The sequence below is a fragment of the Tetrao urogallus genome (genome assembly GCF_951394365.1).
Source record: "Tetrao urogallus genome assembly, chromosome: 6".
Lineage (NCBI taxonomy): Eukaryota > Metazoa > Chordata > Aves > Galliformes > Phasianidae > Tetrao > Tetrao urogallus.
In genome coordinates this window covers 52,454,837-52,599,015 of record NC_136819.1, presented here as the reverse complement: position 1 = coordinate 52,599,015, position 144,179 = coordinate 52,454,837, and the positions used below count along the sequence as shown (strand labels likewise).

General features: G+C 41.9%; 1 protein-coding gene across 1 annotated transcript; it reads left to right on the top strand.

Annotated features, from left to right (window-relative positions):
• Positions 1 to 81,302: 81,302 nt before the first annotated feature.
• NUDT14 (nudix hydrolase 14) lies at positions 81,303 to 130,435 on the top strand (the record flags this gene model as incomplete). Its single annotated transcript, XM_079537941.1, has 5 exons — positions 81,303 to 81,383; positions 106,202 to 106,245; positions 118,364 to 118,428; positions 121,982 to 122,219; positions 130,195 to 130,435. The coding sequence occupies 5 exons, from the start codon at positions 81,303 to 81,305 to the stop codon at positions 130,433 to 130,435; spliced, it is 669 nt and encodes a 222-aa protein (XP_079394067.1).
• Positions 130,436 to 144,179: the final 13,744 nt, after the last annotated feature.

Sequence of the window (144,179 nt, the reverse complement as noted above, 5' to 3'; positions counted from 1 at the left end):
AAATGCACTCATTTTAGGAAAGGAAAATGGGACCTAGAGAGATTAAACTAGTAGCCCAGGTACATCTATCACACAGCAGAAAATTGAGATCAGGGCTTTCAAATCCTAGATAAGACCTTGGTCCTGTAAGGACCCATGTGCTACTGAGGGACTATATGGACCTGCCAGATGTTCAGCAAGACCCTGGCAGCTGGAAGTAATTTTAAAATGCATCATCCGAATGGGCATTCCATTAGGAAACAGGTGACTTCATGGCTTTCTGTGCACTGGTTTTTGTTGTTTGTGTGTTTGTTTCCTATATATAATGTGATCTTTAATCTAGGTTGCTCAAGTGAGCTCAGAGAGTTTCCAAAGGTGATGAAGAAGGCTTGTATCTAACTTCAGTAGGCCTGGGAAAAGGACAAGGTAAGCACATTTTATTTCTCTGGGTAAAAATGGGGAAATTAAAGCAAGCTGCACGTTCAAGCCTTCCTAGTGAGAAGACAATAAAAAGAATTATAAAAGGATTGATCAGCAATGGCACACACAAAGGTCCCAAATCATCCACTACGTGGCTTGACTCAAGATCAAATACATTGATATTCAACCACAGGAGAGACTCCCTTTTACATTCAACATGGATGACACTTCCTAGCCCTTTTGCTGATGCTCTCAAAAGAGCATTAGTTGAGATAAAAGAGTTTTACCTTGGGACTTAAAACAGCAGCTATTACTGTAAGTAGAGAGGAGTTGGGCGCAGATAACAAAGGGATAGTGAGATGTGATGGACTGGTTGAGCCTGGGAGAAAGAAATGCCTGCAACATAAAAGGAATCATAAGTTTTCCTTTTGATCTTCGTTAGTATCCTCCAGTATAATTTTGTCTGTTTATGCACTTCAGTGACCTCCACTGCTGTAATGCCTAAGTGCCTTGCAGGTTTCTTGATGCACGGTGGAAAGAAGTGGTCCCACAGTTCTAAAACAGCACAGAAGGAACAAAAAAGATGATGTTGTCACTCTTACATGACAAAGCAATGCTCTAGACACACAGGGCTCATGTGGAAGTGCCCAGCAGTACAAGGAATAGTGGTCTGGAGGGTATACTCTGCAGATCTGAGCTGTTAAAGAAGTGCCATTCATCATACTGAGACCATCGTGATTGAAGAAAGTGCACAGATAGGGGAGATATGAGCTTGAGAAATGTATATGCATAGTAACTATGATCACTGCTTGTTCTGAGATCTTGTTCCACATGCTCTTGGTTCATACAGATCCCTTTGTAATGTAAATCTCTATTCAGTCCCTAAAATTATTAGATACAAAGCCACTTCTTAGCTCACGAAGATTTAAGCTTAAAAGTGACCTTAAAAATTAGAAACCCCGATGGGTTCCCATATTCTAGTACAGAGACCTGAGTATTAACCCTTTGGTAGGTAGCTTTTCTTACAGCACATGAACGGTACAGAGTAAGGAGCATTAAACACAATTCTGCACATTTCAAAGCCCAGACAGTTCTCAGGAGAAATTATTTGTCACCCTAATCCCTGCAGCTCTGTTTATCTCTGATCAGAAAGGGGAGTGCCAAATTGGCATAGTGATTCATGCACCAAAAAAAGAGCGTGCCTATAAGCACAGATCATGATTTGCATACTTATTAGCCTTGACTGCCAGGGAACATTCTGGTTCCTTTGTAAGCACAGAAACAGTAAAAATATGCTAATAGCAGCATATCAAATTTGGGCTTTAGCCAATCTGTCAATATTGAAATTGCTTGCCTGTAATATAATGGGTAAACAAGTTGCTGCATAGGATGATGTGAGGCATGATTTGAACTTGTTGAAATTTAGTCATTTTGTGCCAGAAAAACTCACAGAAGATCAGAAAAGGAAACATAAGCATATATGCAAGACAGATGTCACACTGATTTTCTATTCTGCTATCTGTTTGCTGCCTTCTTTTCTGCTTTGAGAAGTAGCTCATTCAAGAAGCCAGGGAGGTGGGATCATTTCTGGGAAGAATCACTTAAATCACAGTCAACCTAAGTCCTCCATATAGATCCAATTCCTACTCTTCCCTACATGATAAAGACAGAATATCTCCTGACATAAACCTGATATAAATCCAAGTCACCCATTTCCTCTACACACAAATACACATTTTTCCCACAGAAATGATAATCAAAACCTTTCAGAATGTAATGATCTCCTATCTCTAGCTCTCCAGAATTCCACTCCATGTGAAAACAGCATTTCTGCTTTACATGTCTGCTGAAGACTGCAGCTGCTTTGACAAACCCTTCCCTTTCACCATCTCTTATACACACTACTTCCAGTCCAGGAGAGTCCAGTCATCAGAAAACCCTCAATTACATTAATGCTTTCAGGGAACACCCTGTGCAGCCTGAAAATGACTGAATAAAACTTTATTTTGCTTCCTGGTGGAAATTAGTTGCCTAGATTAGAAAAATCTTTGCAATTCTACTTCTTTTTTGGATCGTGACGTTTCAGCTTGCCTAGTACCTCCTACTCAGTGATCTCTGGGCATCGCTGCCAGATTTCCTTTGCTTCTAGTTCAACCACACCATACTGAGTTAGGGCAGCTGCTTCGCATGCAGCATGGAATGCCATCTCATGCATGTAGGATAAGACAAACTCTTAATCTCACCATGAAGTAATCCCTTTTTACACTGATACTCTCCTGCAGTCTTTGCACAAGATGAACTTCGCCAACACGACCAGCTCAGAGAAGAAGACGACCTTTGGCAGACAAGAAGGTGAGAAAAACCAGGCTAACCTGATGGACACAACTTTACTGATGTGAATTTCATGCCTAAACGTTACTAAATGAAGGCACAGTGGGACTATGTTGCTCCAGTCTTAGCCCCCAGTTTCTCTGTGTCTGTATATGGTGAAGAGGACCTTTTCTCCATCCTCTCTGCTTATTCTTTTGCTCCATTTTTGTTTTTCAATTATCTGGCATAGTCTATGCTAATTATGCTCAGTTGCCTTCCCTTTCTTTGAGGACTGTTCCAGATAGAAGGGAGAAAAATGATGCTGTAGTTAGTGAAATGTTTTTGGAGTGATTCTCTTTCTTTTCAAAGAATAGGTTTGAATGTCCCATTTCTCTGAGCAGAGCTATAAATACAAATAGAGAAATAACATAAAAAAAAAAAAACAAAAGAAAAGAAAACAAACCCCCAAACCCACAACTTTCTTTGCTCAGAAGGACTCCATGAAATTGCTTCTGTTTCTCCTCAGCATAACTTTACAGCCAGTTCTCCTTTTGTCCTTACACAAGACAGATTTTGCAGAGCAGAGCCTTTAGCTCCAGAAGGGCATACCAGGAAAGGTCCTGAACCAGAGGCATCCCTCTGACCCTGCCATAGGCCCAGTGACTTGGGCAGCAGGTTGCACTGTTCAGGATTACTGCAGACAACAGCTTTGTTGATATTTCTGTGAACTGGAGAAGAGTGACCTGAAAGTAAATTCTTGTGAGCTCTTGGTCTGGCTCCCAAGACCAAAATCAAGGACAAGAACCATAGGAATAGGCTGCAGGATGCCTTTAAGTGAAGAACCTTGCTGTCAGGCAGAAACCTTCACAGTATAAATGTGAAAAGTCAAGTGCACAAAGCAGCATATGAAGGGGGACAGGGAGGTCATTTTCTACAGGAAAATAGCCTTGAGCCTTGCAATCTCATAAGGAGTCCCACACATCACATCCCCTTCCAGACCTCGAAACTCACATCACCTTCTTCTCAACATGAAGTGTGAGTTTGTCAGAGACAGAGGAATATCTGTGAATGCACTTAGCGTTAAGATTCACAATCTTTAATGCCAGCACCTCAGCAGCTATAATCCCATTTACCAACTGGAAAATCCCAGGGTGTTTCCAGGATTAATAATTGCAGAGGAAAGCATGGAAATGTGTCCCTGGGAACTTGAAAATAACGAAATAATAGTTTCAAAACTCATGTAAAACCAGGGATTGCCTGGTGTTTTGGTTCTCCCCATAGATAGCAGAGCTCTAAACCCAGTTTTTAAGGCTATCCATGAAGTTTTGCAATTTTTGTTTGTGCATAATCTCCACCCATACATATGCCAGAGGGAATGAGGCTCCTGTTCCCTCTTGTTCTTCCCGTGGAACAATTCTCAGTTTCACAGCCAAGGATGAAAAGTGAGTTAACAGGATATTCAATGATTTGCTGTGAAAAAGGCAGTGTGGTGATATCTGAAGCTCAGCAGGCCCTCCTTGTTCTTCACAGAGATGCTAGGTGGGGCATCTCAGATAGCATGGGGTGGTAATTGTGGAGAAAAGTTAACTTGCTAATAGCAATCACTTTATCTTGTTTGTCAGTGATTAGTTATGTAAATTTGTTCTCCCTTTCAATTCCGTACCAGTGCATCAAGGTGACATGCCACATGTGCATAATTACTGCCAGTGTTATTTCCAGACCTTGATCTAGAAAATGCAAAGTGCCACTTATTAGAAAGTCCACACAATCAAAGAGGCTTCTTTCATTTCTCTGCACATGTTTGCTGTTCTCTTTTGATAGGCACAGCATGTAAGAAGCCAGTGGGAAGCAAACACTGCGTGCACAACGTGGCTTCTCCTTTGCTAATTAGCTAAATCAGGTGCATAATGTTGTCTGTGTAACTCCTAGAGCGTCTGTGATATTACTGCTCTTACAACAGAAGGAAATGCTGCTTTATCCAAGTCTGCAAGACAATAAAAATTAAGAAGGAAGATGAGAAATTACATTTATTTATTGTTTATACAGCACGATGGCACTTCACAAGGTAAATGATATAATACTCTCAACCCCAGAGGAATTCATAATCTACAGACTAGATTTCCAGCTGTGTCACTATTTATTCTCTGTGTCACCTCTCTAACTCTCGGTCAATTCAACAGAAGTAACAGCATCAAGATCTGGCTTTCATTAAGCAAAACTTCAGGGACTCATAACTAGGATTAAATGAAACTGATGTTGCCTTAGCCCTAACTCATTTTAACTGGAATGAAAAAAAAAAGCCCACAGAAATCCCTTGTAGCTGCAGCCATGTTTCCTCCTTGGTATCCAGACTAGCAATGTCTGGAACCATCTTGCAGAATGAGCCAATCAGTTCGGTGCCCACCACGTCTAGCTATAATAAAACTGAGCTATTAATAACTTAAAATCTCCAGTTAGCACAGACTTCTCAAGAACCACATGCTGTATGATAATCAGTAACAGGAATGAGAGTCTCAGCCATTTCACAAAAAGAAATGGCCCTCATCCCAACCCAGTCCTGTGCTCGCTCTCCAGCCCTTTGTCTCATCATCTCACCAGCTTCTACTCTTAAAATCCATAGACCAGGAAGAAGCAGTCCCCTCTTTCCCCTACCAGCAACCCACTGGAGAGGCTATGTTTGTCCTCAGTGAGGTTCTTCTGGTAGGAACACAGTCCCTCTGACACGCAATAAGATGAGGTGCGATGAATCTGCTTGTACAAGTCAAGCAAGAGTAGGCAGTTGAACCAAAAGATCTGGGGCTATTTCCTTTGGGCTGAGCCCAAATACTCATACAAGCTAGAATGAACCTCTTTGGAAAAGTTATCAAATGGTAGGGTGATACAATTGAAGCCACAGGTCACAACAGTATTATTTGTGGCAGAGAAGAACAGCTTCTTGGAAAGTCCATTCTAACTTAAGAAATGGTAAAATGCAGAGAATGAGATCAGCACCACATCATATTACAACACTGGAAGGCAAGGGGCAGAAACACTGTGTTAGCATTTAATAATATCGAATTAATCTCAAAAATAAAGTGACCTTGAAAGAAAAAAAGAAGAAAAAAAAGGCTAAATGAGATCACAGAATCACAGAATGGCCAGAGTAGGAAGGGACCTCAAGGATCATGAATCTCCAACCCCCCCTGCCACATGCAGGGCCGCCAACCTCCACGTTTAATGCTAAACCAGGCTGCCCAGGGCCCCATCCAACCTGGCCTTGAACACCTCCAGGGACGGGGCATCCACAGCCTCTCTGGGCAGCTGTTCCAGCACCTCACCACTCTCTGGGTAAAGAATTTCCCCTGATGTCCAACCTAAAGAGATAGGGCACAGCCAGGGAAAGGGTTATAGGCTGCTTTACGAAGGCACATAGTGTGCTGAGACCCAACCAGCCATTCTGATGATACCCTTAGTGCTTTTATTTGCCAGAAAACTCCAAAGAGCCTTTTGCCCTCGTGATCCCTACTATCTAGTCCATAAATGGAGCACCAAGCTCCCCATATTCCCCCTTTCCCTTGGGGCACAGTTGGATGATGGCAGCAGGGAGTGCTTTTTTCCTGCCATTCCCCAGCAGCTCTGCAGCAGCCCCAGCGCATCGCCAGCTCTATTCTGGGCTCCAGCAACCGGCTGCTCGGGGCCCAGCCCAGGCAGAGCCTGGACACGTGCCCTCCCCACAGAATCTATTTTTGGGGACTGCCATAATAGTTGGCTTTACCTACTTCTTGCTGTCTGTGGTGAGCCTCATGCTGAGGGGTTTTGTCAGCCCTAAAGGATCAAGCTGTTCCCTGTTTCCTCTGGAGTCAAAAGGATGGATAATCTGGCTCAGCCTTTTGCTGCAGCTTTTAAACGTGCACTAACCTCACCAGTCCTCTAATTCACATGGGCCCCAGGGTCTTGATTCTGGTTTCAGGCAGAACTGCCTTCTCAATGCCACTCCTTTGTAGTCGATGCACAGGCTCTAGATTTGCATTGTGTATGAGGCATCTGGGTACAAACAAAGGGAAGGTGCTGCAAGATGCTCTTATATAACATACTTTTCAGGAGAGTCCCAGTGATAAGAAATCCCATGCTGGACAAGATCCAGAAACGCCAAGGCAAAACACACAGCTCCCCATTAGCTCTGCCCTGCTGAGCTGGCAGTTCCCAAAAGTAGCAACTTGCTCCGTAATCTAACACTAATGGAGAAAAAAGTGCCAGTCTCCCTCTTCCTCCTTAGCTGCTCTGCCAGGAGGAACCGCTCTGCAGATCAGGGAGCTGGGGAATCAAACTGTCCTGTCTGTCCTGTGCTCCCCTGTCATGTGCATGGCAGCAGAGCAGGGCATTGCAGAGGCACCTCTCGACCCCACTGTGCTGCCTCTCTCCCTGAGCAGAGGGAGTCAGGGCAATTGAGGGCAAGCAGAAAATGAGGCTGGGGCCAAAGGCTTCAGTGAAGGTGTTGTCTTCCTCTGTCAGAGTAATTCAATTAGGAACATCTTGCTGGAGCCCCAGTCAGCAACTCCCACTCCGTCAGGCAAAACTAAAGGGGCATATGCAACTTGCTGCCCTGTTGCATATTAGGAGGCTTCACCTGGCTCTCAGCAGGTCCACAGTCAAAAGCAAAAGCAAATCGAAAGACGAATAAATGAAGTGCTGCTAAAGGGCTGGTTTAATAGCTGATCCGGTGAGACTGCAAACCTTTGCTCCGACCTGGTACACCTTCTAACCCCAACTCCACTGTTTCTACTTACAGAGCTAATTGAAACACCAGGAGACGATTGGAGCTCTGAAAGGTGACAGCAAAAACACCTCTGCTTTTAGATGCTACCTTTCCCTGCCCTTCTCCTCTGTGCATCACAGGGGAAATACATGAATGTTTGTTAGCTTTAGTGAGTAGATGCATCTCTCTATTTAAAGCTCTACAAAAATCCTCCAGCAAAGATAAAAAATTGCCTCAGAGAAACAAGATTTTTTTGGCTATTGATTGTGTTTTTCCCAAAGACTCGTATTAGGTCATAATATATAAAAGAAAATAAACCAACACTAAGCCTCTTAAAATGGATTGCTTGCAAGCAAAGCCATATCAGAGCTGAGCAAACTATCTTGTCCAAACTTTATTCACACTTCTCCAGTTGAATGGTTTTCTTGTTCTCTGCAATGTGCTTGCAGACAAAGTTACAGTGAAGCTGGGAAGTATTATTAGCAAGTTTTATTATAGCATTAAATGGCTGCAGTGAAGGAATCCCCACTGGGTGACCCAGGGTGCAGATGAGTATAGAAGCTGTGTGATTCATTGTGCATAGCACAGCATGAAGTACTTGGAGCAAACCATTTGTCTGAGGGAGAAATGGGACTCATTCTGTCTTCAGGGACCTGTGATCCAGCTGACATTTCCTTGAGTTTGTTACTTGAATTATGTTTCATGACCCTGTTTCCTAAGCATGTTTTTATCTTATAAAAGTGTGTGCATGGTGATGCTACCTAACATCCCAGGTTCATGCCTTTAAACAGAACTGCTTGATTGCAATAGGGAAGGTAGGTCAGGCAGTGCTATTTCTGTTCTTCAAATAGGCAAACAAGTAATTCTAGGGCATGCAGTACATATAGACCATTCATTCATTCATAAAAATTAGTTTTCAAATAGTTTTTTGAGAATGATCACATTTTCCCCTTTATTGTGTCTTCAGGAGTAAATTCAAATTGGGTTGACAGTGTCCCTTATTTGAAGGCCTCACAGAGGGGATGCTTATTCCAAACCTGCTGTATTCATTCAGAGATAAACCCAATAACTTAAAACATCAGATCCATTGTGGTATAGCACAAGGAAGAGGTTTTGGCTCCTTAGGAATTCTAATAACAAAGCAGTAGTGTCTTTGGAAAACAGGTATCTTCAGATACGAGCGGCAAGGAAAAAGGATTTTCAAGACTGAGTTTTGAACTTAGAGACAACAGTTTCAGTGCTAGCTTCTCAGCATGCATCCGAACATGGCCACAAAGGCCCTTCCAGTGAATTCTGTGTGCTTTAGAGCTAACCCTAAAATACATCTGAAGCAGTAAGAATGAGCAGGAATTGCCAGTGATTAGAGAAAAAGGAAGTGAGTTTAACAAAAAGATGTGCAAAGGATAAAATTATCCTGGAAAGGAAGGTCTTTCCAGCATCCTGCCTCTTTCAAAGCTCATCTAGGTAAGGTTACCAGAGGTTGGAGGAAAGCAGGAGACAGAGAGGTATGTACACATGTGCTTCAGTAGGTCTGTTCTCATGCTGGGAATGGTACCTAAGGAGTTGTCAAGTTTGAGGAGGAAAAAAGAAGTCCCCAGTGCTTCTTGTTTTTTTAAATTGCAGTTATGGAGTCTGTCCACGAGCTCACAGTCTGGCTGGAAAGAGAAGGGAAGAAGAAATACCTCCTTTATGTAAGTGGGACAAGGTGTTGGTAGTATGAGGTAGTACCTGTCCATTGAGCATTCCTTGTGGCACCGATTATTTCACTTTTTGGAATGAAAAAGTGAAGACAGTTTTTACTTAGCACAGAACTTCAGTCTTAGCAAGGGCTGTTGCTTAAGTGACGCAGAGCTAGATCAGATGCCTGCCACATACAACAGGAAGGGACAAATCCAGGTCTGAAAAGTAATGCTCTCCTACCCTAAGACACACTAAAGGCAACTCCTGGTGCACCAATGGCTGAGAAATATACCCCTCAACTCCCACAATGTACAATCCGCTGTCAGTACCTTCAGCAACATCCTGAAAACAACAGCACAGTCAGAGGCACCCTGGAAACACTGAGTCTATGGAAGGATCCTTCTCCTAAGATGATCTTAGCAAACTACCAACTTGTATAACCCAAGAAGTAATCTTGAGCAGGTCCTGCATTTCTTTCTGACCACACTGCATTCAAAATGCATGGACCAGATTCATCTTTCTCCAAAGAAACGAAGAGCAGGATCAGTGCCACTCCCATCAAGTTTCTTTTATGGCAGAACAGATGCCAAAAGTTGTTTATAATTTGCATGTCATTGCAGTGGTTGTATTACTCCACTATCAGGTAAAAAGCACGTAAAATTGGTTACAACTGCCTCTGTCTTTCCCAGCACTGAAAGTCATTAAAGCAAAGGACCAAGGCAAGATTGATATGGTGAACAAATGGCAGAGCAGAATGCCCAGCTAGTCCATTTCTCTGTGACCTCCCTGTCTGCTCCTAAGTTTTAATGCAAATATGACTCTCAGGTTGAAGTGCTCCATTTCCTACCTAAAACCTCTCTCCTGTGCTAGTAATCAGGGCAATATAAAATGTTCCTTTTAGACCATCTGGAAGCCACGGGAAACATCAATTAACTGCATATATTTGAATCATAAGTACATTAGGCTAGAACTTTCTACATATTCTAAAAATTAAATCCTATAAAGATTTTAAGCTGTGCAATATGTAATTAAATGGTGGCTAGCACACGGGGATCAGAATCACATCCCTGGACCATGCTGTAGGATTTACCACACACCCACACAAGCCATTCCCCACCAGAAGGGCTGCTATAAAGTTTTTTTCAGCGAGCTCCCTGACTATCTGGCACAACCACATCATGAGCATTTCATTTATAGCCTCCTTTGAAATGCAGAGGATTTTTTTGGTTACGTCCAGCTGCTGAAATATAAAGGAAGTGTGCTCCCTACTGTCTGGAAAACCCCAAAGCAGAACCTGCTAGTCTGATTCAAGCACACTGGACTAGAATACCAGCAACAGTTTAAAAACAACATCTATTCTTTTCTTTCCATGTGTGCAACACACTAGGCTGTGTATGCAGTCTTATCAGAGCTCTCAGGTGGAGTACCTCAGCAGCACTTAACCCCCATGCTTCACCCTTGGTTGTCTGCACTGGAAAGGTGAAGGAGAAGGAAATGTGCTGTTTCCATCCTTCCTTTTGGGAGCATTGGTGCTAGTGTTGATTCTTGCTTTTGCACGATGACCTTGAATAAATCACTAGGCCTCATTTTCCCAAGGTGATCAAAGCAGGACTTGAATGTTGTTACTTGTACATGATACTGCAGCAAGTCCTGGAGCTCTATGAGCTGACTGTGCAGCAGCAATGAGATTTCCCTTCCAGTGAGGGCAGCACATGGCACAGCACATTCGTTTGTGTTGGCTGCATTGTCGTCAGTTCTGTTGGCTGCACTGTCCTGCTTTCCATAGGGCACCAAGTTCCCTGGAGGAATGGAGCTGGAAGGGAAGGGCTGATTTCTCACTATTGCTTCACAGGCAAAGTTTTAATCTGTGCCACTTGGAGGGTGACTGTGCTAAAAGGAAAAAATGCAAAGAAAGCAAAATCCTGGTTTCCTGGAGTAGGGATGGATGCCTTAAGCTGTCATCAGACCACCGCTCTATGGAGCTTCTAGCAAGTATTACTACCTCCCCACAGCCAAAGCTGCCAGTGTACAGAGCTGTGACACAGAGGCAGTCCTGCAGCAGCACAGAAGCTACCAGTGCACCTCAGCACAGCTGCTTGTTTTCCATCTACCCTATCAGGGAGCTCCAAATAAATGAGAAAAAATCTAACAGTGTGGTTGAGGGCCAGCTTTGGGTCCGGAGCATTCTCTCCTCTAAGTGATGGCAGGCAGCATCCATTTTTCACCACCAACCCAAAAACAGCATGGAGGCAACTTCACTCACTGGTTTTATTCTTCTGTGGCAACTCCCTCGGGAAATGCTAGCCAGGACCTTCCAGTGTGTGATTCTTCTTCTATTTTAAATAAAAGGAGACCTAAGGGCAGTGGATAAGGAGCTGGCTAAGGAGATGTGGTAATGGCTGATGCTAAGGTGGGAAATTTAATCTTAGAGGACAATTATTAATGGCAATCATCAGAGGTGGTCTTACCAATTAAATGATTAATCATGGCATTAATGATCTGAAATAATTATTAAGAGCAGTCTTAATGTCAATGTCAATGACACCTAGTTAGGAGGCATCAGCCATACAGAAAAGAATTAGGGATGCAGTTTGAGAATAACTGAGTGAGCTTGAGGGCTGAATATAAATAAAAATACGATGAATTCAGTGGTATGACATTCAGGCTGTTGGAAGAAGTAACTGACTACAAAACCTTTTTTGTAAGCTGGGAACTCATCTGCTAGAATTGAGTGAAGCAGAGAAAGACCTGTGCCTATGAGGTGATTATGAGATGATTACATGCTGCCAGTGTGATGCAGCTGTATAAAAAGAAAATGTGGTCTTAGATGGTGTCAGGAGAGATATTAACTATTGTACCAAATGACGGTAAAGCATCACTCATGCGGTATACCACAGTCCCTGCTGATGACAAATAAACAGGGAAAGACAGAGCAATCAAGAAGCAAAATCTGCCTTCTGTGATGGAAAGCTCTGAGCATTTCACTTGTGTATTCTGGCACAGTCAATAGAACTTGGTACAAAATACTGTAGCCTCATACCAAAGAGGGAGAAGAGCTATTTAGGCCTATGCACAATACTGTTCCGAGAGAGATGAATGGAAAACGGCGATTCACAAAGTGAAACGGCAAGTCAGTAGATCAGAGAGCTGAGAACAAGCTGAACTTGCAACCCTGAGCCCAAAGCAGCATGAGCAAGGGCGATGTTGGAGCGCCATCGTCTGTCCCTGCACAGCACTGCACGATGAAGGAGGAGCGCTTATGTAAGCAGATAAAAAAGAAAATTCACATGTGCTCTGTGTTTTGCAACGAACGAGTGTAACAAGTCCTGACTCTTTCCTGGCTACCCAGCTGGGAGGGCAGACCGCCCCGGCAGACACGCTAATACATGCTAAAGTGACGCAGGCACAACGCACACGGCCACTTGGAGAAGTCCATACAACAGCCTTAGGACAGCAGAGAGAAATAATAGTAAAATATCTACCACGTCCCCATGCAGAAATCTAGGAAAAGGGACTGAATAAACAAACTCGTTTCCTAAGTCTAATATCACCTTAAAAGTATGTGGTGTCTGAGTTGGTTGGTTTGCAGTAGATCATCACATTTTACTGTATTACCTTTTGTTGTGATAGTGAGGACAGCACAGGACCTGCTTCCAGAGCCTTGAATGAAAGTTTTCTGCCATTCATCCTTTTCTTGGCCAACTTACATGAGGCTCTGTGACACATTAAAGAAAAACTGCAAACATTTTCACTTGAACTACAGGCTTTGGCTCATCAGTCCTCAGCAGTATTGATTTTCTGTCTTCTTCTCTCTGTTAATTGTTCCAAAAGGAGAAGGGCTGCCAAGGCTGTAGTGCTGATGCAATATCCCTCTAATTCCACACCTTACTTGAGGATGGAAGATCTGTTTCAATCTACAAAGCACAACTATGGCACAAGTGAAAAACAGAACTCTCTGCTTTGCATTTGCAAACATTTTGCAATAGAGGTTGGTGTCGAGGCCTGCCAGCATCTGTAGTGATGCTTTCAGCCGGATTATTAACTGACCAATTGTCTATTCAGTGGTTGTGTCATATCCTGCATTAACACTAGAGCATAGATGGCTCTGCCATCCATTTTCAACACCCTTTGCATATATTTATGTTTTCTTGTCATAAAGTGCCCTGGTACCCCTCTGTTATATGTTGCATCAGCATTATCAGTTTGCTGGAAGAAAGCACTGGGAATAACAAAACTGCCAGTCAGTATCACATTTCTGAAAGTAAATCTGTATGGGATTGATTTTTACTGAGCTCCATGGGATGTGCCAGCTGAGAACAAATCACCTGAGGCTCCAGGTACTGGAAAGGAATGCTGTCATACTGAATACAGCACGGACAGCCCTGTAGAGGAGAAAATGGAGGGATAAGGGAATACATCCACTTCATGCATAGGAGCTCCGAGATGTTAAAGAACTCACAGGAGCATGCAGGCCAGGAAAAGGCCGTTGTGTGAGATTCTCCTCCAGCAAGAGGCCAGCTGGCAGGAGCACTGCATGCAATGGCAGCGATCGGAGACATCGGCATGCTTTTGGCAGCTCTCACCAAACAGTACCTCAGAGTGCCTGGGCCTCACTGCAGCTGGCAAATGAACTCTGTTTTTCAGAGCAGCAGCGCTGTTGAGCAGATCTGAAGGAGAAGGGCTTGAGCATTTGTTAAATTTCCTCTGGATTCATGGGCAGGGTTTGGTTTGCAGTGCAGAGCGTGTCTGAGCATGGGCAGGGCTCTGCTTCTGCCTTTCAGCCACCCCTGCAGGCTTCTCCTCACCCCCACAGCCTCTCCTGCCCTGTTCACCTGGAGAAGTGCCTCCGGCAGCGCCTGCACACACAGCTGGGCAGGTGACTGTGTCAGAAAGTGCAGTTTAACATAAACATAACCCATCAAGTGTCTGCCTTACCTCAGAAGCACGTAAACTCTGAGCACCTCTACATATAAATCCATGTGAGCACGTAGCCCAGAATGGTCCCAGCTGAGAACCACAGAATGACGGAACTTGGGCTGAGGAGTGCTCCTATCACAGCCCCTCCACTCCCAGGTCCTTCTCTCCCGCAAGGAAAGTCTGTCTCCCGAAGCACATGTCTACCTTAGACACTAATTGCCTCCTGCACCACACACCATGGATAATTGCCCTTAATCGTATGTGTTTATGCAAAAGGGAAGTAATAACGCCGATTTTTTTTTGTTACCTGCCAGGAGGCTCATTACTGCAAAGGGCGGTGGCTCCATGTGCTTGCTGGTGGGCCGTGGTGAGGCGTGAGGGGAGGCATGGTGCTACACCCCCAAGGCCTTTCTGAGCAGACAAGATGGTGGGCACCCCCTGCACACTCCCTTCTCCTCACCCCTGGGGCCTGAGGCACTGAGTTGCTCTCTCACAGCCCTGAGGTCTGCCTGGAGTGGTTACACTGGTGAGGAGGCCCACCAGCCTCTGCCAGTAGCCAGCAGTGGCCGTGCTTTCAGTGAGCGAGAGGAAGACTTTGTCTCTAGAGTGCCAAAACCGAAGTGTTTGCAGAAATGTTCACACATCATTTCTGAGTCACACAGCACAGATTTGGCGCTGCAGATTGGGGCTGTGGCTTCACGCTGGCAAAGAAGGGCAGAGTGGTTGGAAGCCTCACGCACTCGCAGGCAATTTTAGGACATGTCAGACCATGAGCAAAATGTGTGAACTTGAATTATGCTCTGGCCATGAGAATGGACCAACAAGCAGAAAGCCAGAGCTGTTCCACAGGTACTTTTCTCTAGCTTAGTTTCTCTGTCAGGGCCAGAACCACCAGACATTACCATTTTCCTGGCTGACCTGAGTGGTACTTAAAATATGCAAAGTCAACACAGACTCACATGCTGCTTTCCTGTGACCTCACCCTACCTAGAGCTTCCCCAGTCCATAAGAAAATGATTTGTGGTGGATAAAATATACTGAACAAAACAGAATATGTTTTCTGATGGTCACCACCAACAGCCCAACATGTTACAGAGTATGTTGAGTTTACCCGCATTTTAGTGACTAATTTTGCTGTGATCACTGAAGAAGTGGGTGGAAAACAGTAATTTTCCAGCTTAAATTTCTGTACTTCATACTTGATAAATTCATGGAAATAAATATTTACAGGGCTTTACAATTCTGTTTTTCTTGCTTCTTGGCTCTTACAAGACATCTCTCTTTAGTCTAATTGAAATAACTATACCAGAAAAAAACATACAGTCTTTCTGTGCCCAGGCAAGCTTCTCTCTTGCTTGGTGTCCTTCTCCTATAGCAGTCAATAGACCATGGCAAGGGAAGGGTGTAGAACAGAGCAATCCGGACCCTTTTCTGCAGACTGTCCTAGTCCCCTCTTGTCTGTGGTGAAGAACTTTGTGAGCCAGAAGCAGATTCTATGTGGTGGGAGACAGCTATCAAGAAGATAGATGTACTTGGGCGCATTTTTCATAATAATTACTCTGTACTTTGAGAACAACAGGCACTTCATCTCAATTTTATTTTTTAACCATTTTCTGAGAACATGTTCATTTCAATAAGTTAATGTTTTCTGTGATTTTTCCTCTCATTTCCATTTGTAGGTATACTTCTTTTTTCGAGAAATGTAACTTTAGATCAACTGGAGCAGTTAGCAAATTTGCATCAAATGAATCTAGCCATTTTATTAAAAAAAAATAACCTGATATATGTAGGCAGTCTCTAGGTGAGGCTGATAGAGGTTGGTCTGCACAGAACAAATATAGCTTCATACAGCTGAGAACTATGAGTTACATTCAATCAGGATTAAGAGGTAATGAGCATCACAAATGTGATGGTATATCTAGGTCTGCCACGTCTGTCCTGCAGCACTATCTACAGAAACCACAGTACCATACCATGCATGGGCATGTAAGTATCCATGTCGTGTGTGAGCACTGCTTTGAGTCTTGATAACCCCACACAATGATTTCAAACAGCTAAGATTAATTCTCATTGCTAATGCTTCCTAACAGTATAACTGATTAAAAAGAAAGAGAGCAACAGGTGAATCAGCCTAAGTAACGTGGTGTCATGCATGAGACTATGTTTTCACTCTGTTGGATGACTTGTTTTTTCTCCTTGTTCGTGGTTGTTAGTGATGTTACTCTCTGGACTTAATCTTTGCAATCCATATAGTGAGGTATCTATTTAAGGAGGGATATCTGTGGTTCTTTTATCTAAATGCTCCAGTGTTAAAATAGTTTTTTCACAAGTTGAAAGGTGACATTTTGCTACAGGCTGGCTGAAAAAGAATGCTTGCTGAAAGGACATTTCAAAGTTTCCTGATAATCTTCCAAAATTATTTGTGTACTGTGCTGCATGGTCTGCACTTAGAGGACTTAACAGTCCATTAGGTCTTTTCATTCCTAATGTTGGTTCTGGATAAGACCACATTACCACATTTAAACTGAGAAGAATGGTTCTCTCTTGTCTTTGACATCCTTAATACTATTTCTGGGAATATGTGAAAAAAGTATGCTGGTTTTTGTTTGTTTGTTTGTTTGTTTTTGTTATTTTTTGTTATTTTTTGTAAGCTCAGTATCTTGTCACATATTAACTTAGGCTGTGAGAGAATAGGCAAAGAAGTTAAGAATAGAAAGTACTCCTTAATATCATTTTTTTATTAGCTTTTGTCAGTGTAATGCGTATGAGGAGATAATCAGGTCTTACATGCCATAAATAACAGCACAGCTGTGCTGCTCAAACACAGTGTGAAACAACATAAATTAGTGAAATTTGCAACCAGAAAATTGGCAACCAGACATGCACACTGTAGATGGAATCCAGTGTTGTAATATTTTGGTAAAAGAGTAGGAATCTCTGTAGCCCATGTTTATGGCTCAGACCATTAAAGTTGCTGAGATCTGTGGCTGTGATCCAGGAAAGCACATTTAACTCTGAGCATGAAGTGAATGATCCCATTCACTTCATTTGTACTACTTACACACTTCAAGATAAACAAATACTTGTGTGACTTGCTGGATGAGGCTCATATTGAGCCAGGAGGAAAAAAAAAAGAAACATAGGTGATTATGCAGTTCCAAGGGGAAGAATGTTTTAAGATCTTTTTTCTCATGTTTCTTCCAAAGGGACTGTATGAATGGCAATCCCAGTGAATGCTCACTTCACTCAGTGCTTGTGGTTACTGTCACTGATTCTCCTCTGATAGTGACAGGAGGTTCTTGGGATGGTCACATTTTTGTTAATGTTAGCAGGGTTGTGTTTCCTTTAGTGTAACAGGTATTGAAATTGGAAGAATTCTTCACATGAGCATTTTATGTTGCCCTGTCAGCCTTGTGATTAAATAATCCCCTTGTGCCCTGTTAGAATATGTTGAGCTGGTCTTCATAAAATACAAGGGCTGGTTTGAAAGCAGTGCCTCCTATTTTATTATGTTGGCCCGTGACACCAGAGGCAGATGTGGTATGACAGCAGAGGTTGAACCTTCCCACCAGTATTCCATTAATTCTTTTTGCTGTGCAACAGATGGCAGCAGAGGGGCAGTCTGACAAAATGGCATCTGTCATGGAAGTGCACATGAAGCAAAGGTGTGCCACTGAATTCCTCCATGTGGAAAAAATTGCACCCACTGGCATCTGTCAACACTTTCTGAACGTTTACAGAGACCAAACAGTGGATGTCAGCATAGTGAGGTGGTGGATGATGATTTTCAGCAACCACACTATCATAACAGCTGTGAAATAGTGGGACACCTCCACTGGTGCAGATATTTACAAGCATGGTATGCAGGCTCTTATTCATCACTGGTAAAAATGCATAGCTAATGGTGGTGACTATGTTGAAAAATAGCCTTTTGTAGCTGAGAATGTTCTCTATCAAATAGTGTTATTGTGCTCTTTGTGTCTGCTGTAGTTTCCATGGAAATAAATAAGAGGCATTACTTTCAGTGCGATCTATGTATTTTCCTATTAATAGAGATGCCTGTTCCTCTGGGCAAAACAGCTGTATCTAGTGTGTACAAATGTCTTAATGCATATAAGTATTCTGAAACTGAGTGCACATTTGATCTGCCAGCTGAAATGAATGACGAGAGTTACTGTAAACCACATCACTGCCATTCTTGCAGCAGGCTGAGCTTGCCAGCATTCACATTAAAGGGATACCACTTGACCCATCTCCACTTACAATGTTCATACAACATCTATTTCGTGACTTCACTACAGAGTGTATGATTTCCTCCATGGGTCAACCTCTCATCTTTGATGAACTGCAGAAAGAACACCACCTTCTGGGCAGTATCAAAAGTAATCTGACATTTGTTTCATGTTTATATCAGGAGGAGTCTAGCGCTGACGGACGTTCTATTCTTTCAGTTCTTACTTACATATGATCAGTCGGATTACTTCAAGCAAAGCAATGTAAACTTGTAGAAGAAAATGAAATTACAACATCCTGAAATACAAAGCATTATTAGAAATCTTCTGCAATTGAACTCTCTGCTTAAAACTGAAGATTTATGTGTTTTTTCATATGAAAGAGAAACAAAAACATATAGAAACGTATTTAAAAATAACTTGTATCCACTGCTATGGGGCAGTGCATCAGACAGGCTTGTTGAGCTCTCATGACTTCTCTATTTCTTGTGGCAAGGCTCTTTACAGTTTGCTTTCTCTACACAGACATACCATGCTTTAGTATTTACATTAAGGAAGAGTGTAAGTCAGCTATATACTGCTAATGGCTTTACTGTCTGTTACAGCTGCAGCTGACATCATAAGAAGGGATGTCTGTTGTGGTACATCAGATAACTTTTCTCCAAGAGCACAGTGATGTACAATTAAACTGGTTTAATGAGACCAAGAATGTGGTAAGAAAATTCAGATAATTCCCATGGATTAGAAAGGTGTAAGGCCGATTGGCCAATAGGCCAAGTGAAACTTATTAAATTTTAAATTATCTGCCATTTTACTGCTAAACTTATCATGGATTATTCTTTGAAGACCTGTTAACACTTATTTTTAAAAGACAAAATAAACGTTACATGCTTACTTTTAGTCCCTTTTAGTTTTAAGACACAAGGAGGCCTCCTATGAAGTGTCTAGTTAGGCACATAAGCCACCATTCACACAAGTGAAATGCAAAACCTCAATCAGTTTCAATGGAGCAAAAAATTTCAGCTGGAAACTTGACTTCTGTACTTGTAAGAAAACTGCCATTTTAATAATACATTTTCTTTGTTTCATCATGGTCCGGTCGAACTCCTTCATATGACCTTGCCTGTTCTCTTATTCAAACACGCTAATTTCCTTCATCATGCCAAGTTCTTGACTCAGGAATGTCTGGGACAGTACCACAGGCCAATCATACAACACATGAAAAATGTTTTTACCGACATGAAAGATTTGATCAAATGAAATTTTGCTTATAAAATCTTTTCTGTGTTCGTTTTAAAACGTTGGCCTCTCTTTACAAAACACATAATTGACGTGTTAACTGCCAAAGTGGGTAAGAAGAATGGTCATAACGGGGTTTTTTGTTATTTCATAGAAATTTGTTTGCATTACTCATACTTCAATTTCCTTTTCATTTCTTCTAACAACTCTATTAATCTATTGTTAGTCTTCAGATCTCCTAAACACTCTTTGTAAATGCTTTTGTTCAAAGGGAGCCCTGCATTAGTCAGTATAATTCAGCTCACCCTAACCATTACCAACTACTCTGTGGACAATAGTGACTTCTACCTCTTTTCATAGCTGCACTGATATTATCATCATCTCACAGATGGGAGAACTAAGTATTTGATATTTCTCTTTGTCTGTTTTCCTTTGTTTTAATCTACTCTATTTTCATGTGTACAATCTGGGCTATAGATGCCAAAACCCTTACAATTTCAGGAAAAGTGAGGGCTAAATAGTGAGCACCATAAGGGCAAATTTAACTTATGGCTCCATTGCCTGACTTCCCACCAGTCTCTGAGTCTCATGTGCACTGCTGCTTCTCTCCTGCAATCCCAGAATTACTCATGTCTGACCTCTTCCCCACCCCAGACTCCTTCAGTAGGTAGTTTCCACCACGATCTGAGGAGTTTGTGGGCTATGAAACCACCCCATGAAGGAGAGAGTGAGTCAGTCAAGAACTATCTGAGGGAAAATTCATTTTCAAGATATGGTACTTTTAAAAGGATAGATATGGGTTATCTACATCGTAGGTTATAATATAAAATATGTCATCAAAGACGTTCCCTTAACAAACACGCTTTCCACCTCTGCTTGCATCTTTTATCTAAGAAGTAAATTAAGCTGTAACAGCAGGAACAAGCAGGAGATCTGTTAATACAACACTGAGCACCTCTGAATCCTGATGAGCTGAAACCTCCAAGAATCACCACAGTGTGAACTCTTGACAACAGCAAGAACTCCAGATCAAATATGCTGCGCTTTTATTTCTACAAAGTCTACAGAGAAGAACCTCAGCAGGTCTCTAAAAGATCTCTAAAGATCTTTGCTCTAACGAATTCCCTGGACCAGATCTGTAGTTGGTGTAATATAGATCAGCTTTCCTGACATTAATAGAGATTAGGCACATAGGAATAATGAGGGCCTCCTGGTTTGCTTATTCAATTTCCGCACCACTGCTGGTGACCTTACATCCAATCACCTGCATAAGCTTATCGCAATCCATTTTAAAAGTACTTAGTTCATTTGGGAGCATATTCCAGTACTTTAAAGGAGTTCTTTTTTTTTTCATTTATAAATACTCACTTTCTCAATTATTCTTTTCCAAGAGATCTCACGCATTCAGGTTACGGTTTCTTAAACTGTTTCCCAATTACTTTTATTTATTTATTTATTTGAGAAATATTATCCCTAGCTCCTTAATTGACCACACTGCCCATCTGCTCTGGGCTCTCATCAAATAACACCGTTCTCAAGGCTGTGTTCTTCAGCTAGTGTTCAGAGCTATCACACTATCTGGCCTCCACGATAGCCAACCTTCTGTTCCAGGCCAAGGAATCATCTCTGCTTCCATTCCTGTGACTATGTTGCTCACAGGCATTTTGCAATAAAGAGAATGCTTTCTATGTATCGAATCATTATTTTGATCATGAATACAGTCAGGATGCAGCCTGGCCCTGAGGACTGAAGAAACAGAGGCAACCGATATCAGTGTAATAATATCTGAGAGTCAGTAGATGGCTCTCTTACAAGCCGTAAGGAAAGTTTTCGGGATCCGTCCAGGGGGTGAGACCTTGCTGCCCTGCGTTTCCTTTTTAAAAGCTGGGTTCATACTCAAATCGGTTTCTCCTTTGCATATGATGGCTGTAGATTAATTTTCCATTAATTTTAATTAATTTTTAATTAATTAAATTTCCATTAGTTTTTCAAGAGAGCCCATAAAATTCAAAACAAACGTGTCAAAATATGACAGCCCCCATATACTTTTAAGCCAAAAACTAGGAGAAAGTTCTATGGTACCTCTGATTAGAGGTAACGTACACCATCAACCATCTTGGAATGACAACATTAAAATGACTTATCTCCATTTTCCCTCAGTTTGTGTTTGCTGAGGTTGCCCAGAGTTGTTGCCAGTTTTCTGGCTTGAACCTGGAACCACTGATGTTTCGTTGATGTATAATAATATTTAATTGCATTAGAATGGCCATACTGGATTAGGTCCATTGTTGTCACTTATGATAATGGATAGAATCATAGAATCATCATTTATAATTCTATAATGATTCCATTGTGCATATAGTCCAGTACACCCTTCTCAAAAATAACCAACGAGCCTAAAGAGGACTGCAGGGACATGTCAAGGAAATACGAGAACCCCTGGGTATCCCAGCTCTCAGTTACTCATAGTTCATGGATATCTAAATTGGGAAGGGATAATCTTTGCATATTCAATAATCTTCAACGTATTTCTCCTGCATAACCACGTGCAGCTTTATCTTGCATCCATTTAAGGCTTTTACACCAACAACATCTCACACCAAGAAGCTTTACAGCTTGTCTACACACTTTGAGATTTGCCTACTTTCAGTTTTTATGAACCCTACCATTTGGATTACATCCCCAGGACTCAGATTAGAAGAGCGAGTGAACAGGCAAACTCTGCTCCCCTTCTTTGTGTAACTCATCATTTAAGAAACGTCTGTTGCGATTTCTTCACTGCATGTACTCACCTCTTGCTCCAGGTGCAGTACTAAGGCTACAAATACACTGTAGCCAAGCAGTTCACATCCCATGTGCCTAGCTCACCTCACAGCACAATGATTGGGACATGGTACAGCTTTGCCTAGAGGCTAAAAAGAAGCGTGGTGGAGCTCATGAACCCATTTTCTGCCGGCATGACTGCACTGCGTAGCACTGATGAGGGCTTATTTGCGCATTCTGTCTTGAGCACCTACTTCATTTAATTTTGATCCATCAGCAAGAGTATCTGGAATCACAGCTTAGACTGTTTTCTTCTTAGGCCTAAATTCAGTGCCATTGAAAGGCAGTGGGAAGTCAGGAAGCATGCACTGAATAATTGTGAAGATCAGGTACTTAGCTGTCACTTTCACCTTTGGAAAAGACTCTTCAACCATAACAGAGAGAGGGAAGTAAGAGTGTTCCCCATTGACCCTGAGGCTTCACTAATTCAACTATGATTACCTGTCTGTCTGTCAGAGCCCTGCTTCCTGCACCACAATCTCCTCGCTGTCTGCTTCCATTCTTCAGGTTTGTGTCTGACTCTGCTCCCAGCTGTTGTTCTGTCCTTTGAGGCATACAAACATTTTCCCTACTGCAAGCCCTCTGGATTTCTCTTCCTGGTGTGTAGATAAATCGTCCAACCACTACCCCAGATCTGACTTCAGAAAGAGAAATAGTGAGGTCCCCAGAGAACAAGAAAAATGATTCCCAGAGAGATAAAATGACTTCAGAATGACTCCTTGAAGTGGTCAAACTTACACTGAAATATCTGGGAGGAGGGGACACGGGCAATGGGCACATTGTAGATGTTTTAGTTCTTGTCACCGTTGCTGGAAACATGCAGAAGCTGGCAAGAGACCTTCACTAAAAACTGTTTCATCTCCTCAGGCTGTTTTGTGATGTGGACTGGACCTGCAGTGCTTTGTGCTGAGCTGTAATAAACAGGAAGTGTTAACAGCAGCTCTGAGACAAGGAGGCTCCCCTGAAAGTCTGCAGCCTACATCTCAGGCTGGTGCTGATCAGAGTCATTCAGTGGGCTGTCAGGGAACTGTGCTCATGACATCAAAACCAGGCCCAGCTCACGCATCTCTAGTGGAAAGAACAATTGACAGCAATAGAAGATTGCTGTGGAAAGATGTTTTTTTTGTGTGTGCGCTTGGATGAATGTTTCTCACGGGTCAGGTATTACCTGGCTTTCTAAACCTTTCCAGTTCACCTAGTAAATATTCCCTGCTTTGCTGGCATTTTTGGATCACTCAGTGAAGGATTTGGCCTGGTGCATCCTCTAAAAGGCTGGCTCACCTAATTAATCATTTCCCCATAGGGAAGTGATTCTCTTCCGTGTAGTTCCCAAGCAAACAAATAAAAGAAGCCTGGCACCAGTGAACGGCTGATGGACAGGAGCACAAGTGCAGAAGGTGTAAGGCACAAAAACCCCATATTATTATTAAAGAGCAGTAAGCACACATTTTCAATTCCTGTGTGGCACCTGACTCATCACTTCACCTCCTATCTTTGTTTTATCCTCCATTTACTTGCTTTAGAAGGATGGTGGTTTTTTTTCCTTCGGTAAATGCTAGTACCTACCACACACTGACTCAGGCTCTTGGCTGCCCTTAGATGCCGCTATAGCACAGAAATATCTGTCTGGCTTTAAGTTGGTCTTCTGCGAGTGTGAGAACTGGCCATTTCATACGCTGTCTCGTGTGTTAGAGTTATGGACAGAAAGGACTGAGTTCATCACACACACACCACACAACAGTTCATAAAACTCTCACAGATCCCCATGCAATCAGCTGCTGTTTTGGGGTTCCAAATTGTTAAATTCAAGTGACTATTCCTGAATCTGGTGGTTCCCAAGCTGTTCCTTCACTGTATGTTTCTTCCACACTTAATGTATTTGGATCAGTTCTTCTTCCTAGAAATGGGCCCACAGAGTTCATCATTTTTGTCCCTTACACAGAAAACTTCCTAGACATCCAGGTGCTCACTCAAACACTTCTCTACCTCCAGCCTTGCAGGCACTGTGGGTTACACCTTACTCCTTACTGCCAAAGTGCAGAATACTCCAGATTTTACAAATCGTGCTAGAAGTAGTTGTTCTTTCATTCTCATCAGCACAAGAAGCTCACAGATATAGGCAAAACAGTAAAAGAGCAGTGTGGTGCTCTATGCCAAGGTTCACCACTCTTCAGCATTCTGTAGGTTTTGGTCAGCAGTCGTGAGATGACCCTCACTGCAGCTCATGACATATCCCATAGATCAGGAGATTTCACTTTCTCCATTCTGTGAAGCCCCCTTCTCTTTTCCTCAGGTGTGAAAATAGCTGTAACAGCATGCTCTCCTGTTTCTATCTTCTGCCAAAGTTTCCTCTTCCTCCTTGTATCTGTGAGGGTGAAAACATCCAGATTTCTTTGTTTTCCCATCTGAAGATTCTCTCTTTTTCATCAGACTGCAGACTTTCAGATCCCAGGCCAGATTCACCCTCAGAAACCAGAGTTCAAGCAGAACATAAAATAGCAACTTATTTGCTTTACTGCGTAGCACTTCGCAGAGATATTGGCAGGAAGAGCAAAAGTGTTTCAAAGATTCTTTCAGAGTACAACAGGCACAACTACAACGTGCAGTGATGCAGTCATTTTGTGAAAATAACCCCAAATCATCAGCTACGCAGAGCATCTCCACAGCACTGCAGTGACTAAATTAACAAGGTTAAACCAGAACAGAACTCAGTCCCTGGGATAGGCAGTGACTTGCCCACACCACCGGAAAGAACAGAGGTGGATTTGTTTCATGCCCAAGGATATGTAATTTCTGCCCTTGAAATCATTTCCTAGAAGGAAAGAGATAAATGAGAGGCCCTGCTTCCCTCTCACTATGGGAAAAATTCTGGTTGTGGTTTGCTAAGGTACACTGCATGTTCAGTCCTCTGGATTTATCCCATGCAAGCGATGCTAGAGCTAAGGCAGTAGGGCCTGTAAGTATGGAGGTGCCTCTCTAGGCATGAAGTCTTGGTGCATAATGTTGTACACCCAACTCTGTAAACTGTGGCCAAAGTATTTTAACTAGGCTGGGTAAGGTCTTGCTTCTCATATTGCTTCCTGTGCTTTTGTGCATTGTTACTTCTAAAGTTATTCAAAACATCTAAAGGAGGCTGAAGCAATTACATTGCAACTAAAATAAAGTCCTAATTTTATAATCCACTTCCCCCCTCACCCACACAGAAAGAAAAAAAAAATCCACAATGAAATACAGTGCTTGAGAAAATACAGAATATTCTACCCACCCTTCAACAGTGCATGTATGAGCACAGCCCTATCACAGCCAGCACCAGGCTGGAGAGCTTTCCATTAACTCAAGAGTATATATGGGCAGAAGCTTGATAAGCGAATAGCAGTGTTCCCAGCACACCAGCCAAGCCCTATGAAAACTAAAAACAATAAATTTATTGAAAGCTTTTTTAAAATAGGAGGAAATTATTACTCATTTGAATTCTGTTCATGTTAAGGTCAATGGTCTTTTTTTTTCAGATTCTGATTGTTAATATTAGATGAAAGGACATTTCCTTTACATTGTATTTATGAACTCTAATGGCACAAGGAGGATAACAGCCACATACATTGCACACCAGAAGCATTTCTGAATTTTGTATTGTTTGCGAATTAGTTCATTACTCATTTTCCTTTGACCTTTAAGTTAAAGCCAGGGTTATTTAAATACACTGGGCCTGGTTCTGGTTTGGGATGCACAGAGAAATGATACTTTACCTTTCAGAAGCACATAGTATGAGGGAATGCATGGTTTGCATTCATGCATCTTTAGACTATTCACATGAACAGGTCTATGGTTTGGAAAACTTTTATGTGAAGGGATTCACTTGTCTCATACTCTGTGTTAGGGAGATAAAATTTCCAAGAGGCAGTAGGATGAAGCCAGAGCCTCGATATCTTCTGTTGGTTGTGTCAGAGCAATCCTTGTTTATGTTATTGAGGTTGAGCACCACAGCATGCAGCTTAATGTGCCTACCTCTGCATGCTGAAAGTACCTGCATTGCAGAACTTTCTGGGTATTCAGAAATGATCTTGTGATTGCTCAGGTGAGACCTTTCATTAAGTTACACGAGCACAAAGTGATGGTCTTCGATTTGCTGTGGCTTTTTCACAATAGCAAATACAATTTGTCTACTGAAGATACCCAAGAGCTTTTTGTGTGGTCTGTATTATGGAAAAATATCCGCACAAGCCCATTCTCCTGGAGACTTTTCCGCTGTCCAAGAAATGACCACCTTTCACTCTGATAGTGTTACTGTCTTGTCATACCCTCATTAATGACAGCCAAAAGCTTTCTGTTCACATGGAGAATAAAACAAAACCCTCAGATTTCCCTGTGTCCAGGTACTGGAAATTGCTCAAAATACATAATCGCTCTGGGTCATTGCTAAGAGAGACCAGAAGGTTTTCAACCATGTCAAAGCTTCACCCAGTTGTGGAGTCATTTCAGATCTACCTATCGGTGTTTCAGAACAGGGCTTGTCTCTGGTATTCCCAAATGCCCCCTCCTTTTGCACCAGCTGCCAAGGCTTTATCTTTGTCAGTGAGATAATCCAATCTTGTGCTTCACTCCAACATTGCCGTCAGCTCTGCGACTTCCACAAAACACCAGTGAGCTGGTAGCTTCCTACGCAAGGTTGTGCCCATCTCTGCTCGGGAGTGCAGCTCTCCATCAGTGCCTTTGCTGCTTTGATGAAAATGGAGACAGTATTTTGACTTTTGTGAGTGGTTTGGAAGGACTTAGAAGTTTCAGAGTCATACTGTAGGGTAGCTGATGTCAACACAGAAGCAGTTTGGTCTGTGTCCTCCTACAGTGCTTGTAAAAGGCTTCTAGAAAGCACATCAAATTTGTAAAGGCATTTTCTGGCCTGATTCAGAAACTTCTTCAGTTCTGAGAGTCAGAGTTCAGCAGTAAATTCTATGTTTGCATACCACCAAGAACTTTCAAGACACATGAATTTATCAACACTTTAACAGTATGGAACTAAGTGCCTTCTCCTTTCTTTTTCTAATCCCTTCTGCTCATACATGATATACAGCAGTAAAGCCACAGAGCAGTTTTTCAAACAACTACAATTCTTGAAGATCTCTCATTAGATTTTTATTCTCAGGAAAAGATTTAAGACCTCGTTTGGATTTCAGTGTATTTTGGCCTACAGAAAACATGGTCTGATGCAGTATTAGCAGTGCCCTAGGCACACACAGCTCATTTAAAATCAGCAGCAGTATATCCTTTGTGGTAGATAATCACAGATTTTGTTTATGTTCAAATTTGGAGAGAAGGCATTTGGGGAATATTTTACAGGATTCTGAAGCAGGGCAAATAACATTATTTTTCCCCTTCGAAGTCACATATCTGAGGGCAGCTTGACGTGAAAGACACAGTGAGGATGTCATAAGAGTGACCCCGCTCTAAAATAACAGTAATACACAAATAGCTCTGCTATTGAATAGTATTGGGCAATCCTTTGTACTTTTAGTATTTCACCATCTGCCATGTCTAAAAAGAAGTACACGTAGCCAGAAGCACTGTGAAAAATAGGCAGGCGAGGGATCACAACCTCTGCTTTTGACCTTGATACTGAGAACTCACATCTCAAAGAGATCTAGGACTGCAAACCTGTCACTGGTCCTGCCCTTCAGATGCAGAAAATTGGCACGGCCCAGATTCATGTCTGTAAAAATGAGAAACTGCCACGAGGGTACAAGGGGGTGCACCACAGCACAACAACTGCATTTCAAAGTACCCAACTTATTCATCTCAACCCTCCTATCAACGTTTCCCTTCTCTCATTTCCATACTGAAGGCAGATGTAAAGCTGTGAAAGATGTTCAAGATGTGGCATCCATTTGGAAACTTCCCAGGCTGTTGTACTAACATGTTTTTAAAGACAGCCCGTAGGTCTTTCATCTGGATTAGTTGCACATTCTTTTCTTGACTCTTTTTTTTTTTTTTTTTTTTTTTTTTTACTGAAGAGCTCGCTTGCTTTTATCCACTGCAGGACAAAGTTCTCCCTAAATCCCCACCTTAGAACGAACTAATTTGCACAATAGAAGAGCCTTGCTTACCACGGCCTTTGTATCTGTATTTACACACTCAGGGCACCTGGATCCAAGTGGAGCTCCTTCTGGGGACTGACTTCTCTTTTGCCAATCGGGAGTACATTCCAGAGCTTCACTCACATCAAGTTCACACCAAATATGCAAGTTGAGCTGTCTTATTCATGTCTTATTCATGGGAGTGAGGCAAGAAAGAGCTGGCCTCCTACTTGATTTCATATATGAAACTGTATTTTCTTTTCAAGTGCTAGAGCATATAAGCAGAGGTTTCTGCTTTCGAAGGAAGGACTGGTAGATGCATCCCATCAATCGTGTTGTCCTTTCTACTTCTCTTTTGTTGGGTTGTTTAATGACTGGAGAGGAAAATAATGTAGATGGAAAAAATTCAGAAAGGTCTATGCCAGACACATAAAACTGAGGTGTTCATGTTTTGCAAATTGTTTCTTCTCCTGTCTGCTTGCTGATAATGGAGTTTTTGACTCTGAGCCACGGGAGAAAAAGAAATGTTGCCTGCCTTGGCCAGCCTATTGAAACACACCACCTCCTCTTTCCGATCTGTTTCCAGTCCCCTCATTAATCCTTCTTTCCTGCACAGCTTAACTTTCCCATCCTGTTATCTTTCCTCCATGATGAGAAGTGTGATGCTTACCATACTAGATTCCTCCAAGAAACCTGGCAAAAGGAGAACATGACAAGAATCTGCAGGTAGACAGAAACCTGAATGACTAGCCTTAAGCTATATTGATATTTCTGTAGTTACATATAAAGGAACTGCAGTAAAAGAACAGACCTGTGGCTCAGTAAGGCCAGTAACTTGCTTTTAGATGTGGCTGCTAATTAATCTTTCAAAGGAAGATGAAAACTCCCTGTATTACATCTGAGCTACAGTGTAATGCTACACAAAGGAAATTTTTCCTTGACCTTACAAAATCAGCAAGATATGTCATGATTATCACGGCATTGTCTTCATCCAAATGGATGACAACAAATGTTATCAATCAATATCAAATAACTGAGTCCTACTCAAAATCCAGGTCATCAAATTTGTGTATCAGACTGTGCAATTGTGTCATTGGTCATGATACGCTGCCCCTTAAAAATTATAATTTCCCTTCTTTTTGGAAAGGTTGAAAAAAATGATCTGATTGTCTTTGACCCAGCAAAGGGAAATGAAATAAGAACAGCTGGGTAGGTCAAGGAGATGAGTCATGCTACAGTCTACTCATCAAGAAGGGCCAGAGAGCTAGACTACAGGAATTAGGACAGCTGAGTGGGAGTAAAGCAATTTCAAGTGCATTAGACTCTTATCCAAATCCCTTAAAATGGGCTTTGGTTCTTGCAAAGGCAGGGCCAAATAGAAGTCAACAGAAAACTGGTGTTATTTTCTTGGAAATATTTTACTAAAGTGGAAAATAATTTGTTTTTAGCAAAATATTCAGTGGAAAATGTCGGTCCTTCATTTGAAAATATGTCTGAAAGCCTGGAATGTTTCAGCAGAAAAATTGCAGCAAAATCCAAACTAATTTTGGTGAAACCAGCAGAAATGGTTTCAAAAGATTTCTTAGCCTCGGTGCAAACTTTTTAAGTTGTTTTTCCTGAAATATATTATACAGACCTGAAATACTGGCAAGCATTACAAATAATACATATGTTTTCATTTAACTATTAATGGCATTAATGCTAGAAAGAGCAAAATGTGCTCTTTAACATATATCTGATTACTTCCACTTATAAATCTGGATTTGCTTTAATATTTATCTTCTAGAACAGGACACACCCTTGAATACTTCACACTTCTTCCTCTATAAATCATATGTAAACTCCTTCGCTTGGCCTAAAACATCTGTCTGCAACAGTGTTCCTGTTCTCTTCACCATTTTTGCTGCTTGCTACACACCGTGGTGTCCACAGTAGAGTTATAGTGATGTCTGAAACCCAAACAGCATAATTGTGGATGAGAGGAAAGAGCTCTTGAGTCCATAGGACCTAAGGTAATGCCATAAACACAGAAGTGCAACATGCCAGCGGGATGGCTGGAAACTCTCTTCAGGTCAATGGAGATCAGGTAAAATTGGAGGCAAGCAAAGGCAGGCAAACAGTCTTTGGACTAAACACACAGTTTTCTGCTCCATGATTTTGCCTCAGGTTCATTTTCTAGTTTATAAGGTTTTTTAATTATAGCTTCAGTGTTTGAGGTTTTATTGGGGTTTTTAGTGTTTCTTTTTTGGGGGGGGGGGGATGGGAGGTTGGTAAAAAGAATATCAAAATATGATAAATGCTCAGACAATTTGGCAGGAAATATCTCTCTAAAATCAAGAGAAACAAAGATGAAGAAGAAAGTAGCAGTAACTTTACACTGTCTTTATTAGCCATTCTAGTGTCTATGATGATTGTGTTTTCATGAGGAACGAGAAGGAACGCATGCATAGCAAAAACATCTCCAAAGAACCAAGAAATATCTTTGCATCAACCAGTACATGAACTCCCATTAGTCCACCAAACAGCTGCATGGTAGGCTGTATTTAAGTATTACACAACTTCAAGAGAGCAATAAGAGATTCAGATCATTGACTGTTGTGGAGTCTCCATCCTTGGAGCTCCTCAAGACTCGGCTGGATGTGACCCTGGGCAACCCAATCTAACTTTGAAGATGTATCTGACTTTGAAGTTGGCTCTGCTTTGAGCTGATATCAGACCAGGTGGCACTAAGAGGTCCCATGCAACTTTATTTTTTCTATCGTTGTCTTCAAAGCTGCTGAAATTAGTCACTTGTATAACTAGAATAACTAAAAAGCATAGTGATAACACGTCAGTACAGCAGCTATAGGTAGCAACATGTGTACTCTCTGTTACCAAGGATGAGGACAAGATAAGAGACCTGCTAAAGTCATGATGATCTAAGGATATAAACAAGGCAGTTGATTGGAAGGTGAGATAGTATCTTATTATTAAGCCAACTGATAAGGGCGGAAAAACAAAGATAAGATTTGGGGCATGTTAGCCTTTTTCAGGTCTGCTTTTTTCATGTCAGGTCATCTTCAGTTGATCTTGTAAATAATCATAATTACTGCAGTGCTAAATTATGGAGAGACAGTGACTCTATGCATATAATTACTCAAGAAAATGAAGAATGTGAGTTTAAGCTTCAAAATATGCATTAAGAAGATGTACAGCCTGGAGCAAAAGGAGCACTGAGTTCATTCTAAAAGAAAATATAGCGCAAAGGTAAATTCTACTCGTTGGATTTTGAGTCATTTTAATTTACAGCTTCAAGTTTAATTTCCTCGGGATACTGCATTTTGCACAGACTGCAAAAGTGCTTCTCAGTTCATCAGAAACAGTGTTGTCTATTAGGAGAGGCTCTGGTCTGGGACAGAAGAAGACAAAAACAGGACAAAACAAAAAAAAAATACTCACTAGCAGTGACGAGGTGCATTCACAGAGTCTTTCAGAGAGGTCCCTACCTCGTGCCAGCCCTGCGAGTTGCTTGGTTACACAAGCAATAGATTTATCCAGACTGTATACTTAAAGAAAGAAACCAGGCTTTATGATTTGGTGTCGTTTCTTCTCTTTTTTTTATGATGTCCTATTTCTGTAACTGTTCAACAGCAGGACATCACCAAAGACATCCCTGTGTATATCCTCCATTCAGAGAGCTGTCTGACAGCATCAGGGCTAAACTGGTAGCCTGAAAAAAACAATCCTCCCATACTTTTACCATCATGACGACCCTTCGATTATTCATTAAAATGTCTCTGAATTCCAGCAGCAGGGTGAGTTACTTGATTACACTCTGAGGAGACCTGCACAGCCTCTTCTCCTGGTACTTGAATGTCTCCAACTCGTCAGAACCCCTCTCTACTGCTCCAACTCTGGGTTAGCCAGAGGTGAAGTTATCTTGGTCTATCTTAAACATGTTTTTAGCTATGGCATTTTTAAGAATCAAAGGTTATACGAGCAGTGTCCAAAATAAGACAGCAGTTCTGAGAAATGTCACAATGTGGAAGCTGGAAAAGGCACAAAGGACCTAAAGCCCATTGGATCAATGGAAGGATGTGCAAGAACCTGATCTGATGAAGCACGGAGCAATGAGACTCTCAGAAGCTGAAGCCTTTGATGCATGAGCCCTGTAGCAAAGATTCCCTGGATGCCATCAAGGTGAACTGAGGTTAGCAAGGGAGCAGGTAAACAGAGGAGGGTGCAGACTTCCATCCACCTGACGAAGGAGCACGGTTTGCTTTCATCTAAGCGGGGCCCTGTGTTTTCAAAACATTTCAGATGCTGCATTCCTGTTTTGATTTGGTTTTCATTATTTAAAAATGCAGCAAATGAAACCCCAAGAAAAGAAGCGGGACGGAGAGCTGCTCCCACATTTTCACCTCTAGATGGATTGCTTGACCCTGCCCACAGCCCCACCTCGAGTGACTAATAACAACATATCCCTGTGGGACACGGGAAGATGCTGTTTTTATGTACCAGCAGAGCATGCCTCAGGAAAATGCATGAAATCATTGCCAAGGAACCTCAGCACCTGTATGCAGCTCCGAAATAATCTCAGTTTTCTTTTGCCCAGGTAAATTCCTTTATTTCTTGGGTGCTGCATAGTTGAGTGCAGACTGAGTGCAGACACAACAGACATTCTATTCTTGCAGCTGCATCCTGTGCACTCAGAGGTACCCCATGCTCTCTGAGATTTTCCTTTCTATTCTCTTTATTGGCATCATTTTCTTCACTGAAGGAGTGTAGCAGCATTTTGTTTGCAAGGGAAACAATGACATGTACCAGAGCCACCGTGAATATCCTGTTATCTGTTAGCAGTGCTCCCTATGCATATTTTTCACAATGAATAGTTTAAAATTTCCAGACAAAAGTGGATTGAATGCTCATTAGGGTATGCTCTTGTGTCTCTCTCTGCTTACGTATCAAGGCAAGAAGCATGCAGGTTAGGAAGCTGTGGCCATCTCTCTGCAGACACTCTCAGTCCAGGCAATGGCAGATTAAATGAGCTTAAGACATTAAAGGGAGAATGTTTGTTCCTGGGAGCTGCCCAGGGTAGTCCTGAGCAGCAGTTAGCATAAAGCACAATCAGCCTGGGAGATTTATTCTCACCACAGGCAGGTTTTGTCCCAGACACTACTTTGAACATCTTGGTTCCATGTTTGCAACTATTGTATTCCAAGCAGCTTAGCTGTGGTCCACACAAAGGCACACCATTGTCATGAGTCAAGCTGTCCCAGAAGCCTGTTAATGAATTGCTGCATGACAGCTAATAGCAAGCCACCAGCTGGGTGCAGGTGATGGGTGCTCTTGCTCAAGAGCAAGCACTCACTCACCTCGAGTACTGTGTTCAGTGTTGGGCCCCTCACTACAAGAAAGATGTTGAAGCCCTGGAGTATATCCAAAGAAGGGCAACAAAGCTGTGGAGGTCTGGAGCACAAGTCGTACAGGGACTGGCTGAGGGAGCAGGGGTTGTTCAGCCTGGAGAAGACGAGGTTCAGGGAAGATCTTATTGCTCTTCACAACTCCCTGACAGGAGAGGTGGGGGTCCACCTCTGCTCCCAGGTAGCAGTGATGGATGAGAGGGAATGGCTGTAAGTTGCACCAGAGGAGACTCAGGTTGGAAAAACTTCTCCAAAAATGTTATCAGCCACTAAAACAGGCTGCGCAGGGAGGTGATTGAGTCACCATCCCTGGAGGTGTTCAAGAAACATGTAGATGTGGTACTAAGAACAGTTGTACAGTTGGACTAAATGATCTTGAGGTCTTTTCCAATGGTTCTGTGATTCCATGATTCACAGCATGACTCACATCACCATTTTGGCAATGCAATGGGAATATGGTAAAAACATTTTGGCTACTATGTGTGCACATAGTGGGAATGTTGTGGCCCCCACGTGTGCTGCGGATCTCTGTGACTAGCCAGAGCTCTAAGACTTCAGTGAGGTTGTATCATGTCCCTAGGAAATGTGAGAAAAGCAACCCTGACCTCAGGGTGAACTGAGACCTGCATCAGTATTAACCCTAAGTAATTATTCTATAGGATTTTTCTATGGGAGATACAGAGGTGTGGTGCTTGAGATCCCTGAGGGCTAAGGAGTTGGGTTTGGTGTCCAGTCTTCCACAGAATCTGTCCCACGGGTCATGAAGACAAGCTGAGGGCTGCTGCATGGTAGATACCATCTCTCCTCTGGTTATATCCCAGGAGAATGGCAGGAATTGCACAGCATCCCCTGCCTGCCTGGCCCCTTATTCTTATCCTCCATCCTCCAGTGCAGTCCATTGCTTGCTTTCAGCAGCCAGCAGCCCCAGGAACCATGACAAAGCCTTCATGCTTCACGGCTGTGCTTCTGGAAATGCTCCTTTCTTTAGGTGACGTGGCTGCAAAATGCTGCTCTACCAAATGCCCCTCACTTCAGTCTCCCTCTTTGCCTTTTCCAAGGCACGAAGATAATTTGATAGCAAAGGAGTTAAAAAAAATCACACCTTTTGCCTTGTGCTGGGAAATCTGTGGGTGTTGGATATATATCTGTATATCTGTACACACACGTGCATGTGTATGTATGTATATATGTTCTGGATATCTATGCATATATACATATCTATATCTACTTACATATGTGTGCATATGCACAGCCTAAGTCTGTTGTGTACAAGCAGCCTAATATTCCCCCCCCCCCCCCCCTTTTTTTTTTTTAAAAACAAACATTTATTGCTGACTTGTCAGGCATATTCCTTTATGTTGTTTTTTTAACTTGGCCAGTTCTTTCAGTACAATAGTACATTGGCCATCTGTGCAGAGGAGAAGAGGGTTTTAATGAATAGACAAAGCAGGGAATGATTGACTGATTGGGACTGCTTCCCAGTCTCATTCATACCAGCCATACAATGGAATCACTCCCCATTTACACCGCCAGAAGTGAAAGGAGAATCATGTCTGTTTTGAGTTCATTCCTCAGAAGCTCAGATCATCCTCCTGGGCAAAAGACTTTAAAGCACGTGCTGCTGAAGCCAGCCTATCTAGTTTATTCAGTACATACCCAAGCCTTTTATACTTGCTAGTAAAATTAGCTTCTCCTCGGCCCCTCTGATGGTGTCACGCAGCAGACGTGGCCTTTGTATAGGGCTAGGACAGTTTGTGTCCGGACAAACTTGTTTATGCAACCCAGTATGCCCCTTCCTTTTTTTGTCCCCATGTATAATGACAAAGTTCTAGGCACGTGGGCAGATCACTTTCTTTCCCCTTTTGTCAGAGTACAAATTTACAACAGCCTGTTTGCATACCGTGCGCTGGATTTTAATCAAGTTCACTGTAAGGAGAGATAATAAAAATGAGAACCATGATTACTTCACAGTTGATTTCATTTGAATAAAGAGCCGCTCAATGACAGATGGTTTCTAGAGCTGCTCTATATGTGAGCTGCCATGATGTTGAATAGTAAGAAGCACAAGAAAGTGTGCTGCTGTGGTCTTTGGATCCTTACTTTGTCTTATCTATATTCATGTTTTATTCAGGGAGGAAATTAGATTCCACACCATTTTTTATTCAGAAGAGAAGGTTGGAAAGGGATAATACACAGTATGCAAACCTGCCAGCCCCTCTGGGATCAGGCCCACAACCCTCTACTCTGCCAATGCAGCTTTCACAGTATTCTCCAGCAGCAAAGCACCTTACTGTAAATACAGCCCATATCAGAACTGTGCTTTTACCATCATGATTTGTTTCACCTCCACCCTCAGCCCAGAGGCAAACGTCTTATCCCCAAAAGCCAAGTACAGGTTTGCATCTGTAAGATCTGTGTGAGGACGTGACATCTCTATATGCTCACTGATGTGCAAATCTTTGCAGCTCAGACATGAGCATGTCCGTATCCACTGCCTTTGCATTTGGTTACTTCTTTTGGTTTCTTTGGCTGTATCGATATGCTCCAGTAATACACAAAATTCCTGATGACTTTGTATTTGGAGTTTCATTCTGTGGCAAAAATGCCTCTGTGGCACATGTTATAGCTTTTATTAGGCCGCCCCTTGTACTTGGAAAGGTTAGAGAGAAGGTTTCTGAGTGCACCACCGATCTTCTCTTCAGAAAGCATCATTCTTCAAAAATAAATTCAGACTGAAAACCATTGCTCTGAGTTCAGTTAATAGAACAGGAAGAGCACTTGAGATAAATGTAGTTTGTGTCAGAAGGGCTTGCTAGTAAATACCAAATCCAGAAAGGCATTAGCTAATGAGGTTCAGAGAGAGCAAGGTGATTTAGCACTGAGGAACATGGGGGGATTTGCTGAGAACAGTTAGTACAGTCTTAACTATATCCACACATTTTGCATCCAGTTCTGATTAAAGCCAAGAGGTAAATATTTCAGCTCCTAAAGCCTCATCAGTGAACATTTGCAGTGTTTTTAAAATGCTTTGAATTGTGCCCGTGTAAAGCACATTCATCTTGTAGGCTTTTGGACTAAACTTTTTTGGCTGTTGAGTCATGGGTTCAGCTAGTGACCACCTGTGACCCTTGAGATCACTGTGATTATTAGCTTAGGCAAATGCACTTGTCTTCCACTCCTCCTTCCTGACTCCATTTATCCTAGGCATTCACCTGTTGTATATTGTCTAAATTCTTGATCAGGAGGTCTCCGGGTCAGAGCCTGTCTTTGTGTCCTTTGTTAGATCTCTTCAATATTAATCCCTTTCACTCTGGCACTACATGAAAGGTAGATTCCTCACAAATTCCTATTAAGTACCCAATTAATAAGAGCAAGAGTGTGTTAAGAGCACGGCACAGAGACAATGCTTCATTCAGATGCTGCTTGAAATCTTGATGCTGATACTGTCATTTGAGTGAAGTCTGTCTTGATCTGGGGGTGAATCCCATGGTGAGCATTAGGGGAGGATTATTAACAAAACTGGAATTCTATTTTTTTTAAATTTGGAATTTGAGGTTTGTGTGTGTGTGTGCAATGAAATAAAAATAACAAAGGATTCCTTTATTTTTCTCTGTGTAACATTCATATCGATTAAATTGTAGAAATTTGGATAGAATTTTATCTTGGAGGAAAAAAAATTACATTGACCTAAACATTAGCACCTAAACCTGAACATAACCTGAACAAATCTGCTTTGCAACCTCTTCAGAGGCGAATCACAACTCAGAGCCTTTCCTGGTCACTCATGACTACGTGAGGGAACAAGCCCATCTAGCATCCTGTCCTGAGACATCTCTGTTTTTTGAGGAAGCTCATAATTTCCCTTGTGCCAAACGATTAATGTAGCTCAGACAGTGTCAGACTCAAAATTTGGGTAGAGAAAAATCTCTAGGGTCATCAGTGAGGAACTTTGTGGCAGATAGGCACTGCTAAGCAGGGAGTTTCATCTCACACAAGGGCATTTAGGGTCTGTGGCAGTCGGGGACTGACAAAGACCAGATGATCATGAGGGCCAGCAAGATGAAGGAAAATATTCTTGTAGGCTTGGCTGGAACTTCACATTGAGTGAAAACCCTAGGTTTTACCTGAAACAACAAACTAATATGGCAAGTGAATTTTGGATTGTCCTGTGTGGAGCCAGGAGTTGGACGTGGTGATCCTAGAGGGCCCCTTCCAATTCAGGCTGTTCTATGATTCTATGACTTGTTTCCATTGTAGATAGCTTCACATTTCTGGAAGGAACCTCCTATCCTGGGATCTGTACAGAAAGATGCCAATCTGTGAAACCTGCTTGCAGGCTTGCAGGCTCCCTTCCTTTGCAGGGTTTCACCCTTCTTCCCTCACTCCAAGTCCCCACCAACACAAACGTCAGAAGGCATGGGCATGCACAGAGTGCCTGGAGTTTCTGACTCTACCACAGCAGTGCCTGGAAAATATATTCCCACGATGCGCCTCCGGCCATGGATGCAAGAAGATAAAGGCAGGTTTCTGTGTGCTCCTAAAGATGCTGGGTGCTCATTTTGCCATTCATTCCCCTATAGAGCACCATTTAGGCTGCTCTGAATGGTAACAGGTGCTTCTGGCCCCATTGTGCTGTCCCAGCTGTCAGGGATTTCTGGGGACCAGAGAGTGAGATTGTGTAGGAGTTGCTTTAGTGGCTCTTTGCCATTCAGGAATTCTTTTGCGCCAAGGGAATCCTTCAACAGCTGTTTGGGCTGGCTTGGTGACAGCTTTGTGCTGCCGGAGCTGGGCAAAGTGGCCCCAGCTGGGCCAAGGATCTGGCTCCTTGCATGCAACTTGCTTATTTAGGCCTGTCGCCCTGTTTTGGAGGTAATCTCTGCTACTGTTATTGAATGCAGTGAGCTGCTGAAATCGGTGGCCTTTGCCAAAGAGCAAAATACCAAACTGATGTAATTGGAATGTGAGATCTGCAACGCTTGAAAATTCTGCCAGAAAGTTGTTAAATGGAGATGACATCTCGTTAAAGGGAAGAATGGGGCCTCTGTGCATGTTTTCCGTCCTTAGTCCAGGCATTGGATCTCCAGCAAGATTCTTTTGCAAAGGATAAGCATTTGAAAAAGGAGATGTAGAAGAGATGGATCTATGGGTGAAATGTCTAGGAGGAATCCTACTTTACTCAAGGATGTGACATCCCAGTGCAGCAATTGAAGACATGGCTGAAAGGTACGTGTTCCCTGCAAACAAAGCTATGCTTTGCCATGCCATACTTTTCATTTGTTCACGTGCCCTGAATGTCTTTCCTCATCCCTTTGTGTTGCTGCCTATTCAGGAGCCACGAGGAACGTATCATAAGGCCAGCTAGCAACAGTGCCTCCGTATCTACTGAGTCAGGATTGGCCATGCAGTCTTCAAGGATCAGCTGTTTGATTATCCAGAGAGCATGTGGCTTTACTCAGCTGCTCCAGCAAAAAAAGCCAAGAAAGACAACTGATTGATTGTCAAGAAGTGTGGGCAATGAGGCAGGAGGGGGAATCCATGTGACTGGTTTCTGAGTGTGGTCCTTCAGTACCCAATCAAAATAGAATTTGCTGGAGCTGTGTGATGTCTTGCTTATGTAAAAATATTTGTCCTTATTTGAAAGGAAGTAGGACACCATAAATTGTGAATGGAACAATGCATGCAAGTACATGGAAATCCAAGAAGTGCCTTGAGCTAATTCATACAAAATGACATATCTCCCCCAGTGCACTGCTGATGGGCAAAACCCGTGATACTGAGCAAGCCCATTATTTGCCTGATGTTAAATAGTTAAACTGAAATAGGTTAAGAAACTGAAGCTTAAAATAAGGTAATTTTTATTGTTCTTGCCTGTATTTTGTAGCCTAATGGATTTAAGTGCAAAACTGATAGGCTGTTTTAATGAGATGTTCCCTGTGGGACATTAAGAAAACTTTATATATTTCACCAGACAAAACAGCCGACTCCCTGTCTTTGCTCTGGGCAAAAATGGGGCTGCTTTTTATATTCAGTACTACTAAAGGATGTGCTTTATTTTGGTAACCGGATGAAGGAAGGATACGCAGTAGATAGGCATCATCTAGAAATTACAGTATTTGCTGTTATTTGAAGTACATCTCCCTCAGGAGGATGGTAAGCACTCACTTCCCTCACCTCTGTTATGAATGGGTACAGAATTATGTGGCCTGGATTTATCCCCAAAATTAATGCCTTGAGGGTATCTTCCCAAGGGAAGAGAGGTAAACGTGATCCTGTGGTTCCCATCCATTTCCTCTTGGGGCTTTGAGAAGACACTGCCTTCAGTTGGCGCCCCTGTGGGATGCCAGGCTGGAGGGGCCAGGGCTGTGTCTCCAGGCTGGTTTGTCCCTGAAAACCTCTTGGTTGTCAGCTACTCTGCCTTTCCTGCAGCCTCAGCACATGAGATTTCACCACTGGACTGGGACTGCTCCCATCACCCGGCAGTTTTGGCATCCCCATTTCCTCTGTAGAGGAAGTGAGTGCCCACACCTGGGCAGCTGAGCTGCTGATCAGTTTCCCACCAGAGGCTGGATGGGCTTGGAGCCAGAGTTCACAGCTATTTGAATGCAGAAGCAAACTTCATCATCTCCCACAGCCAGAGCGTGGGGGGCTGAAGGGAGGGATGGCCTCTCCCTGGGGGGATATCTTCCCTGTGAGGGACTCTCCAGGGTTTTTTGAGCGTAGGCTGCAGAAATCTCTTTGATTCATAGGTACATGTTGCTCTTCTTTGAAAGAAAACAATTATTTTTTTCCCCCTCCTCAGGCTAATTTAAAATCTTCTCCCATGAGGACTTTATCCAAAGAAGTCGTTTCCTTGTTGCACTAAAGAGTGTAAGTTGTTGCATCAAACTCAAAATAAAGCTGGAAAATATTGCCAAAAATTATAATAATAATTAAAAAAAAAACTGTCTATACGCTGTGAGAAAATATGTTGGAAGCAAATTAAAATAGGAAAGCAAGGGAAAGCTTTCCTGAAGTAGAGCTCAGAGGATCTTTCAGGGCAAGGCCTGAGAGATGCTGACCCAGTGCAAATTAGGAAGAAAATCTCCAAGTTCCCCATAAAGTTAATGCAGGAAGAGGACCAGCTGAGACTTCATGCAGCACTTCTTTGTCTGCTTGAGCATGAATCATAGAATCATACAACCATTAAGGTTGGAAAAGACCACTAAGACCATCTAGTCCAACCGTCAGCCCATCACCACCATATTTTTCATGCTTCATTAAAATGCAACAAAGATTTTTAGGGCAGTGTACCTCAGTCTTAACTGCCTTAAAAATCAGCAGTACAAAATGTGATGCAGTCACTAGGACTGACTGATGGTGGACCAGATAGCGAACTCTTTTCTCAATGCTATTTTCATCTCATACTTTAATCCCCCATCAAATCATTTCTTACATATTTCCCTACATATTGCAATTTGTTGTAGGGGCTGGCCTTGGATATTCTTTTTAGTTAGTTGCTACTTCTCTTTGTTTTTTACATAAAATACACTAGTTATAAGAAGCTCTGCTAGAGGAACATTGTCTTATGCTCTGTATGTCAGTTGTGTTTTCATTTGCTCCTTTCTTTCCTTTTTTTGTTGGGCTTTTCCTCCAGACCATTCCCCTTTCTAATTCAGCCCTCAGCCTCTAGTTTTCAGCTGAGCATCCTACTCATTAGTGATGTCATTCCAGAATACACACAGTTTTCAGCTGAGCATCCTACTCATTAGTGATGTCATTCCAGAATACACACCTCTTAGGGCTGAGATAAGAATCTTTGGGGTTTTGTCTTTGGGCAGCATCTTTTCCTTTGGCCTCATGTAAAAATGTTGTTGCAGCAAATCTGCACCTCTTCGATTCACAAATTCATCCCTCATATTCCTGTGGAGCTAATCCTGTAATTGGATCCAGGCACAGAAGCCACATGCACACTGGTAAATTAAACATGCCCAGCAGTGCTGCTGGACACTGCGGCCAGTTGGCATGGAACAGGCAGCATCTGTGCTAGTGATCTGCCAAATTTAAGGTGTTTACATGGTGATCACTTACTGGAAAAGGTCCCTGGACTGGTTGAAGTGCCGTTTCTAGGATCATTTTAAGACGGGATAAACTCATGCCAGGGATGTTTGACCTTGCTGAGCTTCATTTGGTTCATGTGGGGCCACTTCTCAAGTTTACCCAGGTCAACTCTACCACTCATCTTGGTGTCATCAGTGAACTGGCTGAGAGTACACTTGATCCCACTGTCTATGTCCGAATAGATAAGGATGTGGTACGGGACCACATCAAAGACCTTGCACAAGTCCAGGTAGATGACATCAATTGCCCTTTCTTTGTCTGTGGATGCTTTTCATCACAGAAGTCCACCAGACTGGTCAGGCACAATCTACCCTTAGTAAAGCCATGCTCTCTTTCTCAGATCAACCTCTCATCTGGCATGTGCTCTACCGTCTCTTTCAGGAGGATCTGCCCCATGATCTTCCCACAGAAGTAAGGCTCATTGGCCTGTAATTCCTCAGGTCCTTCTTTCTCCCTTTCCTAAAAATGGGAGTGATAAGCCCTTTTTTCCAGTTACTGGAGACTTTGCCTGACAGTCACAACTTTATGACAGAGAGTGGCATGGCAACCAGTTCCTTTAGGACTCTGGGATGCATGTTGTCCAGCCCTGTAGATCTGTTACATTCAGCCTCATGAAATAGTCTCGGTCTTGCTCTGCTCTTACAGAGAGATTTTGTTCCTCTGATCCCCACGTAAAGGCCCAGGAACACAAGAAGTATGGGAAGCCTGATTGGCATTGAAGACTAAGGCAAAGAACTTGTTGAGCACCACAACCTTTTCAATATTTGTTGAAGCCAGTTCTCCCTTCTCATTTACCAAAGGGGTACACTCTCTTTTGCCTGTATTTTATGATCAATGTACCAACAGAATCCTTTCATTTTTTATTTTTTATTTTTCACATCCCTCTCCAAATTTAGTTCTATCTATGTTTTAGCTTTCCTGATCCCATCCCTGCACATTCAGGCAGCATCCCTGTATTCTTCCCATGCCACTCATCTCTGCTTCCAGGGCCTGCATTTTTCTTTCTTTTCCCCCATTTTGAACAGAAGGTCCTCCCTCAGCTGTGCTGGTTTCCTGCTAAATGACAGACATTGTTGGATAGATAAGTAGGTAGTGGCGAAGTAGGTGATAGATACATAGATAGGCAGATAAACATACAGACAGATAGCTCAGGATTTTTCATCCTTTGGGTCATTTCAAGTGCCTAATTAGAGAAGATAAGGTGGAAGGGACCTCAAAGAGATCTCACTGCAGAACACTGACATAAAAATGCGTATATGAGGGCAGCCCATGAGTGCTGCTGCCCCAGGAACTATCTCTGACAGTGACCTACGCTAGGTTTGCAAAGTCCAAAGCTGGGCATTACAGTCACTCTCCTGAGCATTGCCTCCTCTCAGCTTTTAGCAGTCTATGACTTCCTAAGCCTTTGCATTCAATAGACATTAAAGGCATTTTTCCTCAATGTGTCTGTTCCTTTTCTGAAAACAATTACAGTGTTGGCCTCCATAACACCCTGGGCAAGGAGTTCCACAACTCCATTAGATGTGGTATGAAATCACATTTCTTTTTGTCTGAAAGAGCTTAGTGCTTGATCATTTCTTTGCATGTCTCCCAGTTCCATTGTAAGAGCAGCTGTCTTTATTTACCTTTTCCATGCTGTTTAGGATGTAAAAGGTTTTTCTCAGATGTTGCCTTTCATCATTTTTTTTTTCTTTTTTTTCCATAAGGAAGGTTCTAGTTTGCTTGTTCATTCTTCACAAATAATTTTTTCCTCCATAGTTATCATACCATGTTCTATCACAGTACCTGATCACTGATCGAGTCTAGTGCTGTTCTGTGCTTTTAAGAAGGGGGCAGGGAAGGAGGGGACAGGTTTGTTTGAATGTATTTGGATTTGAGGAATGGCTGAATAATATTGTCTACTTTTTCCTGTTGTTTTTTTTTTTTTTTCCCTCCCTAATAATTATTAACATTCAATTTCCTTTTTGACCTCTACAGAGCACTGATGCGATATTTCCATAGGGCTGTCCCTAGTGTCTTCAGTTTCCTTTTCCTGAGTGGTAATAATTAGATGAGAAGCCCTCATTACATACATAATATTCAAATCTTCTTTCTCTGAAGTGCATTGCTTTCCATTCCCCAACACTGAATCCCTTTGCTGCTTTATTGTCCCACAACTTGGTAAAGCCAACCTCTCTTACAGCTCTTTTTCTATCAGCTGTAGCTTTGGCAGCCAGCTCCTAGCAGATTTAGTGGAATCCCTTGTGCTCACCCTTTATTTGACTTTGATTCCTCTCTGTTAACAGAAGTCAGTTTACAAAGGAGCCCATCCATCCCTTTGCAACTCTCTGCAAACCTACACACTATTGCTGTCATCCAAACAGAAGTCTTATCAAAGCCATTCTTCTCCAGTTGATGTTGAACTAATGAGTTAAATCTCCTATGCACGTTGCTGGGAATGAGATTGGACTTCTCCTACTCTATAAGCAATATACTGTGCTCCCTTGGCCCCTTGTAGCAGTTTTCATCTCCACATATCAAAGTACTTGCAAAGATGGGGGAGTATCAATGTCTCCAGGTGACAGCCAGGGAAACTGATACCCCTTTTAGCAGTAACAGTATGCAATGTTCTAGAGTGGCTTGAATGCTATTTGTTGAATAAATTAGTTAATGAGTAACAGCAATAGTTGCTAATTAACATACTCAATGAATATTTATGCTGGAATCTAGCCAGTTGTACATCTTATACAATGTGTCTTTCACTCTCACTTTCCCCTTATTTATTTCATACCATGGGCTCCCATCGGAAGCAACCTACCCTGGCTCTCCCTCTGCAGCATCTGTCAGAAGGAAAGCTGACTTCTTCTTCCCACCCTGCAGTGGCCATTCACAATCCAGTGTAAACTTAAAAAGTAATCCCTGGCCTCATTGTGTCCCTGCTTCCTAATGTAGCACTCAATCGTTGGGCCCCACAAAGCACCCCTCGCATTTACAGAGTCAAACCATACATGGAAAAAGAGATCCCAGCCTATGGGATGAGACTGAACAAAAAGACTGACATTGGAAGAGGTGTGTCTTTGAAACATGAATGTTGTGGAATATTTAAAGCCTCACAGAGAAAATCAATAGCTTAATTTCAACCTGGAATCCAATCTGCAGCCAATGTAGCTCCAAGCTCATCACTGTACCCCTCCATCTGGACTAGCTCCAGTGCCTGGAATAGCCCCAGGCGTGTGCATTACACTCATCTCACTAATCAGGCATCTCAACTCAGTGCTCTCTGTAGAATGGTGAGGTAGCAATTGGTGTTTGTAATTCAAGAGACGAAGGAATCTGTCAGTATCATCTCTTGTTTTGAGATGTCCAACACAGCTTTGGTTCAGGGAAGAGCATCGTACCAGCATAAAACTCAAAGCCTTATGGCTTGTGTCCAACAGTAATCTTAATGATAGGACTCTAAGCATTCAGCTCTACTAATCATGCATAGGTTTGTCAAAAGCTAACGATGAATGTGAAGAATAAAAATCATAATGCTAATGTGAAGAATTCCAGAAAATCCCACACTGCCAGTGACATTCACGTTAATGAATGATAAATTAACAAATAAAAGTTTCATGTCCACAAATGCAAAGTCATGCTTATAAGGTGAAAAAAAAAAAAAAGGAAAAAGAATAAAAAACAATCATCCACACCCTGACAATGTCTGTACAGTAATGGATATTACATTAGCTGCTAACGCTCAGGAAAGACACTGCAATCACTGTGGATAGTGCTATAAGTACTTAACTCAGGAACCAGCAGCTCTTAGGAATAAAAACTGGAAAGACAGAACTATTAGAAAAGATACCGAGAAAAAAAAAAATAACCCCCTTCTCCCCACCCTTCTTGTCATAGACATGATGTTCTCCAAGTGATTTTGAACGAGTGAATTAAATGTCTTATGCACGTTGATGGGATGAGACTGGACTTCCTTTACTCTAAAAGCAATATACTGTGCCCTCTGCACCACTGCAGGCAGGGCTGCTAGCTGTGCCTTGGGAAAACAGAGTACAACTAGGAAGGTTCACAGGAGATCAACAGGATTGATCAAAGCTACAGAAAGCCTTCAAAATAAAGAAGTATATCACATGGGCTGGGACTGTTCAGCTGGAAAAGAGACCACTGGGACAGCAGATGAGAGAGGTATGTGAAGCCAGGAATGGCCTGGAGAACATGATAAAAATGTGTCTCTCTCAGAGCAAGAACTGGGGAGCCTTTACATAAGATTAAGTGTCAGATTCAAAGCAAAACACACCCAACACAAAACCGCATTGTGACTCTTATTGCCACAGGATGTGGTGGAGGCCAAAAGTAGAAATGGGTTCAAAAATCAATTAGAAAATTCTTGAAAGGAAAGTCCATCAAAGGCTTGTAGACTGCAGAGATGAAGATACAGCCCTAGCTCAGGAAGTCCCTAAACTTCAGATTGCCAGAAACTGGGAGGATGAAGTGGAGGAAATACCGCTGTTCTTGCCCAGCTCTTGTACTCCTTTGCTGAGCATCCGCTGGTGGCTGGCCAGAGGCAGGATATGGTCTGGGTGACCCTTGGTCTGACTCAGCACTGCTGCTCCTGTAGCCTGGCTCTCTTCCAGCTGGGCTAATTCACACGATGGCTGCTTGGAGGATGTATTTCTCCATGGCCAGCTGTTCAGGTTGTCCAGGAAGAAGGATTGCCTTCAGCAGTGAGGGAAGAGCCAGTGAAGCTAGAGGAGGGTCACAAAAATGATCCAAGGGGTGGAACACTTCCCTATGAGGACAGACTAAAGTGCTGGGGCTGTTAAGCCTGCAGAAGGGAAAGCTCTCAGGTGACCTGATATCAGCCTTTTAATATCTAAAAAGGAGCAACAGGAAAAATGGGGACAGACTCCTTTGCAGGGTCTGTGATGAAAGAACAAGGGGAAATGGTTTCAGGCTTAAAGAGGGTAGATTTAGGCTGGATATAAAGAAAATCTTTCACAGTGAGGGTGGTGAGGCACTAGCATAGGTTGCACAGAAAGGTGGTGGGTGCGCTGCCACTGGAAACAACCAAGGTCAGGCTGGACGGGACTGTGAGCTAGAGACAGAGCTGTGGGTGTCCTTGTTCACTGCAGGGGGCTTGGACTGGATAGCCTTTAGGAGTCCCATCTAACTCAATTCTATGACTCTGTAATTCTAAGTCAAAGGAGCATAACGTTTTGGACACAATGACCAGAGCTGCAGAACTTGATACTGTAAGATCCTGACATGTAACTGCAAAGTAAAGTGCTGATAAGGGCAAGAAAGAAATTGGGCCTTGGATATGCCACCACCAAACCAGCACCAGCTACCACATCTGTCTGGCAGGATACCACTAGGGTATAGAAAATGGTATACCATGTATTCTACAACAGGCCCTATCTCCAAGCCATGCGGCACAGCATGGGAACACAGCTTATAAGGGGTTTCGGGTCTGCGCCGTACCCAGCACTTAAAGGCTTTCTTCCAACTTTGATTTCCACTGGGGTGTAGCAGCTCTGTGCTTTGCACTGCAGCCCTCCACCAACAAGGGGGGGAGGGTTGCTCCAGGCTCCTGCCAGCCCCTGCTCCCAGACTTCCCGTGGCAGATGCACAGAGCCGCAGGAGGTTCAGGTAAGGCCTCACTCCAAAAACACCACCAACAAAACAACAAACCACGGGAGCACCCAGGTAATGAGTAGCACCTGTGCACCTCTAGGCGCACGCTGCTTCCCAGCGGAGCCCATAGAGCTGCTCCACGTGCTGAATATTATGCCTGCACTTCAGGATTGTGCTTTATAGGGGCATAAAAGTGAACGAAAAAGCCCTCCTTAGCCTCACTTTGAAAAACTGGAGTATTCGTGAATGTCTTGCTGCAGATAAGCACTTTAAGTACATTGTAGCACCATGGCTGTTTTTGAATTACTGAAATCCCAACACTACATGCTTTGTCTGTGATAAGCCTAATCTCCTCTTCTCAGCGTTATCATGCTAGAAATCATGCTGGAGGCCTTTGTAATCTGACTTCATCTTGCATTAACCATAATTGTGAGAACTTGCTTTCTGCATGCGTGTTTGGGCAGGGACTTATACAATTTTTTGCCAAGGACTTATACAATTATTTTACTCCCAGAAGTATGCCAGAATCAACTGTTTTTGGCTTGATTTATAAAATTAAAAAATATATATTATCCCAAGAGAAAAAAAAAAAAAAAAGAAAAGAAAAGCAGCAGAAGAGAAATTCTGTGCTATATACAGCATTTACAAAGTCAGAGGTACGGGGAAGCCAGGCTTGGGTGTGCTTTACTTCTGTGAATGCTGCTGTGATGGATGAAGTCCCAAAACAACAGCCCTTCATAGGGGCACTGTGTTATGGCGAAGACTGCAGATGTACCATTGTTGTTGCTACTCTCTAATTAAAACAGACACAGCACTGGGTTTGTACCTCCTATTTTCCCCTTCCATTCTTACTAAAATTACATTTTCCATTCACTCATTTCTTTTTCCCCTTCTTTACAGACTCTCAGGAGCTTTCCTTTCCTACAGGGGCCAATCCTATTCCTGCTAACCAACAGGACATGTGGGATGGGACAAGAGTGGGGATGGGAACTCCAGAGGAAGCTTTGGCTGCGGTGTGAGGACAGAACAGAGGCCAGCAGCTCTCCGGAGTCAATCAGGAGCAACAGAGTTCAAAGAGCAGAGCCAATGTTTGCAGATGTAAAGCAGACCTGATGCTGATCCCAACCCTTCTAGATCCTGGTCTGATATGAGAAAGAAAATGATTTTGTAGTCTTTCAATTAAACACCTTATCAACGATATCAAAGCATTTGCAGCAACTGAGTGCTAAGGAGGAGAAATTCACTCTGCATGAGAGGGGTTTGTAAAGAGTAACACCTAAAAACATGAAACCAAACGTTTTATTATGGCTAATGAAACAAAGGTATTTGATTAATTACTGACATTGCAGCTGAAGGAATACATTTTTAAAAGTGATTACTATAACTAGAGATGTCGAGGGTGATAACATGCACTAAACAACACACAGTAGGGCTGTAGAAGATTTATGAGGTTCCCCTGCACCTTGGCTGTAACAGGGTAAGCTGAGTCTCAGGAGTTCACAGGAAGAGACCTGCAGAGCTGCGAGTCTCTGAGAGTCTTCCATGCTCCAATTTCCTGTCCAGGACATCTCCAAAATGTGGTCAGCTTGCATTACAGATACGAGTGTTGGTAAATGTGTAACTTTTCATTGACATCTTACACATTACCAGGTGTTACAGCTGGATCAGATAGTCACCTATGGCCAGCACAGCAGTCTGAGAATTACAACTGCTGCTCTACTCTTATCTTTCTCCTCAGCCACCAACATATAGCCCAAACTCAGTTTACAAGCGACATGTGTAATCTGCAAACTAATTTTCTCTCATAATTCTGTTTGTGCTCTGGCTTTGAGCTCCTGTTCACAGTCAGAACTAGCCATGCGTATTTAGACAGTGAGGTGGAGAGCCAAGGGTTTAACATTGCCACCTGCATCTGAATTGAGGATGGCCCTTAGAAACACTGCTGCTCTGCACTCCGAATGGAAGTACAGCTTCACTGATTACAGGTAGAGCTACAAACAGAGCAATTCAGACAGGACAAATGATGATAGTGGAAAGAAAATCAAATTATGTATATAAATATGTATGTATATACATACATGAAGAGATATAAAAAGGCAAGTTGCAACAGTGAGCACTGGGGGTTTGTCTAAGGGCTAAAAAATAGCCTGGTGTTTGTAGGTGCTCTTGGATAACTGCAATACAAAGCTTGGAACCAGGTTCTTTGGCAGAATAAGCAAGCAATGAAGTAAATTGCACTGATCTGATTTATAGCAGCAGAGACTCTCTGCCATTAAAAGCTGAGATCCCTCCAGAAGAGCAAAGGGAATCTTTTATGAGTTGCTGCATGACAGCAATTCCTTGCGTGCTGAAGAAATAGCTCAGTGACTTCACTGGCAAACATGCCTGTAAGGATGTTTCAAAAGGTGAAAAAATAACAATATCCTTAAGCTACCTGCAGCAATTGCTAATTTCCAGCTACCTTCTTTTTAATCAGTGAGACTGGCGAATGTTGACATTCCTTTATCACTGTTGTTAATCAGATCTGACTATCTGTGTTTAACTACCACCTTCATATGCCTCGTGGCATTTCTTTTTTTCTGCATTTGTATGACAGCTCCATAACCTTACCTGCATGGCCCTACGCTAATGACACAATGTAATGTGATAGGTTCAGATAAAGGTGCTAATAAATTTGCTTGCAGAGACCCTTAACATAATGGTGTGTGTGGAATATTATGGGTCCTGCCCTTGCCAGTAGAGGTCACTGCAGAATGGATGTGAGAACATTCACCCAGAAACCATCTTAAGTCCAGTCCACAAAGTGCATTTCTTTCTTCTCTTTCTCAGACACACACATGCAAACTCAAGCATAGAAGTTCCTTTTCTTTTTGTTTGTTTTTTAATCCTTTAATTTTTTTTTTAATTGAAACTTATAGAGACCTGTATCCAAAGAGTGCCAGAGCCTACATGTAGTGCAGCAGATGTCCATGGTGCTCAGGTGACCACACACAACTCACCTCTGAGTCTGTTCTGCACAGATCATGGATCTTATTGGTTTCAGGTGACTGGACCCATTGCACTCGGAGACAATAAATTTTCTCACAACAGAAGTATACTTTAATACAATTGCTAACAGATCAGAGATCAGTTACTTTTGATAGCAGACCTATTGTGTAGTTAAAAAAAATAGTATATTTTAGTTATTATTACTCGTCATCTCAGCTTATGTGGCCCTCTGTTGAATGCTGTAATCTCAGTGAGATTCAATTATAACTACCCAGCATGGAAACGTTTTCCTCATTGCTTTCTCTGGTGTATATAAACACAAGGTAAATATGGACCATATGGATTTCCTGCGAACCTGCGGTCATGAGAGGGTTGTCAGAGCAGGAATTCCAGGGGATCAGCATGGGAGATCTCCTCTGCTAGAAGTACAGCTGAGGATCATGATGATGATCCATCTGACCTGCTGTATAATCACAATATAAAACTCTCTCCAGTGAGCTCTTCTCCATCTTCAGATCTTGTGGAGGAGCTTTTGGGAAGTCATCTACCCTTGGCTCCAAGAGAAACAGAGAATCTAACTTTACTCCAGTAAGTAGAGGTTAATTGCCTATAATTTTTACCTTACTTCTGAGCTGGATGTGTCTAGCGTCAACAACCAACCACTGGATTTTATTACAGGTTTATTTTCTGCTTGAAACATCTGTTGCCTTTTCCCCATGCTCATACTTGTAGACCACAATCAAGTCACCCCTTTGCCTCATTTCAAACCGACAAATTCCACCAACTTTTCAGCCTCCTACCATAAACTTTTCCAGATCTCAGATTGCTCATGTACCTTTCCAAACTGCCAGCACCTTTTTGAAGCGTGGACATGAAATCAGGACAGAGCATTCCTGTTGTAGCCCCACACTTTTGCATGCAAAAATCGATCCAGGTCACGCTCCCCCTGTGCATGCTTGGGACATTCTGCACAGCAGCGTCATGTGAGGGGCTGACCTGTTCTGATTATTTCCCATTGCCCCTGCATCTTTCCAGCTGCCCTGTGGAGCAGAGGATGGAGTCTTCCTCTTCTCAGAGGCATTTTTGACCACCCATCTCTGTACACTGGAATGAAAGGAAGAAAATGGCTGCCCTGCTCCTTGGACCACTTGGCTGGGGACCAGCCCCAGGTTTAAGTTAGAGCCTCCAGGGAGGCTCCCCAGCTGCAACAGCACAAAAAGGATGGAGCTGGGAGCAAGGGTGGAGCCTGCATTCCTCAATCTAAAAGGAGACTTTTAGTCTCTTCCTCACCTCCTTTTCTTTGAAATGTCTCTCAAGAGATGGTTAGAGAACAAAGGAAAGGAACGAATAAAACACATTATCAGCAGCTTGCATAAGTCTTGCAGGGAAAGGTGGAAGTTCTCTCATTATTTTTTTTTCTCCCTTTCTTGTTCCTCCCTTCCCGCAGTGACTCCCAGGGTTCTGGCTGGCTCACTTCTCTCCCGTTGCAATCCTTTGCAGATCTGCCCTCATTGCTGCACGAGATGCTGACTCCCTTCTCTGTGGGCCTTGCTGCTCAATGGCTGACATTTATTAGCATAATCCCCTTACAAATGCCTTGATGGCAGTGACACAAATGGTAGCAGTGGAGGGAAACGCACAAGAATGGGAACAAAATGCAGCACAATGATAAAGATTAAATAAAAAGCCTTAAATACTGTGAGGTTGTGCATGCCACTGACTCAGTCAGGAAATACTGGATAGACCAATGTTACAGCCTAGAACCACGACACTGCTAAAATAAATAGAATCCTCCTTTTCTGACTCTCAAAGCATACCTTTAAGAACAAAATTGTCCTGTGCTGCACCATATTTCTTTTTATTTCCACGCAGGATTTTAATTGAAGTGATTCCTTTCCAATCCACAGAGATTTACACACAGTTTCTCTAAGTGTAAGTCCATTAGTGTCATGCAATGGAAAATCAAGCCCTACATCTTGTCCTAATTGCACATAGTTTTTTGTATAGGCCAGAAAATCTTTTGCATGCATTCTTTTATTGATTAATAAAGGTTTTGTTCATTTTCCAAGCAAGTCCTGCAGAAGACAAGCATTTGCTAGCCTGGAATATGTCAGCATAGCTCCATGAACAATGTAAAGCCAAATCTAATAATGCCATTTGTATTAATTTGCATGATCACTCAATGTAATCAAGGGAAGATGGATAGGGATGGATTGTCCCTATTTTTTGGTGTTTTTTTTTGTTTGTTTGTTATACTGTAGGTTCAAAACAAACAAGATGTGGTAGTTTTGCATGGAATAGATAGTAGATCTATGGAATTGCTTGCCAAAGGATTTTGTGGGTGATAAAAGTTTATGAGGGTTCAAGCAACGACTGGACAAGTTTACTGTACAGAAATGCACGGAGATTACTAAACGTATAGAAACCACACCTAGCTCAGGGAGTCCCTGAACTGAGAGTAGCTGAATGCTGGAAGAGTATCAGGGAAAATATCTTACAGGTTTGCCCACTCCTTACTCTTCCCAACACATCTGCTAATGATTAAAGTCCAGAACTACATGCTGAGTGGATAGACCTTGTCTGAGCTGGTATGGTTACTGGTCTGTTCTTACAGTGTGGTACAGATAGCTGTGAGCAGGTGGATATAGCTGTGCTTGTATTTCGTGAAGAGCTTAGTTCTTATAAGGAAAATAACCTAGGTATTTGTATTTCTGCCACTGCTGTAAGTTTTGGCTTACGCATGCTTTCAAGAAGCACTGCTGCTTAGTGGCAATGTTACTTAAATTTTCTGTGGTTGAGCTGTCTTCTTTATTCTCAGTCTCAGAGGAAAATTAGGACAGCAAAAAAAAAAAAAAAAAAAAAAAAAAAAAGAAAAAGAAAAAAGAAAGAAGTGGAGTACACGTGTTATTCTGACCCCAAACAAGTCCGTGACAGCTTAATACACATAGACATTTCAACAGGCATGTTGGCTTTATAATCCATTTTTGGCGTCAGCCTAAGTGATGAAAGGTAGCCATGTGTCCAGATAACTCCATATGAATGATTTGAAAACCTGGTCAATTTTCCTGTGCCACAGGCCCCTACCTGCCTTTTTCAAAACAGGCTTAAACCAAATGCTTGATGAATGCCAGCTCATTGTGGTATTACCAGCAATGGCATATAGATACCTGTGAACATGTAGCCCAGCCCTGCAAGAAGCTTGTGCCAGGGAAAAAGATGAAAAACAGCCCCTGAAAGCTTGAATGCTCCAGATGGGCAGACTGTCCCCGGGGAAGAGCTCTCCTCTTGTTTCTATCAGCAAGCAGAGGGAAACAGTTAAAAGAGACAGGCCTTGTTTGCATTAATATTTGGAGTGTTTTGGCCAAAATGTAGCTAAATAATGAATCTGAAGGTACTAAACACTGTTGTGTGAAGCTGAAGCTCAGACCAGACAGAGAAAGAAGGGTGGAGGAAGGCATCTTGGGGAAGCAGAGATACTGCTTAGCCCCAGGTGCCGTCACAGTCTCTCTGGACGATCCCAGCTCTGAGGTCACAACAAACCGAACGGATCCCAAGGGGAAACATTAGTGTTGGTAAAGAGGTTTTGCTGAGGAAGCTAAGGACTGCAGCTGAGATGAGAAGCTCTGATGAGGGCTCACCTAACCAGGAACTTTGTCTGGATTAACCAACAAAGCTTTGAAAGCAGCCCTGAAGGGCTGGGGATTGCCTGAACTTCCCTAACGCCAGTCAAAAGAAGTGATGAAGGAGGGACAGGCACTGAATCAACACTGATACATACAGTACAGATGTACAAACTACAGGTGGAGAATCGAGCTCAAAAACTACTGCCAAGATGCTGCTGGGAGTGGGAAATGGTGAATCTTACTTGGCAGATGCAGATTAGATCTAGATGCAGACACAGATATTGTTGGTTTATTAATGCACCTATTCTCAAACTGGGTGGCCTGTCCCCTGGGGGGGGCTGGAATGCAGAGGGTTGAGTAGTTTATATTTGTGAGGTAGAGAGTGTGTCTGAAGCTGATCCCCCACCCCGCTTCCCTCCACTGGAAGGAGGATCCCCAGGCTCATCCTCCAGACCTCCCTGTCCAGTTGTGCTGAGCCAGGCCCCAGGCCTACCCTCATTTGTGTCTATATGCTATAGTGAACATTTGGAGGAAAGGAACAAAATCCCAGAGAGGTTTGCATCTGACTGATGCCCAAAGTGGGTGGCTTTTTTTCTGGAGGAAAATCAGTGCATACACATGGGCAAAAGATGACTTTGTAGCTAAAACCCTCACCAAAGACCTGGAAGAACGGGATTTAGTTCTTTTCTACGTTGTGTGCCTCTGGACATTATTTCCCCACCTTTCAGTTTCTTTCCTGAGTAACGGGGAGTTTCATCTTTGTTCTCCCATCCTTTGCTGCTCCTGTGCTTAAAATGCCAGTTGGTTAAGCAAGAGCTATTTGCCCATACTGTGTGCATACAGCTTCTATGCCTTGGAAGTCACAATGGGAATTTAGGACTCCATTAAAATGACAAATCCCAACAGGAAACTTGCTCATCCTGCAGGCTGCATCTATCAGGCATCAGCATATGTGGTCAGTGCTTTGAGAGGCATTACTCCAATATTTCCTTGCACCCTCTGTCTTTGACCCATGTGCTGTCAGACATACATGGCTACGGTGCGCGTCCCTCGTTGCTGGCCACTGACAAATAGTCAGCCACCAGCCATTCTGACGTGTGCCAGACACGTAACTGGGACATGTGCTCCCCTCAACCCATCTGCACAACAGTCTACAGATGCCAGCTGCCTTGCTTGGAATAATGTGGAAGACAGATTAAAAAGGGAAAAGGAGAAAACAGTAACTGAAAATCATATTCTCCACACTTCTTTTAACTCATTTCCCTCTTGCTATTGTCTTGCTGTTGACCACTTCTTATCTCCTTTTCGTATTTCCATTAATTAATTAGGTTATTGAGTTAATAAGTTTATTGAGTTTTTATTCCATGACAATAAAATACAACCTGTTCCTTAAATGTCTCCATACCTATCTTTCAACATATAGGACTTCTATTCAACATGTCCACTATTCCCATGATTAATTAATTTGAATACACCAGTGAGAGTCCATGGTTCTGAGAAACTTCCATTGTAATTCACCCTTCCTTCATGAAGAGGATTGGTTCTGCTGTTTTCCTTGGGAATACTCCCAATTCATGAAAGGGTAAGATGCAAAAGAGCATTGGAGATCATAAGCCTAATCTTGTTCTCCTTTATACTATGGCTCTGACTCCACTCACTGTGACAAAGGTTGATTCTGGCCAGCAGCGACTGCCATGGGAGATGGGCAGACTGAAATGAAATGCAGCTGGCCTGTAGTTGGTACACAGGAAAATGCCAACGTGCAGGTTCTAAGGCATGCTGGTACAGCAAATACGTGCCCAGGTCAGCTCAGTAAGTAACTGCTCAACAGGACGAAATCTACAAAAGGGGAAATGGTGTCACCATGATTTTCATGCAAAATCATAAATATTTTCTGCCAGCATTTAAGAAAGAAAACTATCTTATTACATTTTTTATCCGCCTGGTGCAAGCCTCCACACAAATCCTCTTAGTTTATAATAAATGGAGCTGGATACGGTTTCATGCACAAAAGCACACAAACACAGCTATATCGCCTGAATAAATTCCACTTCAATGCAACTGAACTGGTAATGCAAAAGAGTGCATTGGACCAGTCAGGTATAGGAAAAAAGAGCAAAGAGATCCTCACTGTGTGCAATTTTTCCTTTTGAAAACAAAATGAATGAAAGCAAGCAGAGGTTAATCATTCCACACACCCTCAGACGAAAGGTGATGTAGGTGAAGGCGAGAAGTCCTTCTGGGAGCTTTAGGTTTTTTTTAGCACACAAATTTTTGTGGAATTCTGAATTCAGTCAGCATCTCCCACATCCCAGATTATCGGGGAACCCTACAGACCCTCCCTGCATGTGTAATGAATAAATAAATATTGTGAACAGCAGAAGCCACATTTTTTCTGAGTGAAGTCTGTCTGCACAGACACACCATATGAATGAAACCATTTTCAATTCACAGCTCTTATTAATTTGGTGACAGAGGGGGAGAACACAAGCCTGATGGGTACAATGAGCTAATTGGATAAAAGGCATGTGAAAACACTATACCTATAATGTACCTTGTTAGCATATGCAAATGAGATAATTATACAGGCTGATAACAGTCAGGCACAGTAATATCCAGTCCCTGTGAACTGTCCACAAATGCTTCTGAGATCAAGAAATGAAAGTAAATTCTTTAAACATCCTAATTGGTTGCCAAAAGGAAATTCATTCCAGCTAGAACTTAATTCAGGGTAAAGCAATGTATCTCATTTGATCTCAATGAAGATCAAAAAAGACAGCCACATCCAGACAATCTTGGATTAAGGCGCTTTGTTTGTATATATTTACCACATAAAGTTGTTATGCAAAAACAACCTAAATGAGATGAAGGCTCTCTGAAATCATCCATTCCCATTTCTCATGAGTTATTAGTGAGCTCCAAGCTGTTCTGTTTGTGCAAGGAGGCTCCTAAAACCTTCCTAAAATCTGGGTTCACATACAAGTCAAATGGATAGTCAGATATTTCTCATTCCCTCAGTTGCACTCGGTGATTTTACACTTCAGATGCTTTTTGCTTATACACATTTGAGCCAGCCTCTCACCTCTCAAACTACTAATGTACCTCAGAGACATTTTCTAGGGAATTATTCAGGTAGACGACATTTTTTCTACTTGATTTGCTATGAAATGACAGGCACTGTTAAACCAAAGGTTAATCATTGATTAAGTTTAATGACACTAAAAGAAACAGGTCATGTGAGAAAGCAATTGCACTTTCATTTTTGCTGTCCCAGGTCATTTATAGCTTTTGATTCAAATTCCACCCCACACAAAGAGTTGCTAACAACATCCTACTTCAAATTCTAATGTACTACAACTGCAGAACAAGCATGTGAGCAGGCGGTAATCAGGCCATTTGTAAAGCAGACACAGATTATTTCATTCATCCTGGCCATTAAACTGTTTGAAAGGATTATTTTATTGTGCTGCATTAAGAGGCAGTGCTTTTGACAACTTGTTTAACAGAGAAGTCCCCATTCTATTTGTACACAAGTTCTGCCATTTTGTTGCATTTAAGAACCTCAAATTCATCACCTCTTGCAATTCTTCCTATTTTGCCAGGTATTTATGTTCTCTGTGACCAATAACTCTTATGATCCAAAATCAATGAGGAGCTTAAAAGTCAACTGTAATTCTCTATGATCATTTCAAGGATGGCTACATCAGCTGGAGCTGCTTTTCCCACTAAGAGAGGTTGCATCTGGTCTCATCCTCCTTAGTATCATGGTTTCCATTTGGTTCCAGGACATGGCTCTTTCTTTACACTAGCACCAAGCTGTTCGAAATCAAACCTTCCACATGCTCAGGGACAGTTAATGGGCATTGCTAATCCAATATGCATCTATGCTTTGGCCTACTAGTCAAAGTAATTATCCTACTAACAAAGAGAGGAGCCTTTGAAAACTTAGATGAAGGCAGGAAATAAGCAATAGAAGTAGATCATCAAGCTTACAAGGCAATATAAAGCCTCTGTAAGCTTTCTTTCCTCCCTTTTCATACACATAATATGAAAAAGAAGGGTCTATGCTCTAAGCTTCTGGGCACCCATGTCACATATCTTATGCACAAATGTCAAAAAAAATTCAAAAGTGACTTTGTTTAAAAGAACAGATGTAAAAACAGAAATATCAGCTTGTTTTAGTGAAAATGCTTCACAAAAGTTAGTCTCTATTGCAAACAGCACCTATATGCAACTAGACCATTGAGCAGATGCAAAGTTCCTGTGACAGGCTTGTCTCTGAAGCATAGCAACGAATCTGATGAGAACAGGTTTTTGGGGTAGATCTATTTCAGCATATCATCAAAGCTGGCATCAAAAAATCTACTTTAGAATGGTAGTACAACTGATTCAACAAAAGGAAGGCCCCAAAATAATGAGATATTTCTTTCTCAGAGTGCAGCAAGAATTATTCAAATGTATAAAACAAACAAAAAATGCTCTAATTTGAGAATATTGGCGTGATTTTTTCTCTTTAAATTTAATTCAGTGTCTTTAATAAAATCTGCATTAAAAATTCTCATTTTCACGGCTTTAGTGTTAGAGTATTGCCATAGTCTTTTTGAAGAGCCACTCCGTATATTTCCACCCTTACAACCCCGTTCTTTATTGTTACTGCTGAGAAGTGGGTCTGTCTGTGAAAACATGCTAAGTAGGTGATTTTTCAATTGTGTGAAGCCATGTTTGGCTTCAGGTATTTGAGTTCGTGGGAATAGCCTTTCCAAGAGTCTGGTCCAAAGCATAGTGAAGTCAATGGAAAATCTCCAGGTGACTTCACTGGGCCTTGGATTCAGTCCAGACTCTGGAGCCTCAAAGTCTAGAAGTTTAAACTGGGCACAAATTAGTCTTAATTGTTCAAAAACAGAATAAGAATTTTGCAAGGTCAACCTCCTCCTCACATGCTGTGCCTGATTTTGCAATTAGTGGAGTGTCTTCTAAAATGCTGCAGGCATTCCACACCTTGCTAAATGGAGTCTCATCTCAAGATATACATTCTTAGGAAAGTCACAGCAGTAGATGTGCTGTAGATACATTACACTGTCTCATCCCTTCTCTGCCAAAATGCATTCAGTTATCTTAGACACAGGTTATGGCTGTTGCTCATCTGCTGAATTAGAAAGCTGCATGGAAATTTACTCCTAGGAGACCATTCCCACAAAGAGCCAGCCACGAGAGGTACATAAAAACAAAAAATGCAAAAATTAAAATTAAAAATGGGATCTGATCTCCCAAACAATTCTTTACCCATGAAGTTCCCACCCAAGGAACCAGTTACATGCGTATTTCAAGGAACTATATTGTTTAAAGAAACGGTAAATGTCACACAGTTAAAAGAGAAGCAGCTAGATTTAGTTGAACAATCGACTAATAACTCAGTCAACAATATTCTTATCCTAGGTAGTAGTTATCAGCTTAGACAGCTGTTACAATCTTTCACTGTAATACTTAAAAGGCAAACCACCAAATTCAATACCATATTGTTTGTGTAGTGGTGTTTGTTTAAAGGTAAATCACTCATAAAAGTGTAATTTCCTGCTGATACATAATGGCGGACAGTGACAGGAAGTCGGTCTGAGCCAACTGAAACCCTGAGATATGCAGCTCAGATCGCCGGCAGTACTTTGCCCTAGCTTTAAAATGATTGTGTTTTTATACCCAGTCACACCTAAATTAGCCCCGGCCTATTAGGCCTTCTTGCAGACGCCTCTTTTCATTTGTGCAACAGCACAAGATAAGAAAAAGTGCTACAATTGGCACAATGAAATCATGTTTCTCCAAATAAAGATTCCCTTCCTGCCGGGAGCCCCTGCTGGGCAAAATTCCCTGCCCAGTCTGCTTTTCTTATCGATTTTTTATAGAATCATCCTTGTATTTTGGTTTTTCTACTGTATGCATTCACTACCTCTTGGGATTTCACCAGTTTAGGAACTGCTTATTGAAGCTCACACACTCACAGTGTTTCCTGCACTAAGTGTCATGTCACTAAGTTTCATTTCTGAGTGTCAACAACATAAAGAGAAGTTCTTGTTGGCACTGGAACTGATTACTTTATAGTGATGTCAGTGTAAATGGGAACCAAGATAACTTGTAGGCACGTTCTAATTCTTTACCCAATGGCCCCTCAACTTGTATGGGACTTGACAGTACAAAGGTGATCAAGATGCTTCCAGGAATTAGCCCTGGGACACTGACTTTACAGCAGAATATGATGGAACATGCCCCAAGAGGAGTCATCTATTGTTCTCATCTTGGTCTTCTGAGTGCAACTCCCTTTGCCCATTTTTTTTCTGCCCAGATCTCAGGTTGCTGAATCCAAGCCAGATCTCTAAGTAGTCAATGGAAGCAAAAGGCAATTCACTCTATGTACTCTACACTTTTTTTGGGTGTGGAATGAATCCATCTCTTATTTGTTCCCCCTGAGTGCCTGTGTGGGTGGAGATGTATTTTACTTTCCTGTTTTCTTTAAGGAGCTATCCTGGGATACCATCAATATGCATTTTACTTTCCTGTATTTCTTTAAGTAGATATCCAGGGATGCCATCAATATGCCTTGATGGCCTGGTGCCAGAGCACTCCCCATAAGAATGCCATAAGAATGTGCTGGGTAGTATCTTATAACTTACATCTCACCTATAGGCAGAATGGGGAAGAAAGGGCTCACGCTTCCTTTCTTCTTTGCCAAGAGCCTACTCATTCAGTCAGGAGATGGTTAACATCAGGAAAGAGGTTAAGAAAGGAAGAACTACTTGCATCCTCTGCTCTCGCTCACCCACGTGTGCTTGAAGAGCCAGACCCAGCCAGACCTGAATCTAAGCCACAGTGCTCAGAGGATGTTTTGACAGAGCGAGGATGTTGAGGCTTGTTTGGTAGGAAGGGCAGCTGCCATGGACTTTTCACCAGACTCTCTTGTTCTTTTGGACAAGAGACAATTCTGATAACCTGTATATGTAGCTATATGATACGTAGCTATTTTTTACAGAATCCTTTTTATCAGTCCTCAGAAAGGAAAGTCTTGCAAAGACCACAGAAAAGTGACCTACTCTGCTAAATTTAAGAACCATAAAACATTAAATAACTAAATTGGAAATCAGTTCTATCTTCCTCCATCTGCTAAGCTCTGCTTTCTCAGCAGCAAAGCACGTAGCTCAGGGAAATTCTCCCATCTCTCTACATTAGGGTTTGATGTTAACAGCTTTTTCCTGTCACAAATAAAAATTACCTGTAATTAGCTCAGTTCACAGTTCTACTACACTACCTTGGAAACTTCCTTTGGGATCTGAGAATCCAGTTGTCTTCTAAAGTGTCTTATGACTCATCAGCAGCAATAAATAAACACACGAAGGTCTTTCAGCTCAGGAGGGCTCTCTGGCCATAACTGGGGCTAGCTCCATTGAACATGCCATTTCTCTTGCACAGTTCTGTATCCAGTCCAGTACTGAGCACTGTGTGAGCTGCTTCCATTCCCTGAAGTTCATGTTGCTAGAAGCGAAGGGGGATTCACTTCCTGATAAGTTGGATGAAATCCTTTTGCAGGTTGTGTATTTCACAACTAAATATAGCACTTGTCAATGCTTTCCTTGCCTGAAGGAAGAGAAGATCGTCTAATGGTTTCCTCTTCATTACACAGTTCCTAAAATAAAATGCCTTTGTTTAATTGAATGCCTCTGCAGTCCCAGTCAGGTGCAACTCCTCTATCTTCAAACAAAAGGATAACAAAGGAAACATGCAACTGCCATGTGACCTTGTCACTCGCTTTGAGGAGAGGAAGAGCCACAATCCAGTCATATGTTTCCCTTCATGCTTCAAGGACAGGAGGAGCAGCTGTCAATCCGGGGGCAGAAGGATGGAGAGGATCACACACTGTATAAAAGCGGAATAGGAACCAGAGTTAAGCTGCAATAAGCAGGGAATGGCATCAAAAAGGGTCCCCTCTGTACCCAGTTCTGTCATGGCAGTTACTTTGCTGGACTGTGGTTGGTGGCTCTTCATCGAAGTCTCATGAAACTGAGTGAGATTCTACCATGACCATGATGTCAGTGAAGATGTACTGCTTGCAGAAATTGACTTCTTTCATATGAGGACTGAGTTATCAGTCTGAGTAAAGGTTTCAATAACTGTAATTCCTTTCGTGAATGTTATTTTGCATTATTGTTTTCACGGTAAACTTGACTGAGAACAAGATCTCATTGTATCAGGCATGGAGCATACCCACAGAGGCAGACTTTGCTCCTCCAGACTTGCATTTGAAATTGGTGATAAATATGTGGTGTGGCAAGGGAATGGAATGGAAAAAGAATGGAAGGGAAAGGAATGAATTAGGTGCTCAAAATTTGCACGCTGTTAGCGGCAGTGTATGAATGCCAGGTTTAGGATGCTAATAATAAGCAGTAGGAAGATGGGGAAGATGCTCCTTATTCTGAGCAGTGGCTGCTTGTGCACTCACTGCTTCCTAAACCTGAATGCCCTCTCCTGTGGTAGAAAAGTGAGTCTGGGCAATGACTGCATGTTCCACATTTGTTATCCTACAGGTGTGAAGGCCAGAGAAGCCGTCATGATCTTGTGATCTGATAATGTGACCTATGGTGTAACCCATGGCTGAAGAAATTCATGCAGGAGCTCCTGCACACCAGGAGCCACCACCACCTGTGGTCTCAATTTGTGGTTGATGGCGGGTTGGAAACTATGGCTTAGTGCAATCTCCTGAAGATGGATCGCCACATCCTGGGTCAGATATTGCAGCGGTTTGTGTTCAGTGAGTCACTGCAGCACGCACGCCATTGAGCCTTGCCATCCTCCTGTGGTTCCCTCCTGGGAACCAATACATTTTGCAGACTCTTTCAGTGCAAAACAAATAAAAGTCTCATGTTGGGTCTATTGCTCAGCCTCAAGTATCTGACAAAACAGAGCTGGGGCTCTGAACGTGCGCAGATTGTCAATAAAGTGTCACTGATGAGAGGAAAAGCTACTTTCTACCTACGTCACAAATTTACAAGCTGGGGTATTATCTAACCCAGACATTGTTATTTAAGCCAGTAGTCTTGGCCTTAGGGAGACGGTCTGGCTTTGCCAAGAGGCTCCTAAGGACATTAAAACTGAGTTTCTCTTCCTATTTGAAAACATCTCTCACTGAAACACTCTTCAAGGGAAATCACAAACGCAGGAAACAGCAGTTACAGTGAAGTGTGTTTGTTCATATAGAGGAATGCGATGATATCATTTTGGAATGTGCTTTCTTTCTCAGGTTTTTGTTTTGGTGGTAAGAATGTCACTTTCTTAAAAAGTAAAGCACATTCCTAGCTATTGTCTCCCTCCTTCCCCTCCAAATGTTGCCTACAAATCAACATTCCCACCTCCTGCCATGTGTTTTTCCCCATCTGTCAGATACTGTTCTAATATTACCAGTACAACCATCTGATGTCAGGTACCCCAGTAGGCAATTATAAATAGTCATTTGCTGTGAGCTAGATAACTGATTTCTAACATTTAAGTTTCAAGATGTTCTTTGCTATTTTATCTTGAAGATGCCATTTTATTTGCATTTGGGATAGAAAATTTTACCATTTAAAAGCACCAGTTTCCATCATGCCCTTGTAAAACCCCAGACCTTGGTCCTCTGAAATGCACTCAGACACTCAATACCTCAGACTGAGAATTTTCGGAGGAACCCAAAGGCATTTAATGTCCCGTTCTCCATAAATCTGTGTGGACATACTCCCACAGCCAGGTAATATTTTTCAGTGCAGATGAAGTTTGCCACAACATGGAGATATTCTGTGCTATGATTTTCTGTGGAACTGTGTCTTTTTTCCCCATTTTACTCTAGTCCATGTTTTATGCACCTCTAACACATCCCCTGTGACATCATGCTTTCAGGTTATCACCGTCAGTTGTTGTTAAACCTAACTTAGGGCTAAGTGAGAACCAACACCAGTTCAAGACCTCAAAGACCAGTGCTCCAAAGGGACCAAGATCTGAAGTATACATCTGCCTTCCCAAGAGGCAAACCCTGTCTTCCCATGCTAGGTTGCTGTCTGTGGGAGCATTTTTCATCTCATGGAGGAATGAAAACCCAAACCTGCCCAGAAAATAAGCCTGCAACTGATAGGGATAGAAACAATTTCCCTATCAGGGAACAGCAAGAGTGATGCTCTGCATTGTCGGAACATTCTGTTGTGTGCATGGGGAAGCTGAGTGTCACTTCCCCAAGGACAACACTTCTCTTTCAGGAGCTTGTCCTGCAGTCTGCAATCTCTTCAAATGGAAAAGTGGATCCCAGCGGGCTGAGAAAAAATGAGCTTCTTGCCCACCCTAAGAGCCAGATTCAACATTGAAATTTTGATATCGAGAAAGGCTGAATGTTGTTGTTGTTCTATAAGTCTTTACTTTCACTGAGCATTGTTTAAAATGCTACAGTTCTATGACTGGACAGAAAATCAAAATGATGGAGGACACTTCAAGATCAACAATAACTTTGCTTTATCAGAGCCACTGCTAAAAAAGAATGATTCTTCATACTGGGCTGGGTGGACGTAGTACTACCAGCATAAATGAGTATATTCTCTTATGTCTTTTATTCTGGCTACAGAATGATTATACAAAAGCAAAGGGTTCCTACTGACTTAAGTCAGGATTGTGTGGGGGTGTAAGGGTGTGCCTTCACTGGCACAGTTTACAGGTCAGTGGCCAGAAAACCAACTCAACACTTCTCTGTATTCTTTAACAATTAGATAAACCAGTAATAAGTTCATAACTGCAATTCCACAAGGTAATTTCATGTGCCCAGGAGATGACAATAGGCATGCAATTAAAAGAAGAAAGCTTTTCATCCCTGCAAACTTTTATCACCGAATGCTCCGTCATCTATTTGCAGCATGCAAGCAGAAGGGAGGCCAGGGGTCACCCTGAGCTCGGTGGAGGTACCAAGAGGGGAAGCAGAAATCCTGCTGTAAATTCACCGAGTTCAGCTCAACAGAAAATACGGAAACACAGCTCTCTGACCTGTCAAGCAATTATCAGCTTTTCGGTAATATGCAAGTGGAAATATCTTGGGATAAGGTTCTTAGGCGTTGTATAACAAATAGGGTATAAAAATCCCTTTATCCTGACCATCTTTGAAATTAAAAAAGCAGCTCAATTTCTGAATTATTACACTTAAGCTGTCTCTCAACTTTCTTTTTTCCCCCGACAGCTTTAAATCTCTTTGTGGGTGGAGGTCTAATGTCAGCACATGCAATTCTATACTTTAATCATTTTTTAACTGTAAGATCAAAGTAAGTAGGTTTTTATTACTCCAGTGTCCGATGTTTCATAACTTAACTATTGAATGCCAGGCAATAGGTCTCAATGCACTGCTTTAAATCATTCCAGCCACACACATTTTCCACCAAGAGATGTATTAAAGGAAAAAAAAAGAGTATCCTAATAATCATTAGATATGAAAATTATTAGCAGTATGAATAAAATATCACAACCTTGTTCCTACGCTGACTCTGGGGCTGTGAGAGCAGTGTACTATCCAAGAAAAAACCCAGTGGCAGACTGTGTTAGCATCTTCATCTCGTTTTCTTTTCCAACTCTCTTTCTCTTTCATTACTCCCACACAGGAACTCAGTGAAATTAATACCTGGCTCTCAGCCAGATTGTGAGCACCCCTATGGTGTGACCTCTCTGGCCACAACATACGAAGAACGAAGGCATCTTTCACCCCTCTGTTGTCTATCCATCCCTAAATGTGCCTGAATCCTGTCTATGCTACCGGTGTCACCCCATTGCTCTGGCTGTGGGAATTCCTCCCATACTTGAGATGCTGCCTCACTCCCATGGATGGGTATCACGGGGATAAGGTTTTCCAGGATAACTGCATGCTGCTTTCACTGACACTACTGCCTTCAAATTTGGAATAGTAACTGCAAGCCAGGGCAATGTTGTGATTGCTCCTTTATACTTCTGGAGAAAAGATTTCACTTCAGATACATTCTGATATATTAACATGGCTGGTGCTCACAGGAATGTGACACAACATTGCCTAGCAGCCCAGAAAAACTGCAGTGGCACCTTACTGTGACCATATTTTAAGAAATATTATTTGAATTTTGGGGGATCCTATGTGAGGAATTGGATTTGATGACTCTTGTGCGTCCCTTCCAGTTTGGCATATTCTGTGACTCTACGATGCTAAGCCCAGAGCTACAAATTTCAGTACACAAACCACTCTGGATGGACATGCCATCCTGCTGATGCTCGCCATTCAGCTGCTCCATGTGCACATGGGTTCATCGGGCTGTGCTTCCACATGAGCAGAACATGCTTGAAATCCTCCCAAGTACTTCTCTGTCACAAGCTGTTCCAATTAAGAAAGTATGTAATAATACCCCTAATTACATTTTACTTTGATGAGAGATCTAGGCTTTTTTTTTTTTTTCTTTTCTTTTCTTAAATGTGTTGTATAGGGCTAGGAGAACCTTCATTTCCATTCTTTGCATACTTTGGCATCAGCCATGTCTCTGCCCGACGGCAGGCTCAGGGCCCTGCAGGGGCACGTGCACCTCTCAGCTCTGCGTTTGGGGAACCAGGCACTGGCAGAGCAGTGCAGGCTGCGCTCTGCTGACTCAGCCCTGCTTCAGCATTTCCAGCATGAGGTATCCTGTGCTCACAAGGGGTTGGGGTCTTGCTGCAAAATTTCTCCCTTGGCACCATCAGGATCCAGCGAGTGCTGAGCGGGAGATTTATATTTTGTTGATTACAATGGTAATCAGCCACAAACACAAATTCAAAGAGCAAGATTCAACCAAACACATGTTCTCTTCGAGCAAGATAAAATCTCAGCCTTTTACACGCCTATCTATTGATGTGTTCCTGGATAAAATGTGTAATTTTAATTAACTGAAAGTACAGGCTTTTTCATATTGGACTTGGTGCTTAAACCGAAATCATACAGCAAAAACCTCAAGCTGGCTGAGTGCATGAGAGATCTTACTTTGTGCTGAAGAATTGGTATGTGTGCCACTCTCCTCTCAATCAATATGCATTAGTGTGCAACTGGTGACTACGGAAACATCCACACCACTTGGCTCATTCTCTTGCCAAGCATTGATGTGTTCAGCTTCTTAGATGCAAGTTACACAGAGAAATTTCAGCTATGGGGAATGCAATTATTGCTAAGAAAGAGAAAACCTGAAAATAAATTCAGCAGTACAATACTAAAGTCAAGCACAAGGAATTAGATTCTTAATTGTAACTGTTCAATATTATTCTAATACAAAACATTTTTCTGTTATATAAATTACCACATCAAAACTATCTCCCTCCTTTTAACCCTCGTGTATGTAATTATGGATGAAGGTGCAGTTACTGTATTTATCATGTATTTCTCAAGAATGTTGTGCTTTTGTTGGCTCTCAGGATTATTTAGTCAGTAGAGATCACTTGATTGTACCAAAGAAGAATTTTAGGTCAGGAATTTACAGTTACACAGAACCTAAACCACGAGCCAATGGCATCATATTAGTGCTAACTTCTCATCTCCATCCAGCCCCAGGTCTCGGGCGGCCCTTCCTGGATATCCTCTGTTGTCCCTGCCCAAGGCTTTTGCCATCTCACTCTCTCTTTTGACACCACCCTGTTGTTTGGCTACTGAGCCCTGTTGTTTCTCTAATGAGATCAAGGATTTTGCCAAGTCCTGTTCCTTCCACTTCTGTAGCATATTTCAAATTCCTCCAGCCCTCTCTATCTCAAAATTCTTGGCTCTGTATAACTGTTTTATTTTGGCTGCTGGAATCCCATACTAACCTAACCAGATTTATGCTGGCAACACACATCTTTGTTACCACGTCTGTTTTTCCCTGGGCATATCTTTGTTTACCTAGTCTGGTGGTGGTGGAACCAGTACAGTAAAACTCAATGTATAGACACTTAGGAAAATCCATGACTGAGTCTTTAAAACATATAGAAGTGCCACAAAACAGAGCTGAGGACGTAGCTTAACTCAGAACTCTGGTTTTCTTTGTGTTTTGTTTCTTTCTTTCATGCCCACTTTGCACACAGGTGAATGCCCATGAGCAACTGTCTCTTGGTAATAGCAAACATGATGCAGAGACTCTCAGATTCTTCCATTAAAGCTGATTGAATTAGGCTATTGCAGCTAATAATGTCTGTTAATTACATCAGTGGATCACTAGTTTAATGTACACTGGTAGATAAATGTAGATGCTGATATTGGTGATGGCAGTGATAAAAATACAACACCACAAATGCATTCTCGTCTGCTGCAAATCACTTCTTCCTCTATAAACTTTCCCAGTATTTCAAGTAAAATTCACCTTCAATTTCAGTTAGCAAACCTTTAAGTAAAGCTCAGATAACATTCATCCCATGACCATTTCTATCAGTATTTTCTTCCTGCTCTGGCAGATCACCCAGAACACTCACTATAACAGCTTTCCCATACACAAAATGCGCTAGATCGCTTTCATTTCAGAGTTTCTTCAGTGGCTTACTAAAAGACAAAGTTCATCTTATTTTTAAAGCTTTTTATAAGACCCGTTTTGGCTGAACTTGGAAAATGTGACTATACAATGGGAAAGGGCAGACCCTCTTTCTTTTTTTTTTGTATGAACACAATGGCAGGATAAGGGAGGCACCGCGCATTGCAAGGAATACACTTTAATCAAGTTGCCCAGCACCAAATATTCATCTCCTACCACTCTAGATGCCAATGTTTGTTTTCTGTCTGGGAGAAGAAACAGACAGCACTTTTCACTTTAATAAAAATCTTTCAGAACGAAGCAAACAGATGACCTAATTTGGAGGATCTGCTGCTTTCCTTGGTTTGCCCGTGACTTAGGAGGTAAGGATGACTGCAGCGTCTCTCCTTACAGCCTTGCTGGAGGAGATTTAACACTTTCTTGCTCAGTTAGCTGCTGAGACACAGGAGAACAAATCTGACAGCACTGGGTTCGACACTCCCTTCAGCAAGGGACTTACTCCCTTCTACAACTCCTACCAAACACATCACTGTTACTAACCCATACTGCTTGCATGGAGTGGGAGCTGCAAAACATGCTGCTATGACTAACACTTCAGGATGGAAGGTGGAAATCTAGCTTCATTAAACACACGCAGACGCTTGCTAGTACTACTTGTGCAACTAAAACCAGGACTTCATATTCAATCTCACAACAGTCCCATTCTCTAGTACAATAGTATCCAGTGCTGTAAGTTTTAAGGATATCGTCACAAGCTTTGTGATAGGTTTCCTTAAATTCACAGCTCCTACAGTGGACATCTAAGTATATCATGACAAAAAAGCATGAACACAGGGAAAACTTATCTTTTACCTAAATAATTCACTCCCAGCCTTCAAGTTTGCAGGAAAATATAAAAGTCTTGATTTGCAGTGCAGAAAAACTGAAATGCTTATTTATTTATTTTGAATTGTCACAGAATCACAGAATCACAAAGTTGGAAACGACCTGCAAGATCATCCAGTCCAACCACCCTCCCATTCCTATCAGTGCCACAAGCTACTAAACCATCTCTCGTAGCTCCTCATCCAGGCGATGAGGCAATTGTCATTATAGCATGGCCAATCTCCAGGACTCTGGGGCTCAAGTGTTACGTTTTTAATATTGGTAGCTGACAGTGGATATGAACAACACTGTAGGGCTGCAAGCATCTTGTCTTGTATGCACATAGCATCTGGAACAGCAGAGATGACTTTGTGATCTGCGACCAGGTAGAAACAACAGCCTGAAGAGTCCTGCTCTTTTCACGGATTCATCTCCTTTAAAGCCAGATCTCCTGCTCTTTTCTTCCAGCAGAACTTAATGCCCCAAAATCAAGAAGAAGGGGTAAGAAGAATGGTGAAGAGGAAGAAACATGAAACCTAAGTCCTCCATTTCCTACATCACACCCTGTTGCTTGCTGGAAGAGCATTCCTGTTGTCACTGAGCTGCAGGTAGAAAAGACATCAGTGCTGCGTGCTGTCCTGAGATCCTGTGCTATGAGTGTAGGAAAAGGAGAAGGGAGGTAGTGGTGTACTGGAACCAAAGTGTTTTCTCCCCATGTAAATCCTTATCAGCTGTGCCTTACACAGCCCCACACAGCCACCACTTGGTGGAATTTGCAGAGTTGTCCACAAACTTCCAAAAAATATAGCATCAACTATCAGCCAAAAGGAGATGGATTCTCTTGGAAGCTGTGCTCTATTGGTGAATCATACCCACTGGTGGAAATACATGTTTTATTTCCCATTTAAGCTTGGACACTATACCACTGTTTTTTGCTACTGCAATGTAATACAGCATCTCCCTGTAAGGATTTTGCATTAGGCAAAAAACATGCATACACAGGTAATACTGCAATAATTTTGTAAGCAGAAATTGAGACTTGTTCTTACACCTGCACAGGAGACTACAGCAGGTGTTGCTACCAGCATGGACTGTTGTCGAAGTCCAGATAAAAAGGTAGTTTACATGAGAATAGGTGGTTTGTTTTAAATATCTTGAAGTAATACGTGGCAGTACATCTAGGATTCCATCTTTGTTCCAGAGCCACGTGTGAACTGATCAGATTTCATTTTCATAAAATCCTAGCTTATTCTGTGGCTCACTGGTTATTAATATTAAAACAAATGGTACCATGTGTGGCCCTGCACATGCATTATTAAAAGCACCAGCAACCTAGGGCTACCAAGCACCCAGGCATGGTTTACTTCCACTGTGTCTTAGGGCAATTCCTCTGCATGGCCTTTACCCATTCTGATACCAGCTGCCTATCTGTCTTAGCCATTAGTTGTCACCAGTTCTGCATATTCAACTGGGAGAGGTTTCTCTCTGAGCAAGTTGTTATGATTATGAAATTTTCCTGTGTTAGAGGGATAGGAGTGAAGATGCTTCCACATACTCTAAGCCCACATCATTTCTATTGCCCACGTAACATACCATCCCCTGAAGCTACATCCCCTACTCACTGCTGACATTGAGTATTCATCCAGATTTGAAGATGCAAGATATAAGTTAGTACGTAGTTTTGCATCCAGGCACTGGAAACTGACTTTTCTCTCATCACTATGCCTAAAAGCAGCCACTTTACTTACCAACTCCAACACAGGTTTTTTACTCAAATTGAAACAGTTGAAATCAAACATATAATCACTTAATATTCATGATCTGTTGTTGGCAGAAAACGCTTTTCTTCTGCCCAGAACTTCTAATGCCTGTTGTTACTGCTTGGGAAGTGCAGAAAACAAGCAGAGAAATACAAAGTTATTTTCTATAGATGTAAACCTTTTTTTCCAGTCAGTTCCATTACTGAGTCAGCTACCTATGTGCACTGCCAAAAGAAGTAATGGGAAGTGTCTATGTAGAACAAAGAGAGCACAGATCAACAGGACAGAAAATTGAGTCTCTTTTGAGCCACACTCAAAATCAACGCCATCAGTGATGGACAACGTGACAGGGCTCACTGCAGATCTGCCCATTCCCCATACCGTACAGACAGTGTCTATGCTGCATGACTGCTCTGCAGCCCTTTTTCCTTTAATCCAAATAGTGTCAGCCTTCAGCCTGCTTTTCAGGGTATCTGTCCGGCTGCAGACACTACTGCATTGATTCCCATCTGGTGCATGTTTTTAGAGTTTTCTACACAACCTTAAGGATTAACTGCCTTTTTTTTTTTCTTTTTTTTTTTTTTCCCCCACAGAAATTTAGATTCTGAAGCCCACTGAAGAAAACAATCACTGCAAAGAAGTACCAAATCTCTTGCAAACTCTCCCCTGATCACTGCATTCAAAGATCTACCAGCAGCTGTTGATGTAACGTTATGGATGTTTAGCAGGACTTCCTGTATCTAATGAACATAGCTCTTTCAGTGAGGAGACAAAGTGCAATGCTGTCCCAGGAAAATAAAAACGATGTAACATTCAGTCAGGAATGCACTTACTACACGGCCTGGAATCAGGAATTGATCTCATACCTCTGTAACAAAGATCCCATCTGTAGTCCCATGCGGGGAGGGCACTGACACTGCTTCAGAAGGGAAGTGGTTATCCTGCTCCCAAAAGAACTGATTAGGGGAGATGTTCCAGAAGCTATTCGATACAGACTGCACAATTCAGGATGGTATTTATACAGTGAGTCAAAAAACTACACAGTATTCTCAAATATTTTATGTCTAAGAGTGCCAACAGTTTTGTCAACTGACAGTGAAAATTAAACTTTAAGAGAAATGAGGCGTATAAGTGCTTTTAAAACCTTGCTCCTTATTTGTGCCTTTCTGCACAGAGGATGTGCCCAGGGATATGGGAAGCAAAATACAAAGTTGTGAGGTGGTGTTGGAAACAAGGATGAGGCAACACAGGCAGCTTGTAAGAAAGGCTTTCAGCATCTTTTGTCAAATATCCAACTTGTGGAAACTCTGCAAGCAAGGGAGTTTTGCTTCATCAATACTATAAAATAAACTGAAGTTAAAATGGGTGCTGCCCAATGCAATTGTCAAACATTGCTGCCGCAATACAAAGACAAATGTTTATTGGCTTAACTTTGAAACTGCAGTAAATGCTCTTCTATTCAATTAGATAAACAAATAAAGTACTGAGTATATAATGGGGTTCTTTCAAGTAAATTATGCTTCCTAACTCATGTGTAAAAGAAAAATGACTTCTAATGTTTATATTCCTGCAAAATAAGAAACCATCAAGGCTCTCCTTCTGTTACATTCCAAATATATATTTAAAAAAAAAAAAAAGGAGGTTTAAATAATGTCCATTTTATGACGTGAGCAAAGGAATAAAATAAAGCCAGGCTGACATTGCAGCTTTTCTTCTCGCTGTTACCAGAGAGAGAAGAAAAAATAATTCTCAGTTCTGTTCTCATTTGCAGTAGCACAAATCTCCAGGAACTGCACTGACTTCAGTTGGTTATTTTGGATTTATGGCAGACTGAGAGAGATTAGAATTTGGTCACACATGAATGAAGAACAGAACGTCCACATTTGCTGTAGATGTATTTTCCTTTCTTAGGTACACAAAAGAGCAGTGCTGTCCTTAGCTCATGTGCTGTGGGTTTACCTGACAACTGAGAGATATTTATCCTGGTACTGAGTGGGATGCTGCAGGGAACTATGTGCTTTGTCACCTTTGCCAGCAAATATTTCCATTTTATGGCCATAAAGAACCACATTCTCTACAGGATAAGGGCGTTAGAGAAAAGGCTAAATGCATACATACAGCATTATGCGTCCAGTGATGAGAACCACCTGTTTATGAGTCTGTTCTATTGTTTCTGCCAAAGATTGGCTCTAAGTCACAGCAATCTCTCATGCAGATATATTTGCATACATGGACTGCGTGTCTTTAAAATACCAAGCAGAAATCTGTAGTAGTTATTGTCAAGCACTCTAGTTAAAACAATCTATAATTCCTGATCCCGATGAAGGACGGCATTTTATTCACTCAGCTTACCCAGTTATGAGAGTCTAAGATCTAAACTCAGCAACTAAAAAATATAACAAACAGCTCTCTATGGATTTAGAACCAATGATATCCCCCGCATAGCTTCAGATCTCAGTGTCCCCAGTGACTTATTCAGCATGTGGCCAAACAGTGACTTTGCATTGTCTTGACACCTCTCAGTTTGCAATAATCATGCCTCCTTCCATTCTGCAGGCTTTCTAATGAAGAGTCTGCAGGCAAGGAAGAGGCATTAAGAGAGGGAGCATGGCAAAAGAAAGGTGAAAATAGACTGCGTCAGGAGATCAGCAGAGATTAGGGATGGATATCTGTGGGCTTGCTTTTGCTGTGAGCATGCTAATGCCCAAATCTCCAATTGAAATGCACTGGTTACGTTTTCTGTGGCCTCTAAGGCCATACTACAGAATAACAAATCCAAATGAGTCACAAATTAAAAATGTGGAGCTCTTCTTCAATTTTTGTGCATTTGCTTTTGGTTGTTTTTGTGCTGAATTAGAACTAAAGAACTGCTATTGTCTAAATGCACATTTATTACAAAAAAAAAAACAACAACAAATGCTGCCAGGATTTCAAAGTCAAGCACTCAAAAGCTAGGAAATGTCAATGCCAACAGTTTTGAGGGTCCAATTTAAAATGCCTCGGATTTAATTTTTCAGAACCTTCTTACACAGCCCTTCATACGACCAGTGGACCGGTCTCCAACTTCTCAGTGAGCTCTCAACAACAGTTCAGCTCAGCTGCTTCCAGGTTCATTGCTAAGCCACCCGAACTCAATCAGCTTGACCCCTGTTTGTTTCCTGACTTTAAGTTGTGCACCTAACTCCTGCTTCCCACCTCCTCCACTGCTGTGGTGCTCTCCTTTCTGTGCCATCCTTCAAGCACTCATTTTCCTTGATGAAAGCTACACTCCCTTGAATTAGGTAGTGCAGAGCTTAGCCCGTCCTTCCTCAGAGCCCTCCTCCAGCTTGCTTCAAACCACAAGAATGTCTTAAAAGCATCCAGGCTGTTTTGTTCTGTTTTGATACTGATGAGTACAATAAACTTGTGGATTCCTAAGCATTACTGCAATACAAATAAATATGAAAATAATATTGCTTGCTTAATGAAGAAGAGGCAGGAAAATGGCCAGTTGTGGCTTCTTACCATTCTATCTCATAAATCAGATATATACTTATATTGAAATACGTCAAAATTAAAGCCAGGTACTTGCTCCCTACATCTGGTAGAAAACAACTCTCCAACTATATTTTTCTCCTTTGGAACATCTGAATTTACTGGACAGAAACGTTTCATAGAGACAAGTATTCAATTAAATTCCTCTGGAAAACATGCAAGCTTCCCTTGGAGCTGCGCCAGCCCCCGGCTTCTGAGCAGCCCAGCTGGTAGTCTCCTGAGGAGCAGGGCTTCCAGCTCCCACAGCTTCAACAAATCTTGCTAGGCAAACTGCCTGAAGATAAAGACCCACAGGCTTTTACTGCCTGCAGCCCAAGGCAGGCTACCAGGCTCGGTGTCATGGGGATTGAGATAGCCGGGTCATGGCTAGAGCCATGGCCAACACTCAAGCATTCAGCCAGTCGGGCTCCAGTCCTTTTTACAGACAATTTCAAACAACTGGAACATCAAGATTCCCTAAGAAATCAAAATACTTTTCTCCTTTCAGCTCTATTGCATATGTATGGGATATGTATGGCATATGTATGTTTTCTCCTTTCAGCTCTATTGCATATGTATGGGATATATATGGCATATGTATGGGATATATATGTATGGGATCCTGGGCTCCATCAGGAGAGGGGTGGTCAGCAGGGACAGGGAAGTGATTGTCCCTCTCTACTCGGCTCTTGTGAGGCCCCATCTGGAGTACTGTGTCCAGGTGTGGAGCCCTCAGTACAAGAAAGACATGGAGATTTTGGAAAGGGTCCAGAGGAGGGCGACTAAGATGATCAGGGGGCTAGAGCACCTCCCCTATGAGGACAGGCTGAGGGAGTTGGGCTTGTTCAGCCTGGAGAAGAGAAGGCTGCGGGGCGACCTCATTGCAGCCTATCAATACCTGAAGGGAACCTACACCCAGGAGGGGAGTAAACTCTTCATAAGGGCTGACAATAGCAGGACTAGGGGAAATGGATCCAAGTTGAAGGAGGGAAGATTTAGGTTGGATGTTAGGGGGAAGTTCTTTACGAGGAGAGTGGTTAGGCCCTGGAACGGGCTGCCCAGGGAGGTTGTGGATGCCCCGTCCTTGGACGTGTTCAAGGCCAGGTTGGACGGGGTCCTGGGCAACCTGATCTAAATGTGTATGTTTGGTGGCCCTGCTAGGCAGGGGGGTTGGAACTACATGATCCTTGAGGTCCCTTCCAACCCGGGTGATTCTGTGATTCTGTGATTCTGTGATTCTGTATTGGCCAAAGAAAAGCAGATTTCTTATTCCTTTGCCCTTCTTCAGCTGTTCCTTATTACTCTGCGTTAGTCTTGTTTGTTTCTTTGTATAAACTGGTTTGTAGCTCTTTAGGGAAATTCACTATTTTTCTACCTGTATTTCTAGCATAATGAGACCCAGATTGTAGTTGTGCATGGTGCTGCAACACAGACAACAAGGTGTTATCGTTTTCTTTTTTTCCCTCATTAGAGAGGAGCTTATTGAAAAATCAAAGTCTTCCCTGTAATCATTTTCACTCTGCTAGCTGCAGGCAACATTTGTTGGATAGTAATTAAAATAATTAAAAAGCATCTGAATTTTGCATACATATTGTTTCTTATTTTTTCCACAGGCGATGTGTTTGTTCTTCCCCCAGCTGAAAAGCTAGAAATCAGAATTTACTTCCAATGTTCTCACCTCCTTTTCTCTATTTTATACCATATTGCAACTTGTCATATTTTGTTATGAATACCTTATGAACTGCCTTACTGACATATTAGCTACATATTTATGTGGAAGAGCTTTTTTTTTTCCTCCACTATTTTTAGAGATCAATATAACATGTCATGATACCTGCATCTATAATTGTACTGATATTTCAATCATATATTTTTTATATTATTTACAGTATTTAGTACAGCCCAAGGCATTGTACGAGCCCTTCATTTCCCTGGGCAGATGGCTAAATTCCAGCTCTTCTGAAAAATGACACTATTCTAGTTGAAACAGGTGAGCTTTTCACTATACCCACAAGACAGTACTTGGCTTTGCAAAGTAAAGATGGTCATTTCTCACTCAAAGAGACTCAGTTTGATTTTCTCAAAACAAGCAGGAGCCAATGAAAAGATCTAAGGCAAACAAACCAAAATATTCCCATAACCCAGAGTGGTGCACACCAGCAATACCACACACCGTTCCTGTCTCGCTCATGCTGTCAGTCCTTATGAACCAAATTCTGCAAACCCATACACGAATAATTACTCTGAGTCCTTCTCACTGAAGCTATTCATGTGATTAAAGCAACCCTGAACCAACTGATGGTAAATAAAATTGTTGGAACATACTGTTACATACCGTAGTGTGGACCTCTGATTTTATATTTAGTAATGTAAATGTAAATCACTTAAAACAACACCAAAAATAAGTCCCTCAGATAAGTTACTATTAAAATAAAATAAAAATTTCTCTAGGGCTCCATTTAAAATGCCAGAAGAATTGCATAAGCACAATCCTGACTTTCATGAATGTAACCAGGGTGGTTATACCCCAGAACTGAGTAATAATTAAAAGCAAGATATTGGCAGCTTCAGGCTTGCTTTTTTGCAGGAGCCCAGGGGGTAAACTTTAAAGGCAAACTTCAGAACAGCCACTTCATTATAGAAAGAACCTGCACCTTATCCCCAGAGAGGCACTCATAACATCTCTGAGGCAACGCAAGGATGGCCCACGTGCAGAGGACATGCTTTCATGCTGCCACCCATATGGATTTCTAACATGAAATTACAAATCATGCTGGATTTTGGATCTTTTATCCATCTTTTGGCAGCTCTGCTGGCTTCCTTTTGCCCATCACTGGGGACTTAGATTATGTGTTCCCCTGACATCAAAGCCTTGCTACTAAATTCGCGGCATCTCCTCAGCACAGGACCTGTGCTTAGCAGCTCACAAATGATAGATTTGGTGTAGTTTACATTTCCTCGCTTTTTTCCTGTAACCATGATGGTTAGAAATAACTTTTAAAAATGAAAGCTGAGAATGGCAAGTGAGTGAGCCTCTAACTGCTGAGCCTTTCATACTTGCAGTATCTTAATAACTAGAGTACTCACACACATAAAAAAAACCATGAGAGAACAATGATATCCTGCAATAACTGGAGATAAGGAAAGGTCTGGACTTGGTGATTTTGTTCATGAGCAACGGTATGCCAAGGAGCAAGGTAAGCCTGGTGAAGACAGACTGAATTTAAAAACATGCACACACACAGAAATCACTGCGCGAAACGCGCTGCCTAACTGTGCATGAACGCACCCAGCAGTCAGGCACTTTGCTAAGCTTCAGCAGGGACACTCCTCTCTGCACATGGAAAACAGTGGGGCTGCAGCAGCAAACTTGCGGAGGAAGCATTCCCAGTTGTGTCCTAAAGTAAACAGCATAAAACAAGCTAATAGGGATACAACTCAACCCTCTGCAAAGTACATACCCACGGAGCGTGCATCTATGTGTGTTTCAGGGGAAGGAAAGGTCTGTGTCTGCAAAGAAAACTGAAGCTCAAGGAAATTTTTTTAAAACACCAAAAAATTGTTTGGAAATCTTGCTGGTAGTAAGAGTTATACAAAACATCGATATTTTAGTAACTTACAACAGGATACAAGCAGGTCCAGGTCACCACTCATGACAACATTACATATGACATTTAGAATCATAGAACCCCTAGAGTTGGAAGGGACCTTTAATGGTCATCTAGTCCAACTCCCCGGCAATGAACAGGGGCATGCACAGCTAGGTCAGGTTGCCCAGGTCCTGATCCAGCCTTGCCTTGAAGTCTCCGAAAAGACATAACACAGAAATCCTTTTTGAGGAAGAAAAAGCAATAGACGTGCTGCCATGAAAGGCAACCTGTCATTCTGACGCCTTCTTGTTTTTTGGGAGTCAAATTAACAGTAACACTTAGGAAGGAAGATGTGATGGAACAAGGCAATTGGTTTTGGAAGCATATTATTTGTATCTATTTCTATTAGGAGTGTAGTGGTAAAAATGGATAGTGATCTGCAAAGAAACTGCGATAGCAAAGAGTCATCCGGGATGTAAGAAGTGTGGGAACTGATAATCTAGTGACAATATCATATAAATGTAAACGTTATTTATGGAGAATTGCTAATTGAAACCAAAGGACTTTGCAAGCAGTTAAACATCTGCCTAAGCTTAAGTATCAGAACCATCTCTGTAAGTAATAGACACGAACACAGCACTTGATTACCTTGGAATTATGAATGCCCATTTTCACGTTTCTGGAGGAATGAAACCACCTTAAAATAGGAACTGCTTTGAAACAGGAACAGACATGTGGACATGTCTAGTAACACACAACATGGTACAGAGATCTGCAAGCTGATAGTGAGCTGGAGTAATAAATCCATATGGGGCAGCACTGAGCAAATGCCTCCCAATGTTCTCTGGAATCAAGTTACTCCAGCAAAAGTGGTGAGAACATGGTGGGCACGTCTGCTCTGGTGGAACTTTGTGTGCACTGTGTGAACAGAGCTCTCCTGACCCCAGAGCCACGCTGCCATGTAGCATCTCTGCATTTGCTGGGTGTAGTGAAGTTACATCCAAGTCACAGTCACTGTGCTGCAGGCAAGCTACAAAAGTAGTGCAAGGAAACAAAGCAGAAGTACACCTCGCTCATTCAACAGTAAGTTATTCCCCTTTGTCCATGGGAGCAGGTGGGAGCAGGTGGGAGCAGAGGGACATTTCCTTCCCAGGATTGTTCTTGGTCTTGCTGCAAGCAGTATCTAGACATTAATTGTAACAAAATTCCTATCCAGCTGCTCAATACCAGTTTCACCGCAGGGCATATTTTCCTATTTATTCTCTCACTCAGATCTCACCTGTAGCACTAAGCTAGCTCCTCAAACTTACTGTTATGTCCTTAGTTCAGCTGCCTGCTCACAACACCATCTGATACAGAAGTCTACTTCCAATTACAACTGCAGGTACATTAGCAAGACCAGGTCTGTGACACGGGCAACCCCAAAAGCTTCCCACCTAAGAATAAGAATGGAATATGCAATTCATCACATGCTATGACACGTTCCCAAAAACATACGCACACTCAAAACCTCAAAGTAGTGTCAGAATGTTTATTGAAGAGGGCAATCTAACTGGCTGAGCCGACCTGGTACCCGGTAACTTTTAACATAAGCAAACAGAGATACTGTAAACTTGCTGTGCACGGAAACTGTGTTTATACTTAAGTTGGTCTTGGAAGACTTAAAATAATTTAATAGCAAAATATAGCTTAAGTTCCCAGGAGCTCTGAATGACCTCAAGATCACTGTGAGAAAAACAGAAATATGGGGATACATCCAGCGATGCAAACAGTCACACCAATACTTTCAAATAGTCAGCTAATAAAATACGTTCAGCTGCCTACTTGTCATGAAAGTTTTACAAATATTTCTCTTAAAAGACACTACTTTTTGGTTCCACAAAACACAAAATTTTGTCACTTGCATTATCAGAGCTGACAACAGGCGTTCTGCAATGTAAGTGCTGGCCTCACTTCTCACTGAGCTCTGTAATTGCTAGCTATCTTTTTTTTTAGCCATATTGTTAAGACTCTCACCACCACCAAATTAAGGGATAATAAGCTTATTAATGATGCAGGGGGAGAGATTAGAAAAGAAAAAAAAAAAAAAGGGATGGGAAGAATTGCAGGTTATTCTCAGCGTAGTCCATGTATCATAAAATAATTTGATTTTTATGGAAAATAAAGCAGCCATACGCTGGAAAGGAGGTGATGGGGTCACCACCCCTGGAAGTGTTCAAGAACTATGGAGGTGCAGCACTGAGTGCCATGGCAGTGGGCATGGGTGGGGTGGGATGGGGTTGGACTGGATGATTTTAGCGGTCTTTTCCAACCTTAATGATTCTACGAGCCACCCCTGGCGCAACTTGATGTCATTACCTGTCATCCTCTCAGTTACCTGGGAAAAGGGGCTGACTCCCACCTCACTACACTCCTTTCACAGAGCTGCACAGAGCCACCAGGTCTCTCCCGAGCAAGGCACGCAGGCAGATGGGACCGTCCTTTAACACCCAGGTCCTCATCTGGCAGAGCTGAACACGCAGCCAGGATCAGGATGAAATTCAGACAAAACTCAGCACTGACTTCACATCTCTGGTTTCAGCTTAGAGCTGGAGCACAGCACTGACGTTCACGTGTAGAAACAGCTAACAGACAGCAAACGTTCGCCTTCGAGAAAGCAGCCTCACACACAGGTGTTTCTGCACAGGAAAACCTACAGAGGCCCCTTCGTGCCGCTGCCTCGCTCCCTTTTTGGGGAGAAAGCCGGCATTTCAGCTCCTCTCAGAGAAGGCAGGCGCCGCGTCCCTGCGTCACTGCTGCTGAACGAACGGAGCTGCGGCCCCGGGCTGTGCCCGCACCCAGGCCCTGCCTCGCCTGGCCCGCAGCGGCTGCGCGCGCCTCTGCCCTTCCTCCTCTTCCTCTTCCTCCTGGCGGCTGCCGCCCTCAGCGGGATGGACGCCATTGAGGAGCTGGCGCTCCAACCCTGCACGTCCTCTCTCTACCTGCGGCCTTTCCGCCTCACCTACCGGCAGGTGAGCGAGCGAGGGAGGGAGCGAATACCGGCTAGCGGCTCGCCCGCCCAGCGTCTTCCCCCACGTCCCTCCGCCCCTTCCCTCCGTCGAAGCCGGCAGCTGACGAAAGGGGCGGGAGGCCGCGGGGAAGGGCAGGCGGGCGGCGGGTCCCTCCGCTGTCCCGCACCCCTCCCAGCGCCGCGCCCGCCATCTTGCCGGCGTCGCAGTGCAAGGGAGGTTGCGCGGGGCTCGGCCTGCAGCCAAGCTGGTTTCTTTTCAGTGTTGTTTTATATTTTTATATGTGGTTTCCCTAAAGAATCACAGAATCAGAGATGTTGGAAGAGACCTCTGGGGATCATCTAGCCCAGCCTTTACTAAGGCAGGTTCCCCACAGCAGGTTACTCTGCTCATTGGTTGGGATAATTAAATTGATTTGCAAAGAGCTGTAAGTTTGACACTGAATTAGTTATTTCTCTTTAGGATATTGGAAGGAAACTTGAAGAATGTTCTTTCATACTCTGAATTTTTGCTGGGTTAGTGTGTAAATAGCACTTAGCAGTTTTATTTTCATTTCTGAGTCATGCTGTATTTACTTAGAAAATGGGATTCAATTAAAATGTATGAAACTATTACAAAATTACATTTAATTGAGTACAAGTGCCTCGGACGGGTTTCTCAACGCATGCTGAGAAACAGCGTGTTTGTTCACATGCTGTGGTTTGAGAAGGGATGGCACTGCCACCAAAAGAAGTACACTTGCATTTTCTGCTGTTGTGCTTCACTTTCTCTCTCCTCCTTTTACAAGGCTCTGTGCAGCTGGGTCAGGGATCTGCTCCAAGTCATAGAATCATAGAAGTCAGGCCTAATTGGTCAAAAAGGAAACAACTTTTGACCTCAACCAGATCTTCGATTCAAGTGTTTATTCTAGCAAAGGAGAAGTGATAATCTGGTGGTTAGGGATGGATGTTTGGGGGCTGATTGAGGGTAGAGATTGTTTCTGTTGGCCTCAGCACTATCCTAAAATGAAGGTGGATGATGAGGGTTTATATGGTGTTTGTACAAAATCTAGCTTGGACCCAGCCTCCTAAGAGCATATGCTGAACAACACGCAGCTGCCCGCACCTGACCTGGGAGACGTGCCCTAAGTTTATTAAAAGCACACTTTTTCATGTAAAAACTGACTTACTAACCAAAGAAAAATGCTGGATATTTTTAGTCATTTGACTAATTGTTTAAAAGGTGTTTAGGCCTGCTGAAAACCTCAGGAAATGCGTAAACACTGAAGTGTCTAAAATCTGAAAAGTCTTTTTGAACAAGTGGAATCATCTAAATGAAGAAAGTTTAAATAATAGCATTTGTTACACTAGGAAAACTGAAACTGTTTGCATACTTAGTTAATGAAATGCATGGGATCTCGCTGTAATTGGAAGGCTTGAAGTGGTCTTTCAGATATTGTTTCACAAAATGTGATGTGTTCTCTAAAATTCATTGTAGTCTGAAGAAGATTTACTGATGCATATTTTTATGTTTGTTTAATTCTGTTGAAGGATACTTTTGTCCTTATAGATTGTCATTTTGTGGATGCCCCAGCCCTGGAGGCGTTTAAGGCCAGGCTGGATGTGGCTCTGGGCAGCCTGGTCTAGAGGTTGGTGACACTGCCCATAGCAGGGGGGTAGAAATCAGATGGTCTTTGAGGTCCTTTTTGAGGTCCTTTTCAACCCAGGCCATTCTGTGATTCTATGATTTTAAAGTCCATTAAGAATTGTTACAAACAATATGTCACTTTATTTCCAAACATCCAAGAACAATTAAGCCATGGATTCTTACCTACTTCGTCTACAAATTGCACTACTTACGTGGAGATAATTTTGATCCCATCACTATGGCTAAAACAATGAGCTCTTCAGCGGTTAAATATAAATGTAGATACGGATGATTTGTATCACAGTTTATCCTCCAAGTCTGTTTATATCCATTAAACGTGCATCCCGCTGAGCTGTAAACTACCATTGCTGCAGCGAGTTTGCAGACTGCCAGAAACATGCAGCACCAGAAGGTGATCCATAGGGGGGTTAAATAAGAAATGGTGAGGGGATAAGGCTGTTAGCTTCTATCGGTTACCAATGCTGAAGGTGATTGTGTCAAACCTCATCAAGTGGAACCAAAGGCTTGGAAGGCTTCTGTATGTGCAGAGCGCTCCTGAGCAGTAGGCAGAACTGTAGGCCAGAAGATTGGGTATTTCATCCAGCTCAATGTTTTGCTGAGTATCGGGGTGCTCAGACAAGGATCTGTGGACGCATGCAGGAACGGAGTTGTGTGTACTTTGAATCAAGTCTGGTGGTTCCTTTCATGTTAAACACAGCTTGTTAGGTTTGTGCTCAGGTCTTAAGTTTGCCTGTGCTCTGAAAGCTTGGATTTGTTCCATGTTTATATAATGCAAAAGTAGAAACAGAAGCGCAGCAAAGGAGTCATAGAAATCAGCAAACTGTAGGCAGATTTGGATAGGCCCAATGCAGAGGGCTGTCTTTAAAACCGTGATTCAAAATAAAAATCTACGGCACCTTGGAATGGACTTCACTTTCTAGATGGGATTTTCAGCCTAAACTTTGTCCTCACTCACATACAGGATAGCATCTGGCTGTTATTAGTGTGTACTTGCCCCCATAGTGCAAACTGATTTGTTGTCTAAAGAGGCTCCTTTTTAAAACATATATCACCTACAGAATTTGCTTCTCTACCAGGAACTGCGTGGTAAATCTCTTTTCACTTTTTCCTATTGAAGTCTTTTTTTGCTTTTCATAAATAATTTATTCAAGAGACCAGAGGGATGGCTAATGAGAGATTAACTCTATGCCCAAGGGCTAGGGCATTTCCCTGGGATGTGGTAGAGTCAGGCTGCAAGATCTTGCTTCAATTAATATTGCTTCCCACATCACAGGAGAGTGCTCTCACTGCTGGGAAACACATTTGTGTGTAAATCTTCAGCCCTCTTTTGTGTATATTAGCCAGGCACCGGCCTCTATGCTAGACAGACAAAAAATAAAAAATAATAATAGAAATAGAATAGAAAATGAAGGTTACAAAGCCTGCTGAGGCTGAGCAGAGTTGTGAGGATTTGGGGCAGCTTTAGGTACCTAAATGGAAATTACGTTCTCTGTGTTCTTAATAACAGTTGCATGGGATTTCGGTTGTTCTTAATGTTGGGTTTGGACTGCAATATAGGGTTTTGACAGGCAGAGCTCTGGCGAATCTTCCTGTAGTAATATGTTAGTGCATGCATTTGTTTGTCTGCAGTACTGGTAATTACCCTGTGAGAATTAGCAGAAGCAACAGTATTTTTGCTCCAGCTCTCACTCTGCTGTTCCAGTTCAAACCTACCTTTGTTAGCCTTTTAACTAAATTAGCTCCACACAGGAGTGAGTGACTTGGCATGTTCTTTTTGGTGACCTCTGAGCTGGGAAGTGTCCTTCCATGGCAGGCAGAGCATGAGAAGCGTTTAGATGGAGGAGTAACAGCTTGAGCACCTATGGGAACTTTTGCCCAGAGCTCACATAAAAAGGTTTTGTGGATCTAGCCCAGACTTCTTTAGCTTTGTTTTTGAAGGTTGTTCTGGCAAGGGAGTTCTTGCCACGGTTTCCTTGCATTGTATAAACATATGCATTCATTCTGCCCAGGAACTTTAAGAAGTTTGTTACTAGACTAATTTCAACTGTCATTAATTTTCCTAGTATGCATGTGAGTGAGGCTGTATTCCAAAACTGTGGAATGGTGAATGGGCATCTATTTCCCTTATGTGGGATAAACCTGAAAAACTGTGCATCTCAATTTCAGGATATGATCAGTCATGGTAAGCTGGAACTCTTTGCTCTTCTGTGAGCTTCACATCCCTTCCACAGTTCAGAGTAGTTGTGCTCGTGTTTCCTCCCGATGTAATGTTTAAAATAGTTTATTTTGAAATTAGGTATGTGAAAAATGCTCCTTTTAATTGAATTTTAAGGTGTGATGCTTTCATTCTGTGTTAAGGGAATTAAATTATAATCTCTTGAAGTTTTACAGTCTTTCTAAAGTAGTTTTCAATACTACTGTGGATTTTAACACACGATGAACTTTATAATGGATGGAAAACATACCTCAGGGGTAGCATACAATTCACTAAAGAATAAGGCATTTCTTATTTCTAATCTTAGGTTTGATATTGCTTTCTTTTGGGGCTATGAGCTACCACTGCTTCTGTGTCTTTACAATTTAACTGCCTCAGAGATGTCAAGAAGATTAAGACCCTGATTCTGTGATAAGCTGTGTGCATGCAGAGCAGAAGCTAGGCCTGTATCATTTATGTCATGCAAACTTTGAAGATGAAAAGAGCAAAGCTGTGCAGTGTTAAAATAATAATAACAATCTGATTTTACATTAAAAAAAAAAAAAAATGGTTTATATGGTAATAGCAACATGAATGTGCCCAGCTGCCTGAAATATTCTCTGGAACTTCCGTCTGCTTCTTTATAAACATAAAACATTCTTTTTGTATTTTGACAGTTAAAAATGATGCTGTTGAGGGAGTAAACAGATTTTTAAGTTACCTGTTCAAACAAGTAAGTCTTCTCTTGAATCTTCAGAAGGCTCCAAGCAGTAGGAAATATGCTACTTGCTAATACATTTATTTTGCACTTCATTTTTTTTCATAAAAATGGTGCAATAAAAGGAGATGCTGTTTTCACTGCAAAATTTGTTTCATTTTCTTCAATTTGACTAGTCTGTTATGTCAGTCCATAACATCAATCTTAAAAGCAAGCTTGCTGCTGCTAGCTGAGGAAGTCTCTGAGATGCAAATTGCAGAAAGCTGGGAATGTGTTAACAGTATATTCTTCTTCAGGCATCTGGGATCCTGGATGAGATAGATTTTTGATCTGCTGTTGCTGTGTTGACTGGGAAATTATGGCTGAAGTGCAACATGATTCTTTTGTATGGGTGGAAGAATGGAAGCGTGAAAGTTTCACAAGAACAATGTTAGGGAGTTAAGCATGGAGGGAACAGTTTCCTTTGGAAGGAGCAGTATTCTTTGTAACTAGAGCACAGGTTTAAGAAAAGAAATTACAGAATCTAGGTGTATCTGCTTCTGAGTCAGCTATACAGCCTTGAATGGAGTTCTGGAAATCTGCAAGATATATTTGTATGAGATATTTATGAACTACCACAGCAGGAAATGAGAAGCATTACTAAATAAGAGCAGGAGTTGAAAAGTAAACAAGTTCTGATTTTTGTTTCAGTGAACATTAAGCTGTGTAAGTCTGAATGCCTTTGTCCAGCGTACTTTCAGAAGAGAATATGGAGTTGTTTGAAGTAAACACGTGAAAATTAATTGACAGCAACAAAACTTCACATTTTTAGGTCAGTCGGTGAGTCAGTAAACTTACGACAACAAATGTCATTCACTGCAAAGAAGAAGACTGTGTTGTGCATCATCTGTAGCGTCCTTGCAGTGGGCTGAAATGTGCCTACTCTTAGGTAGCATTAAAATAGACTAGACTACTTCATTTGGAAGGGACTTAGGAAGATCATGATGTCCAACTGCTATGAGATTAATATGTCATTAATGTCATTGCTGGCTACACAGCTTGGTTGACTTTGGAATATCTATGAAGTTGAGACCAAGCATTAGGAGGAAATATGTGTGTTGTCTTTCCTTAAGCCAGTACTTTGCAGGTTCTCGTGCACTGTTCTGTGAGGCTGTTGGACTACCTGCAGACGGTCCACCAGCTGGCTAGGAGAACCAGGCTATTTAGCAGAAGGTTTTAATGTGTTACCAAAGGTCTGCAGCTTCCGTGGAAGATGTTTCCAGGTCTGGAGGTAAAGAGGCTGCAAACCATTGCCTTTGACAGCACTACGCCAGTAGCCTCATCTGTGAGGGCTTGTCTACACAGGACTTTCCTGATTGACTCCAAGTCTCATTCTACAACAAAGAGTCTGATGCTGTTTATGTTAAACCACTTTCAAAGTACCACTGCACTTTGAATTCATACCCTACCTTAATCCACGCTAACTTTCCCGTTCATGCCCTAAGGGAGCAGTAAACTCAGCAGAATGACTTTGTCCACACAGGGGTTTAATGGAGTTTAACTAGCAGAATTCAGGTTCATCAAGGTACTTACTGCAGATGCGTTTTCTTGATGTCCTGCTATAGGCGAGCCATAAGAATGAAGGTGGTTTAGTTCCATGTGATTGAACCATGTTATAAAAGCCATCATCAAGATTTTTACTTATTTATTTATTTTTTTGCTGGAGTGTAAAGTGGCTTTTTTGACTCGTTTGGTACTGTCTCCTTTGTAGCAATTGCAGTTAGATCTGAGAAATAAAATAGTGTTTGTGTACTTCAACAACAAAATGCTGTATTTATCTTTCAGTTTGGATCAAAATACATATGTTTGCTTAAATAGCAGATACTTCTTTTTCCCAGCACAAAAAATCTGTCATCTGAGTCATTACTTCAGCTATGACATTATGTGTATTCTGTATGTTTTAAGCAGATGAACGCTGTAACATTTTGAGTGTTTACAGCAAATCTGAGTATTATGGAAATGAGACCTTCTCTGTCAGTGGGAATATTCTCTAAAATGTCAAGTTTTGATGGTCTGTATGGGATGAAAATATGCCTTCTGATATTCCTGAAAATACAAGTGCATTTTCAATAACTATTTTACCTCAACTCCTGCTGTATTTAAAACACATTTGTATCTTCATTTTAGCTTACAGAAGATCAGCTCCTGTGCTTTGAAAACTCTTACTATAAGCTCAGGCTGCACGAATACGCTTTATGTAGCAGGCGTATGAAGTTTGCTGCCTCTCTGCCTTGCACTGGGATTCCTTCTTCTCTGTAACTTCGTCACAGGTTTTTGCATCTCAGAACTCAGCTTCTCGGCGCTGTCCCCCAGACATCAATCAAAGGCTTGTTAGCACAGTAATGCTAAAGTTTACTGAAGTTTAAACAAAGTAAAGCTCAGTTTTTCTTAGTGGTCAGCTCATGTCATACTAAAGCCGCGATCGCAGTTCAAAACAGCATTAATTATTTGTTTCACGTCGTGGTTGCTGTGTCAAAATCCTTTAAATACCACATGGAGCTGAGAGGGAATCTTAGGGCCTGTGACAGAGCAGCTGGTCTGGACATGGGCTGATGCCCCGGTTGACAGGTTGTTGGATTAGAAAGAATATCAAAGGCAGTGAGCAAGATTAGGGATAAGTGAACATCTGACAGCAGTTTGCAGCAGGGGAGAACAGATGATAAACAATGGGAGCGGGGCATGTGGGGGGGGAGAGGTGAGAAGGCCATGGGAAAAGTGTGGCGGCAATCACTGAAGCTCCAGGTTGCTGAGCCTCATGAATGGGACAGGAAATGGGATTTGCTGGGACAGATGTGCTGAGTGGTGATGAATACATTATAGGGAAATGAGGCTAAACTCCTCAAGGTGAGGGATGTGCTTTCTCTGAAAATACAAAATATGGGAAAAGAAGAATTTGTCCTCCTGGAGAAGTAATCATGGATACTTGAAAACTAATGTGGAAAGAGTAATGCTAGTGGCAACTGTAATTAAATGGTGATTCTGTAGTGTGACAAGCTCTAGGTTGTGTATTGCTGGCATAACAATGCTACAGCAATACTACACGTATAGTATTGCAAGTGTTTATTTTAAACCTAAAATTGCCAGAATGATTGAGTAGCTTGAGCAATAGAACAGCCTGAACAGAAGCTCTGAGTGCAGAACGCTCAGATGCCTATTCTGTATCTGGCATGCATTATACAGCACTCACATAACATATGTTTGATCCTGCCACCGTTGAAAGAGATGTGCTGGGGATCTTGTGAGGTCCTTCCAGCCCTACATTTTTCTAATTTGGTAAATTATTGCATGCTTGTAGGAAATTATACATAACTGTTACTGCTGCTCAGAATATTGCTTCTGTACTTAGTGAACTTCTTTGTTTTCAGGTCTTGCTGGATCTTTTTCCTATATTTATGATACAATTATCTCAGAAAGCCAACAGAGACTTTCTGTGTGTGTTTACTGATAGGGCTCTGTGCCAGTTCACAGACCTAGAATTTCTCCAGTGATTTTTTTTGTTTTGTTTTTTATTTTGATTTTTGAAGTAAAAAAAAAAATGCTTTTCGAAAAAAGCATCTCACTTCAGTGGTTGCACAGTGTGCTACTTTAGCAGGAGGAGAGGCAAAAAGTATGCTTGTTGATGTTCATCTCAGACATGAAAGAGGTTATTTCATAATGTATTCTTATACAGAAGAGGGAGTAGGAGCTTGCCAAAATAAAGTAGCAACACAAATTGTGAGAGCCAGCAACTGTGAAACATAAAGCTCAGTGTTATAAGGACAAGAGGTGACTGAGCCATAATGGCACTGCCCACCATCTGCCTTCTTGACCTCAGATCTCTCCCACATGCTGCCTCTGTCCCGAAGATGAGGATATATGTGTCTGGCCTCCTTCAGTCCCTGTTTGCTCATAAGCCATGTGTACTGTAAAGTAGCTTAATTTTTAAAAGAACAGGGACCCTTAACTAGAGTCTGGGATGAGTGGTTTTGTCCCAAAGCCTGACTTAATTAAAGTAGAGGTGCCCCATATAGCGTTTTGACTACAGTGGTGTCACTCGAGTGCAGCAATTGTGATACGAGTGCTGAAGTTCTCAGGTCCAGAAGTTTCCCCCAAATGAGTGATCAACAAAGGTTGTATTCAAGTGGCCATCATAGTGGAGAAATAAAATGTTGGTCTGCGTGGCAAAGTGTAGATCAAACCAGTATGCTCTACTGATTCTGGCTGGCGTAAATACTGTCCTAATAGTTCTGTTTTCCATTAAACTCTGATTTCTACATTTGCATGGAGCCATCAGCAGACAACTTGGCCATTTGTTACAAGCAGTTCCCATTTTTAAAGAGTGATTAAAGGTAATTTTCCGTTGGCTTGTGCAGTTCTTTAGGTTAAACCTCTTTAGTTTTAAACTGTTCCAGCACCTCTGTCGTTATGAAGCTTTCAGAAATACTGAGCTAAAATGCAGAACAGCATGTAAATCACTAATCAATTCAGTTAATCACTCATTAATTTGGTTAATTGAATGTCAGTTATATTTGCTGTTAAGCAACAGGTCCATTTCTCTGTACCAGCACTCCCTTCAGAATAGGTGAGAGTTTAGGAGATGTTTTGGAGTTGCTTCTTGAATCTTTCCATGCGTTACTTCTTTCCCAATGGAAAGATGAGAAGGAGGTGGCTGCTGCTTTTGGAATCCCATTTCAGTGGAGTCTTTCACAACTGGAAGGTAAAAGCGAAATGAAGAAAGCAGCAGAACCTGGAGCTGGTTGCATCTGTCACTTTGAACTGCGCTGGGGGGGGGGTTGGGGAGAAAGGAGAGGATGAAAAGCCCTGAGGATCTTTGTGAGGAGGGTCTGTGAGAAAGTCTTAGGAGAAAAATCTAAAGATTGTTACTAAGCCTTGGCTTCTATTAGCCCCCTGCTGCTGTTCTTCATCAAGTTATTTTAATGGCTTTCAAAGCAAGTGAGTGGAAAATGGTTTCTCTGGAACTTTAAGGAGCCTGAACTGAAAACTGTCATTGCTTTATAAGTAAAACACATCAAAGATTGATGGAAGAATTGCTTGTTAAACACACTGAAGATTTGAATTATAAAAAAATGGGAGATATCATAAAAGACACATCAAATCATCGTAACTACCTAAGGTGAAAGTTTAATGGCTTGTCATCTGCTCAGGAACCTCTGTTAAGTATCTCTTTCATAGCTTTTGTGACCCTCTGTGTGTGTGCATGTGTGCAAAATTGCCATGGCTGTTTTTGTTTTTTTTTTTAAGTTTTTTTTTTTCCTGGTGTGGAGGAGAAGCACGCACGTATAAAGTTGCAAGTTGCTGAGCTTTCTGGTTTTCATTTCCCCGTGTATAGGGATGTCTTCTGGTATTTTTCAATATCAACTGCTTCAAATCCCTGTATCTTTCTAAGGTAGTTATTATTATTTGTGCTGTAGTGTCTGATATGCATTCACTGTGTGAAAAGTACATTTGTGTATCATGTGGGAATGGCACGAGTGTCTCTTCTGGCTGTCCTCTCACCTGCCTCTCTTTCCCACGTTCCTTTCCCTCCACACAGTGCAGTCCTTCCAGCCAGTAAATGCTGTGTGCTTTTTAGGGTTGTACAGACCAGACCTTCTGCTGTACTGGAGGAAAAGAAGTGAGTGCACATAGAAAGCATGAGACGCAGCAGTCCCACTCCAACTTGGAGCATTACATTTTTGAGCCCAAACCTTCTCCTGGTGCGTCATGCTGCGTATGCTCGAGGTGTGCGTTTAGTAAGCAAAACAAACAGTTGCTTTAAAAGACTAATGAAGCAGCTCAGCAAGCTGATAGGGTACAATGTGCTATTTGTGGGCCTGTCTTAAAATTTCAGTTTTAATTCATTAGTTCTTTCTGGAGGTAAAACAGCTGCATCTTTTACATAATTTGGACACTAGACCAGATTCTTATTGAAGAAAATTTGTTTTTTCCAAGAGTTTGACATGTTTGACTATTGCAGTCACTCGATGTTCTGTATGGAATAGTTGGAAAATGGAGTGCACAAGATTTTTTAAATTGGGATTATTGACTATGCAATCAACTGCATAGAATTTGATAATGTTATTTTAGTAATTCATTTCAACGATTTTAGCTGGTTTTTTAGTTAGCCATAATAATTGGTGTTATTTGTAAAGTTGAAATGTACGTAACATGGTGTTTTGCTGTTTAATGCTCTCAACTGTAAAAGGTTCCAGGCTTTGAAGGACCAGGTGCTGAGAACCTTAGTATATGCTTCTATAAACTTGTGAAAATCTGACCTTGTTAAACACAACGGTGTATTTTTGCTCCTTATCAATATATTGATGAGGTCAGGGCTCCGTTTGCATTGTTTCTACTTGGTTCTTATTTAGGGCACATGTAAAGCAGTTTGTTTATCATCATCTTTACTTAGAAACTAAGGAGACTGCAGCTGTAGCGATGTGGCCAGCAGCTCATTTCTCCTGCAAGACTTGGGCTGCGCTTTCAAATGGCATTTCATTGCAGTGCAGTGTGTACAGCATAAAACTCAATCAGTAACTCGTCTGCTTTGTACCACTCCATTCAGTTAAAGAATAATGTGAGAGCATTTGCCTTCCAATCGCTGTAACCAGCTAGTAATCATTGGTACAGAACTGACTTCTACAGTACTTTTCAGGATAGTTCCTCCAGAAACATGACTGTTTCCATAAGTAGATCCTTGTAAGGGTGGGTGGCTGACCTGTCAGCCTGCAGAACCTGATTTCTTTTCATCCAATTTATCTCCTTGCTTTCTCTTTGATCTGTGTGGAGCTTCACTGCTCTCACATGAACCACCAGAACATATGAGACTCCCTGGAGCACCATGATACCCTCCATAGAGAAGGATTAATTTGTAAAAGTAATAATATTAATGGTGAGATTTAAGTGTAAGAATTATGTTTGGAAGTGGGGAGAAGAGGTTTAACCACCTCCTGAAAACAAGCAGTGAGGGAAACTTTCTCACTAAATGGAAAAAATGTTGGAACTCGTTGTTGTTTTTTAATAGAAATAAATCAAAGGAACAACAGGTGAATGGCAGCTGGCATTGTGTCTTTCCTCCACTCTGCCTATAGGTTCTCCTCCAGCCCTTGTGATGGAACAGCGGGTTGTGCCTTGGCAGGGGATTGCTGCAGTGGTACATTTTGTATGTTCTTTTAAGAATGCACCTTGCTCTTGCAATGGCAGGTTTGCAATTGTCTGCAGTATTTGTGGAACCTAATTCTTTGTTCTCAGTCCAGCCCTCCTAAATCTTTGGAGCAAGTCTGCGAACTTCGTTCTTTGTCAGTAAGTTACTCTTACACTTTTGGGTAAGGAGTTAGAGCTTGCAGTGCCTTGGTATTCTGTTGAAGGAGCCAGCAGAAATTATATTTATAAAGCTCGTGGTATTCAAAGTACTGAGCAGACATGGTAAAAATGCACAGACCCTGTCTATAAAAACACCTGCAGTAAGTGCTAACCTTGAGTTCCAATGGGAATAGAGAGTGTCGGAGGCGTCCCTTCCTACCTCTGCCTCTCCATGGAGACACCACGGTGCTGCACCTGGCTTGGTTCCCAACTTTGTTGGAACTTAAGCTCTCCCGAGTGCTAACCTTGGTTAATCTTGTTAATGCTGGTTCTTTGTTGGCACGTACCAGATTGGTGTGATGCAAGGTGTGCAGCTCACTGAGCTATATTGTTCCTGCACTGATTTGACTCCTGCATCAGAAATATTTTGTCCTTCGTAAGTTATAAATCAATGGATTTCTAAATTACTTTTAAAAATCATACTTACGTGATATACATTGTTGCTTTACAGATGCATTTGTAAAACCGAGTAACTTTGAAGTGATGTACAATTTTCTGCCTTTTAACAGAAATCTAATTTTAATGATATGACAGTCTATTATATACACAGCCTTTTTCTTATCTTCAGGTGACAGTTTTAGTTTGGTTTTGAAATTGCAGTGACAATTATCTACTGTATGGGTTTTAATGTAGCTTTATTAGCAGTCTGGAAATGCAGTAGTCCAGGACTGCAGTAGCAGAGGGCTAGGTTCTTTTTCTGCTGGCTCTTTGTCAGCCAGAGAAGATTTTAATCAGATCATGTATAAGTTGCAGAATTTGTTAGAATGACTAAAGAGGTAATGAGAAATATTAGACAGTTGATGGTGGTGGTTAATGCTTGGCTCAACTACCAGTGGTAACGTACGCTGTGGTTTTGTAGGGTTGTCAGTGTTGTTTTCCTCGAGTGGCATAGCAAAATTAATGATGACAGGACACTTTCCTTCCTCTTCTGGATGAGGGTCATGACCTAGGGTAGCAAAGGAGAAATTACACTTGTAGGCGTAGTGGTTGCCTTGGGACTGATGATTTTAAGATTCATTTTCTCCCTCCGCTGACTGCGCTTGTGTTTGCTTCTCTCTGCACTGTGTCTGCAGAGATGGGCTGAGAAGCCTAAATCCTGGCAGACAGTGGTGTGAATGTCTCCTTCAGGATCGGATATTCTAAACTGATTGTCCTCAGCAGTCTGGAATTCTTTGGGATTGCTCTACCTGTGAGCTTTCAAGGGAATCAGGAGTTACAGGAACATGATGAGTGCACTGTAGGAGTACAAGAAGTGAGATGTCATACTATGTAGAAGTGCGATGAACGCCCTGTGCTGAATGTTACTCTGTTCCGAAATAGCAACCACAGGCATAACCAACAGGTAGGTTGTGTCCAGTGCAGACTGTTTTCCTCTGACTCTCATTGATTATCACTACTCTGATAGTAGTTAGGCCCCTTATCTTGGTAACCGCGGCCAAAATGTCAGCTGCCAATGGACCAGAAAAAGATGAAAACACAGGCTTCCTGGAGATGTTTTCCATTGAAAACAAGGATGTTTTTATTTTTTATTTTTTTTATTTTTTATTTCTTTATAGTTAGTTGCATAGCAGTGAAGCTGAGCAGTTCAAAAAATGTACTAATTTATATAAATTAGGAAAAGTCTGGAAAAAGAAATGAAAAACAGAGCATGTAGGAGTTCTCAGCAGCCCTGCATTTGGCTGTTTCCCTGGCTGTTGGGCTGTGGGCTGGAGCCAGCAGCCGTGTCTCCTGTGGCACCAGAGTCTGTAAGCACCTGGCTGCTCGCAGTGATGAGCTGGGGTTGGATGGCTTGTAGTAGGAGTGCTACTCTGAATCCAGAAAGAAGACCTTTGATGAAACTTAACATTCTTTTGTGATTTAAGAAAAAAAGGGGCAATGGGCTGCGGTGTCATTTTGCTTATTTTCCATTTTTAAACTGTCTAGTTAAAAATCTGAAGTATGCTAGTTGCCTTAACGCCAAATTAATTTTGAAAAATGGAATCTGTGTTTCTTATCTCCAAGATTGTTCGGGGAATTTTATTTTTAATTTCCCTTAATGTTCACTGGATGTGGGAGGTGTGCAATGATCTAATCAAAGACCCATATTCCTTCTCCTCAGGGATGTGCTCTTAATGTTAGAAGCACATTTGCTTGTTCTGACACAGGATTGAGGCAATGAAGCATTACCAATTTCCGATCATGATATACCCAGGACAGTTGTGTCAGTTGCTTCGAGCATCAACTCGTCTTCTAAGATACGTGTATTAATCCCACTGAACTTCATAAAGTCTTGCACGTCCATCATTATTTGGAGATCACGACTGAAGAACTTGAGAGACACAGTCATGGTTATGCTGGTTCCACGTGGCACATACACTGATGTAATGGCAGCAGGCCTGGCAGTGGAGAAGCTTTTCTTGTCTAGGTCCTTTATCCATCTTCCATCTGTAGTGCGACTCAGTGTGTGGCTGGAGAAGCATTTGTGCTGTTTGCAGGGCAGGAGACCGTGCAGGAAGTGGGGAAAGGGAGGTGGTCCTATTTTGATGGGAGCGCTGACCTGGGTCAGACTGGGCAAAAGAAATCGTTGTGGCTGACATTTCCTGAGCTTTTCCTTTTGTCTCTTCGATAGCAAATTTGCAAAAATAAATAAACAAAACCAGACAACTACTGCTTTAAAAACAACAACACAACAACAGCGTGGAACAAAGGAAAGAGATGGTAAAGATGCTAGGTGAATTTGTTTGCTGTGGATGCAGTGGGCTTTAGGAAGTTAGGTAAAAGAGCACTGGAATATTCATTTACATCTTGATTCTGAAACCTGCTTAATGGCAATTGGTCATTTACAACAGAATTCACTGGGATCAACTTGATATCAGAAAAACCCCACCTGCATCTCAAGTTATAACATTACCAGCTCAGTATATAATTTAAAATGATGTTAGTGACCATTGTGCGTATCTTGTTTCTTCATGCAAGCACCATATCCTTACTCTTTGTAGTATAGATTTCAATATGCTCCTACATATTTGACTTTGAATAAAGTACGTGTAATATATATATGTGATCTCTCTTAATAGTAGTGCATTTTAAAAGCATAAGAAAACAAGGACAGAAAAGAGGTTTGATTTAATGTATTCATATATGCTTAATTGTCACGTTTTATAAATTTCATTCAAAAGTAAGTGATCTTAGTGATAGCTGAATGCCAAACTAACCTGCAGCAATTCCACTGTTGAAAAGTACACACGAAAAAACAAACTGTGACCTGAAAAGTAAACTTCCAGAGGACTGTATGAGAAAGTTTACTTACACATCAGGTATCTTAGTTGTAATTGTTCTGGCATTTGATGTACATAAAACGAACAAAGTGGCTTGGCCCAGTATTGCATTAACAGTTGAATAAATTAGTGTGTTATCCTTTGTTTATTTTACCTCCTAAAGTGTGAAAAAATTGCACCTTTGAACAGCAAACTCTATTGCCATAACCATCTGTTTGCAGTTTCATTACAAACTCCTACCAGAATAACCCTCACTTTGAAGAGAAAATTGATATGGGTTGTAAAAATTATAGTCTATGACCTTAGGTTTCACATCCCTTTAGGTAACCCTGGTGTGGTCTCTGCTGGTGTCTGTTAACGTTTCTTCAAGTAACTTTGTCTTCCAGCTAATTTCAGATAAGAAGTCAAGTCCATGCCTCAAAGAATTTGCTTTTGCACAGAGCTGAGCACCTTTGTCACTCAAGATCCTCATGCAAGAAGTGAGCACAGTGGTGACCACAGCAGCCTTGCCTTGCTCTGCCCTGCCCAGAAGTGCTGTGTCAGCTGGTGGTGGCACAGAGCTCTGGAGTGAGTAGGGTGATTTTTCCCTATGAATTTTGCTGGTTTTAGTCTTACTTACAGAATTGTTAATTTAGTCAGTTAGAGCCAATTTGCAGCAGTATTTTTGTACTTTAGAGACAGCATTTATTTTTAATGTATTTGATGTATTTAAAAAGTTCGTATATTTTTGCATGCACATTCCACAAAGGCACAAATAACTAAAACAGTCCTTTCTAACTGAAGCATTGGAATGCTGGTAAGTTAAAAACTGCAAAATACCATTATTAGTAATCATGATGCTTTTAAAATAAACATTCAGAATAGTTTAGGAATGAAATCTTAAAGCCTTTGTTTAAAAAACAAACACTCCCCCCCACCCCCCTTTCCTCTTGAGCTTAAACAGTGGTTTGTTTAAAAAACAGTAAAATTCCATAACACTTAAACTCTTTTGAAGTAGTTCTTCAACATCAGCAAGTAATTCTGCAAATTGCTTTTGAAGATGAGGCTTCATTTACTCCAGCATGTGCAGTCTGATGGAGTGGATTAGTGGGTGTGAACTGAAATAGTAATTTAGGCTTTTTTTGTGTGCATGTGTCTTTCTCTCCAACAGTTCTTATCGGATACATCTCTATATTCTTACAATAATTTTGAAGATACCAAGACTGTTTTGTTTAACAGTCATTGGTGAAAACGCCGTGTGTGTGTAATGGCATTTACGTTCATGTCAGTTACTCAAATGCGTTTTTTTCATTGCTTTTTGTTGTGGAGCTTGTTTTTTTAGATCATGATCCAGAACCAACTTGCAGCATGGTTGCACAATTGCAAGGGATGGTAGGGATAGGAAAGAGATGGGCAACTGGGGTAGAAAAAGAGGCAGTCTGAGTTTAGATTGACTATAGTGTTAAGAAACTGTACCCTTACTGTACCCTCAGATTGGCTTTAATAGAAACAGTTCACATTTAAATGAATAGTTCTGCCATGTGATAGCCAGGCATAAGACAGTTTGCTAATACTGATACATACCTTCAATAGGAAAACAAAGAGGGCCAGACACTCAGCTAATGAAGGTTAGAATGATTTTATTGAGAACTTTCTTTTTTTAAGTCGCATGTTTTTATGCCAGCTGAAAGTGCTCCTTTTCTTCTTGGAATATATGTAGCATTTTCATAAAATCTGTCAGTGTTTGCCCATTGAGGTTGTGGGTGCCCCCTCCATGGAGGCATTCAAGGCCAGGCTGGATGGGGCTGTGAGCAACCTGCTCTGGAGGGAGGAGGTGTTCCTGCTGATGGCAGGGGGTTGGAGCTGGATGGTCCCTTCCAACCCAAACCATTCCTTGACTCTGTAAAAAGATGACAGCCATCTCCCTGCTTCTCACAAATCAAACCTTTGAAGTAGACAAGGAAAAAACCCTACAACTGTAATAAGCCATTACTTCAAACAGATTTGATATGCAAAATAGTTTGATGAAGATGTTTTATTAACATGAAAACATTGAATATGAATTATCTGTGAATGTTTGACTGTTTGCACCTTTTTTTTTTTTTTTGTTAATGAAAACAATATTTCAGGACAGCACAACAGCTCCCTATCTCCTATAAACAAAAAAAAGACAGATGTTAAGCACCCCTTGGTTTACTAATCTAACAGAAATACTCAACAGGAAGCAACAAAAGTTCTAAAGCATGTGGAGCAGCTATTTTATTTTATTCTTATTTGGAAAACTGCACCAGTCCAAACCTGTTTCAGCTGTTTTTTTCCCCATATAATTTCTGTTCTTCAAATGGGTTTCGCAGTATCATGTTGATGATTAATGCTGTATTTCTTTAAAACAATCCCAAACTCTGGAGAACGGGGATTTTCTGGCATCAAAGCTAACATGTTTGTTTGTTTGTTTAGATAGCTTTTCTGTGTTTGGCATAGTGTTGAAAGTGCTGTGAAATATTCAGACAGTGCAAGGTAATTTGATCACTCATTGATTGGGAGGTGAAAATGTGCAGTATTAGCATTAATAATTCAACTAACAAGAAATGGTCTATACAAGTTTATAAATCCTGGTAGATTTCCACTGAATATTACAGGTGTGACATCAGATTCCATTAAGTGGAAAAAAGAAATGTAGCAAGGAAATTTCAACTGATAGGAGCACTTCTGTACTGAGGGAAGAAAGGAAGGGAAGGGTTCACATACAGAAGGTTAAGGCCTTAGGTTGTAGCATCCAGTGTCTCCTCTCTTGCTTGGTTTATAGCAGGGAAGTCCACTTTGTGTACTCCAAGAGCTGTGACTGGTTGATGAAGAAGCAACAGTTGATGCACATCGTCAGGGTATAATTTACTATTTTAGGAGCATATATTTACCTGGTGTAGGGAACCTGCTTTGGCAGGGGGGTTGGACTTGATGATCTCTGGAGGTTCCTTCCAACCCCTACAATTCTGTGATTCAGTGATATTTTATAAACCAGGGAGTACTGAATTACTGAGTTACTGTTATTATAGATGTAACTCTTTGCAGATTTTATTGATCGTAAAAAGGTGAATTTGAGTGAAAAGCATTAAGCTAAGACCACTTAAGAAGATAAAGTAGCAAGAGGCTGCAGGAACTGCCTGAATTGGTACAGATTTTTGTCTGTCTTCCGGAATCAGTTACTTGATTCCCAAGGCATCCATTTCATGTGGATTAACCTGAAAAGACCCAGCTAACAAAGTGATGAGTTTGGCATTCTCTTGCCGGGCAGTTCTGGGCAACAAGTAGATTCCTCAGCAAGGAAATGTGAATTTCCACCTGGATAGAGGCAGCATCAAGCACACTGGTACCAAATTGTATAAATACACTTATAGAAGATTAGTTGGATTCCAGGGCTTGGATTTAATGGTCCTCATGGGTCCCGTCCAACTCATTATATTCTACGACTCTAGTTGAATATGGAAAGTGTGCAGCAGAAAATAACTTTGCATTTAATGAGAAAAATACACAAATTCTTCTGAGAGTATTTCTCTGAGAAGACAGCAAACTCAGATTATTCCTGTAGGGAGTTTTACTGCTTCGTGATGTGTAAATGATTAAACAGGGACTGCACACTTGCTTGGCACTGCTGGCTCTGGTTAAAGACCATTATTTGCCAACTAGTTTTCTTACCTGTTTTTCTTTACCTACAGAGTAACTTTTATTGCTTAAAGAATGGTCATAACCCTTGGATTAAGGACATCAGCTGTTCTTTTGTCTTAGTACTGTGAAAATGGAGTAAGTGGAGTAGCAGAGTTATTTCTATGTTATAATTATGTCAACTGCGGGAGTTCTGTTTTTTTTTCACAAACGTGGAACATTCATTTCTTGGGTAACCACTTTAAACCCAGTCCAACTGGTAGAATCTAAGGGATCATTACTGGTGTTTGTCATTTTACCCCTCATAACATCTCCAGGTAGCTTATCTATACCATGTGAGTATGTATCTGCCTTTCTTCCTTAACTGCCTGTTTGTTTACACCGACTTTGTCTGGGCTCTAACTGAATTGAAGATCATTCAACAGGAACTGTTCCCATTACCTGTTTTTAATGCCTATCACAATAGGTCGCCAAACGTCTTGTTGTCTCTCCTGTAATGTAAACAGTAAGAAGTTAATCATTGTCAAGGACAGATATATATATTTTTCCCTCTTTTTAATGGCATATGTGAGGTTTGCTTATTTTGGACACAAATCTGCTGCATTTTAAGTGATCAGCTTGCTTAGCCTGCTATTAGTTTCCTGAAAAGTCTGATGTAAGGAAGTCTAATAAAGTACTGGCCCTTTACTGAGGTGACTTTGCTGATACTGTGCAGTCCTTGGAAACTTTGTCCAAGCAGCAGCTTTCCCTGGATAAACATAGGAGATGCTCCTGGCCAACATTTTCAATTCAGTAGCTGTTTAAATTGTCAAATGCTTTAAAGAAGCAAATACAAGAGGAGCTTGAAGTAGGGCCTAGGCAAATACATTTTCTACTCCAGTCACACATTGTCCATGCAGAGTTCATTACAAGAAGGTTGGCTGTCATTTAAATAGGTGCAGTTCTAACATAAATTTGTTTTTTAAGTGGCCTAGCCTCCCTACAGTGGCACTGTGGGAAATGTGTTACTGTAAACCTGCACGGTGAGGAGTTGTTTTAGACACCCTCGTCCTAACCATCCTGTAGCAATTGTTTCCTGCTGTCAAAGAAAGCATTTAAAGAGATTTTTGGAATGTTCTCCTGTCTGTTATAGTGGCATGTTTTTAGTTTACTCTTAGGAATAGAACTTCCATAAAAATGAGGCCAGGAAGTTTAAACCTTAAATGAGAATATTTTAAAACCTGTGTGTAATGCACTTTGCATCTGGGTGTTTCAGAAACAATCAGTTAATCGTTTTGTACATAGAAAAGGAAGGCAGCCTGCTGGCCTTACACTGCTTCCTTGAGCGGGGCCAGTTCAGCAGCCAGGTAGGCCTTGGCCCTTCAGGAAGACAAAGTGCTTCTATGACAAAGTGCTTCTCAGTTCTGGGAGCCAGTGAACAGTTGTTTCGTATCCACCATCTTCATATCATTTGTAATTTTGAAGACTTCTGCTTTGTCAGGAGATCCCATTCTTTGATGGGAGTGCAGTGATCCTTGGGAAAACTCCATCATCTGTCTCTCATGTGAGGAGCACCTCCTGCAAGATCAAAGGCAGTGAACGTTTCATGTCTTTATTCCACTCTTTCTTGGCTAGGCTGGGCTAAGTCTTCAGTGGATTCCTTTAGTAAGCAAACATGATCCTCTGTGTTTGCTAGACTGACAATGTGACTGCATCGTTCAGACATTATATGACATAAAGTAGTGGAGAAAGGCAGAGGGCCCTGGTGCACTGTGTGTGTCCAGGTGCTTTAGCTAGATTGTGTAGGTGGCTAAAAGAATGGTATTCTGATCAGAGGCTGTAGTCAAGTCTAACTTGTCTGTCATAGATAGTGTGAACAGACTCCTGTCTGTAAGTATGGCAAAGAGCAGGTGCAAGAAGGGTCTTCATTTCCTGGAGAATGTGCAGATCAGGTATGGGTGGCATCACATACAGATCTCTGCTGGTAGGGGTGAAATCTGCTGAACTTAAATCTACTGTCAACACTTAACCAAGTAGAGAGTACTTTCCAGTGCATGGTTGTCCTGCAATCACTTGAGCCAAAATGGATCAAGTTCTTCTTATGTTGACTGGGAAGCTTGTAGTATACTGTTGGGATTCTAAGTTGTCAATGGTATTATCAATTCAAACCTGTGACAAACTACTGTGCATGCAAGTAGAATAGAAATTGCTATTCCTGCTTGCTCTTCTGGGTTGGAAAAGGAGAGGACTGTGTTTAATTTGGTTGCCTTGTGGTGGGATGGTCTTTTGACATCTTTCAACTACCTTTTGTCAGAGGTCAGAAAGAGTGTCCTGGGGAAGCGCTGCAGTATGCTTTCTCTATCCCTAAACTTTCCCTTCACTGTCAGAGGCGATGTATCAGGCAAGTTGAACATCTCATCTGGCCTGATGTGGCTTTCTTATGCAATTTGTTCTTATGTAAGTAATCTGGCTTCTGAGTAACCGGGAATGAAGTTGTCTCATATGCTGCCTCTCCTGGAATACAGCTTCATTAATTTACACATACTATATGCAGTAGATCAGCACTGCAGCATCCCAGAACCCGATCACTGAGCACAGAACTAGAGAGTGATTACATTATGATTAAAGATTTACCAAACCAACTATGTCTTACACAGTGTTGCTGAGAGTATCAAAACTGCTATTCCAAACAAATAAAAACTAATACAAACTACTGCTGACATATCTTTATAAAATGTGAAAGGATGCATTTCCCTTTTGAAGGATAACAACAGAATCTATTTTAAATGTGAAGTACTAAGCGTCAGTGTTAAGACCTCACAAGGATGTATTATGCTTACTTCTCACACTTCATTGAGAGATACTTTGATTGTTCCTTAGCAGACATTGGAGAATGGACTATTTACAGTAAAACAAATGTATCTGTATTAAAATGAACAACATTAAGTGTTTGAGAGAGCCTTTCCATTTCACAAAGACACTGCTGCTTCCTGAGAGTATGTTGATCACTTGCATCTTTTAATTCTTTGCAGTTGGGATCTGTAATTGGGATGATAAGAGAAGTGCTGTCAAAGGCAGAAGACAGGATATACAGAACGGGGCAGTTTAATGTAACAAATAGTCATGGCTACCCAGTTTTTGAAAGCATGAATTTTGATCAGTTCTGCAAATAAAATTTTTGTCTTACAGCTAAGATAGAAATATTTCATACAGCTTCACATAGGTGGTCAGAAACTGGTTGGAATTAATGTTCTGTAAAGTATGTAAAGCAGCATAAGAATCATTGGTAACTGTTTACATGCTATTAATAATTAGCAACCTTCATACTAGTCTGTTAGGAATGAACCACACATTGGGTACAATAGGAACTCAACTCCATACAGTTGGGTTCAAATTACATTTGGCTTGGACAATAGGGCATGGCTGGTGCTCATTTGAGTTTCTGCCATTGTAAACAATGAGATGTTGGAATGTTTCATTTGTTTATTGATTTCTTTATTTGGACAGGTGCAGGTTGATCATATAAAATATTTTTTTATTCAAATGTAGGCAGACAAGAGCTTAATAACATTGTCCAGTCAGAGTGTACCATCATAACCAGCTTCTTGAGTGGACAGATTGAAATTAATTTGTGACTTGTTTTGAATTTGAGTCTTAAACTAACTGAATTATGTTCCAGTGAAAGTTCCTTATGTGCTGTCCAACCACTTACAAACTAGAAGAAAAAGATTTATCTTGTATGATCCTGATTCATTTCTGTTTTTACATACTAAATTTCTTTTTTCGTTAAAAATTACATGCATATCTATGAGGTAGATTCTGCTAATGTTAATGGGGCTCATCTGTGAGAAGAGGGCGTTCAGATCTCATGGATCCCATCTAGTTAAGGCTCGTTCTCCAGGGTTTAATTTTCTTCAGCTGTATGAAACCCTTCCTTAAGTACTCCAAAGCAATCAGATTCTATAAGAAATGGTGGGAAAAAGCCAGGAGGATTGTTGTTGGGATCATACCGTAGGAAGTAATATCACAGGACTAAGAGCATAAATTAATCCAGGATAGCCTTGATGTAGGTGTGTCTGTCATCTCCATCAGTTGGACACCTATATTTTTGTCAAGGGAAGGAGAAATTGCAACAGGGGAATGGATGGGCAGGTATCTTACCTGTGGTGGCAGGAGGAGGTTGGAGCTGGTGAACTGATACGAAGGTACATATAGAAGGTGTTACCTCTAGTTCACAGTTCCTCAAGTCACTCATGTCAAACAGCAAATTGCACTGCAGTCTGCAAGCAAGAAAAAATATCACACATTCATTCGTCTTACGTGTAGAAATAAATCTCTGAGAGGATTGAGCAGAACTTATGGATGTAATGCCTTAAATTATCTTACCACACAGCACTGGCCTGTGCTTTTAAGTTGCAAATATCTGTTGTGTCACAGTCTTTTCAAAATTGTTCTTCTGTCTGTCACCAGGTGGAACAGATTGGATATACTCAGCTTGATGGCCAAGGGTTTTAGTATTTCAGTTCACCCTGAGAATTTGCTGTTGTTATTTCTCTTTCAACATTGTTGCATTTAAGCATTGACATGGCTTCTTTTCTGATGCATACATTTGATTCCTGTCAATGCTACAGAAGTTATGCACAGGCATTGATGGAAGAGTAGACTAAAGTTTCTCTTGAGGTGGACAACTGTTTATAATTAGAGCTGTGGGAATGAAGGAAAACCCAGCTAGCAAGCAAACCGTCACTCTTCCAAAAAGCTTGGTAAACTCATAGAGCTCAGGAGCTTAATCTCTGAACCAGGGTGCTTGTTATCTAATCCCCACCAGCTGTTGTGTACTTGGTAGTCATGACATCTGTAATAGAGCTGAAGAGCCTTTCTATATTGGTTGGCACCTTTACCAACCAACTGAACTTGTTTCTTCTTTCATTGCTTGCATTTACCTGCTTTAAATCATTAACCAGTTGCTTAGGGTTTGATCATCTGCTAAAGTATACGTTATAACAGAGAGCTTGTGCTGCTCTTCACATGAAGCATATTTAAGGTTTGTATGTCTTCAGCTGGTCTGGTTTTTGTTTGCTAATACAAAAAAGGTATCAACTGACTGAATTTCCTCGAGTCCTATTCTGTGACACAGACTTAAACCTGACTTAGGAGGCAAGTCCTTTGATTTATACAGCTGAAAAATACTGCCATGTGTTTAATAGACTTAAAATAGGTACCAAAGTATATACATGTCTCTTTTAACTAGTATGTATGGACTGATGTAAGTTATTACAGAACATAGATATGTGTGCAAGTAAGTGTTTACGTGGTCACTGTGGGAAAGTGCTTTCAGGAGTTGCTTTCAGCTATGCTGTGGTAGGTGTCACTCATTTTAAGAGAGCAGAGGGCAAGATGACTTACAAGTGGTAAACAGTGGCATGGAGGCTACCTGAGAATCACCTTTTGTAGGATATAAAGTCAGAGAAATAACTCTGCAAACATGTTCAATGGTTTGGTTTGGTTTTGTCAGTATGTGTCCTAATGCTGGAAAGCAGAAACCAAAATATGAAACATCAATTAGGTGTGGGCTTCAACCTTCTGAGCCTGGATCCTAAATCAGTTCAGCTGGTGCTGTCCTGAAAAGATGAACTATTCTGCACAGGTACCATGGGAGAATGTAGATCTGTAGGCTATTTTACTGGTTAAAACTTAGCTGCATATACCTTCCTGGTACATGGTGATTGAATTGGGGGTGTGAGTAGACACTGCAGCCGGAGTTGGACCCAAAGACTATGTTGTACGTTAGCAGTCAGCATAGCGTTGTGTATTTAAGGTTTGGAATGGCCTGAGATAGTTCCCAGCGTCTGTAATACGTACTGTCAGAATCCAGAATAATCTCATCAATAAAATCAGCTCTATCAAATTTTTAAAAACACACCTGTTAAATTTTTTTGCTCAATTTCATTATAATCAGTTCTCACTTGGAATTAATTTTACTGACACATTTATTACTTTTTTTCCCCAGAATGGCGCTAAGAAGTTTTGGGACTTTATGAGGACACATGACAGGTAACAGATGGAATAACATTACTTCCTTTTGTCTTCAAGTTGTATTTCACGCTGTATTCTTTCAATGGTCAAACCTTAATGTTTTGAATATTTCGTTTTTCACAGAATCACAGCATGACCAGGGTAGGAAGGGACCTCAAGGATCATGAATCTCCAACCCCCCTGCCACATGCAGGGCCACCAATCTCCCCATTTAATGCTAGACCAGGCTGCCCAGGGCCCCATCCAACCTGGCCTTGAGCACTTTTAGGGATGGAGCATCCACAGCCTGTCTGGGCAGCTGTTCCAGCACCTCACCACTCTCTCTGTAAAGAACTTCCCCCTGACATCCAACCTAAATCTGCCCTCCCTCAGCTTAAAACCATTTCCCCTCATCCTGCAGTTATCAACCCTTTCAAAGAGTTGACTCCCCTCTTGTTTATAGGCTCCTTTAGGTACTGAAAGGCTGCAATGAGGTCACCTTCTTGAGGTGGCCTCAAGAAGGAAGCCTTCTTTTCTCCTTCTTTCCTCCAGGCTGAACAAGCCCAGCTCCCTCAGCCTGTCTTCACAGGGGAGGTGCTCCAGTCCCCTGATCATCTTTGTGGCTCTCCTCTGGACCCTCTCCAACAGCTCTCTGTCTTTCTTTTCCTTTAACTTGGAATGGATGGCCTTCGGCTTTCTTCTGTCTTTCCAATTTTATTTCTCCTATTAAGAAAAAAAAGAAATTAACTCCTGACTTTAAATATCAGTTCGTGCAAAATAATAGCAAATAGAGTATGTATGAGAGAGACTCAGTCTCAGACTTATTTAATAATAAAATATTTGACTTTTTACATTGTACAAAGGTATGATCTAGTCACTGAAAATTCAAGTGTTGGAAAATAGAAAAATAAAAAGCAAAAGTAGCAACTTTTCTCTGGAAAAAGCCTTTCTGAATGGATTCATGTAAAAATGTAGCAAAGCACTTACTGCAAAAGTAGCTGGAACAATCAGAGTCATCCTGAGGGATGTATTCTTCTTCTGTATGAAGTCAGTAAAATCATTTGTATTTTCTGAAATTTTTCTGTCAGAACCTTCTCAGTCCTTAGAGTGATTATATTTTTTTGTAGGTTCCTGAGGTGGATATTTGCATCACTTTGGTGATAGTGACACTTTCTATCAGCATAAAGATTATGAACATAAGGCTTTCAGGATGTCTATGAAAATATTAAATTGAAAATTTAAAAAAGCTTCTACTGCTTAAGGTTAAAAACAGAAAAGAGAGTGATATTTCATTACTTTACACTTGCTTTTGGAATTTGCCTGGAAGACTGTTCTGTCTTTGCACTTTGTCCATGTGGGCATGTGCTGGGATTTATGATCACAGATACAAAGGCTGAAATGATAATGGATTGCTGGAAATTTAATATATGCCTTGTACTTTCAAGAAAGTGAATCCAGCTTCTAGTCAGAGTGCTAAGGAGGGCATGACTTCCAGAAAAATAACTTGTCATTACTTTTGTGTCACTGTGCGATAATGTGTGAGCATATACAACTAACTGAGCGGGGTAAATATGAAAGGCTTGTTTTTCCATGAACTTGTTGAGAACGGTATTTCTGAAGGACTTTTGTGAACATTTTTAAAATAGTTGAGTACATAACTGTATAAAAAGGCTACAGACACATGTCGTGCCAGTCATCTCTGGCCACATAACATTTGTTAGCTTCAGATGTACAACAGCTGCCATCCAAACTTATTAGCGATCACTGTTGAACTGCAGAATGCCTAATGCTCTTTCGCAAGTAAATTCATGGCAACTTCTGAAATCAAAGGTAATAATGTGAACTTTCTGCATAGGAAATCCATGCTTTTGCATAATCTTTCTTTGTGAATGGAAAGTCAATTATTATCAAATGGATTAGTCAAGAATTCCTTGTCAGCTTTTGATAAACTGTGTTTTACTGTATCTTTGTAAGATAGCTGTGATGCTAGTTGTAAGGAAAAGTCATTTCCATCTGCTGAAGTGTGTAGAGGAATATATACTTAGAGGGCCCTTACGGGTTTAAGGGCCTTAATGAAGGATAAGATATTGGAGAAGAGCAGTTTCCATGACACACGTGCTGTTGATGATGATTGCCTAGTGCATGAAGTTAGGAAGTGATGGTCTCATTCAGGAAGATTGTAGGAGTTTCCAAATTTAAGACACCTTTTTCAAAAGTGCTTTTTTTTTTTTTTTCTGAAAATGCTGTAATACCATTAAATGCTTCATTAAAAAAAACAAAAACAAAAAACAACAACAAAAAAACCTGTTTATCTAAATCGAACTACAGATTAAAATGGCAGATCTGCAAAATACACATATAAGGGCATTATAAATTTCCGTACAGTTGATACGTGCTGTATGACAGTAAACTGAGAGCTTGTGCTCTGGGCTCCTCTGGGACCTCAGTGTTTTTTCTCCTTTTGGATGAGGTCAGCGTAAGCCAATATTCAGCAGATTTTTATCAGAATATATATTTGATACAGGAAAATGTTTAGCAAGAGAGTTATTTCCGTATAAATGTATCCTTTCCAACTGTTCAGATGAACAGCTGATTGAATTTAACAAAGAGGAAAACATGAGCACTGCAGCAGTCAATTCACTTGCCTTAGGTGTGAGTCACCTATTTTAAAAATCTTAAACATATATCAGGAGGGCTCATTATCAGTATCCTTTGTACATCCACAAGCTGGGGTAACACTGGTGCAAGCTGAAATGGTACATTTTTATTTGATTTTCCTTTTTTCCCCCCCTTCTTTCTTAGTTACTGCAGATCTGAATTTGAGCCCACAGTGCTTTATTTAGTTTGTATGCTGAACAATTTATGCTTACTCTCAATCCCACTACTCTATTTAAAGAGTTGATTTTTGTTGGTTTTTTTTTTTCTTCCAAAATTATTACTGGCCACACAATCAACTGTTACCAAGGCAGACTTTCAAAAACGATATTGTTAAAAACTAAGTTGCATCGTGGGAGGTTCAGATTGATATTAGGAAAGGTTTCTTCTCGGAAGAAGTGGTCTGTCACTGGCACAGCTGCCCAGGGAGGACGTGGAGTCACCTGGAGTCCCTAGATGTGTTCAAGAGCCATGGAGATGTGGCACTGAGGGATGTGGGCAGTGGGCATGGTGGGGTGGGTTGGCACTTGGACTACATTATCTTTTCCAGCCTTAATGATTTTATGATTCTATGAAAAGTCAGTTGAGTATTGCTCAACCAGAGCCTAGCTCTGAAGTTAGCTCTAGGATGAGAAGGAGATTGACTCAGGTGATCCACAAAAGTCTCTTAGGACCTGAAAATTTCTGTGATTTTTTTTTTTTTTGTAAGTAAATTAAATATACTTAAGAAATGCTACATTTCTCATTTGATGACTGTCAAAAAACTGTGAACTTGTCAAGAAATCTATCAAGTCAAAAGCCACTACTCTGCCTGCAAATAATGCATTCATTGTAATTCTGGTCCCATGGACTTGCATTTCAGTTCATGTTTCTTTGGCACATACATATGGACTGGTACTTTTCCTCCGAATACTCAACTGATTTATTTCCACATTTTTAAATGCACCTTTAAGAGAATCACGCAGAGCACAAGAGATGAAAATCTAAATGCAGGGTGCTTCTTACACTTGGGTCTTTCAAAAGTACTCAGCAGCTGGTGTGGTGGTCTTTAGGGGGAGAGTTTTGTTGTTGTTTTTTAAGATCACTGGTGTTCAAAACAAATCTCTTGACTGGGAGGACATTTTACTTCTGCCCATTTACAGTGATATTCTGTCAGGAACAGGAATAGACCAAGTATTACAAAATAGTCATCGATGTCTGTAACAAAAATCTTGTCTCTAAAACCAGACTCACTCTGGTTATATTCCCCCGCATCCTAATTCTGCTATATTTAGTACAGTAAGAGCCTGAAATGTAATACTTCAGTTTTACATTCATCTACTCTATAAAGCAATAGACTTAGTTCGTTTCAGGTTTCAGCAGCTCCCCTTAAGCGGATTCAAGGCTTTTAAAAGACACAATTTGGGAACAGATGAAGGTCAGTGCGGAGTCATGCGCTTGCTTTTGTGCTTGGGGTAGTAATGTTCAAGAGCAGGAAACTTTTTGTAATTGACAATTAGGACACATTTCAGACTGGATATAAAGCAAAATTATGGCTACTTCTCTATTTAGAACTATCAAAATGTCAATCTAAAGAACACTACATTTAAAAGGAAAAGGAAAATTGAGGAGCTTGAATTGCATTGTTAGGTGAGCTCCTCCTGACCCTGACAACGTCATGAGACAAGAAAAAGGCACGAGGACCCAGAAGTTTACAACAAAGGTCCAATGCACATGCACAGTTATACTTTGGGTTAGACTACAAAAACATGTCACAGTGTCATAGGAATAGTTCCTGACTTAAAAATTATGAATGGAAAAAAACTTCCTTTTCTTTCTCATCTCTCTAAAAGGGGAGGAAATAAAATTGCTGCATTATGAGATTGGCTTCTTTGAAGGTAAGAGATCAATTCATTTCTCATTAAAAGCAACTTCATTCTTACTTGAAGTGTTTGCTCAGTGAGGAGGCTGCAGGCTGTATGTACTGCAGAGGCAGCTGACAAGTAGAGCTTCCCATCAGTTTGCAGGTACAAAGGGAACAGAAGATATCAGTGTGGTCTTCCACAGGTTCTTGAGACCCACAGAACGCCTGGCAGCACAGCGTGGGAGGAGAAAGCTGCTCTTGGGGTGGCTACCCACAGCTCCACTGCCCACCCCATGGCTGCAGCCCAGGTTGCTGCAGCCACAGGCAGCCAGCTGCTATTCCGGCCCGATGGCTGCAGCAGCAGTGCTGGAGATATGGTGGAAGTCATGTGCCCTGAGCATGTTATAGGAGTAGATTAAATTCCTTCTCCTATTTCATACGCTGGATCGGTTGGGCTTTATGGAAATTTAATCCCGCATGTATTTTTCTGGTTTATGTCCTGGTGTATTATAAGATGCCGTGAAATTTAACTCAGATGCTTCCTTTGCACAAGAATTATCACAGTAGCTTTAGAATGGGTAAAATACAGCCTTTTAGCATCTTTACAGCTTAGGAAAAAATTAATCTTTCTTGGGTAGCATGTGCCTCTTGTGCGCAGCAATATGTTGTGCTGTAAAGCTCCTCTGTCTTTGTAACATCTCCAGGGTGCCAGAGCTGCAGAGTTCTCATCCTTATCTTCAAAGATAGTAGAGGAGATAATGGACCAGATATAGTTCAACAAACAACAGAAATGAGGAAAAGTTTAGGGAAACAGCAGCTGAGGGAAAAAGTAATGATGGCAGGGCATGTTGGTGCAGAGGGTGATGTGACTGGAGAGAGAAATTACTGCTTATCAGGAAAATGGGAAGGAATGTTAGAAAGCAGACCAGAACCTTTCTGTCTCATCAGTAACCAATGACAGAACAAGGAAGAATGGCATTGTACAGAAAATATTCCAAAATTGAAATGCTAAGAAACTTTTTTTTTTTAAACAATTGGCATTAAGAAAATCTGGAAAGGCATGTTCTGTAATCCCTGTCACTGGAAGTGCTCAGGTTTAGAGCCAGTATCTGTTTATCAAGGATGCTGTCAGGGTGATGGTATGGTGGGGCAAAACTGAATGCACTTCATGCTGTAAAGTTATCACAGAAAAACACAAAATCAGAAGCCAGATTTTCGAGTTCTGATTTTACCTTTTTAAGCGGCTGTCATTAAATCACCATCTACCTTATAAACTACCAAATAGGATAAGATGGTGATAAAATACTTATTCGGGGCATTGATTCATTGGAAAATTACATGAGTAAATAAACATACTTAAATGTAAGCACATACATAAGAGTTTTGGTTGATGAGTCATGCATTTCTAAACGGAGGTCTTTGGTGGCCAAATTAGCGACATCTAGTTTTTACAACTCCAGAAATTTCTCTTTTAAGTATTTTTCAGTATTATGCAATAGAAGTGGACATGTTTGTTTTCTTCTAGTCAGTGAAATCTAAGGTCTTTGCTTTGCTTCTGAATGGATTTGACTTAAACCTCTTCTGTCTGAAAGGAGTGCTGGAGGTGTTTACATCATCTACAGACAGTAACGTGGGCATCGCCAGCATCTGGGATTGGTAAAAGTAGATGAAAATGAGGAAGTTTCTCTAATTAGAGTGCCTCTATTTGGTGGATTTTATCTAGAAATATCTCTCTGAAAGGAGGGAGCTATTAAATTGATTATTCTAGAAATAGGGAAAGTTGGTAAAATATGAGTTCTCTATTTGTTTCTCACTAATGGTGATGAGACTTACCGTCTGTTCCTGAGAACATGTTGCTATTCACTTCATATTTGATTTTTGACAGGTATGAAACGAAGTTTCTGGTTTATCCCTTCCTAGCTTGGGCAGAATGGTTGGCTTTTTTATTCTGTGTGCTGTCCTTGGATTCTCAAATTGTTTTAAACCTTTGGCTTTTGCCTTTTTAGAATGAAGTCATACCTCTGCCTTTTAGATAGATCATTTAGTGGTCTTATTATGTGATAACATTTGTAAACAGTGGTTTCACAAATAATTAATAATTGGAACAAAAGCCCATCAGATTCTGACTTACTCTATGCTTAATGCCCACAAAGATTTATTAATTAACCGAGTTAGAATAAAACCTGAATTTATTTATTAAAATATTTTGTTGAAAGAATCCCATTGAGGTGCAGTTTTTCATTTCCAAGGGTATCCTGGGATACAGGCCAAGATACGACTCTTGAAGAATGTTATTGAGAGCAATGGGCTTTGATGTCTCATTTATTTTGCAGTTGAACTTACTTTCTATTTTTTCCTTTGTTAGATGAAAACAGCCTGCTGGGAGGATTGTTTATTCCAAACAAGTTGTCCCGCGCCTTGTTCTTTGCCTGGGTACTAATTGCTACTTTACAATTAGATAGAGATTGTTTTAGAAGTGCACGTATATGGATTTGTTAGCACTTCTTAAGTCATTCTTCTGCAAGTCTGATGATTAATCAAACATACATGTCTTGCTTTATGGTGCCACAAACAACTTCCTGCTGCACTTCAATTTACTGAAACCTGCCTTCCTTTTGATTTTTTTCAATGTAACATTAATTTTCTTAAGCACAAGCATCCTGCCACTTTAATCCTGGTTTCACTTAGTAATAAATACCTAAATTGTATTGGAGAAAGCATTCAGATTTTATTTGAATACAGAAGTCTTCTAGGCATCTCCAATTATCTTTTGCCAAATCCACTTTATCTGTGATTAGTATGAAAGGGTGAATGTTTTTGTCAGGAGCTTATAGCTTTGCTTTTGTAATAGGCTGCATTTTAAGTAGCCAATTGGATTGGTGTTGGCCTTTGAAAAATGTAAAATGCTTTGAAGGAAGACTTAAATAGACCAATAAAGATTGTACGAGCACACACGTTTAATCTCAGGACTCTCTGCATTATAGTTCAAGCTCTGGGAAACTGGAGGAATTGCACTGGAGAATAATCAAAGGGTACAGCTTTATTACTTGTCTGCTCTGAAAATGGGCTGTTTCCTCTGGCTTAAGACACTGGGTGCTCTAGATTTTCTGATAAAAGAAAGAACACAGCACTTTAGATACTACGTATTGTAAATTTTAGGGATGTGCAACTGTGAAGTTGATGGCTCATCTGATTACAGAAGTAACACAGGATGCATGCAATGCTTTTCTCGTGGTCCCCCCAAATAATTCTGAAATAACTTGGGGTGACAAAGGTCTCCCTGAAGGATGAATCCTCCCTTAAAATTATTTTTGATCGGAGTCATAAATTGACACAGAAAGTGGTGGGAAAGATCAGTTTGTCAGCTTTGTGTTCAGAAAACTTAATGCACGTAACTTTAAGAACAAAAATAAATTGATGCTTTAAACAATGGTATCGCATCCCAGGGATTGTTTTTCTTACTACCTTTCTTTCTTGAACGATTCATGAATCTTCCCATTTGCTCCGTTATGAGGCCATATAAGGACAAAGTGCTAGATGTACGTTTCATATTCACAGCTGTCCAGCTGAAATGAGTACATTTTTTCTAAATACCTGTGTGATTGCACACTGCATTTATTTTCTTCTGATTGTATCCGAAATACCAAATATGCTGATAATGAATGGGGAGGGACGGATTAAATCAATTAGTTACTTTTATTCCTGCTTGCCATTCTTGTATTTCTTTTTTTATGAATCTTATTTTCATTGTCTGTTCTGTTTTCATTGTTTTTGAGAATGTGAATTGAATTGGCACGGGCTCTGACGGTGTTGTGAGGGTTTGTCTCCTTTATCTTTTCCTTTCTTTTTCCCATTTATCAAATAGCATTATTTCCTGCAGTCTCCTCTATGGAACATAATCATTTCCAAGCAGCACAAAGATTATTATAGGTTTTCAACTAATTATGAGATTTTTAGCCTTTAAAAGGAGGTGGAAGTGGCTGGTTAATAGTTGGGAAAGCTCTGGCTTTCCATGTTAATGCCAGTCTTTCTTTAAGTGCTTCATCTTCCTTTATTCAGTTTTGATTAGGATTATTTGTGTGACACATACATACACATATACCCTGTTCCCACCTGCACAAGGAGGGTCCTGAGTTCCTCTTAGGATGATTAAAGAAAGGTCAATTTCTTTGCCCTTATTACCTCATCAATTACTTAGCGTACTGTAGTATTAGTACAAGATTATCTTTTAAAAAGCCTCATCTCCAGCCTTGAGAGCCTCATTTCATTCACAGAAACACAAGAGAATCTTGTCCTTTTCTTTGCTATTATTTAACTGGGGTTTATTTGGGCATTTTACTTGTTTTGTGGATGAGCGTTTGTAAAGTAGGCGATAAAGTCACTGTAAGAATAATGAAAGGCTGAATGAATCTTTTGTTTATTAAAGCCTTCTAAAAGTTTGTCTCATGAGAAGCAATTAGTAAGTGTTAGCAGTTGCTTGTGGATTAGCAGTAGCCCGGGCCAACAACTGACAAACCGTCCAGATAGAAATTACAAAGCCAACGATTACAAGCTGAAATTCTCTTCCTATCCCCAAAAAGCAACATCAAGAAGGAAAGCCCATAACCTCAGCAAAATCAGAGGAAAAAACGCATGCTTTTAGTATTGGATCTCAAGACGTACTGGTTCTTGTAGCTTTGGCAAAGCTCATTTACTGATCTTAATGGCTGGAGTGTGTTTCAAAAGAATTAACTTTCTGTCCCTCCGTATGTGTGTGCACGCTTTAAAAACATGTTGGTTATCATCAGTTCCCTACCTCAGCACTGCTGCTGTCAGACCCCATGGTTTTTTACATTGCTTCTAGAAGCATCACCTGCCTTCCTCAGCTGTGAGCATGTGGAGCTGTAATGTCTTTTCTCTATCAATGTCTGCTCTGCTGAAACGCCGTAAAGCATCATTACCGTAAGCTCAGTAAATACAGAGCTGTGCTAGGCTCATGGAAGGAAGAACCTGGAGGAGTTGTTCAGGTCTGTGGCATCTTCTACATTCTTGTAAGGGGTATTTTGAGATATAAAGGAAGTATTTAGGTGGATATCACTCTTTTAATGGTAGAAGAGGAATCAGTCACTCCAAAAGTACTGCCTCCTATTTCTTTCCATGGGAAATACAGTAGATACAAAGAACACAATAACACTGTTTGGTAGAGCAAATTTTCAGCTACAAAACACTCTTTTTCAGCAGTCACCACCATTAGATACGTGTTTTTGCCTGTGATGAACAAGAGCTGTGCTCGTAAAAATATCTGTACCAGTGGAGGTGGCCCACTGTTGCTGTTACCAGTGCTAAAACGCACCACCCACTGCCTCAGTGTGCTCACATTCACTGTTTGGTCTCCGTAAATGTTCAGCAAGCATTAATGAATGTCAGTGGGTGCCATTGGTTGCCATTTTTTCTGCACAGAGGAATTCAATTCACCTTTGCTCCATACGCACCTCCATGTCAGCCTCCATTCTGTCAGACTGACCTTCTGGTGCCGTCTGTCACATGTCAACAAGATGGAATATTGGTTGGAAGGTTCATCCTCTGCTGCCATACCACCAACATCGACCTCTGGTGTTGTTGGCTGACATAATGGAATAGGAAGCATTACTTTTGGAGCAGTCTGTGTGCTTTCTTAATCTTGCAGGCCAGACCAAATGACTAAAACTTACTGCTGCATTAGGGAAATCAATGAAAGCAGTGGTCGTGGGGATCTTCTGTTTAGATCAGTGGAACAGTCTTGCCCTAGCTTTCTGCCATACTCAGATAACTGTCCTGAATACTTCAAGCGGCTTCTCTTAAGTTATACACACGGTAACCTGTGGAAATATTTCACGTTTTATTGTTTCTTGTGGAATAAAAAATACCAAATGGCACTGATAGAGTGACACTCATCTTAAAGTATTTAATTTTGAACTTTCTCCTCTGTGGCTCTTCAACTGACATGAAATATTAGAACTTGTGTGTTGCAGTTTGTTAAAAAATGTAAATTTATGTTCAGAATTGTTTGTCAGTCTCTCAGAAAATTGAAAGTAATTAAATAGAAAGTTCTACAGATTTGTGCCATCTCTGTACCCTCTCATCTCAAGATGGTGTGAGAAGCAGACAATTGTAATAACTTGCTGCTACTCCTTTCCAGCTTAATTTGATCTTGTTCCTTAATTCTGACAGATTGTTTTTAATTTTCCCATCTGTTCCATAAAAATCTCAAGTGATTGACTCTTAGGAAAAAAGTAATGTCTAATAGCTGAGCCACTTTTAATGAGTTGGTACGATTTATTTAATGAGACGTGCTGAAGAAGGAAAGCCAAAGGAAAAATTGGGCCTGGGGTGATGGGAGCGAAGAAAGGGAAAGGACAACTGCATTCTTCAGAAGTCCCCACTACTCCCTTTCCCCTTAGCTCTGGGCTGCTGCTGTCTCTTCTTTCAGGCAATTTGCTCTGTCTTGGAATTACGGTCAGCTGTATGTATATATATGTATTCAACAGAAGTAATACCTTTTTGCTTGTTGCTCAGTATTTGCTTCCAACAGCTCCAAAGGCTAAAATCATTGCTTAAAAATTGCCTACAAATGGCATCTCACCATCAATGTGCAGTACTGATCTTTAAGAATAACAGGTGTGAATATAAATGCTCGCATCTGGACTTCCCTCTTCTGTTTGCTCTTTAAATATTACTGTAATAAGCTTTAACATATATTCTTAATAATCATCAAATAGCAGTTACTTTGTCATCTCTACTTAGTTATAAAATCAAATAATGAAAATAAATGCACAGCTCTTTTACAGGGAAAGTTGAAAGTTTGACTAAATGCTGCATATCTGCCATTGCAGTACAACCTTTGTAGACTTCATAGAATAATGAATTAAATTTCCAATTGCATATAGTGGGGCATAACAAATGGGAGAGTGCTGCTATGGGAAGAAGCACAACATGCACTTGTTCTGCAGGTCTTGATGGGCTACCAACTTTTTTTAACTAGTAAAGTGTAGGAGTAACTTGACTGGAGATCAGAGCAGGGAGGATCAATTCTCCACACTTTCTGGGCATCTTGGAATCAGTTTCCCAGTGGCAGGGATTTCAAACAGCCAGGAGGACAGGGGAAAGGTTAAAATCTGACTTTTGAACCATAGAATGTTGAAGCGGTTAAAAGCACTCCAGATTTAAGACAAAGTTGGTGGTGTCTTTTTTTAAGGCCCAGCTGAGCAAATGGCCGCAGATCAGATATCTTCTGTGCTTATACAGAAGTCTGGTTTCAGGGCTGGACGGTGCTTAAAAATTAGAGTATTCTAATATGAGCCTTATAGGAGGGAATAAAATGGTCTTGGTTTTGTGGAATTTTTGACTTGTTGCTATCAAATAGATGTTTTACTAGGTTGGGTCTTGTTGTTGGGAAGAAGGAATCGATTGGCAGATTGCTTTATCTGCACGACGGAAGGCAAAAGTGACTTAATTTGGGCTTTGGGAACATGACCCATTATCTGTGCCTCTTGATGGATCTTTGTCAAGGATCTTGTATTGTGGTTTAATAATTCTTCTATGTATTTATGTAGCTAAAATGAAATTCACAAGATGTAAGTTTATAGTGCTGCACGTATCCTTCATAAAGCATTGATCTTGTGTTTTTTATCTTCTCCCTAGCGTGTCGATCCTGATCTTCAATACTTCTCGGCAGTGCTTTGTAGTGGTGAAGCAGTTCCGCCCAGGTAATCCTCTTTTTTTAGATTCACTTTTGCTCTCTAGCAAAGCAAGCTTTTAAGGATTTAGCAGTTAAAAGTTGGTGCATCTGTGGTGATAAAATCTTTGTTCTATATTCCATTCTTTGTGCAGCAGCCCACCCTTTTCAGCAAGTTGGAATTTCTAACCAAGGAAATTTCCATTACAGATGAAACGAATGATGAGGGTAGCCTCACACCCTGCTTTTGGGAATGCCTTTGTCCTCTTCTGGGGATGTTTCAAACAGCTCATGCAATGAGTTACTCTTATTTGAAGCTGATTCTTGACCTACCTAGCTGCCAGCTTTTGTTTAGAATTGCAATGGTCCTTTTTTTTTTTAAAGTAGCTTGTGTTTTTTTATGTGTTATACACTTGGAAACTGAAAATATGAGAAAATCAGCTTCATCCATACAATGACAGTTTCATGTAATGGGACATTATTAGGAATATAAGTTAATATACTGTATTTTCTGGCTTTTGAATCAGTTATTTTTATGCAAAGCAATATTTAGTTTTTGGAAGTTAAAAATGAAATGCATATTGTCTGAATCTTAAATTAAAAAATTCACAAGATATTTCACTGACTGTTGCTAAGAAACCATTTCAAGATTGTTTGTGATAGACTTCATTGGAAACTTTCTGGGGTGGTGTCATGCTGTCCTTACTTACCAGCAGTGATTGACAGGCTCAGTTTTGTGCCACACTGTTGTAATAATAGTGTTTATTTCTCAGGAAGCACTATATTGATTATTATAAGGAATTTGTTTATCTGTTTATTAGTAGTTCAGTGCCTTTTATTTGCCAGCTGCGTAAAATCACTCACGTAGCTGTTGCTCTCTTTGAGGCATTCTTAAGCAGAAGCTGGCATAGATATATGCTTAGTAATGTCCATTGTATCATCTCCATGGGGATGTCAAACCTGGCCTTGGGGGCCAGTGATCAGTTCAACACCTTGTAGCAGCTCAGTCAATGCAACCATGTCCCCCTGTTACTCACAGCACTGTAATTTTATTTCCATCAGCTGGTTACTGTCTGCGTTGATGCCTGTTTCTCCGAGCAGAAATTAAAGCGAAGGCTTCTCATTGCCTCTCTCAGGATCCCACGGAAGATGATAATACAGCTTTCTTCTTGCAAGCAAACAGCTGCAGCTCAGGCAGCAGGCTCGTCCCCTGCATGTGTGGTGGATGACATATGTGCTTGCCTTGCCTTGGGGTGTGGTGTGCTGATCAGGTTTTCCCATTTAAGTCCGTGCTGTTTCTGAAGGCAGTTGTCCATCTTTGTACATACATCCCCACCACATTTCCTTATGCAGCATTAGCAGAGGTCTGATGTGGCTGCAAACAGATCATTTTGCAACCTACTCTAGGGAACCTGCTTTTAGCAGGGGGTTGGACTTGATGATTCACATAGGTCTATTGCAACCCCTGCAATTCTGTGATTTTGACGGTTGAGCAGCTTATCTGACTGGCCTGTGAGAGGTCAAGGATGGAGGAAGCTTCATGATGGTAATGAAATGGCTGTTTCTGACCAAAGTAATGTAAGCCATCAGAAGATGAGGAAGCAATAGGATGCAGCACCAGTGAGTGAGTGACTGCTGGAAGAGGAACTCTGTATTCTAGTTTCTGCCCTCTGAACTCTTCATGCCTCTGCAGTAAGCAAACAGCCTGCAGTGAGGAAGAGGAATGTCTCAGGCTTCCATCCAAAGAGTGCACCTAAGCCAGTAGACCACAGGCTGATGTTTGATTTGTTACCTTAGGACCTTGGGTGCATCACTTGTGCAGTCAGTTCTCCACCTTCAAGAGAGGCCTGAGGGACTCTGGTCCCTGGTACTAGGGCATCTTGATCTTCTAGGCTTTGCTTCTGTATGAGAGAGAAATTCAGTCCAAACCTTTCCAAGCCTGGTGGTAGTGAGTCCATGCTTGATTGAAAATTGATTTTTGGACTCTTGAAAGAAGTGATTAGTACAGCTTGTTTTCTTCCTTATTGACAGAGAAAAGCTGCTAGTGTGCTAGCATGTTGGCATATCCCAGAGTTTTTCTCTGAAGAGGGCTGCTGGATTGGGTCCTTCTAGGAATATAACTTTGATCTACATGGAGCCCAGTTGTGCTGGGGGAGAAGGAGGATGGCAGGTGCCTGCTGGAATGACAGAAGGGGTTTCAGGGATTCAGCAGCCTTACAACAGAGAGTTACTGTAATCACAGTTTGGTATTTCCATTCCCACACTCTCACCATTCCCACACTCTCACCTATATCCTGGTTTGGTGCCTAAGCCCTTTATTGGAATGTATGCTTTGCTCCATTTTGTGTGTACTGATAAGGATACGTCCATACTGACAAAGCAACACTAGCTTAAAAATATTGGGTTCATCTCAGAGGGATCCTGAAAGTAGTTGTCATTTTTATGGTAATTCATAGCTTTTAAAAGTTTGTGTATTAACGACAGTAAGCAACCTTCAAGGATTTTGTTTCCTCCTCCTTACTGCATTTTAAGAAGAAAACAGCTCTACTTGTGTCTGTCAGCTTAAAAAATGAAGGCTGCTTTTCCTTAAATGCTTGTATCTCAAGGCCCTAAATATACCTACTACAGACGGCTTTGGGTATCTTGAGTTCTGGACAAAGATGAATTTTGGGCACACTTCTGCACCTCATGTTTCTGTCCAGACCGATTTGAACAACACCCACAAAGTGCTGATCTCTTGTACAACCCTTCTGAGTTGTCACAAGAAGCCTGATGGAATTTCAGGCACCAATTTCTGGGGTTTAGAAAGTGCTTGAAAAGTTGTTGCTGTGGTACCTAAGTGATAAGGATCTGGATTTGTCAACAATGATTTTTTGTGTTTACATCCATTCCTGCACTTTTCACTTGGGCAGAATTTCAGTTGACATCGGTGAGAGGTTTTGCTTAAATGAGGACTAAAATCTGGCACTTTCTTTAGGAGTGCATTACAGTGGCAGCTGTTTGTAGATTAATTCAAGAAGTCTTTTTCAAACTCTGCACAGGAATCTGTGCAAGGAACTATATGTTCAAAAGGGGATTTTTTTTTTTCCAAACAAACATACATGCTTTTCATACCCTTTCTAAATAACAGCTGAGTTGACAGGCTGAAAGACTCATCATTGTGCACATGGTACATTATGTGCAACCCAACTTTCCTGCAAAATAACTGCGGCTTTAAATTAAATCCTGATAGCCACATTGCTTAACGAAGGGAAGCTGTTAGGAGCTTCTGGGGTGTAGACTTCTTGGATGAGCTAGATTTCCTTTTTAATGTGCATGGCCTCATCCCAAATGATAAAGGCACAAATAGAGCTCAAAGAATAAATTTACAGAAGTTGGAGGAGATCCTTTGCTCTCTAAAGTTGTATTTTCTCTGTGTCATTATTTTAATAGCTAGCACACCAGATACTTGCTGCTTTCACATGCTCTCATGATAACTTTCTGCCCCAAATTTGAGTAGTCTGCATGTTTTGTCCTTTGAATACGAATAAACTCAAAGAACCCTCTTGTTTCTTTTCCTTATGTATTTGTTTGTTTGTTTTAAGCTGTTTACATGTGTGAAGTAGAAAGGCAACATCCTCAGCTCTTCCAGAAGCAGGACAAGGAGAGTTTCTCTCGCCTGGAGGATCCCTTACCTGCAGTGGTAGGAGTGACTTATGAACTCTGTGCTGGCATCGTAGACAAGCCACAGCTTTCTTTAGAAGAAATTGCCTGTGAGGAGATCTTAGAAGAATGTGGCTATCGTGTTCCTGTTACAAACCTGAAGAAGATCACTTCCTACAGGTAAAGAGCAGCAAGTAAAGCACCATGTTTTCTTGTGTCACCGATTTCTGAAGTAGCTTAAGTGTGAATTAATGCTCCCTGTTCCCGTATGTAAGCAATGTGTTGGAACTGTTAATGAGCTTCTAAGAGCAGTTTGCTACACTGCTTTACTGGGTCAGTCTTTTTCCACTTCTGCTTCTTACTATTCTGATACAAGCTGCACACAGTGGGCTCTGATTTTTTATTCATGTGACTTTGTGGAAGCATGAGAACTTTTGCCATTATATTTAGGGCATAATTAATGCATCTTTGAATGGAATGATAATTAATGTCATCTGTGAAGATTTTGATGATTTAATGGTGAAGGTTTTTACATGTCATTTGTTGCAGCGTTTTAAATGACTATTGAAATAGATTCTAATGTGTAAGAAGAAAATAATATTTAAGAAGAAAAATAGAAAATGTGAGTTGTTTCAAGAAAAAGAAGAGAAAAACTCAGGGGAAACTCTGCTCTAATCGCATTGTATCTCCTTCCCAGCATTTGGTATCCAACATGTATGTATGTTTGTATTTTACAGAGAATGCTGCGAGTTTTTTCTTTTCTTCATTTTGCTTGACATCTCCATTGAACCAGGCCTTGTCGTTGGTTTTTAATTTGGGAATTGAATACAAATCCACAGCTGTCAATCCTGGCAAATGTTATTTCCTGCTGGATTAAGAAGCAGTGCTTCTGTTGAGGGGAGGGGTTGAATCACAGGAGCTGCCTCCTACAGCTCCTTGACACTAAACCAAGGGATGTTCTGCTGGAAGAAACAGTGCCTTCCAGATTGATGAGAAAAAACTGTCCTACTGCATTTCCTATGCTGGGTTACACTGGTGGGCTGTACCATACTGATATGTACACTTGTATGCACACCCACAAACTATAAAGAGTAGAGTATAATTTCTGTAGTTGTCAGTGTAGAAGTTTGTCTCAGTAACAGTTCTCATCCCACTAAAATGGTGTATATTTTTGGTTGTTAAATGTCTTTTTCATTTACATGTTGTTGTGAGGTTTTTCTGTTTGTTTTTAATTGCAGTCTGACTTGCAAAGAGAATATGCAATGGGAGTTTTCTGTGTTGAGACTAAGCAAAGCATGCTTGCTTACTGTGTTAATTCCCCAGTCTTGCTTTGTGTATGTGGACACAGCTTTCTGCCCATGGAGATCCATGCTGGAGTCAAAAGATCCTGTATAGTACTGACTTTTTCAGATTCATATAAAAGGCCGAAGCATCAAAGATGATATTTTTACAGTTTCTTTGTTCAACTTACTGTGTTGTGTATTAAAATTTGATTCTAAATGTTATGATCTTGCTGTTGGCAGCGTCCTGTTACTTTTCCTTTAGCCAGGCTGGTGTGTCTCTTTGATCCTTGAGCATTTGATGCGAAGACAAGAAATAATTGGTCCCTCTAGGCTCTGCTAAGGACATATTTTTTCTATAATAGCTATGTTATGTACTAGAATTTCAGGGCTTTTTCTAAGTGCAACAGATTTTTCCAAATGGTTTATGCTGTTTTGTGCTGCAACCATCAACAAAAGAGATTAACATAAGTGTTACATGAATGTACATGCATGCCATTAATGGTTGTGTCATACAATTCTTTTATGATTTGTCATCCCAACGATCCGTGTAATAGATGCTCTATATTATTAATTGATCCATTGCAGCAGTTCAGAGAGAAGCCTTGACAAATGGAATCGGAAGGAATTTGGGGAGGATCTCCTGTTCCAAAGAAGAGGCTCAGCTGGATTTATGTCATTTCTAACAAGCATGCATCTGTGCTTTCTCTAAAATGACATCATTTCATAGCCTTTCCAAGCATTCAGTCTGAAGTGTCCTTACTATAAGCAAGGTTTTCCTGATTTCTGGTCTCATTTTCCTGTTCTTCATTTCCAGGCTGTGATTTATTACCCTCTTTCCAGCAGACATGACATACATCTGTACCTACTGTGTATTTGCTTGAACATGTCTCCTCTTGATTTTATTTTTGTCTATGCAAAGCTGTCTTCATTGATTTTACCTTTCTCTTCAGACAATGCTTTCTCAATGTCTGATCATTCTTTGTGCTGTCCTCTGCCTTCTTTCCATCCGTTCTGCATCTTTCTTAAGTGGAGCCTGAAGTGGAGTACAGTACTTGAATATGAAAGTCTTAAAACAAAATATTGAACTATGTTAAACGGAGTACCAGCAGAATCCTGTTTGGTGTACCTTTAATTTGACAGTGGTATTCACTTCGTGAGTGCCATGTTCATACTGGTTTTGCACCAAATTCACTTTCTTCAGTTTCCTACTGCATTGTGATTTCCAGATTTCTTACTAAACTGGTCACATTAGTGAAGTTTTAATAAATTGAAGTTACATTGGTTTTGCTGCTGCTCCTGTTCACCAGTCCTATTATCCTGTTATAGCTGAAATAGTTTGTATGTGACACATTCTTTACAAATCTGTTAGCTGTTGGCTCTTTCCTTGATGCAAGCATTAAAAATATTTATAGAAATATAATTCAGAATTACTAAGCCTGCTATATGTTTGTAGATGAAAGCTCAGAATTCCGTGCACAGTGAGAGGGCTTTCATGCAAGCAAGGACTTATGTGATCCATCCTTTGGTCTGAAAGGAAGGAGTTGTCTTGTATGCTTCATGTCACCTGGTATCATGGTAATGAGAATGAAATTGCCTAACTTGAATAAAGGCACATCTGACAGAAGAATATGGAGAGCAGAAGATGCAACAAATGTAAAGGGATAAGCAGTTTTTGCTAGAGAGATGAACACAGTTCTGTGGATTGAGAAGGGGAGGGACATGGACAGTATGTGGTGAGAACTCAGAGTAGGGGTTGAAATGGAATAGAAGTAGGCTCATTTCACCATTACAGCAAGTTTGTTTTCTGTTCCATCAGCAGCTAATCCACTCTTGCAGGCTCCATTTTCCATTCTGAATGTTTTGACACGTAGTAGTGTGCTGAGTTCTAGGCAGCTGTGTGTATGGCCTCAGTCGAAAATAGCATGGATGCAATGGTTACACCCATTGGAACCATTTAGACCAACAGCAAAATGAAGATCATAGAGCAGCAGTGGCATTGAAAATTGGGGCTTCTTGAAAACTGTTGTCAGTGAAACTGCTAATCTGTGGGATTTCTTCACACTTTGTTTTCCTGAATGCAAGATTTCAAAGGGGGAACGAGCCTTTCTCATATACTGGATTATTATTCTTTCTGTCATTGAATCCCAGCAGCTTTCAGTTTCAATCCCATTTGGAATTAAGCTTTTAGTTAGTTTCATAGCTTGAGATACTATCTTCCTTGAGACTTGTTTCGTTACAAGACTGGGGCAAAGAAATGCTTTGTTGTTACTAAACATGTTGTCATAAATATTGCATCTTGTAATATTTTCTGCAAGTTCTTGAAATGTTTGGTTGTCGTGGAAAATATTTATAAACTTCAGTAATATGTCACCCCATCAGGAGAAAGGCTATTTAGAGCTTCTCGTTCAACTTCTTTCCCCTTTATTCCATCTTTAGTTTCTCTCAGAGGTTGGAGAGAATATAAATTGGGTATAATAGGTCCTGCAGGTTCTCAGCCCTCTAAAACGCTCGGATGGATTAGTTTAAGGGCTTACCTATATTAATAATGGCACTTGCTTTAATCTTTCTACATTTGAAACTTTTCCAGAAGTATACAACAAAGGAGAGTATTCACAGAATTAATATTGGATGTTCCAATTGCTGTGCCGTGGCTATTAGTCGGTGTGCAGTGAGGTAAAAGTGGTCTGTATTCACAGGTTATTGTGCAGAAAGAGTGACGGCCTCGAAAATGTCGGAGTGCATTATAATTAGAAAGATCACCTGCCAGTACACCTGTTGGGTGATGGCATAATGTAATATAATTTTATGTTAATTACTTCTCTGCTTTTCTCCTGCACCTGCTGCTTATAAAGTCAGAATTGTGCAAAGGTCTTAAGAAGTGACAATAGGAGCTGCATGCCGCTGTTCGTCAGTGTACATCTTGTGCCTGAGTAGTTCTTGATTTCAGCATGGATAGCTGAGATTTCTGTCATTTATTTGTAAACGTGAGTTACGTATTCACTGTATATCCAAATTTCTGTGCTAATATGAACAGATCAGTGATGGTTCTTCATATATCATTAAAATCTGAAAGATGGGAGAGTTAGCTATTAATTACCATCTATCAGAAATCCGAGTTTAACTAGAAAGTTAATTAGTTGATAGTAAGTTAGCTAATAAGTTAATCTCAATTACTTGTTCCTCACATTTCAACAGAGGAGTACGGTATCAAATGCTGTCTGTATTCTCACAGGTACTTGTCTGTTCCTTTAAATTGAAATATTGATTGTAAAAATGGATTTGAGTAGAGGAGCACCTGGACATGAGAAAAGGAGAGAGCTAATGTTAAGTGTGTGCTTTCAATTTTGACCTGCTCACAAATGTTGACATGTGCATGTGTGTACCTGTTTGAAGCAGGTCCACGAGGTGGACTCAATCTCATTTGTAGCTTTTAGGAACTACTTAACTTTTTTCTTTTTTTTTTTTTTTTTAAGATTCTACCAGCCAACTGCTGGTAGAATCAATCAAATACGTTACCTTATGAACTCGGTGAGTGAGAAGTTCTGCTTTGTGAGCTCGCTTTCATGTGCTGTGTATTTCCTGATACATTTGATAGAAGGGAAGAGCTAAAGAAAGGCTTGGTGGGAGCTGCTGTTGCCATGCTTCAGAAACAGCTTGGAGTGACGGTCTCTGTATTGCAGCCTTGTGCCACCCCTGTGCAGGAGGGTAGGAGAAGCACTTTGCAGTAATGCTGCAGCTGCGTCTTTGCTGCTCTGATGCTGCCAATTGTTCACAGGTCTGAAGGAATAGCGTGGTTTGAACACAATGTTTGGGCAATTTAGTTGAAGTGAAATGTGGGACAGCAGTGTGCAGTCTTGTTTTGATGTAGTCAACTGAAGCTGAAGTTATTGTTATGATGAGAACCATACCGCTTTGGTATCCTTAGTTTGACATGCTTACATTCTTAGACCTGCTGTTGACAAAGGCATTGTCATCTCTGAAGCAATGCTTAAGGTTTAGTGCTAAGAGTCTTTTAAAAGTCTCTCTCTTGAAGGTAGAGTTTGTGAGCTTAAGCCCTAATGATTTGCCAGAGACTTTGTCAGCCATGTAGCTGCTAATTGAAGTAACTATAAACTCAGAATATCCTTCTGAGAAAGAGACCAGGGAACCATAGCTGCAGTTTGTATAGATCATTTGCATTTGTCCCACATTGGTAAATGAGAATCAGGAACCATGCAGACGTATCGAAATCCATCTAGAACAGTGAGCTAGGTCAAGCCAGGCGTAATAGGTCTGGGTCAGTATGAGCCATGCCATGCCTGGTCTGAGCAGCTTGGGGCTAAACCTACAGAGTGAGGCTGAAGTTTGAAGGGCCAATGCTGTGAGTTTAGACCCTGCTTGCCCTCCCCCAAAACTGCATCTCTCTTGTGTTAAAAGGGGAGACACCTTTGTCAGGGGGGTGGTTTTCCCATCGCTGGCAGTTCGGGTGTGCTGACCCCTGTGATTTTCACAGATGCAAAGCTAATGAATGTTGTTGTAATCTGTTAATAGGTAACTCATTTTAGACCAAAAGCATTTTATTTGTAGCGTGAAATAGTACAGAAAGGAAAAACATATGTTGCAGACTGAGGATAGAGAAAGAAGGCAGCAGAAAAGGGAATATGACCACAAATAAAGGCACACCAAAGTTTCTTGAACAAAGTGCTCAGAAAATAACTGTGGGAAAGGATAAGAAATTTCTAGTAACAGATAAACCTGAAAGCACACCTGAAAGCAAAATTGCAGCCTTTTTAGCAGTCACTTGCCTTCTGCCTCTCCCCTCTTTCCCTCCCTGTGCCCACAGATCAGTGAAATGTGTACACATTTTCCAAGGTACATGTTAAAGCACTTTATTACTTTATCCAGGTGGAGGCTTGGGTTGGCTTCAAAGCAACAGACCTGCAGAATTTTCATTTGTATAAAAAACCAAAGGTACTAAAAAATGGATTGCAATTAGCCCTGATATTTTTACAGTTTTCTAAAGACAAGCAGAATACAGGAATACCTGAGATTCTGGAAATGTGAAAGTGGTGGGCAATACTGGAGAATGTTTAATTTAGTAAAGGGCATTGCACATAGCTCCATGTGAGAATGATCAAGTGACAGAGTGAGAGCATTTGGAGAAAGAAACATTAAATTAAAAAGATGAGAAAGTATCTATTACCTGCTTTTATGAATTACAATATCTTGCATATGTTCCTGTGTCTTAATGAAGACTCTGAAATGGGCATGGAGTTAGGCAATAAGTCAGTGAATGTGTGCATAAATAACACAGTGTGCTTAGTCACCAAAGTCACCCAGCTAAATGGTGAGGGGATCTTAAGCAGTGTTCACGTGTTTATTATACTCCTACAGAAACAACTGCAGAACAAGTGTCACTGTACAGAGAGAGCAGCAGACCTGGCTGTAGGTGATTCGGAAAAATCCTTTCTGCTTCCTCCTGCAGAAAAGAAGGAAAAGAGGAAAAAAAAAGAAAAGGAAGAACAGAGAATGAAGTGTTTCATCATTGCAGTGACTGAAATCACATAGCAGCCTTCATTCTGAGTCCTTGGAAGTGTGAAAGATGCTTAAGATGCTCTATCACTTCGTAGGGATGGAGGAATGATTCCGCAGGGGTGAAATGCCTTACCCAAAGTCAAGAGTACTTCTGTAGTGGTCTTAGGAAAATAATACACTTTTTCACTGCTGTGTGTAGAAAAGGAGGTGTATATTGATGTAAGAAACCAGTTTCAATAATCAGTGTTAATTGTCCAAACAAGATAATTGCCACTGTTCTTAGAAAGCTGAGATAGCTAATGGATTCCTGCTATAGGGTGTCCTTTGTGTCGGGTTATTTGCAGACTGGCTGGACTAGTGACTGAGCAGGTATGGATATGCACTCTTAAGATTGTAACACTGCTACAAATCTTGGCATCCTCTGTGTATATAACAAAACAGAGGCTAATTTTTCAGCTTTCCCTAAGTCCTGATTCATAGCTTCAGTGAACTCTGGATCCAGCTTCAGTCTGAAAAGTCGCCTGTAATCATATGAAATGACAAAATTGCAATTACAATGTGAATATTTTCTTGGAAGGACTAAATGAGTGGATTATGTACTAATCCCTTATTTAAAAACATCTAAATGAAATAGTCTCAAGGAAATAGAGGATTAACAAATAAGAAGTATAATGCACAGCAAGTGGTCTGGCTGAAGAAAGATGATATAATCTAAAATATCCTCAACTAAATCCACTGTAACAAATTTAGTGGGAAGACAATTACTTCAGATACATGTGAGCTTACAGTAGTCCATTTGGGTCAAGGCTAAAGTTCAGGAAGGATAGAGAAAGACTTTCAAGCTGCCTTTCTATTGTACTTCTCCAGTCCACGAACAGAGGATTCCAGCTGTGAATGGACCTAATCTTCTTAAGAGTAAAAAATCTAAATATTTGTGTAAAAACAAGTAAGCAAATGTAGCAATAATAGCATGCAGATACACTGAGGAGCTTCACTCTGTTGTTTGTAGATCTGTGTGAGTCATGGCGCAGTCCTGTTCTCACCAAGATTAATTGAAAGAACTTCTGTTGATTTCAGTGTATGTAGAACAACTGTTCACCAATTAAGAAAATGTTTCTTATCTTCCCTCACATTCACGTTTCCCCGAAGTCGCAGAATATATTTGAAGACGGAACGATTTAACATGCAACTGTATTCAAAACCGATGACGTTTTGACATGAAAGTTGTATTCCATTTCCATGTTAACAAATTGCTTTTGAAAGCTCCAAATGACACTGATGGAGAGTCGGGACCCAAGTGAAGGATTCAGGTTTCTAGATATCGTTTTTTGTCTAAAGTTTCCTCTGCTTTTTTCCAGGTCTGGAGTAGGTGTGACAGGTTCCAGGCAGACGTTGTTTTATGCAGAAGTAACAGACCAGATGAGAACGAGTGAAGGAGGTGGCCAACCTGAGGAAGGAGAGCTGATTGAAGTTGTAGAGATACCTTTAGAAGACTCCATGAAGTTTGCTTATGATGAGGCTTTTCCCAAGACGATGGGTGTCATCTTCAGCTTCACGTGGTTCCAAAATAACATAGCACCCAAGCTACCAAAAAAATAATATAAAAGCACCCTGATTTCAAGAGAAGATCTCCTGCTGGGTCTGTGGGCACAGAAAACTGCAAGTCTGCCTGCCTTCATCAACTCACCTTGCTACAGTTTTCAAATCATTCTCACCGTAAATTTGGAATTAAAATCCGAAGTAAAATCTGAAGTAATCCATCATTAGCAAAAATCTGATGAGCTGCACTGGGGCCAGTATTTGTCTCCAGGAGTCAGGTATTAATTCTCAGTCAAAGCCTAAGGAGATGTGCCTGATTCTCCTTTTTCATGGCATTGCTCTACCACTGTTTTGAAGAGATGCTCAGGGCCACAGTGCAGCTGCTATGCCAGCCTGCTGCTGTTGGCTGTACATTCTGGCAGCTGTGTATTCACTGGAGCTCTCAGAGCTGTTTGTCCTAATATTTTGGGGAAGGCAGCACAGCTTCGTAGTGACAGATATCCTAACTGTGTTGTTGAGTTCTGCACAGCTTTCAGGGAACAGCTTTCTCTGTGTAGCTCCTGTACCAGAGAAAATGCTTGCATTTCTGAACATGCAGACTTTTATTTCATAAGCAAACATGTCTGTAAATCCTTTTGCTAACACGTCGTTCTGACAATAGACCAGCTGTAAGGCTGCGTACTTCTCTTTGCTCTCAGCAGAACGCTGAGCAGCAGTGGTGGGCTGAGTGATGGGGGGTTTCTACGGGAACACATACTTCTTTGTTTGTTTTATGGATAGTACTTGCTTAATTAGATCAAACTTTGTCCTCTAGAGCAGGACCTGAGAGGCCAAATTCTTCTCATTTGACTCCAAGGTGGCTAACACAAGTGATTTCTCTGTCGTCTCAGATTCCATATCACCAAAATGTGAAGAGTGGGACTTTCCCCTCCAGTAACGCTCCTTTGAAACCCCGCAGTCAGAAGTGCTTTAATGAGAGACTTTATCATCATTTGTGCAGTTTACACTGAAGGCCATGCAGCTTGCACAGACATACTGAGCAGCACAATTTGATTTAATAAAGTGGTCTAATTGAAATGTATATTATTCTGCCAGCATGATTTAGATGTGGACTGTTTGTCACGTGAAACTGTTAATAGCATGAATGAGAGAGAATCAAGTCAGGACATTTAATTACAGAGTTGTTTATGTTATTCACTGAGTTAGTGTTAATTAAGATGTCTGCATTATCTGTACTTGTAGGGCTGCGGAGGTATGAAGTATTTTTAGAAGACGAGTAGAGGGAATGTGCAAACTTTCACATAGCAGCTGGAATAAGTGCGGCAGGGAAGTGATTTGAAATAGCTGCAGATCTAAAGAGGTGCTTAATAAATTAATATAAATAAAAAGCCTTTAAAACTGGTGCTCGCCTCTTGTGCTGACGGGAGGAAAGCTCACTGAGAAGTGACTGGAGAGAGCTGTGGCAGCCTGTGGAGTTGGACACCTCTCATGAGAGTTCAGCACAGTTGCATTGAGTTGTGCCTGTGGACAGTCGAGGGCTGAATAGTCATGAAAAGTAAATAAATTTGGTCTGTCTGATATATTTACATTGGAAGATGTTTTAGGGCACGGTCTGCATTGTTGTGCATCGTTACAGCGCTCAGTATGTGTCCTATAGCTGCTGTGGCCTTCAAAACTGAATAAAATATGACTTATTAATAGTGCCTTGCCTGCCCAGGAGTGTCAGTGTTGGGAAAGGACTGAGGGCAGTGCCAGACTTCCCAGATCTCACCCACACTGCTGCTGCTGTGAGCAGGAGGCTGCTTAGTCCAGCCCTCCCCTGGACACGGTCCATTGGACAGAGTTTAAAGTACGTTCATCCTTTTCCTTCTTCCCTGTTAATTTTGGTGGTGATCTTTATGAGTAATCAGGACGGTTTGAAAATGCAGGAGAAAGGGTTTGGACTTTTTTCCAAATGGTGGATGATTCATATATACAAAAATACGACGAGAGCAATTCAGATCCCACTTTTTTTCATCAGGGCTCATTTCAGAGATCATAATTAGAGCAAATCTGATATACATCGGCCAAGCCCAGGCAGGAGAAAAGTGCTTCTAATGGAATCTTGAAATCATGTCTGCATTTCAGACCCATCCTTCGGACGTGCCACCACACATATGGCCACGGAGAGCCCGCGTTTGGAATAAAACAGAGTCCCCATTTGCTGGTAATGAATACTGACTCCGGCTTACAAAGACCTTATCTGATTTCATCCCGCCTTCCCTGTGAGATCAGCGTCTTTCTTTTATTGAGCACAGTCGATCAGACCACACTTAAATAACAAACCTTAGTGTCTCTGATCTTCCCGATGTGGCTTTGGGAGATGGAGATAATCGATCGATACCAAAATGATACAACAAGCTTTGTTAGAAATCATACAATAGTGGCAACGAAGTCATCATCAGATTTACTACGAGATGGCAGGAACGACACGGCCAGTGCTTTGTGAGCACGCGGATATTGTGTATTTTTGTTCTTCCTTGCCATATTTGTGTAGCACCTACCAGCACGATTCCCAGTGATGAATCCTGGGCCAGGTGCCGCGGCTGCAGGGCTGCTCCCCGCTGGCGGCCGCTCGCCTTTTTGCCCGCTGCCTCATTTCCATCCCTCCCTGCCGCGGACAAAGGCAGCGTGCCCCAACTCCCTGCAGGGCTGGGGCCAGCCCAAGGGCAACCGATATAATTGCTCCTCAAACGCGCGCGGACCGCGCAGGGCGGCCCACCGGCCGAATGGGATTTTTGCTAAATTAGGACAATTGCCGAGCAGGCTTCATCCCCTGGCCGTAGCTCTATAGATAGATGAAAGGCACGCCCAGTTGTGAAATCTGTTGAAATGGCACACCTGGTGCTGTCTGCAAGTCTATTCACAACCGTCAGCAGGTGCGACTTGGCCTTTGTGGCCATAAAAGTCTGTGTGTGCGGCTCCCGCTGTGCTGCCCGCTCCTTCGGTCCCCCTCTGCAGGCTCCGCAGATTAGCGCTTGTTTGAAGCCGCTCGGAGCCAGGGCCTGGAGCATGCAGCAGTTCTGGAGGAATCGGGATGAGGCTCTTGTGGTTCCCAAGAAGGGACGTGGGGTGGGATGGGCTCACCTCCACTACGGTGCCGAGTTCAGCCCGTCTCTGCGCTCAGCCTCTCCGAAGAGGATTTGCTGCACGCAGGGATGCACAGCCCCCACTCACATTTGGTTTAAAGAAGGATGCAGCTGCCTGTTGTAGAGTTTGCAGCAGGTTTCCAGTGGTAGTTTTCCCTCGCGCTGGATTACTTGGGATTTTGCTTGATATAAACCAAAACGATGTTCATATAAATCCTTCCGCAAAAGTTACTCCTCAACTCCTGGAACTGTATAATTCTTGAGAGCCTGTCTCATTCTGTAATCAGGAACACATTTTTACAAGGGCTTTAACTGCTCTCCAGATAAATTACGAGGCAGCAGCAGCAGTCAGTCCATAGCTAAATGGCCCAGATTTGTAGTGCTCAGAACTCTCTGGCCTGCCTCAGACCTGGAAATACAGCCGTGCACTTATAAACCCTGCCTTGCATTGCTTTGCTGCTGGACAGTGCAATATCCTGTGCTGGCCAATAAAACATTCAAAAGCAGTGGTGCTCTGAAAACCCTTTTGGACGCTGTGCTGTGAAGAAAATGGGCTGTCATAAGAGGTTGGCTTCTTCTCCCAGGTAACAGAGATAGCACAAGAGGTGACGGCCTTCAGCTGCTCCAGAGGAGGTTTGGGTTGCATATTAGTAAAAATTCCTTCTCGGAAAGAGCCGTAATGCATTGGTACAGGCTTGCCTAGGGAGGTGATAGGGTCACCATCACTGTAGATATTCAAGAACTGTGAAGGTGTGACACTGAGGGACGTGGTCGGTGGGCATGGTGGGGGTGTTGGATTAGATGATTTTGGGCTTTTCCAACCTTAATGATTTTATGATGCAGTGACAGCAAGGAACAGCTTCCCTCATGCCCTGACTCCACTACAAATGCCTGTGCTCCTCTTGTGTCTCCTGGGTTTGAGTGCTGGGTGTGGATGTGAGGAGCAGAGCATTTAACAGTGACTTGATTAGATCATTTTACAAGAGAGGAACGTTGCTGTAATCATGATGGCGGCCACCTCCAAAGGGCTTTCGCTCACGCAGTAATCACAGACAAGGCACAACCAAGCACTCCAAAGTGCTAGAAACAATTTAAGAAATGTTCTTGGGACAAGCAGTGGGTGCTGTGCAAACACCTCCTGGGCTTTCTGAAAGCGGTCCTGGCTGCCCTGCCCTGCAGGAATGCACTTGCTCTGATAACCCACAGCTCCTTTCGTAACCTCTCTTCCTTCGGGCTCCCCAATCCCACACTTTCGGGGTGTTTCTTTGGCAATGGGATCAGGAAAACCAAACACAAGGTATCTCAAACCCTCCTTTCCTATTCAGCATGCGGGTGAGGGACAGCACGGTACGCTGCCTCTAAGGAGCAGGGAGTGGCGAGATGGGCTTCCAGCCAGATGAAAGCAGTTAGAATCATTAAGGTTGGAAAAGACCACTAAGATCACCAGTCCAACCCCAACTCACCTCACCATGCCCGCTGACCACGTCTCTCAGTGCCGCATCTCCATAATTCTTTAACACCTCCAGGGATGGTGACTCTACCACCTCCCTGGGCAGCTGTGCCAATGCATCACCTCTCTATCTGAGAAGAAAGTGATTTGGGGGGAATGAGGGCTGAGGGAGGCCCTGCTGCTTTTGCCTGGCTTTGTGCCTTCGACTGCTCTGATCCCAGTGTCCCCACTGAGCACAGACAAAATAATGCTGATATAACCAAGGAGTAAGGGCTGATTCCAGGGGCTTTTCAGGCACTGGGCAGCATTAGCGTTTCTATTTGTCAGAGCAGTGACAGCTCCTCCAACAGAGGATTTAGCTCCTAGATGGACACTAATGGGCAGATTTTTTTTTTTGCTGGCAAAAGCAATGTGTAAATACCCTGCAGTTACTAATATAGCTCAGCTTCCAGCCAGATTAATGGGAGGTGTCAGCAAGCACAAAAAGAAGCAAAAAAATGGAGGGGACAGTCCTGCTTCCTGCAGTCCCGTGGCTGATCCTAATGCCCCGTCCTTTTTCTACCAGTCAAAGCTGATTGGCAAAGCTTTTTAATTCAAGTCTTTAAGCAGGATGATCAGCCTTTACTTAGCCAGTGTTGATTTCCACTTGACCAGACTGCCTTGCAGCAAGGTATCGTCTTATGCCACAAACCTTCTTACAGGAGATAAAGAAACTGAGACCTCCTCAATCCTCCTCGTTACCGCCCCGGCCCTAACGAAGGTGCCCATCCCACTGCCCTCGTGTTGTGGGCTGGAGTCCCAGCGCTGCTGCAGTGTGAAGCAAGCCTGGCTCCAGCAGCACACAGCCTATGGCACGGCTCCCTGCCTATTTTTAAGATAGAAAGAAACAGGGCTGATGCAAGCGGCTGCCCAGCATGGGGCTCCAGCCATCACCCACCGTATGGACAGCAGAGAGTTGGGACAGGGTGGCAGCTCCAGGATGGGCTTAAGGATGTTGTTGGAGATCCCGACCCCACCGAGCAGAGATACGAGCACACTGCACAGCCCCGTCACGCTCAGCACTATTTATTATCATAGAGTCATAGAATATCCTGACTGGAAGGGACCCACAAGGATCATCGAGTCCAACTCCTGGCCTCCCTTCCCTTGGCCTGGGGGCACGCAGCAGCATCCACACTGAGTGGCAGTGATGTTTAAAAAAACGTAAATGCCAAAAGATTGAATATTAGATGATTCCTCTAAGCCTGTCTGTACGTTAATATTCCTGTTACTGAACACTGGAAGACCACTGCACTAATGCCCCTTATAAAACCAGCCTGAGTTTTAGTGCTCAGAAAGCTGCTTATCTGCTCCTCTGGACTAAGGAGACTCAAATGCCTTTTAATTATTAAAAGGGCTGAATTATGTCTCGGTTTAAACCTGGAACTCAGAGGACCCACAGACCTCTAAAGGAGGCAAAGTCCTTTCAAACCCAAGCTCAACTTCCCATTAAGAGCACGTGTCTTCAGGAGACATCGCTTAGTAATTTATTTCCTTGTCTGCTTTCAGCTGAACTCGTTTCCAAGTGGCTTCCATTGAACTGACTTGATGAACTTGAGCTTTCCAGTCCTCAAGGAATGCCCCAGCGCTGAGTGATGGGGCAATAGCAGGGAGGAGCCCAGCACCCGACCCTGGTTTGTGGGCCTCGCTCTTTCCTAAAATAATAAAATCATGCAATCATAGAATCGTTAAGGTTGGAAAAGACCTTTAAAATCACTGAGTCTAACTATCAACTCATCACCACCGTGCCCATTAAACCACGTCCCCAAATGCCACATCTCCACATCATGTCACAAATGAACCTTTATGAGGGACATCATTTCAAATGGGATGGGGACCGGGGGCAGCACTGTCATCTGTTGCTGGAATGGCAATACCACAGCAGTGGGATGGGATGGGGCAGGACAAGCATCTGCCTCCCCTCATCACCCCCTGCTCCCCCCTCAAATTTGGAGACTGAGAGTTTAAATTAACAAAGCTCAATCTGCTTGCTTGTACAACCTAATACAGCCCGGTAATCCTGGGAGAGCTCAGCATCAAAGGCTATCGTTTCACTTGCAAGCTGTTAGAGCTCTGAAAATGGAGTTCTGCTTTATGGAACGGCAGCCCTGCATAAGCGCCAAGCTCCTCCAGGCCCGAGGATGATAGACAAAAGCAGCAGACCTCCGGGGGCACTGGGTGTATGCTCTGCTTGCAGATTTATGGGCCTGTCCTGGCTTTTGTCACTTGTGTGCGGCACAAGTGCTGTATTTGACACTTTAAATCAAAGAACAAAGAACGTCAGCGGCAGAGGGGACGAACCTGAGCCGAACTGATTTGTTTATCCTGCAAATCAGCGTCTGCCTAAGACCTATTTCTTTCAGCTCTCAAGTTGTCATCGTGGAATATTTTGCCTTCTGTGCAGCCTAATTACAGGCACGGGAGGCGAAAGCTCTCATTTTGCTCACAGCCATCAGCAGGGCTGTACTCTGAACCAGCACACTTAAGCCCAGCTGTGCTGCAAGGTTTTAGGCCTTTCCCCATCTTCATAGCCCTTCTTTAGACAATCTCTTCTCTCTTGTGGATGCCCCATCCCTGGAGGCATTCAAGGCCAGGCTGGATGTGGCTCTGGGCAGCCTGGTCTGGTGGTTGGTGACTCTGCCCATGGCAGGGGTGTTGATACCCAATGATCTTTAAAGTTCTTTTTAACCCAGGCCATTCTAGGATTCCCTTCAGGAGCACACTCACCTCTGCTCTCCCCCAGAACCCTTATTCTTTCCATGAGTGCATCTCCAGTTCTGTTGGTGACTGCCTGCAATGAGATGTTGTCTTCCTGCCCTAACCCTGCTGCTTATCAGCAGCCCTGGGGCTACCCCAGTGGTCCTGGTTGCAATGCATGGCCATTATTTCCTCTTTAGAGCTGCAGAATTAGGTAAAACAACAAGCTTCCCCCCACGTTTCATATTTGCAGCTGCAGGTTGCAAACTAATTAGCTCCCCTATCTGCAGTCATCTCCAGCATGCCCATTGGGTCTTCTTTAAGAAAGGGTCATTTAAAGAAGAGCAGTACAGAGCCTCAAGCACTTAGGGTTTTCTTGGAGACATGAAGAGTTTTTATCCTTAAGTCACTACGTTCAGATAATAGCACTTTGCTCCCCTTTACTGATAAAGAGCTGAAAACAATCCCTGCGCATGGTGTTGGTGTCGGCATGGGAGGGCTCAGAAGTTGTTTCACTTCCATGGCACCTCCCTGGATGCTTTCAGAGCAGTGGCCTCAAACATCCCACGGCTTTCAGCCTGGATGCAACGCACAGGAGCAGAGCTTACGGCAAAGCAATACTGCCCTTTATGTATAGAGATGGTATTAAAAACACATCCTCTGAAGGTCAGCCCAGGAGAACCAAAGAGGCGAAGGGCTGGATACAAACTGCTGTGTCCCACACATCTGCCAGGGCTGGAAGGGAAAAGGGAGAGTGAAAATGAAGGCAGAGCATAAGCAAAGTCCTCTCCTGGAGTCCATGCAGGAATTTGGAGCACTTGAATCGTCCATCTGCATGGAATAATTTCCAGGTCTGACCCTGATCCCCCTGCATGCTGAGGCAGGACTACGGGAATTTGTAATCAGTGCTGCAGACATGATTTAAGACCCTATAATATGTATCTCCCTATCACATCACAGCCCTTTGCATCGAGGAGCTCCAAGTATTGTATTTTCATGCATATAGCCAGCATCTCAGATAACTCACACCACTGTCCTTTGCAAACAAGAACTTTGTTAATCTGCATCCTGAGATAACCCAGGGGTCACATCAGAGGATCAGTTATGGACACGGTCGGGGCGCAGGGCAGTGAGTGGTCACCCCTCCTTCGTTGCAGCCTGCCTCCTCCATCCCTGCTCCCATCTCCCTGTTCTGCAGCCCTCAGCTTCCCCCAGCCCACAGCAGTGGTTTCAGTCACCGGGGCCAGCAGCACCTCGTGCACCTCGTCCTGACCCTCTGCCTGCAGGTTGGGGCTTCAGGTTGTCTCTACGTGTTCCTGGCACATGGACCTCTGCGAGTTCAGCCCCAAAGTTGTGCTGAGAAGCAAATCATCTGGATTTTTTTGCTTGTCTTGCCTTCACACAGGCTTCTCTATCCAGATCATCTTTCTGCATCTGTCTGGGTGCAGACAGCAAAACCTCCCTGATGCAAATTTCCCTGCCAGCCTGCAGAAGCTGGGCAGAGCTGAGCATGTACAGGGATGCTTTCAGAAGCCGTGAGCCTAAAATTAGACTTCTAATGCCACATTTGGCACCTGAGAGCTGACCTGATTTTCAGAAGTGAAAATTCACAACGTGGTGCGTGCATGGCTGCAAACTGCATCGCAGCAGTGAGCCTGCAGCAGTTGTGGATCAGCTTCCCAAATCCTGCTTTGCACAGCTCGGGCAGGGCTGCAGCACAGCAGGGTGCCATGCATGTACAACCCAGCTGCCCTCATTAGGGGGCTCACCTGCAGAACTGATGCATCAAATCTATGCCTCCACTTTGCCTCTTGCAACCTCTTTCCACCTGCAGAAATGTCTGCTCTTCCCTTTCAGGTGCTGTGCTCTAGCAAATTTGCACATGCATTTATTCAGCTGATAATGACACAGTGCATTTGCAAACATCAGCTCAGGGCAGAGCAATTGGCCAAGGAAGAGTTTATTTAAAAGCACTGATATATTTTATGGCTTTAATATGAGCTGCACAAGGCCAGCAGCTTCTGCAGGACAGTGACACACTACAACTTTATTTTAGCAAAACCCATGGGTGTCTGAGCTCCTCTGCACGCACTGCACCTTGGGTCCAATGTTTGTTTTCCACCAAATGAATTATATCCTCATTGCAGGGTTTGGTAGAAAGGGTTTTGAAAGCAAATGGGATTGTGAAACACTTTCACTGCACCTAATGCATTGCAAATAACAGCGGGGAAAAAAAAAATACAGCACTCTGGAATGCTGAGAAAATTGCTTTGATAAACCAAAGTGTTTAAAATCAACTTTAATGTTACTGATTTTAACCCGTGTCGGGAAGCTGAAGCAATATGAATTCTTGTTGGAGTTTATGAGTTCAGCCTGAAGCCTCTGTGGAAAAAAAAAAAAAAAAAAAGCAACAAGGAACAAGAATTAATCAGTGATAAATTAGAGAGGCTTGTGTCATCTCAGAAGACAAAGCACTCCAGCTTATATCCTTTAACATCCTCTGGATGTATTGTTTTCTTTCACAGAGGAAGATGGCATCCCAGGCAGCACCTCGGGAAGGCATTGGATGGAGCGTGCAGATGGATGAGTCCTCAGGACCCTCTGGGTCAGGACCGTCCATGGTTCAGCCCCTGACCCTGAGCCGTGCTGAGCAGTGCCTGGTTTGTGAGGCAGGAGTGCACTGGCTGCTCACTGCTTTTTCCTGGAAATCTCCCAGCCAGCTGCTGCTGTGGCCTCATCTTGTCTGATAGGATCAGAGCCTGAGATAGCGCAACCGGAGGCCTAAAGGAGCGCTGTCACCTGCTCCTCACTTGCTGCAATGAGCCCCCTAGGGCCCGATGGTGATGGTCTGTAGGGTCCCTCTTTTGGGCCCTCCTGTTTGCAGCCCTCTTCTCTGCAGAGCAGATGTCCCCAGTACGCATTTTAAGTCTCTCCTTTCAAAGAAGCACAACATAACCCTGCATGTGTCTCCAGGTTTCCATAGACGTGGTTATGTAGAACTACTTCTTATCCCCTGTGGGCTCTGTGCTATCCTTCTTGCTCCACCCCAGGCTATAGAAATGTGGAAAAAATGACAATAATGAAAAAAGAAATATCTTGCTGAAGTAGTTCTGCTGTACCAGGGGCTGGGCACTCACAACAGGAGTGCAGGAGCCCCATATCCAGCCCCAGCTCCCCAGCAGCATCACCCAGTTATTGTTCTTTGCTCCTCAAGGCCAAGCCTTGCTCTTCCTCCACCATAACCCATCCCACTTCCCTACATCAGCTGAGGCAATTTGCTTTGCTTTTCACACATACCAACAGCACCCCTCTGAGTATTACATTCTACAAGTCCAAGCTTTTAAACACATATACCAATATGTACCATTTCTGAAAGGGGGCCGGAGAGCCAACTGTGGGCCTGAAATGGCAGAGCCTGGCAGCAGAATGAGGGTGTGATTTGGTCCTGCCAATGTATTTTTAGACTTTCTATTTCAGACTACTCCTCTCCAGCAGAACATCTGTTGGATCATTTTATAGCCGTGAGTGTTTACTGGAGACTGACTGACACCAACACCGCAGGGATATGATAATAGTATTTTTGTTGCGTAGCTGTAGATCCGTAGAACTGGAAGGGACGGGTAAGGGAGCTGTGTTGAAACACCACGGAGAAGGGAATACATTTTTAAAGCAATCATTTTCTCGCTATTTGTGGGATCATTGAGGCCGTAAAGGACAAAAGCAATCTCTTCAGCTAACGTTTGCTATTCAGAGATTACCTTGAATTTGACCCTTCTGCTCAATTTACTCTGTCTAAGCTGCCGATATGGTCATGTCCAAATGCTACATGAAGTCAATTAATCTGGGCTTTACAGTGGCAACTCTGCCCAGGGACTCCGTGGTTTCTGCACTGTCAGTTCCTCCGAGCGGCTTATCTGCAGGGCACGTCAGATAAAGGAGAGCAAGGGGTTTGGAATGATAAAGTCGTGGTTTGTTCCAACAGAAAAAATAAAATAAAGGAGAAGGCAGAGGGAGGGAGGCAGACAGGGCACGCGGTTTCCAGAGGAAGAGAATCAATCCAGGCAGAATTTCCAGCAAGGCACATTTAGAGGCGGCGCGTAATGGAGCTTACATTGATTTTCCTCCATTTACTGTAAGGTAACTGCGAGTGAAACTGTAACAGGAAACTTAGAAATGCTCTTCACAGAAGCTATATTTAGGCAGACACACTGACATGATACCACTGAATAAAATAAACATGCAGGAGACAACCAGTCCTGGGAGACTTTCGGCTGCATTCGCATGACATGCAGTGAGTGGGGTGAGCTGTTCTCAAGCCATCTACGCGACCTTTACTGCAGAAGCCTGCAGTGAAAAAAAAAGCCAGAAAGCCAGCGTGCTGCTGGGTAAACCGGGGGCACCTCCCTTCAACACAGGATTTTGCCCCTCCTGGATGAAGCAAGCCCCCTACTCGCTGGCCTGGCCGCAGCTCTCCGGGCTGCCGGTCCCTTTTATATAACAGGGTAATTTATGGCTTGTTGTCAACAGAAAGAGCAATGATTTGTTTGCCACGCCAATGGGAAGAGATGAGTTTTCTCAGAAGTCCGGGTCATATCTGGAGTTAGTGGCAGCTGCTGCTTCTTCAAATGCTCTGGCACCGCGTCCCGCGTGAAATTAAGCCATGCAACTCTGTGATGCCCCCATGGCGCACACACTTTGCCCATGCTGAGCTCTCTATTGCTCCTTTCTCACTGCCAAGGGCTACCTTTCCCTAAAACGACAGCTCTCAAATCCCCGAGGAAGAGATCACTCCGTGCCCAGGGCTCCGCTCACTCGTAGGTCCTGCTTGGGGTCTTTGCAGAGCAGCCACAGACAAGTCACTTAACTGCCTTGTAAGTGGGAGCGATGATGCTTTCCCTCCTCGCAGCCTGCACGTGACACACGCTATGTAAATATTTAGTATTTGAGCCAACTAATGCTTGCCGGAGCGGCACAAGTGAATATCAGATCTGCAAACATTACGTCCAGGAATGCAGCAGAGAACACTATTTATTTTTATGAGCTAAGTGCACACCTTCTCCCCTTGGCTGGAAAGGCTGCTCTGCCACCGGCGGGGAAGGCATAAATGTCTCAGCACTGCCCCAGATTCGAGTTTATTCTTCCTTGAACTTGGCCTAGCAAGCATTAAGGGTGATGTGGTCAGAGATGTGAAAGGACATGGGCTGATGGTTGGACTAGATGGTCTTACTGGGTTTCCCAACATTAATGTTTTTGTGATTCTGTGATTTCCACCAGGCTGGCAGATCTCAGGGTGCCACCATCATTCCCCAACATTTGGGGAAGACAGAGTTTTGGTGAAAACTCTGCCTGGCCTTTGAATAAATGAGAGCAAATGCCCTGAGTGCAAATTCAGAGGGATAGAAAGGTATGCAAGGAGGCACAGGGAGCTATGATTATGATCTTTGCGTGGTGTTGGGGAATAAGGGCACTCCACAAAGACAGAGGATGTATTTCAGCCCGAGAAGGTGACCCATGTAAATCTACTCTTTGTTATCAATCACACCCATTGTTTCCAATCTTCTGGTTTATACCAAGTGCCAAAATGATGGATTCATCTGTAGGAATCAGCCACGTGAAATCAACCCCTTGTTTTTGCATACCTGGAGTTAAGTCACTTCTCTGTGCATTAAAGCACATTTTGCCCACCAGAAAATAAATAATCTCTCCTGACCCAGACCGACCGCTGGGATGATGGGTTTGCATGAGCAAAGAATTGTCCCATTTTTTGCCCACACTTAACACTTGGTTGCATTAATCACACAAAGGCGATTGCCAGGCTGTTACTTCTGCCAGGAAGAGGTGAAAGCCCCTCTCTGTGCAGAACACTAAGTGCTGAAGCCGCAGGCTAAGATAAATATGTTGCATAGATATTTCAAACTCTCGCAGTGGCTCAAAATCCTTCTGCTCCCAGAATGAGTATGGATTTCACTTGTTACAGATGAATGTCTGTAAGGTGACATGCTTCCCTGTGCATGCTCTATCTTTCCAATGACTACCGTGTACATTTGCATGAGATTTGTCCTGCAGAAGGCCACCACATGACAATGAGTTGTGTTTGCTAGTGCCTCTCTCACTCACCTTCATCATATTTAGCACCACAAACGCCAGGTGAGGATCGTTTCACACCAGCACAGCCCAATGGCACGGGAGTGAGGAGGAGGCTTCAGCAGAAGCCAAAGTGAATCAAGTATAGATGTCCTTTGTTGGTCATTCTGCTGCCTGTTTTAGAGTTTGGTCAAAGGGAGGCTGCTAGGTTGGGAACCATTGGGAACCATTTCTTTACAGCACCAGTAGCTTGTTCTAAGCAGTACCTGCTTCTTTGGAGCCCAAGCAACCAGCTATCTCCAAACACAAGACAAGGCATGTCCCAGCAGTGGCACCCAGAAGAGATGAGGTGGTGCGGCATGATGTTAGGTGAAGGAATTGAAGCCTGGAGAAGGGCAATGCATGC